This window comes from Euleptes europaea, chromosome 8, assembly GCF_029931775.1.
Source record: "Euleptes europaea isolate rEulEur1 chromosome 8, rEulEur1.hap1, whole genome shotgun sequence".
Taxonomy (NCBI): domain Eukaryota; kingdom Metazoa; phylum Chordata; class Lepidosauria; order Squamata; family Sphaerodactylidae; genus Euleptes; species Euleptes europaea.
In genome coordinates this window covers 43,007,465-43,129,360 of record NC_079319.1, presented here as the reverse complement: position 1 = coordinate 43,129,360, position 121,896 = coordinate 43,007,465, and the positions used below count along the sequence as shown (strand labels likewise).

Sequence of the window (121,896 nt, the reverse complement as noted above, 5' to 3'; positions counted from 1 at the left end):
TACGTGGGCTGCATTTGGCATTGTGGGTCACAAGTTCTGTGTTAATCCAGCTCCCATACCTAGTCTCTAAATCTCAAAGATGTCCAGTGTGACTATTCTGAAGTACCCCAAGTTTGGCCTGTTACAGGCTGCTATGATGGACAAAAGTAATCTTTTGTAAGCGGGAACAGCCTAACAGTAGGGTTGCCATGTGCTTGATGGCACTCCCAACAGGAATTTTTTTTTAAATGCCATTGGTGGTGGTGTGACATCACTTCTGGGAAAACCTGGAAGTGATGTCTGTCCTCCCTAGGAATCACTGGAAATTCTATGGTTTTACCATAGAGTTCTCAGAGATTCTCAGAGAGGCATGATATCACTTCTGGGTTTTTCCAGAAGTGATGTCATGCTATCACAGATAGCCCCCCATCCATGTTCCCACTTTACCAGGTCTCCCACTGGTTGTCATGCCAAGCCTGGCAAACCTACCTAAGCATTTGATCTCAGGAACTTGGAGAGGTAAGTAAGGTAAAGGTAAAGGTCCCCTGTGCAAGCACCGGGTCATTCCTGACCCATGGGGTGACGTCACATCCCAACGTTTCCAAGGCAGACTTTGTTTGCGGGGTGGTTTGCCAGTGCCTTCCCCAGTCATCTTTCCTTTACCCCCAGCAAGCTGGGTACTCATTTGACCGACCTCAGAAGGATGGAATGCTGAGTCAACCTTGAGCCGGCTACCTGAAACCGACTTCCATCGAGATCGAACTCGGGTCGTGAGCAGAGCTTTTGACTGCAGTACTGCAGCTTAACACTCTGCGCCGTGGGGCTCCTTGGAGAGGTAGTGAAGGGCAAACAAAGAAGATAATTAAACAGAAGACAGGGGTGGTGTATGTTTGCTGTATAATTAGTGTTTCCAGATACCCCCTGACCATCAGTGGGGAGTGGGGGGGTAGGGAGTATCTTACCAGGCTTCAAATGAGTGTCTCTCTCTCTCCCTCTCTCTCTCTCTCTCTCTCTCTCTCCCTCTCTCTCTCCCTCCCTCCCTCGGAATTGTGCAAAGTTTACATTTTTGAGAAAATGGTCTGCATTTCTAATAGGAAATCCTTCATTTCATCCCAGTCACCTCAAATGCTTTCTGGAGGATAGGCTCCTTAGTAATAGCTTGTGGGAGTCAGAGGTCTTCCATGGGAAGGCAGAATTTATTTATTTACATTATATATAGTCCACCTGATCATTGAGACTCAAGACGGATTACACAGCATACATCAAATGTGAATAACAGGTTGGGACATCCAATAATCGGCAAAAATTACTCCCCCTGTATATCACTATAAAATTTAGGCAAGATACAGGTGAAAATATATCTGAATCACAATAAACTGGCTCCAGACTTTTTCAGAACTGTCATATTCTTCTACACCAGCAGATGTCATTACAGTATAAGAGTGAAAGGAAACATTGTAATAGATGCTTAATTGTGAAGTATATCTGGTACAGATGGTATGAAATTGCCTCAAGATAATATCATTAACTTTCACTGCTGTGCTGAAATGCTTACCCAGTTTACCAAATAGTTTTGGTAAACAAAAGATGAAGCAATCTTGGGTGAAGCAAACTTTTAGATCAGCAATTTTGGATTAAAAACTGGGCAAATTTATAAATAAACTTTTGACTACAAGCCAAACTATTCATGGCATCAGTAGTTGTGAGTACACAGCTCCTAGCATTTTTTAAAAAATTAAGTAGTAACTCACTGGCCCAATTTAGATTGGGTCTTAAGCTTCCCTTCCCCCACACCAGGGTTCTGATACAAATGGATCCATTGTTCACCAGCTGTTTAAAGAACAGTTCTTGGAACTCCATTCTCAGTGTTGCATCTGGTCTGTTCCCCATATTGCTAATCCTAAAGCTATGTTTTAGTGATATTTTAAGAATATTTTTATGAATGTATGTGAGTTAAGTGCCATCAAGTAGCTTCCAACTCATGGCAACCCTATGAATCAGTGTCCTCCAAAATGTCCTATCTTTACCAGCCTTGCTCGTGTCTTGCAAACTGAAGGCCGTGGCTTCCTTTATAGACTCAATTCATCTCATGTTGGGTTTTCCTCTTTTCCTGCTGCCTTCAACTTTTCCTAGCCTTATTGTCTTTTCCAGTGAGTCTTGTCTTTTCATAATTTTTTAAAAAATGAATATTCATTCTCAATTATTACCTGAATTTTTACCTTAGTCTGGTTTCTGTTGCTTATGAAATCTATCCAAAATAGCTGTTATTACATTTCCAGATTTTTTTTGGTGTCTGCGTATTAGAGCTTCTATTGCAATTTTTGTCTACAAAGAAGAAAAGAAATTAAGATGTATTATACATCTCTGTTAACAGAATGAACAGATCACTTAATTATAGCTATTATTTGGACCTATGTTCTTCCAAGGAGTACAGAGTAGCATTTATGCTGCGGGCTGTCACTCATTTAACCCTCCAACAACCTGAAGAAAGGTTAGACTGATGGAGTCTAACCTTGTTTGTCCCAAACCTGAGTCACTCAGTGAGCTATATAACAGAGCAATATAACTAGTGTCTCCATTCCTAGTACAAGAAAAACAAATGACTAAGTGTTTAAATTGGCAGCCTTGATATGAGGGCATTTTCAAATGCAAGGCTTGTCAGCTTGTGCTTAAACCAGTCTGTGATATGAATTCATGGTTTTGTTTCTAGAAATGTACTGGCATGTGGAGTGGTACAACAGGGGGTGCTACTACATTATTTGGGGTGGAATGTTTGAACAGTGTGGGGGAAGCTGACTCCCTGGGCTGGACGGGCAATTCAATAGGAAGCATGGTATAGGGTTCCAAACCTCCAGTGGAGCCTGGAGCTCTCCTGGAATTACAACTGATCTCCAGACTACAGAGATCAGGTCCCCTGGGGGGGGGGTCTCTGTTTTAGAGAGTTGACTCTATGGCATTATACCCTTCTGAGGTCCCTCTCCCAAACCCCAGGCACTACACTTAAATGTCCAGGAATTTCCCAACCCAGAGTTGGCAACCCTAGCATGGTAGAACATCTGGTTGGAAGTCTCTGTGTTTGAAGGCCAGACAAGATGGCAGGTGTTGTGTAAATGGAGTTCTCAGCATTTCCCCCTATCAAATATTTGTTTTATGGAGGCTTGATTCCAAGTGGGGTCAAAGGGACAGTGGGGCTCATGTTTTCCTCTTCACTGTTTCCCCAACCTCAAATGGCCCTGTGGATTTGCCTTGTTGGGACAAACATAAAGGTTCATGTATCAGTAGCAGCAAGTGCCATAATGGAGCAAATAATGGTTCCACGGGGCTGTCTCAATTCAGGAACCCAACGCAGAGAAAGGGCTTCTGCCCTTCTTCTCTTGCAGTACAGTTATGATTGAAATCAACCTTCCACATGCCTGCTATTTGAATAAAAGGAGAAAAATGTGAGAAGCTGTGTTCACAAATTCTGTGTCACATCTGATTTGGCCCTAAGATGCCCAGTGTTCCCCATCAAAAGTGGCTGAACCACTTGTGTCTTTTCCTTGAAAACAACTCCTATGCTGTAGTTGCGTATGCCCTTTGACCATTTTTGACAAAGAGCAATTAGAGTGCTGTGGGAATGTGCACAGCACATTCCCGACCACACCCACTTGTAGTTAGCTCAGCACTACAAGAGCCTGCAGAACAGCAGTTTCAAAGCCAGTGGCAAAGGCCCTTTCAAGTTAGATGTTCGTGCCAATCAGATACTTGTTCCTCCACCTGTACCACAGAGATGGGTTGGCTTCTTATTAGCAATGCAATGCTACACATTAAGCTATTATGTAGAGAAAGGTCCAGTTTCTAGAACTCTAGTTCCTGCCTTTGAAAAATGATTAATGTGTTTCATTTAATGTCACTTTAACTGATTTGTTCAGCCTGTTTGGTATCTGCTAGAGATTGTACAAGCTAGTTATTAGGTATGCTGTGGCCTAAGGGCAGAACATGAAAGAATGCCTGTGAAGAAAGGAAAACTATCTTGCTACTGACAACTGCATTGCTTCGCTCTTGTGTGTTAACATTTTGGTCTCTGTAGTTTCCTGGAAGCCTGTAATAATTGCTCACACCTGCAGCTTGTAAGCTAGCTTTTGGCTTCAAGGACACTCTGTATTCTAATCTAATTAAGCAGACTGACACTGCCATGAGAAATTGGGAGGGGGATGAGTTCGCTCAACTTTACTCAGAGAATGTTCTGGTCAGAACCAGAGAATGTTCTGGTCAAAACGAAAATTTCAACCATCACTAGCCAGAATGTGAAATACAGGCCCTTGCTCATTTTAGTTCTCCTCCTCCATAAGGATCCTTGCAGTTATGTTCTGTTAGGGCTAGCTGAGGCTGCAGGAAGGAAAGTAACCATGTAGTCATATCTAGGTCTTCAGTTTCAGACTTTCCCATAAGTTATGTATTCTTGATGGCCATTGTTTCAGCCTCATATTTTAGTTTGTTCACTTGTTGCTCAGATACACGCAGCCAGACAACATAGCCATTTGAAGACCCTCTAGGAACCTCTAAAATCTCTATGGTAAACAAATGTTGATGGTGCATCCCTTCCAGGTTCCAACACAATTCCCCTGCACTTTCTCCAGCTGCACTGGTGGGCAATTGTATCTGAAGCCCAATGGCTGGTTTGGGAGGCAGATGTCTGGGGTTTGTCCTGAGCCACTGGCTGGAGAGTAGCACTGGGAGTTCCCCTGGCATTAGCTGCTTAGCAGGTGGGCCACCATGTTTGAGGATTCTCTACATCCAGGCTCTAGAATAATGCAGGTCCTGACAACTAATTTTCCATATGTATATCAGCTATTGGTAGACACCCATAAAACTAGGCTGCCAGTCATAAAGTAGCACTAAAAACATAAGTAGGATTTGGGCCCCAAAGTCCATGTATATTAGCCTTTATCATTGGGACACTGCAAGAGCTGTGCATATAGGTAAACCTGAACTGAAAATAAACCAGATATTGGCAGTCTCGGCAATATTCGGTTTTATTTTTGGCTGAATACCAAAACCTGGGAATCTGCCCAAATCCAAATAGGTGATTCCCAAAAAGTCTATAGATGTTCGGCTTTTTGGGTTTCAGCTATTCACCTTTGCTCATATGCACAGCTCTGTGTGTCTCTCATTTTTCTACCTTTGGCTGGTTTTGTTAGGACCCCATATTTGGGGCCATTTTAAAATAGGGGTTGTGTAATTGGAGCCAACTGGTCTGACCAACTTTTCAGGTACATCACCCAACAGAAGACTAGTCTGCATAGCAGAAGAGTCATTTAAAAGACTGGGCTCACCCAGTCCCGTCCAGAGGGATATACCCTCCAACTAAAAGAACTTTGAAGAAGCAAGGAGAATATTAATTTGACACCATTTATTTAATTTACTTCCTGATAACCACAATGATCTTATGCTTGCTGTGTGTTTCCTATGTTTGGTATTCTTGCTTCTATGTTGTTTATCCATAAAAAAATAAATTACCACTCGAGCCAAGCAAGTTTTCCACTTGGTCTAGGGACATCTTGGTGTTACAGTAGGCTCTATAGCATAGTTTGATTCTGCTAGTTTGTAACAACCAATATGTGGAATAGAATTTGTCACCCCTTGTTATCTGCAAGAGCAGTTCAAGTAAAGTATTTGTTTTTTTTCTTTAAAACCGTGGTTCACTGTTTCAGCTGGAAAACTTGATGCTTTAGAATGCCACTCTCACCTTCAATTAAGCTACTGCATTTCTTCCATTTTAATGCTACTGGCAATTGATGGAGTTACCACATATGAAAACATTAACGGTGAAAGCAGGAGTTATTTCTTCTACCTTCCATTTAGAATGCCCTTAATGTTAAAATAGCTGACATTTCCAAATTCATTTTAAAAAAACCTTACCTTCTTAGCTAGTTCATCAGAAGTTATGTTTGGATCATAAGGTATGGGCTCTCCTATATGTGTTCGAAACTTGACAGGAAAAAATCCATAAATAGGAACAAGTGGTAATCGAGTGCGCTCATACAGCCATCTCAATGGCCCTGTGTAATGAATTACAATTGGAGTCATATTTTGAGAGCTAGGGACAAATAAACTACGAATAACATAAGGAAGGAAATATTTTAAGAGAAGCTTTAGATGTATTGCTCAGTCAATTTCCCCCCCCAAATCTCAATGTGGGATAAGAAGATATAGTCAGCATATAATGTATCTTATTCCGAGATGGTAACACCCAGGGCCCAATCCTGTGGATATCCACCCAAGATGGCTGCTAATGTTTAAAAACCAGTCAATAGTGTCTCCTTTTTTGTATAATGTCTTCCTGCCACCCTAGCACGACAGGTTCTAAACATTTTCATATGTCTCAAATTGACTCTTACATTGTTTATGTTAGCATCTGATAGCTGTGAACACAGGAGAGAATGAGAAGTGCATTTGCAATGTACATGAACATTTTGGCCATCCTATTGTTTTGGGTTTCCCTGACTGCTTTGTAATGTAAAATTGTTATACCTCTGCATAAACACCTTTGCTCCATAATTGGGTAGCAGTTGACCATCATATCTAAAGTTGGAGTTCATGGAGCTAAAAATTTTGTCTTTCCTCAGTTGGTTGGAATAGGTTCAGTGCTTCTCACTGATACAAGAGGAGCATTGGGTTATCTAATTGCGAATGGAAACTGGCTATCCTGGTTGCTCATATTTGTAGCATCTTGGGTAGTATGAGAGAAGACATTTGTGAGCACTCAAAAACTAAAAGTAATTTTAAACCATTTTATTATTTGAGTATGTGCAATTTAGCTGTGTGAGGAACCTTGACTCCAAATGCTTTTTAGTGATGCTTCCCTGACCCTTACTCTGATGCTTTTAAAGATATTTTAGCTTCCCAGATTTGGTGAAATTGGGCTAGCCTGGGTCATCCAGGTCAAGGTTAATTTGCCCTATATTAGTTTCAGTTAATTTAATAAATTGCAGCTCTGGTTTTAAAACATTTTTATGCCTTTCCTTACACTTATGTGAAGGAGCTTCACTCCAGCACTCTGTGAACCAGGTAGCAGAAGTGTTAGAATACAATTCGTGTACATATGTAGACTTGGGTCACTGGAGTGTTTGCACAGATTAAAGGATTTCGGCCCATGGAGCACAGTTTTCATAACTCCCATTCCTGTTGTGGCACCAAATGTTCCCCCAAATGCTGTTCATTGGAAGCGATGTATTTGGGGCTGCAGTGGAAGGGGGGAGTGAGAAAGTTACAACTTACAAGTAGAAATTTCCAGGGATGCTTCAGTGGATCTATGCACAAATTTTTACATGGTATAAAGTATTGTACTGGCTACATAGAACTACCTACTTGAGAGAGGACATTTTAGAACACCTTTCAGGCCAATTTTGGGCATTTTTGTTTAAAAAAGCATATCACTAGGAACAATGGTATGCTTTCTCATGAATGCATATTTGCAACTGTAGTCTTAGTTTTTCAGTTGTTTAATATTAATTATGTATTAAAAAGGTAAAGGTCCCCTGTGCAAGCACCGGGTCATTCCTGACCCATGGGGTGACGTCACATCCCGACGTTTCCTTGGCAGACTTTGTTTACGGGGTGGCTTGCCAGTGCCTTCCCCAGTCTTCTTCCCTTTACCCTCAGCAAGCTGGGTACTCATTTTAACGACCTCAGAAGGAGTCAACCTCGAGCCTGCTACCTGAAACCGACTTCCGTCGGGATCGAACTCAGATCGTGAGCAGAGCTTTTGACTGCAGTACTGCAACTTACCACTCTGTGCCACGGGGTTCCTAAGATACCCTTAAATTAGATCACAGTGAAAACAATGAGCCGTTTATTAATGCATGAAAATGAATATAACTATCTGATTCTTTTTTAGTTTTATTAATTTTTATTTAGAGAAGTAGACACGACATATCTTTGGTATCCATTTGAAAAATAAATGACACTTAATAAACATTTTTAAAAGCTGGAGAGCCAGCGTGGTGTAGTGGTTAAGAGTGATGGACTCTAATCTGGAGAACCGGGTTTGATTCCCCACTCCTCCACATGAGCGGAGGAGGCTAATCTGGTGAACTGGAGTTGTTTCCCCACTCCTACACACGAAGCCAGCTGGGTGACCTTGGGCTAGTCACAGTTCTCTCCAAACTCTTTCAGCCTCACCTACCTCTGTTGTGGGGCGGGGAAGGGAAGGTGATTGTAAGTCACTTTGAGACTCCTTAAAGGTAGAGAAAAGTGGGGCATAAAAACTAACTCTTCTTCTACATAGAATTCAGTTGTGTGGTAGTTGCTACAGGTCTAGTGAAACTGAAATGCAAATATACCATATAAAAACTTCAATCTATACCACAGGAAAACAAAGAATGAAGCAAGAAAAAGATAGAAATTTCTAAATAGAATATTTATCTCAAAACAGAGAAAAGTTGAATATTTAGTCAAAGTCAAGATTCTTAGAAGTTAAGAAACTGCATATGGAACACTTCTTACATATATATCCAAGTGTCCTATACCCATCACGGACATTTTCTGTAAACATTGGGATGATGGCCTAAAATGGTAAATAAAAAAATAGTGAAACATTTCTTAAATTTATCTATGAATTAGGTTCATAATCAACTCTACTATTTTACTACGCAAAAATTAACTGGTTTCCTGTTATTTTCATTGTAAGTAGACACTCTGCAAAGTTTGACTGTTAGTCTATATATAAACTGTATAGGCTGTGTATATTTTAATGCCAAAAGTTAGTTTGTGAGTCTGGGGCAGTTTCAACAATAGTATCTCCTAAACCAAGCAGTTCACAAGAACATCCATCTCTGCCACATAACTCTGTACTTTAACTAGGCATACTGTGTAGCTTTCTTGGCTGACCCTCTCTGTGCCCATATTTTGCATCCTTCATCTTCTCTGGGAACGAGAGCAGAACAATTCAGCATCTCAGTACAATTTCTTCACTGCATAATAAATGCTACCTGTGTTTATGCATGGCCTCACTCTTTCTGTCAAGTTTTTGTATCTGTTGTACGGGTAATCAGTCAACATTTGTTGACAAATAGACAAAAGCATAAAAGTAGCTATTTGAAAAGTAATATAAGGGAGTGCATCTGACATTAAATTTAATGCACGGCTCATCAGAACTATTCTTCTACGTGGCAATGCATTCCACCAAGTCTTGCCATCTCAAGGTTGGGAAATTCTTGGTGATTTGGGAGGGGAGCCTGGGGATAGTGGGCTTTGGGGGAGGAAGTGAGCTTAGCAGAGTGTAATGCAATAGAGTCCAGCTTTCAAAGCAGCCATTTCCTCCCATAGAACTGATCTTTGTAGTCTGGAGATCAGTTGTAATTCTGGGAGGTCTTCAGTCCCCACCTAGACTGGTTGGCAACCCTACTTCCACCTACCCAAAGTTCTCACTGGATGCAACATATTAAAATTGCTATTTTTATTGTTTGTTTTTGAGTTATCCTATATCCTGTATTGTATGATAAGCATATATAATAAATAGGGTTGTCAGGTCCCTCTTCACCACCGGTGGCAGGTTTTTGGCATGGAGCCTGAGGAGGGCAGGTTTTGGGAAGGGGAGGGACTTTGATGCCATAGAGTCCAATTGCCAAAGTGGCCATTTTCTCCAGGGGAACTAATCTCTGTCGGCTGGAGATCAGTTGTATAGCAGGAGATCTCCAGCTAGTACCTGGAGGTTGGCAATCCTAACAATAAAGCAGCCTGTAGATGGCATTTTTTAAATAACTTAAGCGCCAGAAGAGTTTTGGCTGCCTGTTAAACAATACTCCCATGGGTGAGGCATCATCCACAAGGCCTGTAATAATCTTAACGTGTGGGGAGGTGTGCATTGGATTGCTGTGTGGAATGCAGCTGTGTAGGTATCCATTGAATTTTTTGCCATTGTTAGTGATGAACAACACAGCAGTCTCTTCTGAACTGCTCTTGCAAAATTTTGTGTGCCTTTGTAATTCTGCAAATGCTGAGCTAGCTATTTATCATTAAAAAAAACAAATCAGTAATATTTTGTTGTTTGTGTTATGCTCACTCTTCAAACAAACATGAGTGTTTCCTATCCTTTAGTTTTGGATATCGCACTATTGTAATTTAAAGGGGACTTGTGAAAGTATTGCACAAAGGCTAAAGTAAGATTAGAGTCCTGTTTTTCCTGCCTATTTAGGTTTGCACCTATAGAGTTATGCTAGTAGACAACGTTAACTGATTGGAATGCTGCAACCTTTTGTTTCTATTCAAAGTGAGATTGATTTCTTTGCAATTTCTATACTATACTTTTGTAATTTGGTTTCAGTGAACTAGCCAGAGCAAAATGCATCACTTTTCTTCCTGCAAGACAATTTGTTGTTATATTTTCATTGTTATGATGGGGACAATATATGTCATGCCTGCCCTCCTGTATATCCTCACAACAGTCCTATGAGATAGGCTGAGAGTGAATGACTGATCTAGGTTGAACTTCTTAATTGAGTGGGGACTTGGAAGATGGAATTTCAGTTTGGCACCATAGCCACTGCAGAGGCTGTCAGAGGTTCATAAATATGGTTGCTAGGTCACCAGAAGCTTAATTCTATCAAATTGGAAGGAAAGCTTATATAATGCTGCCACAGGAGTAACAGATTCTTACAAGTATCAACATCAGTGATACTTATTAGAGGGTATAGACCAAGAACCTATTCATATGTTGTTTTCTGTTTCTCCTCAGTAAAACCCTCTAGCCAAACATATGAGACAGTTTGCTTCTGTAGAGTAGGAAACAAGAAAACTTTGCTTTGCTGGCTACTGAAAACAAGTGTTAAAGATTGAACATGGTATAGCTCAGGGGTCTCAAAACTGCGGCTCCAGAGCCGCATGCGGCTCTTTGGCCTGTTGAGTGCGGCTCTCCGAACTTGGTTCGGAGCCCCTGCTCTTGCGCCCACTCGCGCCGGCAGCCGGGCTGTGGAGCCGGCGCGCCTGAGAGAGAGAGAGAGTGGGCGAGCTGGTGCGCTGTCTCTCCCTCCCCCCCGCCATGGAGAATGGCCGGGTCCCCCTTTCCCTTGCCCTCAGTGGTTGGGAGGCTAAAGCCTCCCCTCCCCTCTAGCCGCACAATTGCTGGGTGGGCAGCTCGGTGGTTCCTGCCCCCCCCCCCGCTTATAAGCTGTTGGGCGGGGCGGGCTTCCTTTGTAGACCTGACATCCGGCTGAGTCCCATTGGGAGGCCATGTCTACCCACTGGCTTTCTTGGCGGTAGACCTGCACTCCGAGAAGGGGGAAAAGTCCCCCTTCAGAGGCCTGGTCTACCAATTGGCTTCTATGGGCCTCCGGAGGCCAGGTCTACTGCCAAGAAACCCAATGGGTATACCTGGACTCCCAATGGGACTTAGCCGGAGGCCTGGTCTACCAATAGGCTTTTATGGCGGTAGACCAGGCCTCCAGACGAGGATTCCAGACGAGGAGGGGGAAATGCCAGGGACTTACAATTTAATTTTTATCAATAAACAAGATCACTATTAAGTACGATATCAAGTTTTATCAAGTTTTATTCAGTGTACCTATAGTTTAATTAAGACTTAAAACTTTAATTAAAGTTTATTAAGTTAATAAACAGTGTACCTACCTATATAGTTTAAGTTTAAGAAATTTGGCTCTCAAAAGAAATCTCAATCGTTGTACAGTTGATATTTGGCTCTTTTGACTAATGAGTTTGCCGACCCCTGGTATAGCTAAATGATATTCTCTAATACCACACTGATCTCAGACCTTGCTGTCCCCCTCACTCCTGTTAACTGAAACCTGAACTCTTCTCAGATGGCTCCATTTGTGAATAGATTCATAATTAGACACTTCTGCTTCTACATTATGGTCATCCTTCCAAATCTTTTGCTGGTTCAAAATTATTACTTGCATTAAGTAAGTGCAGCTTTAGATTTACAAAGTGCAAACATTATTTCATCAATAGTTTTGGGGGCAGTGTGGGGCCATGTTGTGGGTAGAGTATTAGTCAGTGGTCACCCTAGCAGATTGCCCCTGATCACATGAATAATTGGGAGTTAATGCCCAGCTCAGTTTAAATTAATAAATTAAGAAACATCTAAGCATACTATGTTTAGTTTGCATTTTGTTGTTTCGGGTGACTTATGATACCTCCCCCAGCTGCCAAGTAGGGGTTGCCAGGCCAGGGCATGGCCTGAATAGGAGCTTAGGGAGGCAGGGCAGGGAAGGTGGGGGGGGGGACATCACACTTGTGTTGATGGCATTTCCAGAAGCTACATCAACATGTGGTGCAACTTTCTAGCAATCCCCAGTGTCTCCCCTGCTCTGGAAGAAAGACATTGCACTTACTAGAGGTACTGCTACAGTATGTTACAGTACATAAGTGAAACATAATGCAATCACAGATATGACTTTTTCATGAGAATGGCCAAGTTTATGTCCGCTAACGTGAAATAACAGAAAATTGGCACATTAGTGTTTCAAACTGCAAACAGAACAACTTGCATGGTGAGAGCAAACTTGGACGAGGGGGGGTGTTCAATTGAATTGTCTGTACTTTGCATTACTAGGTTTATGCTGCTGATCTTTTTGTTTTCCTGTACCAGCAATATTTTCTTCTGTTCTTGCTAATAGTACTAATTGCTTAACTGTAACCTTATCTTGAATATTAACACAAGCTGAAGCTGAATGTGGACTGCCCTGAAAATATCATACCTAGGGTTGCAAGCCTCCAGGGGGTGGCTGGAGATCTCCTGCTATTACATGTGATCTCAAGGTGACAGAGATCAGTTCCCCTGGAGAAAATGGCCACCTTGGAAGATGGACTCTATGGCACTGTACCCCATTGAAGCCCCTCCCTTCCTCAAACCCCACCCTCCTCAGGCTCCACCCCCAAAATCTCCAGGTATTTCCCAACCTGAAGCTGGCAACCCTAATCATACCTCCTGCAAAATCTTTTGATATTTGCACATATAATTTACTAACAAGAAAGGGGCTCATGAAGACTTGCAGTATAAGGAAAAATCAAACTTTCTTCCTTACTTTTCTCCTTTGACCTGGTTGACATCTTCCCACCCAGTCCGTATTTCTCTTCTTGTCTTCTTCTTTATCAGTAGAAAAGAGTAAGAGAAGAAAAGAGTCCAGTAACACCTTAAAGACTAACAAATTTTCTGGCAAGGTATGAGCTTTTGTGAGTCACTTCTTCAGTTACCAATGAGGTCTCTATGAAGAGGTCTATAAGAAGAGACCTCATTTGGGATACTGTGTCAGTTCTGGTCAAACAGCATATCTGAAAAAGTGAGCCGTGACTCACAAAAACTCATACCCTGCCAGAAAATTTGTTAGTCTTTAAGGTGCTACTGGACTCTTGCTCTTTTCTACTGCTACAGACAGTCAAACATGGCTTTCCATCATGATCTTTTTTGTCTTTGTCAGGGCTACTTCTGAGATCCTTGGGGTGAAACTCATAGCAGGTGCAGGTGATGACACCAAATTATTCAGGATGGTGAAAAACAAGACAGATTGTAAAGAGTCATAGGAGGATTTCTCCTGTGGGTGAGTGGGCAACAATGTGGCAAATGAAGTTCAGTGTAGGCAAGTGTAAGGTGATATACGTTGGAACAAAAAGAATCCTAACTTTTCTACGCTGATGAGGTCTGAACTGGGTGAGATTGATTTGGAAAGAGATCTTGGGGTTGCAATGAACAACAAAAATGTCGATTCAGTGTGTGGCAGCCATGAAAATGGCAAACTCCATTCTAGGAAAGGAACTGAAAATAAAACTGCCAATATTGTAAGGCCTTTGAATAGGACTATGAATACTGTTAAAGTTCTGATCAAACAGGGTATTTTAGAGCTGAAAAAAGCACAGAAGAAGGCAACCAGGATGATTAAAGGATTGGCGCACCTTTCCTATGAGGAAAGGGTAATGAGTCTGAGGGGCATTTTTCACGGTAGATTTTGCTTTTGTTTTGCCACGGACTAAAAAAAAACACCACGATTTAAATGTTTTTTTCATGGCCGCGATTTATCCCTGTCAATTATTTGTAGTTTTGGTTTTTCATGGGAACAAAGCATGCTGTATTTGACAACGGTTTGGTCTGTCCCTTTTGCAGGAGGCTTCCCCTTCCAACAGGCTCATTGTTTATGCCTGCCCCCAGCTCTGCCCCAACTCCGCCCAGCAGATTACCTTGTGCAGTTCACCAGCCCCAGCGCAAAAAACAAGCACCAGTCCCTCTGGTCTCCTCCATTTTTCTTCCACCCTCACTCTGTTCTGCTTTTGGAACAGTCAGATTCCAAATTGGTGGGGGGAGGAAGCTTTCCTCAAAGCTTCCCTCTATTTTCTATAGGTGGGGAACCCATTGCCCTTTAATGATAGACAGGATTGGGGGGGGCAGGGAATCCATGTGCCCAGAGAAGTGTTTAGCTGAAAGTGGGAATGGCGGGGGGGGGGAGGAAAGAAGGCTCCTGGCTTGCGCGCCGGCCATGATCTGGCCACATTGCATCGTGAGAGACAGGAGGGCTCCTAGCTTGCGCACCAGCCCCGATCCAGCCAGTGTGCATGGGGGGGGAGGAAAGAAGGCCCCTGGATTGCGCATCGGCCATGATCCAGCCACATTGCATCATGAGAGACAGGAGGGCTCCTAGCTTGCGCACCAGCCCCGATCCAGCCAGTGTGCATGGCGGGGGGGGGAGAGGAAATAAGGCCCCTGGATTGCGTACCAGCCATGATTCGGCCACAGTGCATCGAGAGAGAGGAGGGAGATAAGAGGAGGCTGGCCGCCCCTCTTCAGAAGAGTGATGGGAGGGAGTTTCGCCTTGGGTTTTCCGCTCTCAGGATGCACATTTTTCCCATCCGATTTCTCAAAAATCCCCCCTCCCCTCTGGGGCAGAGGGGCCAACAGCCCCTTCCCTTGAACATCCCCCCCCACGGGTCCAGCTCCCTAGACTGAGCTGCCACCACCACCCCAGCACGCGAGGAGCACATGGCGTGGCCCCGCCGGTCTCCCCCTGGAGCCGTCCATCTGACGTCCCCCTGGGCTTGGAGGTGTGGGCCCAGCTCCAAGGCCCATCCCGGGCGAGGGGCGGGGAAGGCGTGCCGCCTGCCCGCCCGCCAGCCTCCAGGACAGAGGGAGAGAAGTGCCAGGACTCTAGGCAGGCAGGCAGCAAAAGGGGTGGTAGTCTTGTCCGAGCAAGAAACTCCCCCAGCCAATCACCGTTCTTGGAGGAGGAGAAAGGAGACGTCCCGGGGAGCAAAGCAAACATTTTTTCATGGGCATCCACACAACAAAACACGCGTTCACAGGAAAGATCGTCTCAGAAGTGGTTTGGATTGCCTCTCTTTTAACCCGGCTTATTTTGCTCAGTGGGGGAAAACACGGATCTGCAGTGAATAACCAAAATATGACTCTGACACAAATCAGCGTCGAAACAGCAGCAAATCTCCATGAAGAATACCCCTGAGACTTTTCCGTTGTGGGGAAAAACACCTGAGGGGGACATGACAGTAGTTTATAAAATTATGCATGGGGTAGGAAAGCAAATGGAGGGAACTTACTCCTTTTCTTACAGTGATGATAATAGCACTTAGAGGCACCCAATGAAGTTGATGGGCATGAGATTCAGGACAGACAAAGGAAATACCATTTTATTCAATGAGTAATTAAATTGTAAAATTCCTTGCCAGTGGATGTAGTGATAATCACAAATAAGGGTGGTTTTAAAAGGGGAGATTCATGGAGGATAAGTACATGAATGTCTACTAACCATGATGAGTAAAGGGAAACTCTATATTTAGAGGCAGCAAAGCTCTGAAGACCAGTGTTAGAAGGCAGCATCAGGGCCTCTGTTCCCTGTTTGTTGGTCCATCAGGGAAACGGGTTGACTGTAATGTGAAATAAGTTGCTGGAGTAGATGAATCACTGGACTGATCCAGCAGGGCTCTTCTTAAGTTCTTATGCAGTTGCTATGGCAGCCCATAACTCTGGCCAAACTCTAGTCAGGGATTTGTTTTTCTATCTTTGCATGCATAGACATTACAGCTATGTTTATTTTTATAAATACTTATTTTATATTTTTCTGTAAACCTAAGGGATCCCCATTTTCCATAGGGGCCAGAGCTTGGCTATCAGATATTGTGATAATGATCTTCATGCTCCTTCTATTCTTCACAGACTTGGTATGCTTTTTTATTGCATTAGAATCAAACAATACACCATTTGCTTGTTCATACCCTTCCACAGGCTAGATCAGTATTGCAACGCTCCTCCAAATTTTCTTTTAATTCTGCTAAAACTCTAGTTTTATTTCTTTTAATGAGGCTGGTATTTATTCTTATCAGTCTCCCAATTTATTTTCACCCTTACTTCAACCCTCAGTTCTGCTGCAGTGCTCATATCTTGTTTTCCTTTCTTTTTTATGATTATCTACTACATTGCACCTGGCTTTGTAATCATGAACGATGCTGGACTAGTCACTGTTCCTCTGAGCAAAGCTCCATTATGCTGATTTTTGGAGGTGAAACAAAGGGCGATATGTCTATTAGTGTGTGAGAAATTTATTTGTATGTGGCCATAGGCCTTCACAAAACATCATCCACAGATATGCCTATTAGTTTCACCATATCCCTGAGCATGTGAATGTAATTCTGGCCACTCCTTGCTTACCAAAGTATGTTTTTGTCACACCCTCCTCAAGAGCCCAAGAGAACACGTCATTCTCCATTTCATCAGTATTCTCCCAAGAGTTTATCACACCATCTCTTATATTCTCTTGATTCTTCTAGCTCTTGTCCTCATGTACCCTCTTATTCTTTAAGCTTTACTCAAGCGAATCTTCTGACAAGTACTCTTAGTTCCTTAGTGTCTGGTTTGTGGTTATGTGCTCCAATTTCTACCTAAACTTGGAATTTTAGTATAAATTTGACATGGAATTAAGTGGCTGATGTTTGCAAACTGAAATCAGTGCTCTGTGCAGTTCGTTTGATAAGATCCTTTTCAGAGCTAGGGTTACTAATGTTGCAGGGTATATATGTAGGGTGTGCTATGATCTTATTCATAAAAATAGAAGAAATGACTGGAAAATTTTGAATTTTATAACTTCATTATGGTTATAGTCACTGGTAAATGGATGCTTTAAATTAGGCTTGTCCAAACTGCGGCCCCTAGGCCGCATGAAGCCCAGGACGGCTATGAATGCAGCCCAACACAAAATTGTAAACTTACTTAAAACATTATGAATCAGCTATCGTTAGTGTTAGTGTATTTTATGTGTGGCCCAAGACAGTTCTTCTTCTTCAAATATGGCCCAAGGAAGCCAAAAGATTGGACACCCCTGCTTTAAATGCAGCCACAAACTTCTGATCTTTGGAAAATGAGAAGAAAGTGTGGTCTCTGAATATGTACTGCTCATATTAAGCATATGATCATGGGTTCAAATTTCATTGGGGATAGGGAACAGGATTGTTAAACTATGCATGGAAGATTATTGTGAAACTTACTGCAATCCTAAACAGGCCTACTTAGGTCTATTCAATGGGTTTACTCTCATGAAAGTATTTTTAAGACTGTGCTGCTAATTTCTAGATAAGGCTTAATTTTTTCTCAAGCATTGTTTCCTTTTTAAGGAAACCAGGAGCTTGACAATAAGGATGGGTTACCTCAAATGGAAGACGGTCTTTGGGTTGTGGCCCTTGTCTTAAGCCCAGTTTAATTTTCCCTCTTCCAGTAGATGTGAAATAAAAAATTTAAGTAAAATATGTGTACTCTAAGAATGAGCCTTTATGGAAATACTTTATGGAAATACTCACCACTTTAGCATCAATAGCTAGCTGAGCAAAGCCTGTACGTTTGCCCCATAGAAGTTTGTAGCGTCTGTTACTAAACAAAGCTTCTCGAACTCCTCCTGGTGAAATACCTAATAAATTGCCATTCTTAAGAATGTTCAGACATTCTTCTCTTGGACCTGTTGTGAAATTCATTATCCTTAATAATGTTTTTAAACCTGAAAGAAATAAAAAAAACATGAATTTTTACAATACAAAACATACACACACACACACACTACACAGATGATAAGAAAACGTTACTTAGGCCAGAGGTTCTTATATAATGCAATCCTAAACAGAGTTACACCCCTCCAACTCAAGTGGAATTAGAAGGGCATAACTCTGTTTAGAACTATATTGATAATTTAGCAGTGTTTAAAAAATTCAGGGCACATTGTTCATTTTACTTTGTTTGTTTCTTCCTGTTGTTAAGGCTATTCAGTATCATTTATTATATTGTGTATTAAATTCCATTGCTTGCAATGGGAAAGGCATTCCTGGTATTTTTCTTTTTTAACCAAGTATTTTAGATGTAAAGGTACATTTTTAAAACAAAAATGAAACATACTTGCCAATCTCCAGGTACTAGCTGATAGAGATCAGTTCACCTGGAGAAAATGGCTGCTTTGGCAATTGGACTCTATGGCATTGAAGTCCCTCCCCAAACTCCTCAGGCTCTGCCCCAAAAACCTCTCGCCAGTGGTGAAGAGGGACTTGGCAACCCTATTGCCAAGGGAAGCTAAACTTTGCCTTCCACCAACTTCTTGCCTTGCTGTTAGCGTTGTCAACCTCCAGGTGGGGCCTGGAGTTCCCTGGAATTACAACTGGTCTTCAGAATGCAGAGATAAGTATTTCCCCCGTGCAAGGTAACCAGAACATCCCCCCATGGAACAGTAAGGAGGGAATAGGGTGATTTCCACCTCCCTCGAGTATCATGTGATTGTATAATTATTACATACTACAAACTAAACTATACAATTGATTTAGTATGTCAATATTCCATAAACAATGCTCTGGGAGGAAGGTATAGAAGGAGGGCCCCAAGACTGATTTTGCCTGGGTCATGTGTTGAATAGAGGCTAGAGGATGATGTGTGTGGTACTGGATATAATGATTCTTGTACTTGGCTATAAGGAATCAGAAAATTTGTCCAAAAGCATTATTGCAGCTGACTCATGAAATTTTATGATCTTTTAAATTAATTCAGGAGAAGGTGAGTTACGTATTCCCTTGATGTCTGAAGAATATATTAAATTCTGCAGAAGTTTCTGTTTGAAATAATCCTACATACTTTTGTAACAGGTTTCTAAATGGAAAGAGCTCTGTCAGTCTGAGAAGACAATACTAACCTTGATGGACCAATGGCCTGATTCAGTATAAGGCAGCTTCAAGTGTTCATATAACAAGAATAATCTTTCATAACCTCCATTCACAACTATACTTTTACACATTATCTGCCTAAGTGTACAATGAGCAAGGTAGTTCTTGGCCTACAGATGTGTAATATATTTTCCGTAGAATTCAATATTGCCTAAATTTGGATGTGTGTTAAACTTTTTAGTTGGTTTCTCCTTTGGATAGATTTCCCTTCTTGTTGGTAATTTTAACAACTGAAACTGGAAAAAATGATAATCTCTAAGAAAAAAGCACATATTTTGTTTAATCTGTGATCCTTTAGCAGTAAAAGCTTACCTGGTGATCTAAAGAGAAAGTGATCGACTACTGAATAACAGCGTTGCCCCTTCTTAATAAGTCGATCAGCAAAAAAAAATGAGTAATCAATAGGGATAGCTCCATGGTAGTAAACAATGAGACCTGGCCCTTGTGGTATTTTTTCTGTACCGTGAATCTCATATCCTGTTGAAAGAATAATGTAGAATATTGTAACCAGTAAATCTGACACTAATCCTCATTGATATTTAACAAGTAGGAATTATTTTTATATGGTATGGGTTGGATCCAGCCACTTTTCCTAATATCCCTCTCTACTATAGCCTGCTGTCCATATGCTTTGTCCGTGCAAATCTAGTGAACCACAGCATAGCCTTTTTGGGTACTCAAAGGGAACTCAACCTTCCCTTTTCACTGGCAGAAAAGCTGGTTGGATCCAATGCAAAGTCTTCAAAAATCTTCATAAAAATGAATGATAAAAATACTTAAGCCAAATATAGTTGCTCCAATGGACAACGATATGGGGTGGGGGACAATTCCTATCCTGCAGGCACTGGGTTGCCACTGGCTTGACCCTGCTATCAACAATGCTCCTAGTGCCGTCAGAATAAAGTGTTCCTAAATGCACACTTTCTCTTTTTGGTGTAGAGAAGTGAATGGTAGCTAATTTCCCCAAGGGGTTAACACCCCCCCACACACACACCAGATTAGCATGCTTGGGAACAGCTGGAAGTAGAAGAAGATGTGATCCTACTCCACCCTGCAACTTAATACACAGTCGCCACTGAAGGGAATCCTTCAAGGAAAGTTGAGCCCATGGCAATATTTTGGCCTTCTCTCAAGCATCCTCCTGCTACTCTATACTGGAAAGCAAAGATGGTATAGAAAATTGTATGCCTAGAAAATATTTTCTGGAAATTTCTATTTGCTCTTTTTTTTAAAAAAACCCAGAATTTAAAGATTTTGAACTTTACCATGCAGTATTTTTCCAAGTCCGGTGAGCCCGTGAGCAATAATTAGTCTGGCATTGTCCCACGATGTACTAGAATAATCATTGCTTAGTTTGTTAACTTTCTGATATATTAGTACGAAAAATGCACTAGTATAACAAACACCAGTTAGAATAAAGGGGACAGTAATTGAAATGACTGCTAAGATCATTGTCAAGTTTACAACCATATGAAGAATCAGGAAACCATCAATACTTGTCCATTCTCCTAATAGATAGGATGTGAAATCTGGCACTGAAGTAAAAGTTTCATTTCTACTTATCATTTCCTGTTCAAAAGAGAGGAAAAATACATTTAAAATTTATTCATATTATTATGGGTGGTGACTTTAATAGTGTTATTAATTTTAAAACAGACTGGTCAGTTACAAATCCCCAAACCCCATCTCTTCCTAAAGCCTTTTAAAAGTCTCGGTGTCACCATCACCTTATGAATGCATGAAGAGCACCAACTAGACTTGTCCATGGAAGTTTGTTTCCTTTCTTTGGCTTTTGTTGCTAAATCCAAAAGGGAATGTTTAATTATTAGGTTGTTTCATATGGTTTTATTTCTTTATTGTTTTATTTTGTTAATTATTTTGCTTTCATCATTCTATTTTGTAATTATTTCCCGTTGGTTTCAGTGGAAGGCCCTCCCTCTTCTTGGGTCTGTACCATCATGGTGGTCGATCCACATTAGGCAAAACTCAGGGGAATTGCAGTATTCCCCTAGGACATCCACATTCCAAAATTTCAGATAGATATAATACATAAACAGTTATTGAGGCAATGAAAGGTGCACATGTTTAACATTAACATCTGCGGGAGAACTGATAGGTAAGATTTCAAACACAGTAACAGCCAGCGGTGTGCAGTGAGTTTTTAGAGCTGCAGCTGTTAGCATGAGGAAGAAGCAGACTGGGCATTTGGTGGCAAAAGGCGGGAAAGGCATCTGGGTAGGCAGGCAGCAGCAGATGGACTTTGAGGAAGATTTGCTTGGAGAACAGCAGGCAAGCAGGAAATGCAAACTGCAAGGGAAAATTTGGCAAAGCAGGGCAGCCATTGGGAGGAAAGCAAATGGCAACGTTCTACCCCATATCCTTCAGAATTGGAATACCTCACACATGTATGTAATTCTAGTGGCTACAGCTTGCAGTCAATGAAGAAAGCCCAGAGCCTCCTTAGCTTGCTCTATGCCCTTATCAGATAAAGGCTGGCTGTCTTGTAAAAGTGAAACTAGTAGTTAAAGAGAGGCAAGACTGCAATAATGAAAGAAACAAGAAAAAGAAGAAAAATCAGAGATTTGTTATAGGCTGGGGTTTTTTGTTTGTTTGTTTTGCCATCAAGTCATATCTGATTTATGGTGATCCCTGGTGGGGTTTTCAAGGCAAGAGGCATTCAGAGATGGTTTGCCATCGCCTGCCTCTGCATCACGACCCTGGTATTCCTTGGAGGTCTCCCATCTAAATACTTCCCTAGGTCAACCCTGCTAAGTTTTTGAGAGATCGGGCTAGCCTGGGCTATCCAGGTCAGGGGGAATTTGTATTATCTTCATATTATTCATAATTACGAAACTTCCAATTTTTGTCATTGTAACTAATAACTAAAGTTACACACACATCTACTCTTTTACCCAGATGTTATGGCCTATTCCTGATTTTCTTCCTCCTCACAAGTCTTATTTGAGGATCTTTTTATCTTTATTAGGGTTGCCAGTTCCCTCCTCGCAACTGGCAGGAGGTTTAAGGAAGTAGGGTTGGGCGCTGATCAATGTAATCTATGCGACGATGTCATGTCCTGGGGGGGGAGAGAACTGTGGTCCCAGAGAAAGAAGCAGCCCCAAACAACCACCCCAACGTGGGGAGCACCAGTGGCCAAACAGGCTGGCAAGCCATGACGCTCATTTGTGTCGGGCTGGCCGGCGCCCTGTCCTCCTGCCTCACTGCCAAACTGCTGATCAGGAAAAACAGCTGATCAGTGGCAAGGCTCTGGGATAAGCGAGAAGGGCCACTGGAGGGGGAGAAACAAGGCAACTCACGGCAGCAGCTGCCCAGGAAGCCTGAAGAACCAGTCCAGCCCTGGGGCCTCCTCCCAGGGAGGGAGGCAGCAGGTAAGCTGGGTAATAGAGATTATCTCTATTAGTCATCCTCCAAATTAATTAGGATATGGGCCACTTATGATCCCCTCTTGCTGGAAAATTGAGGAAGAAGTAGAAGCATCTATCCACTGTGGTGGACACATTGGTCTGACTATAACAGAGAAATGTATAAAGTACTGCAGTACTTGTAAATCTGGAACCTTTGACATTTTTATTAGTATAAACTCATACACAGAAGATAATGAAAGCCTTAAATGATATATGGTAACAGCAGTAAAGAGCTTGTCTGTTAAGAGAGAGATCTCCGTAGAAGAATAGAAAAGCAACATATAGGAGATGACTATTGTCGCAAAATAAGACATAATGTAAGAAGTAAAAAAAAAGTTAAACATTAAAAATGACAATTATTATCTAAGGGGGAAAGCAGCACCATTTTCTACAAACAATAATGAGGAATATAACTGACATAACTGATAAAACTAATGGAAATAAAATTTAAAATTATATGAATTCATACCTGTCTAGACATTTCTTCCACTATTTCTCTGTACAACTCGTCTTTCCTGTGTTGTAGGGGAAGTTGCAGAAGTCCATGTATAGGCCTACATTTATAGAAGTGATGTGTATTGAAATGCTGAATACACGTCGCTCTTGGCTTTATTGGAACCTAGTGTACACCATATTACCCCCAGTATATTTTTAATGAGTTTAGGGTTTATTGTTATTTATAATCCACTTTTCTCACAGGGACTCTCAAAATGGATTATACAGATTAAGTTAATACAATCAACAGGATTGAACATCCAATAAACAATGCAATATGATTAGGATTGTAGAAATCTGGAACCAAACAGAAATCAGAAAAAGAGCTGAAGCAATATGTAAGTATTCACATGACACATTAAATAAAGTAGGACCCTACTTATAGAACAACAGTATGAACTATACACAGTAGTACAGACCACAGTCCCTAACCCTTTACACAAGTAGGTTTCTGAACTATTTTGTTACAGTACAACCCTATTACCTGTGTAAAAAAAGCCTTCATGAATAATTCTGTTTGGTATAGTTCACAGAAAGTCAGGGGAGTGGGAGCCTTCCTGACCTCATCAGTGTTGGAACAGGCAATGTCTGGTGTAGAAAGAAGAAGAGAAGACCCTGCAGGGGGCAGCAAGAAGGCAGTTAGGATAGTGGAGTCAGCACTTTCTCTCCTGTTAAGTGTCATTCCTTACTTACTTATTTTAATGATACTGTTCATGTGGCCAATTCGGCCCTGGACAATGTCACACTGAGTGTGTCATTCCTTGTCTGTCTCCAGAGTGCTACTTTTAGGGCAATATCCTGTTTCTTCTTGGAAGTTCCACACTTGATCTCTCTCTCTCAGCTAGCAATATAGTTAGGATACCATCTCTGACTCCTCTTCAATATCAAGTATGTTAGTTTCTGAATAAACGTTTATCTACACTGTAATCAGGTTGTGCACTTTTGCTGTGTTAATTACTCTGCCAACGGGTTTTGGGACACAGTGAAGCACATCTCTGATTAAAGGTAGAAAGATCGCCAGAGGTGCAAGCAAGAACAAAGGAACAAAGATGGTGGCCTCCTGCGGTGCACAACATGGTCACTGGATCAATAGGCTCACAGAGAGCAACTAACAAATTTGGAGAGACAGAAGACTGAGCATCCAACTGAAGGTGCTGAGCAACAGGCTACATGGGATTTACAAGACAACCAGGCAAGAGGTGTGATAACCTCTGGTTTAATAGATAGACAGCTATTAAGCTAGATAAGACAACTACCAAGTCTGTATAGGCAGAATTACAGAGGATGTGCAATATCCTCATTAAGGAGCCAGGTGTACCTTCAAAAATTGTTTTTTAGCATAAGAATGCAGGAAAGTGCAAATCTCCAAGAAAATCTTGACAAAAAACTTGATTTAGCTGAACAGTTTACAGCTGCAGGAAAGGAAATTCCAGGTGAGGATATGCTTGTATTAATTTGAATCAGCCTGAAAGAATCATATGAAAATATTGTCCATGCTGTTGAGGCCAAATACACTTTGTCACTGCAAACTATTATCAATTAATTAAGCAGGAATTTAAAGGATTTGAAGATGGGCAAATACTCTCAATATAAACAACAAAGGGGAGATAAAGTGCCTACTGTTGTGGGAAACGAGGCCACATCAGGAGAAACTGCCCATCAGGCACTAACCAGAGGAAAGCCTTTCCTAAAGAAGGAAGGGGGAGCAGCAAAAAAATCTCCAATTGAAGTTAAGGAGCAACAGATAAAGAAATGTTTTATATTATCACCAGGTGGCACAAAAATGGATATATGGTTTATTGATTCCAGCACTAGTTCACATATGTGTGATGATTGGGATTTTTAAAAAAATGCTAGATGAATGAAAGAAAAATTAAAAGTTGCAGATGGAAACACTGTGTTGGGCGGAAGGTGTGGGCACTGGGACAATAAAATGCAAGCTTCCCAGCAGTGAAACTGAGGGATGCTTGTTACTAATTGCTTGTATGTGCTGAAGCTAGCGAATAACTTTACCTCTGAAAAAAAGGAATGATAGTATCTTTTGGAAACAACTATTTTTATCAGGTAGAGAGGTGAGTGAATTGCAACTGGGATTGTGAACCAGGATTTGTACTCTTGAAGTTTATATACAGAAAGCAAATTTTGCAAAATCACAAAACCTGCTCTAGGGTGTGGCACCAGAGGTTGGAACAATTATGCATATACTCAATTTGAAAACCACAATTTAACTAAAAGCACGCAAATGTGCTGATGAAGAGAAGTGTGTGTGCTGCCTTAAAAGAGAAGGGAACCAGACCTAGCTTTAACAAGCCGCATGCCACAAGTCAAACACAACGCCACCCAGAACTGATACACAGTGATATTAGTGGACCAATGAAAACTCAAACCCTAGTGGAAATAAATATGTGCTAACCTTTATTGATGATTTCTTAGGATACACTGTATCCTACCTTATTAAAGAGAAAAAGTAAAGTGCTAAAAATTTTTAAAGCTTATGTGGCAATGGTCAGTAACAGATTCCAAAGAAAGCCATTAGCAATCTGCACTAATAATGGAGGGAAGTACATGGAACATGAGATGAGGAATTATTTGACTGAACAAGGAACAGAGCATCAGCTTACAGTCCCATATACTCCAGAGCAAAATGGTATAGCAGAAAGGAGAAACCACTCTCTCACTGAAATGTCTAGATGTATGCTCCTTGAGGCAGAACTACCTGACAAGTACTGAGGAGAAGCAATCAACACTTCTACCTACCTACAGAACAGATTAAAGGTGCAAGTAGTTCACCATTTGAACTGTGGTATGGGCACAAACCCAGCTTGAATCATCTAAGAGTGTTTGGATCAAAAGCCTACACTTCATTTCTAAAGAGAAGCTGACCAAAATGGACCTTAGAAGCCATTTTTGTTAGCTATGCACTGAATTGCAAAGGATACAGAATCCTCAACCCAAAATCAGACAGTCAAGATCTGCAATGTGGTCTACACTGATGAAAGAGAGAAATCAAGCAACATGAAGAAAGTAGATATCAGTGAATCTACACCAACAGAGAAAAATGGAGTACAGCAAATAGTGCATCTAAGAGCAATAGACAACACACATGATACACCTGCAAAACTTAAACAACCAGAAGGGGATGTAGAACCATGTGTCAGATGGTCAGCCAGATCAAACAAAGGAGCACTACCAAGGAGACTTTCTTATCTAGCAAAGGCAGACGTTATACCTGAGCCTTCCACATGAGAAGACATAGCATGAATGCCTGCAAAAGAAGCAGAAAAATGGAGAAAAGCTGCAGAAGAAAAGACAGAATCTCTGATAAAAAACCAAACATGGACATTTGCAGAACTATCACCTGGGAAGAAGGCAGTAAGATGCAAATGGATTTTCAAAATGAAGCATGATGCAGAATGGGAAGTACAATTGGATTTGACCAGAACACCATCCTTTATTGCCCCAGCCCTAACTAGATACCTGTTGGCGCCAGCCACTTATTTGCTTTCCCTTGAAGCAAATAGACATAGAAGAGCATTCTCACTTGCCAGATGTTCAGCATCCAGTTTTTATGTAAAGTGTTCTTAAAAGTTATATATATAATATGTTTCTTTTTTTAATGCTGTTTTTATACTGGCTATGTCTGGTTCATTGTTGTATAGCTTTTACTGGTATGATTGACTGTACTAATAAATTTGATATGATTTGAATGGGAAGTACAAAGATACAAAGCCAGATTAGTTGCTAAAGGATACTCAGAAGAACGGAGAAAACTACAATAAAACCTTCAGGGGTGAGACACATGTCAATAAAAATGCTCTTGAGCAAAGCAGCAGCAAGGTAGTTGAATGTGGAGCCTCTGGACAAAGGCTGCCTTTCTACACAGTGAAAAAAAGGAAGATGTTTAAATGGAACAGCCACCAGGATTTGAACAATCCAAAGACAAGCGATTCATGTGTAAATTGTAAGAGCATCTATGGGCTGAAACAGTCTGTGAGATATTGGGATATGAAACTTCATCAAATGCTAACCAAGGAAGGATTTGAGTAAGGCAAGGCAGAACAGTGCCTGTACTCAAGATACAGAGACAAATATGGACTCACATTCTCACTTATGTGGATGACCAGATTTTATGCTAGGAAGACAAGGAGGACTGTAAAGTAATAGTTCAACGTCTGCATCAAGAAGTAGAAGTCAAGCAGTTAGGAAACATCAACTACTATCTTGGAATACAAATAGAATGAGAGGAAGATGGAAGCTATCTTCACAACCAGAAGCAGAAATTCCTAGGATTTCTGGTGTACGTGAACATGAAAGGAGCTAAACCAGCAAGTACTCCTATGGAAACAAAATATCCTGAACCAGCAACTAAGTAGGGAACTCCTGCCTGACAACAAACAATACAGAGAAGCAGTTGGAGAACTGTTGTACATAAACGCATTGACGCATCCTGACATCACAGCAGCTGTGGGCACATTAAGCAGAAAGACAGAATCACTGAGCAAAAAGGAACAGATGCAGTCAAAAGACTTGCCAAGAACCTCCATGGCACCACACATCTTGAACTAAAGTTACCAACGAGTAACAATCCCAGAGTAGTGGGATACTTGGATGCAGACTGGGCAGGAGATACTACCGGTAGAAAGTCAACCTGTGGACACGTATTCTTCAATGGTGGCGGAGAAGTCAGCTGGAGCAGCAGGAAGCAAGAAACTGTAGCTGTGTCCTCAACTGAAGCTGAATATACGCATCAGAAGTGTGTAGACAACTCTAATGGATACTGCAACTAATGCAAAACTTTGGGATTGATGAACCCAAACCAGTAGAACCCTTTGAAGACAACCAAGGATGCATAAACCTTGCACACACCAAGATCAACTCAAGAACTAAACACATGGATATGAAGCATCACATACTAAGAAACATGCAAGAAGAAGGGTTTGTTGAGATGCAATACTGACATACAGAAGAAATTATTGTAGACACATTCACCAAGCTACTTTCTCAAGAAAAGTTACAAAGTCTTTGTACACTAGACCTTGAGAAAGGGTGTTGGAATAGGAAATGTCTGGTGTACAAAGACGAAGAGAAGAAGACCCTGCAGGGAGCAGCAAAAGGGTAATTAGATAGGATAGTGAAGTCACCATCTTCTCTCCTGTCAGTGTCATTCCTTGTCGATCTCCTTGTCCATGGCAGCAACCTGCAACCGGCATCCAGGCATTCCCGCTGGCGTTCGGGCCATCATCATGGGGGCCCCGGATGCCGTCGCGGCGCCTTCCTGGCCTAAGGGCTTTTGCCCTTAGTGCTCAGGAATGCACTCTTACTTTCCCCCCTCCAAAGACATTTTTTCAGTTAATTCTAGATGTTTCCCAGTTGCTTCCATACCTACCCATGGCTTATCAGAGGCTTCCTCCAGATATGATACCAGTGTTCTCAACTGGTTTGTCTCATAATATTTACTGAATTTTTGCAGCTGCATTAACTTGCTTCTCCATCAGTATAACCCCAAAGCTCCTAACTGAGTCAGCAAGGGTCAGCAAGGATCAGCTGAACTTGACTGAAAGTGGGAAGCACAGTGTCTTTCAAGACCTCTACCTTCACAACCAGCATTACTTCTGTCTTACCAGGGTTTAGTTTTCATTTGTTTACTCTTAGACTTTTAAGCACAACAGCCAGGCAGCAATTCAGGACCTTCACTGCATCACCAGGATATTTGGATAAAGATATATAGAGCTGGTTATCATCAGTATATTGATGATAGCCAATACCAAAACTATAAATAATTTGCCTAAGGACTTTATGTAGAGATTGAAAAGCATGGGGGATAAGAGTGAGCCCTGTCCTGCGTAACCCTATATCCCACAGTGTTTATAACTGGTGTCCGGTGGCAACACTTTGAGTCTCGATGAGGAATGATTCAAACCAGTCTAATGCACATCCCCTGATACCTACTTCTGCCCCGTGTGCCTTAACAAGATGTCATGGTCCACTGTATCAAAGCCTACAGGTAAATCTAGTAGAAGCAATAAAGAGGCATGGTTTTTCTCTACATGCAGACGGAAGCTGTCAACTGAAGCCAGCAAGGCCATCTCTGTTCTGTAGCCCAGTCTGAAGCCAGACTTGAAAGGATCCAGAGCACATGAGCTATCCGAGAAGACCGATAGTTGGTCCGCTACTACGGGTGTGCGTTCAACAAAGCCAAACTGAAAACTCCTCGTAAAATATCCAAATTCCTTTTTGGAATTTTTCAGGTTTTTTTCTTTTAAAAAAATATGGTGGTGATTTAAAGGGAGCTGAAAAGTGGATCCTGAATCATTCTGATTGGGGGGGGGGCATTTTTCAGGCCACTTCCGCTGGGGGGGATTTCCTCTCCCCCTCCTTCTCCTCCTCACTTACCTGCAGGCCAGCCAAGCTGGTGCAGAACTCCACCGTCTCTATGTGGGTTTTGGAGGCAGCAAGAAGGACAACAATGAATGCTGGGCTCAGGTCAGCTAAATCCAGCAGTCAGCTGTGCACCACCGCCTACAAAACTCCATGTGGGTCTTGGAGGTGGCAGGTGGTGCACAGCTGACTGCTGGGCTTGGCTGGGCCCAGCGTTCAGCTCTGTGCTCCCTGCCACCTCTAAGGCCCACATGGAGTTCGGAGAGGGCATGGGATTTTTCGAGTTTGGGCTTAATAGACCCGAACATTTTTGAAAAGGTAAAAAAAAAAAAAAAAAACCATACTGATATGGAGATTCGGCTTTTTCCAGTTTTTTTTCCCCAACAAGATTTAGGTCGGCAGAGCCTGGTGTTCAGTTCTATGCCACCTGCCACTTCTGAAGTCCATGTGGAATATGGAGGTGGCCCAGCATTTAGATCACCATCCCCTGCTGCCACCAAAGTAGGTGCAGCAGGGATGGTTATTTGAATGCTGGGCTCCACCGCCCCCTGCCACCCTCAAAGTCAGAAGTGGCAGCTGGCAGCGATTTGAATGCTGGGCTCCAGTCCAGCATTTAGGTCACCGCCCCCTGCCACCCCCAAAGTCAGAAGCAGCAAGCAGCAACTATTTGTATGCTGGGAAATCAGTGGCGGCAAGGACTCAGCCGCCAGGTAAGTAAGGTGGGAGGGAGGGTAAGGGGGAAATGGTGGTGTAGCCAAAGCAGCCCTGAAAAATGCCCCTCCCCCCCAAAAAAATTGGCATTATTTAGGATCTACTCTTTTGGCTCCCTTTAATTGCAAGTAATTTTTTACTAGTAAAGGTATTTTGAGGGTTTTTTCGGTTCAGCTTTAGCCGAATGCACACCTCCATTGCACACCTCTATTCGCTACTGCTCTCTCAATCCCTTTGCCCAAAAACTGGGCAATAATTGGCCACATTATTGTCACCACTGTTAATGAATTATTTATAGTAGCAGTTAACATTCTCTGCTGCCTGCACATTTTTTTAAAAGACATTCCAGGCATCATTCAGTGTGATAACACACCATGTGTAACTGTAAGACTACTTAAGCTGTAAAATTTATAGAGCTTTTGGCACCGCATTTATACTACTATCCAAGATACTTTTATAACAAAGCAACGTTTGAAAAATAATTAGAATTCTACTTCTGGAACATCCCAGCAGTGTGTCTATAAATGTTTATAGCAACTCTTGTCCCTTCTCCAGAACTTTAAGAAAAATATATACTGCTTTCTGCTAAATAAATACCTATGAGAGGGGTTTAAAATGACAGCCAGTTTGGCTTAGAGAGTTGAACTAGTACCTGGCAAAGTTGGGTTCAGATCCCAATTCAGCTATGAAGTTCACTGAGTGACCTGTGGTCAGACACACGCAGTCTCAGCCTCACAGAGTTGTAGTTAGACAATATGTTGGGAGAGACCAGTATGTATGAGCTCCTTGAAAGAAGGGTGGGATAAAAACGTATTGATAGATATCTTCCCTCTCCTTCTGTGTAGATGAAGAGGTCTGTGCACTTCACCCCTCCACACAAGTTTCTGTGGATGGTGCAGTAATTTAACAAGTTACTATGTGCTGGATGTATAGGACAGGGGTGTCGAAATCATTTGTTAAGAGGGCCAGATATGTCATAAATATCACTTAGCTGGGCTATGCCTCACCAGCCCAGATGGGGACTGGAGGGGGTGACTGCCTCAGCTGGCTCATGGGCCAGATAGCGCTCTCAAGGGGCCGGATCTGACCCATTGGCCTTATGTTTGACACCCCGCCTTAGGACTTTTCACAAGGTACAATCAATCAACTGTTACTGGCCCTAGCAGCTCAAAGCATTCTTACAGGCATTTACCTTCCTATCCCTAGGTTTGTCTTAACTTTCTCCAGCATGAGTGAGAGGTTTTCTACTGTACAGGAATACAAAGTCAAGTCCAGGTGAGAAAAAGCTGACAGTGTACTTCAGTTAGGTAACTCTTCATGGCTTTTTCTGTTGGTCTCCTTGTAGTCTGCCACAGCCTTTAAAGCTGTATCAGGATTTAAGCATTAATTTCTCAAGAAGTAAATTCAGATTCTTTGGATTTGTTAAAGGCAATCCCTGACTATGGGGTGTATAAAGTTGATACATATTTGAGTATTGGGGAAGTGGCACTAGAGAAAGCTGTGTTAAAGTATTTTCTTCTGTGGCATTTCTCTTAAGTAAGGAATCCTAATATTGAAACACACCACTGCACCAAAATTTACACCAATTTTTTTTTAAACTGTGGTACAAAACCATACAAGATTTTATAGCCTAATATAGAATTTCTGATATATTTGTACATGTGCTCGGATCTGGGATACAGAATTCCAAAATGACATTAATCAAACTTCCAAAATTTATCCAATGTTACGAGATCCTCAGAGATCTTATCCAGCAACTTCTTTGTTTGATTATCCCAAAGATCGCTGGGCATTTTCTAGAGCCCGCTTTAAGGCCTTCCCTTCAGCTTTACTAGAGGGTAGATATTTCAAGATACCAGCTGAACAGAGAATATGTTCATGTAGTTCAAATGAGATCGAAACAATTGGTCACGTTTTCTTATACTGCATGTTTTATTGTGGCATCTGATGAGATCTGATCCAAACTCTATTTAAAAAGCTACCTGGTTGCTTAGAGGAATTTTATGTCTCTCCACTCAGATAAAGGTCAGAAAATCACTAAACTTGTTCCAAAATTTTGTTTTATGGCAACAAGGATAAAACACGCTATGGTGACAGCAACAGACAAAGGATGAATACTAATCCTGATTGTAGATAGACCTCAGATCTTAGGTTGATTAATGTTATTTAATGTAATTTAACTGTATATTGTATTCTGATTTTATGTATCATATTTGTTTTGATCACTGTTATGCTGGTCTATGACCGTAATAATAAAGTATGAGTACATGTGTCTATAATAGGAGTCCAGAAAGTTTCCTATTTCTAGGCAGAAACTTTTTGTCAGATATTTTATTCCAACGTTATAAAGGTAACATGAAGACTTCAAAATCTCTGCAGGTTTGATAACATCAAGTTATAATTTAGCATTTCCCCATACAGGTTTTTAAAAGCTTACAACAAAAAATAAATCCTAAATCTGCCTAGCTGCAATTTAAAGGCAGGCATTGCCTAAACACAATTTCAGTAACACACATGGTTAATTCCCTTACAGATCTTGAGTTGTTCTGAAACTTCCATCCAGTTAAATCAGACCACTAGACATCTTCAATTATATTTCACAACTTCAAAGTTTATCTCTAGAAAGCCTTCAAAGCAGACAAAGCAATTCTGTATTTAGTTTTTTAAAGGTTGCTATATAAAGCTTTATCCTACTGAGGGCTCTGATATAAAAAAAAATACCAACCTTCATTAGCTCTTACAAGCTACAAAATAATTCCTTTCTGGAGCAGCTGAATAGGTGAGCTTATTCTCATCTGCATGGAGCCTTGTTGTACCTTGTCTTAAAGAAACATGCTCCTGCTACCCAAGATAAGAAGTTGTAAAGAATCAGTTGTAGACTTAATTATCTACTCACAGGGTAATCAGTCAACTATACCAAAAACTCCTATTTCTGACCCATTACAAGTCCATCTATTGTCCTTTAATTGTTAGAACCTCACAAGAACCTGACTTCTTGTAAATTATTAGTCTTGCCAGTTCATATCTAACAGCTAAGATCTACATTAGCATTGAGACCATGAGGAGCAACAGTCTATATTCTGAAAAAAACATTCTACCCTCCCCTTCCCCCATGCATGATAAATTATCGTAATTACCTCAGTTGAGTGAATGCACTTGTATTTTGTCAGCTACAGCATGTGCCTTCTGTAGGAAAAGAGCAACCAAATGTGCTTCCATTATCATATGACACCTATATTCCACAATAGACGTCCAGCAAGTAGATGTAGTTTTTCCCACATGTAACAGTTCACATGGATATATAATTACAAGTAACATATAATTACAACTCATCTGACAATGCAGTTTGGAAAATAATGTAATTGAAACTTGCTATGATCTTGCAGATGTTCAAAGCACCCACTTTCCAAAGATAGAGCAAATGGAACATTTTCCACATTTAAAATGACCTACAACTGATTTCAGACTATGTCATATGAGTAATATCTGAATAGGTTTTAAAAAAAAACACAACCTTAAGATTCTTTGTTGTTCTGAACTCGTTCCATGGTTTTTGCAATGTCTCTAATGTAAACATCAATTAACAATTTGAGGGTGGGTGGATGAGATACCAATGCAAATGCGTGGAGATGCTAATTAGTGCAAACAAAATTGGGAGTTCAAATGATGGCTCTCCTGTGGATCATTTAATATGAAATAGTTTTGTAACTCAGAAAAGGCTAGTTGTTTAGTAGATTAGGGTCGGGTGACTGGTTGCAAAAAAGACCTAGTTAGGGTTGGGACTTTGAGCATGATCAAGTAATCCTTACAATTTAGATTACCATGGTATACAGGACAACTTATCTTCTTAATGTGCAGTATTGGGTCAACTGGTAACAAAGGAAGGAATGAGGACAGAGGAGCTATGCCAAAGTGAAGGTGAAACACATGTATGTCATTTGCATGCAGGCAGGACCTACCTTCCAACTCTCTGCAGAGAGCTTTTGCTGACTCCTGCTGGCTGATTGCTGTAACTGTAGGCATCTCTGAACAGAAAGTACACAGTGTGAAGAAAATACACATAAGCTTGACAATGGAACAATTTAAGTGCCCTGGAACAAGAAACCCCACAAAATCCACTGCATTTAGTATGAGGATAATCAAGTTTATGGCTTTTGTTTATGACTTTGAGGAAGCACTGCATTTGGGGATCTTCTAGAAGGCAGCACTTTAATAATTATTTTGTTCACTGGTAACTCATGGTGTTTGCCACCTGAGGTTGTGGAAATAGAGATGTGAAGGCCTTGTGGGGGATGGAAAATTATGGGGAATTTGTTTCTGTTTTCCCCTTAGGATATTTGGGGGATCACTGATGGGGGGAACCTCCTGTGAACTATGATTTCCCCCTTTTTGGAATGAGTAAAATTATTTTTAAGGCAAGGTTTTATTCAAAATGCATAGTATGAAATAATTTATATAAAATAATCTACAGTATTGATAATGACAACCAGGGGATCTGCAAGGACTTGCAGAGGACATCTCATTTTCCCCTTCTCCACTATTTCCACTTTCCCTTCTCTGAAAGTCCCCATAGCCTTTCCCCCTTTCCTGCCTTCTTCTCTCGTCTTACCTACCAGCTAATGTATCTGCCCCTTCCATCTTCAGCTTTTCCTCTTTCCCTGCCCCTGGCAGCCTCTCCCTGGGAAACGTTTGGTCAAGTAGTGTAGTGCCAGTCACCAGGCTGGACCTTAGGGTTGCCAACCTCCAGGTACCAGCTGGAGATCTCCTGCTACTACAACTGATTTCCAACCGATAGAGATCAGTTCACCTGGAGAAAATGGCCACTTTGGCAATTGGACTTTATGGCATTGAAGTCCTAACCCTCCCCAAACCCCACCCTCCTTAGGCTCCAACCCAAAAACCTTCCGCTGGTAGCGAAGAGGGGCCTGGCAACCCTACTGGGCCCAGTTCTATAGTGGAGGACTTGCAAGGGTCAGCTAACTGTCCACTGAACTCCACACTATTTATGGATGCCAACTCTGGACTGGGAAATTCCTGGAAATTTGGGGGTAGATCCTGGGGAAGGCAGAATCTGGAGAAGGAAAGTGTCCAGGGGAATTTGTCCAGGGGGACTGATATCTGTAGCTTGCTTACAAGTTGTAATTCTGGGAGATCTCCAGGTCCCACCTGGAGGTTGGCAATTATGCGTTCTGGAGGTGGGGGAGATAAAGTTTATTCTTTTGTTAACCTGTCAGTTGCCAGGCTAACTTTGAAAGGGTTTTTTATCCTTAACGTGTGTGTGTGTGTGTGTGTGTGTGTGTGTGTGTGTGTGTGTGTGTTAGGTACTGTCAAGTTGCTTCACTTCACCACCACACTGTTACTGGGTGTACCCTTTCCTTCAGTAGGCTGCAGTGGGAAGGAGAAGACAGAAAAGGTCCATTCTGTTAACAGAGCTTTGCTGGTGGTACTCCAGATCAGCCTACAGTTTCGTATGGGCAACATGATGAAACTAAATAATCAGTACCTAGTTTCAATAGTGTATATATTTTTCAGGATTCTGGAAGTTTTCTGACAATGGCTGTTGCATCTGTGCTTTATATAACAGTTGCATTTACCTATAACTGTTGTTCATCGAGTGGTCTTCTATGCAGGCACTCTGCGTTTGTGCAGAGAACTGACTACGAAGCTTTCAGAAACTTCAGAGTGCCTGGAGGCCTCCCTTCTGTCCCTGACCAAGAGTGAGCCAGCTTCCTGCCCAATGGTCATGTGACGGAGAGGGGAGGAGCACTCATCCCTCAGTTCTCCCTTCGCTGCCATGGAAGAGTACAATAGTCACTAAACAGGAGCCCACAGCGGAGAAAGGAGGGAGGGATGCATGTCTGCACAGAAGACCACTTGATGAACAACAGTCACGGGTAAGCGCAACACTGTTTTCATCTTCATGGCTTCTGTGTAGTCCTGCATGAGAGAATAGCAAGCTCACCTTCCATGGAGGCAGGTGTGGGGTTGTCACCAAATTAAAAGACAACTCTCCCAAACAGCTGCTTCCCCCCAGAATCCACATCTACGGGGCAATGCTGGAGGAATGTGGACAGAGGGACAAGGTTGCCACTGTACAGAAGGCTTGGAGATCTGTCATGGCAAGGAAAGCAGCAAAAAAAGGCATGAGCCCTGCTGCACGGGCCCTCCACATGCAGTGGACAGTTTAGTTCAGCATTGCCGTAAGCACAGTCTTGCAGCGTCCATCCACCCAGAAACAGTTTGCAAAGAAGCTACTGCTTCAGCCTTCTATGCACCGTAAACCAGACCAATAGGTTGTTTATCTGCTGTACTGAACCTGAATGACATGGTCTTCTGGCATTGAGTGCATCAAGAGATTGCTCAGTTAGCGACTGAGGATTTGGGGGGGAAAGCAGGTTAGGCAGTGTCCTGAAACATGGAAATGGGACACTACCTTAGGCCAAATTCCAAGCTAGGTAACACTACCTTTGCCAGATGGAAAGTGATAACAGACCATTAAGTCCCCCATCATTTGGGTCAAAATTATAGCGACCAGAAACGCCACCTTACAGCATAAAAGAAAATAGGTTAGACATGGCCACTGGACTGAAGGTTTTATGCATAATTGGCAACAGTACTATATAAACTCCAAATTAGAATAGGAGGCATTAGAGTAGGAAAATAGGCCAGTCAAGCCCCTCAAATCCCTTAGCAAACCAGTGCTGCAATTATTGAGTAAGAATTAATCAGGACAGGGAGGGCTGAGATTACTGCCAGATATGCTTGACAGAAATAATAGCCAGGCCAGTATCATTTAATGAATATGAGTAATGACTCACCTCACATAATGGTGAAGTATGAGGTTGCAAGCCTAATCATTCAAAAACCAAGCCCACTTGTCAGCATAAGACAGTCATGTGGGTGGTATGCATAACGCTATCAACAACTTTTGAAACTCTAGCTAGGTCGCATCCAATGGTTGGGATAATCACTCTGCCTGATGGCATGAAGGGACATCATGGTAGAGTAAGGGCCATACCATGATCCTCTTCTTGAGGAAGTATCCCAAATCCCCAGCAGAAGTAATCCACAGACTGGGAAACAGAAAACACTGTGGCCAATAGGGAGCTATGAGCATCATTGCTGTTCTGGTTCTGTGGAACCCAGGAAACAAAAAGGCATCATCAATAGAAACATGACCAGAGAAACTGGAAATCATCCCCAAGGGCCCCATGGCAGCCAATGTCCCAGAACAAAACAGGGACATTTTGCATCGGCACTTTTGACAATAGGATTCTACAAGCGAAAACCCTATTCCCTAAAAAGGGAAAGCAGGGAACACCATGAGGAACTACTTGTGGGTTGACTAAACCTGTCCGCTCTGGAAATCCATACCAGACTTCTCCCACCATCTGGACGGCCAGGAAGGAAACATTGCATTATGTGATTGTTTGTCACAACCAGAAGAACCTGGCACAGCAGGACATGGAACCTTCCACCACAACCCTTTAAGAGCACTCCGCCCCCCTGGCTCCGCCCTCCCAAGCCTATAAGGCCCTGGGATCCCTTTCACTTCCGGGGCCCCTCTGGTGGCGAGGCCATCTCTGCGACCCCGCCCCTCCCGGCTCTCACCCTGCCGCCACTCAGCTGGCTGATGGGCGCGGTTCCTGGCACCTGATCCAGCAGCGGTCCGTCGCGTTCCGGGGTTCTGGCCGGCTCTGGACAGCGCATCTCCCCGGGACCTCTGCTTGATCCCCCGTCCGGGCGCCGGCCTGCAGAGGGGAGAGGAGGGTTCCCTGAGGAGGAGGCGTGCTGACCCGGCCCCCGGAGCCTAAGGCCGCCTAAGGCCACCCCCTTCCTGGCCGCCCACCATTCGGCCTCCTTCCCGGCCAGACCCCGTCTCCCTTCCTTGCTTGCGGGTTGATGCGGCCGCCTCCCGGTTCTCCCGGGTGCCAGGTGAGCGGTGGGAGTGGGGACGAGTCTGCGATGCCCCGGGAAGGGCCGGTCACAGGACAGTCCTTAGATCCAAGACTACAACCAAAAAGGCCCCCAGGCAATAGAAGAAGATCATCCGAAAAAGGAAGTATCCTGAAATTTGGCACCTGTGGATCCATATTAAGGAGTCTGAGGTCCAGTCATGGACCTTATCAGCATTCTCCATATCCATGAAAAAAGTACGTAGAGTAAAAATTGTATGTTCCCAAATAAAAGGAGGCTACAGTAAGAAGGGGTTCATTTGCATCGCAGCATAGAGGCCTCAGCTGTAATGAACTCAGTATGGAAGGAACCAGGTGCCTTAACTGGTTAAGGGCACCATTCAGCACGTAGCACTAACATACGCAGTAGTTGGCATTTAGTATCCTGTAGTCATGCCACCTGTTTGTCCCTATATGAAAGGTCCATGGGAGGTCAAATGTCCTGTGAGTTGGGGAAGACTCCCCTGATGCTTGGTAAATGCTCTGTGTACAAAGACTAATCAGAAAATAATTTGCTTAGGATAATTATATCCCTATCACTGAAAAGTGTTCTGCCCTTAATGGGAAGATTCATTGCTCCTGTCCAGTGTCAAAGGGGCAGCCTCTTCAAACCCAGGAAAAAAGTGGGCACCTGACCCATATTGAGATAGAAGTGTCCCAGCAACCATCGACTAGGTGAGGGATACTGTAAGAGGAATCAAGCATCCTCTTTTTAACTTTATATAGCTTTTCCACCTTCTAGGTGAAAGCTTGGCTAAAAAAGAAAGGAAGCCAAATGTGTACCATATCGGTTTGGCATAACACACCCCTTATCAGATCTGACTTCAGCTCTAAAGGAGAGTATCAAATCTTCTAAGCCTATGCCATCCAGATTAACTGCTCTGAATAGAACTGAAGGACCCCATGGGCGAGACAGGCAGTATCTCTGATGGGATTCATCAAATCAGGCTGCTCATGAGTTGAAGTGCCCCTTGCGCCCTCCCTCGATGTCGTGGGGGACATGTCAGTCGACTTTGGGGTTGGTGGGAAGATGTTTGTCACAGAGGGGATGAATGTCCATGCACCCCATGGAGGTGTCTGCATTCTAGGGCAAGCAACCCAAGAGGAGGAGCGAAGATAGCTCTGGGGACATAAGTGGAGGACGGAACATGGCTGAGAAGTCTTCCCCACGTTGGACAATGTTTCAGCCCAAGCCTGACCCCTGCTTACCCCACCAGCGATGCCTGACATCGAGGGAAGTGAGGGGGAACAGCAACGCGAGCTTCTTCCCCGAGTCCAAATGGATGCCACCTCAGCAGCAATACCGACGGTCAACATGGAGGCAACTTGAACCAGCTAGTCTCGGCACTGAGGAGGAATCAGAGAATGACACAGACAAGAGCCAAGTGGCTGTTGTGTTGGCGCGTCGGAGGCAAACCAACATGGAGGGATAGATGTTCCCATCTCCTTGGAATTGCTCAACCTCGAGACCTGCTCCCTGCATGTCAAGGGGGACTGATCCCCTAGTGCTGTAGACTAGCAGGTTTTCCTCGGAGCCTGTCGACTTTGAGATCTTATCCTTGCACATCATGGGGACAGAGCCCCTAGTGCAACAGTAAAACGGTGTCCTAGAAGCACCTTTAGTGCAGCATTTTAGAGATAAGAAACACACTGATATGGATATCCAATTCTTTGCAGTGTGGCAATTTCACCCTAAACCTCACGTCAGACAAAACATGGATAGGATCTTGCTTCAGCAAGAAGCGAAGTTTATTTTCTTATTCAGGACCATGTCACCGCATGGACTAAATTCCGCCTTGGACTTAAGCAGTTTTCTGTAGTATAGCTTTAAGAGGTTTTGGTATCTTAATTTGCACCTGAGGATCATTAGACCCAATATAGTTCCCTCTACAGTCTGGTGTTTCAGCCAGGACTTGGCATTGCCACAATACGGAAGGTTGCTAGAATACTATTCCACTTAAATGGTATGTGTTTTATATTCTTAATAATTGTGGTGAGTCCCATATCCTTTTTATCATCCGGCAAAGAATAAGGGACACTGAGGAACAGATTATATCGGCAGGCTCCAGGACGACATGCTCCCCAGTTTTCATGGATTGTCGATCTATACCCCAGGGGGAGCCCCTTCCATTCAAAACATCACCAATCCCCTACATCAGCGGGCTTTTATGCTCGCCAGGCTGAATGTCTTTCCCTCGGCAGTCCTTTTCGGGAGATTTCATAATATCCCATTTAAAGATAGATTATGCAAATTTGGCAAATATATATATATACACACACACACACATACATACATACATACTAGCTGTACTGGGCCACGTGTTGCTGTGGCCCAGTCTGGTTAAATGGAAAAGAAAGAAAAGAGAAAGCGCATGTTTCTAATATGTTTAATTTCACAATGCTTGTGGGTATACAATATTTTTGGTTGTTCCATTGTCTGTGCAGATATAGAGATTGTCTGGGTTGCCGACTCTAGAACACGCAACATATAATTGTCCATGTGAGAAGCAATCCATGTCTAGATCTCAACCGCACAATTCTAAAGATTGGCCCTGAGCTTTGTTGATGGTGATTGCAAACACCAATTGAATTGGGAATTGCAATCTCTTAAATTGAAATGGCATATCCGTTGGAATCATAGGAATGCGAGGAATGAGGACATCTTCACCTTTGAAAGGTCCTGTCAAGATTGTTGCTTCTACGACGTTGCTCATGAATTTTTTTACTGCAAGCTGCGTGCCGTTGCAAAGCTTTGGCTGGTTGATATTTCGCAACATGATAATTGGCACGCCGATTTTCAATTGCAGTACGTGCGGTGGCATCCCTGGCAGATCGAGTGAATTCAAAAATTCTGTTGGATAATTAACCGCTTCATCTGCTTCCACAACAGTGTCGACGGACTTGTATGTGACTGCCTCGCTTTGAATGTGAGACTGAATAATATTGTTAAGTTCGTAGACGTCTTTGTTCTTGGCCGCAAGAATAGCTCGTTCACTCAGCCAATCGTGATTCTTATAATTGGTTGGAATATTGGGAAATACTTTTTCAACCAATTCTTCTTTTGACGTCACAAAATTGCAGAAGTTATGAGGCAATGAAATTCGTCCTGAGGTCAGATCAACCGGTACCTTTCCGTTCCCAATTTCCAGCAATTGATGTGAGAATATCTCAGCTGATCGATAGTTTTGCAGCTGGACACGCATATTTGTAGTTGATTTTAACGTCTTTACGTGTCGCCACAAAGTAGAGTATTTCAGGCAAGCATTTATTTCGTCCGCTGGTGTCGATCGAGGAATTACAGGTAATGTTTGCCTGAAGTCTCTTGCAAGCAATATTAATGCGTTCCCAAATGGTCTGATGTTTCCATGCAAATCTTGCAATGATTGATCAAGAGCCTCGAGCGATTTCTTGTGCGCCATTGTGCATTCATCCCAAACAATAAGTTTGCATTTTTGCAATTCTTTTCCCATGCCGGATGCTTTGGAAATGTTGCACATGGGAGTTTCAATGAATTGCATGGTCAATGGCAATTTCAAAGCGGAATGAGCAGTTCTTCCACCTGGTAGCAATGTTGCAGGTATTCCAGACGACGCAATGATACCTAAAAGCTCCAACCCTGGAGATGGCACCCATAACAGAGACTCACTGAACTGTTTGAAACATTGTTGCCTGCACCTTAATAGCCTGCTGCTCTGGGCTAGCTCTCCCCAGCTTTGTACAACCAGACTTTCCAGGGACAAGAGGCCGGATCACCTCTGCAGAACCAGCAGAACAATTGCCATGATCCCTGATTGCCTCTTGATCCAAAAGCCTAAGCCAAAGAGAAGCCATTATTGCAAGGCGAGAGCATCACGTAGCCCTTCTCTGTATATTCCCCCCCCTCCTGTGTATCCTGGGAAAACATCCTCAGCTATCTACATTAAAGGATTCCCCCTGCCGCCTCCCTGGAATGTGAAGATTTACAACCTCCGATTTGGTCAAACGTGAAGGACCATCTCAGGATGTATAAATCAAGGGTGCCAGCTTAGAAAACAAATTGTCACTTGGCCCAATAGTCACAGCCATAGAAAAAGTCTTTTTAATCTCTTTTTGTTGTTGAAAGGAGCCATCTGGAGAATCTCACTCCCCCCCCCACCCCCAGAAAAGGGTATATTTTGCCCTACCCAACAAGGCTCAGAGCAGATCTTCCCCCTTCACTCTCTGCCATGTCTCCCTCGTGTGTTAAGTTCCATACACCCCTCCCCCCCCCCGCTGTATTCTGTCTACCTCTATGCCACGGATGTTGGAACATCTCCACTTCTAGAGATTGGTGAAGTATCCGAATTAATAACTCCCTCAATGTCTGTAGCTTACCTTTATCTTTATTCCTAGTTTCTCGTATGTGTGTTACTTGTAACATTGAATGAATGAATATATATATATATAAACACCTTTTAATTTGGAATTCCTGAGTCTGTCTTTATTTGGGGAGTCACTGAGAAAAACCCTCGTAGACATAGGGCGATCCTGGCTTAATAAATACATAGTTACCAATTGCTCGAGCTAATTCCCCATCCAAAGAGCAATTTTGGTAACAGTTTATTGGTGGAGAAAATGCGGGCAGCCCCTGCACTTGTGAATGCCTTGTGAAGTCGACGCACAAGCATTTCCATGGCAGACGTAAGGGGAAGTCTCGGTGACTCTCTGAATCTTGACTGAATGCATCACCTGAACAAAATTGTCATATTAAAATAACAGAGTGTGTGTGCAAACTGTGTGTTTGGCTCTAGAGAGCACTATCTTGTGGGTTGGCTTCCCTCCCCATCTGGGAAACTCTCTGTAGGGGAGCCCTTTTGAGATTCTTTGTGTAACTAGTCCCTCTCTTCTTGAGATTTCTCTATGGTGCGCTTACTTTCCAGCCACCACCAGAGCTAAGTAACTGAATTTTCTTTTTGTGAAACTGAATTTTTTTTGTGAAACTGAATCTTTATTGTGAACCTGAATCTTTATTGTGAACCTGAATCTTTATTGTGAACCTGAATCTTTTTTGTGAACCTGAATTTTTTTTGAGTAACTGCATATTTGAATATTGAGTACCTGAAAACTTGCGATCTGGACGCAGATCATAGCCGGGGTGAGCTCAAGCCCCCCCCCCCAAACAGGAGCGACGGCACTGGCTGTCTGCTACTGAGTGAAACTGAAAGATTGGCCGGGAGCGAGGTGCCCCCCCAATCCAAGAGCAACTGCAAAGTCTGAACCCCAGGAGCGACGGCACTGGCTGTCTGCTACTGAGTGAAACTGAAAGATTGGCCGGGAGCGAGGTGCCCCCCCAATCCAAGAGCAACTGCAAAGTCTGAACCCCAGGAGCGACGGCACTGGCTGTCTGCTACTGAGTAATTGATAGGATGGGCTCGAGAGCGAGGTGCGTCGAGGCCCCAATCCAAGAGCATTGGAAAGTCTGGAGTGGAATGCACAGAATTTCCAATAGAGAACCCTGGAGGGGAGTATCCCCTTGAAACAATATGGGTTGTGTAGTCTGGCTGCAGCAGACTGCACTAGCCTGCCTTAAGCAATGGACCCTGGGTTAAAACCACCCCCAGAGCAATAAAAGAGTGCTTGCAAAAATATCTAATTAGAAATTGTAGCAATTATAGCTCAACTTGAATCCCTGAACTTTTCTTCCACGCTGGGCTGCACCCCCACAGCCAGTGATTAATAATCCAAGGAGCCCGGATCGACTCAAACCCCTCCCTTGATGTGGACTATGGAACGTTTTCCCCCGCCACCCTGAAATACCCACAGGTGGCGTTTCAATCCCAAGAGTGCAGGTCCGGCTCAAACCCATTCCCTGGGTCTCCACTGGGAAACCTTTTTATTTTGCCTTACCAAAATCAACCCGAGCGACCCCACCTTCCACCTCTCTCCGCGCTGGGCTGCACCCCAACAGCCAGCGATTAAAAATCCAGAGAGCCCTGATCGACTCCAACCCCTCCCTTGCTGTGAAACATATTTGTCCCCGCTGCCTTGAAATACCCGCAAGTGGCGCTTTTATCCCAAGAGTGCAGATCAGACTCAAACCCATTCCCCTGGTTCTCTACTGAGAAACGGATTTCTTTTGCCTCACCAGGATCAGCCAGGCAAAACTGCCTCTGCTCATTCCCTCGAGTGACAAAAGGGAACTATTGGCTTCCTCCCCCACGGAGGAAAGCTAGCTATAAACGCAGCGACCTGCCTACCCCCGCCTTGGGAGCGGCAAGACACGAAGGAAAATTGCAGTAACTTCATAATCAAAATCCAACATTGTGATTCGGTTCAATACGAAGGAAAGATGCCGTTTCAAGCCTCTGTCTGAAAATTACCATGCAATGTGCATCTCCCCCCCCCTTTTTTCCATCTCTTTTGATCCTATGGGCTTTTCCCATGCAATGTGCATCTCTTCTTGCCATGCAATCTGCCCCACCTCTTTCCCCCTTTTGAGTGAATGTGTGTGTGCGCGCATCCCCACCCCCCTCTCTCTTTTCTAAACTTCATTCTGTACTATTCCTAGTCAACTGAACGAACATGCAAAAAGCCTCCTCAGTGCAGGAAGGGAAATGGTTAAAGAAGTGTGTGCCTAGTTTTAACTATGTAATGAAAGAACTAAAATCTCTGCAACTCAATGTTAAGATGTATAGCCTCTTCGGCAACGAAAGAGTTAACAAGTCAAGCTGTATTGCCATGGGGGAGCGGATCTTGAGGGAAGATCCGTGCAAAGCTCTCTCACTGTTCTCTAAATTATAGCAGAGCCTCCCTGGCGCAGGGAAGTGTACCTGAACCATAAAGAGTACCAAATAACTTGTTTTCATTTGCAGGAAACAATGACATGTCTCTGTGTATCTCTCATCACCCTTGTGATGATTTTAAGTAAAGATTTTTACCGGGGCTTGTTTCTTGAGAAAGGTATGGCCAGCCTTTCTCAAGAATATCATCAACCCCCGTCCACCTCTCCAAAATAAAGGCGGTTTTCGCACAATTTGGCAAAGAGGAAAATGAAGTGAAATTACATGTGTATATGTGCCCCCCCCTTGCCTCCTTCATATTGAAATTTGTATGTGTGTGTGTGTGTGTGTGTGTCGACCCCACGGTACCAGGGGAAGGCACTGGAATGAGATATTTTGTGAGTGTATTGAATGCAGTGAATATGGAGTGTCTATTTCATTGCGCAATGAAAGCCTTTTTTTTTTTAATTTTCTTTTATGTGAATATATGTGTGGACCGTGGTAATGTATAAAATGTGATGTGTTCTCCAGCCAGTTAGGAATATGTGACCCAGTGAAGAGTCAGTGTGAGTGCATCAGAGCAAAGGTTTCCTTGTTTGTTTGTTTTTACCCTATGGAATGAATGAGGGAAGGGAGAGCTTAGTATGCTTTGTTCCCCCCCCCCCTTTCAGCTCCACACTCGTTATTTTCTGGGTCTTGTAGTCATTTATTGTGGTGGAAAAAGGAATGGTAAAAGTATGTAGAAAGACAGGATTTTTATAGAAAGTGATGGTTGATGGCATGGCATCTACTGTGAGGCTGCTACTCATAACAGATGCCTGTTAAGGTGTGTTTTCGTAAATGGAAGGTTTTGAAGGTATGGAAATGAAAGGATTTGACAGAGGTGTCTATGTGTTTCAGAGGGGCTGCACTGAACTGATGCAGCAGTGGAAGGAAACTTTCCCCACAAAATAATGGTCACAGCCCAAGATTGTAATATTATATGTAAACAATGGTCTTGCCCATCCCAAGATTGTATTGTTATTTGTATGTATAAAACGCTTAAAAGCAGTCCTGTCCCATTTAAATCAATGTTCAGGACTTGCATTGTACTTTTCCAAGCAGCACTTTGCACATGCCCAAGTGCTGCCACAAAGCCCCATTTATACTTTCATCTGATTGCATCAGAAGAAAGGAAGTGGGGAGAGAAGGGCACCCGGTCCAGTCCGGTCCATTTTTGTTTTTTTTATCTGAAAACTTTTAAAGGAAAGGGAGATATGACCCACTTTTTATTTCTTTTGGACTTTGAATTTGAGGGATTTTTTTTTTAAGTTCCTGAACAATACCTGATCATTTGCAATGGATCCATTTTAATCATTGTGCCTTCTAAGAATCCAGCCTAAGTTTGTGATTAAGTTTATGATTTTGGTCATCTTCCATTTCTGAATTTTATTTTTGAGGAGTTTTAAATGCTTCAACCTAGCTTTTTCATTCCCCTTGTGGCATGCCAACAAACATGGCTATCAGGAATATGAAAGGGGGGAGCCCCCCCCACTCGAAGGGTCTCTTCCCCCCCTCTTCTTCTTGAAATGCAGATTGCCTGGTATTCATTAACAATCTTGCCTTCTGTTTTCCCTCCCTCCTGAAAGCCATGCCAACCAGCCAGGAAACCGGGAAGAGAGGCAACGCACTACCAACTTTTGTTTTGTTTTGTGTGCAGTGTTTTAACTTTCTCTCCACCTTAATGAGTTTTTTTTCCGTTTCGCTTCAAGGAGCAGCGGTCCTTGGAGTGATCCTCCAACCACTAATGTGTATAAGTTCCATCCCTAACTATACAGGTCTCTGCTATCGGTCACTGGTGAAACTCCCTGCTGCGTGCTCCCCCCATAATCACCTCCCAGGCAGGAGACTCCTGACCTGAAGCAATGCTACTTCAGCCCACCTGCGGGGAGAAAGGAGGAGAGTCACAAGGAGCTTGCTGTAGGGGCATACTTAGGAAATGAATCCCTGTCTCAAAACAAACATTGCACCATTGACAATGCTATTGGGTATATATGAGTCATTCAGTCCCAGGTTACTATGATGTATGTATTAATGCAAGGATGTGATTGGTTCAGATGGGACCCTGCGCTGACATTTGAAACCCAGGGCTCCCCCTTGTGCCAACCTCCCGTGTAAGGAACACACACACCCCCAACCAAAACATTGGGTATCCAGACAACTGCCAACTACCGCTTCCACTAGCAATGTTCTTGCACTGTCCTTTCTCACAAGGACTCATTAACAAATTGACTTAACCCTTTCCAGTACTTATAGTCCTATGATTTCTTGTTATTTTGTAGGCACAGATGCTTAGGTTTCCCTGCAAACAGCCATGCTGATAGCTTTAGTATACTAATCCAGATAGCACTGGTATCCTACATCCATTACTTGTCTGTACCTGCTTCACCTTCCAAGGTTTTATATTAGTTCAATGCCTAGACTTAATGATTTAGTAATGTTTACATACTTGCAAGGTTTTATGTATGTTAGTATTAGGATTTTTCTGAAACAGTTGACTGCCCAAGATGGGAAGATTAAGATAACAACCTAGCTCAGCCACTGCATTGACAGAATAGATTTTAGATATTTATATGTGTAGTCTCTTTTATTGGGTATAAACATGAATGTTATGATTTGATCCCATTGGATATATATATGTATGCAAGCTGCCATTCTTCCTTTACCTATGCTTTCACACATCTATGAGTTTTGGGTAGATGGATGCAAAAATGGCCCATCAAAATGACAGTCACCTACCAGGCTACACAGCTCTCCTAAAAGCAATATAGAGACCTGTGTAACCCCTAGGCTTGCTCTTAAGTTTTTATTATTTTCTAGTTTTGACTTTCCAAGGTGGGGACAACATTTGGCATCCCCTAGACAAAAATTAAAGGGAGGGACTGAGGGACTCCCCTTTCCCCCCCCCCTAAAAAGGTCCTGCCCTTGGAGAGTCAATCTCTTTTTGCACCTGAAAATGTGTTTTTGCTTCTTCATGTGCCAATCCCCTGACACCTGCTTTTGCCCTGACAACCAGTAAGGCACCCATCATGCTCCAGCATTTGAAGATCTGCATGTGCCAGGCCCTCTGGGGCACGGGATTTTGCACCAATGTTCTTTTGTATAAGGATATAAATGTGTATGTGAAAGCTCGCTTTTGTGTTAGCCTTGCAGCCCGCTCTATTTCCAGCTCACTGTGAACCAATTAACCCCTTCCACAGTCTTCTGGGTATACATCCAAGCAAGAAGCATGAACAGCCGTAAAAGAGCTGTAATTTATGGAATTGTTTCAGCAATGTTATTATTATTATTTTTTTGTAACCAAAAAGTGAAAGTGATACCGAGCCTCTAAGCACCTGAAGCCCTGCAAGCGTCTCTGTCACCAGCCTGCAGCGACCTAATTAAGCTAATTAACCCTCTCCTTGATATAGATATGAGCTCACGAAGTGCTCTAAGGGGGGTGCTTTCCTATTTCCTACATTGTAACTTAATTGCGATGCCAGCGGAAACTTTCCTTTCCTACTAACTGTAACCTTGTAAAGAAGACTGACAGTTTTTTTCTCTGCAAACTGCAACATCCAGAGTTTTTTTCCCTGTACAGTTTTCTATGTATTGTAAATAGCAGATAGCCTATTTAGTTACTCTCTTTCCTTCTTGTTATCTTTAAACTAGCTAGAAAATCAACAAGTGTAAATAATTGTACATATATATCTATACCTCCTAGCACATCTCTATTCAATGTATCTACTTCTCACGAGTAGTAACAGCAAAACCAATATAGCACCCAGGTGTTTCCAATTCCCGTGGCTGTCACCCTTTTTAATCTGGCCCGTTTTAGCTTAGAGTGCAAAAAGGCTCCTTCACTTCCCTTTGATTTATACATCTCCTGGGTCTCCAATCAACACTAAAAGCAAGTTCCAGCGACCCCGTTCCTGTGTTCCAGACCGTTCCAGTATTCTAGTCCGTTCCTGTTTCTAACCCGCTGCCTCATGTTTCCAGCATTCCTGCTTCAGAGCTCCTGTTATCCTGCCTCCAGCAGTTCCTAAGATCCAGTTTTTGTGGTGGCTCCGTCACGAAGTTCTGGAGCCACCAAAGGGGGGAATTGATACCTAAAAGCTCCAGCCCTGGAGATGGCACCCATAACAGAGACTCACTGAACTGTTTGAAACATTGTTGCCTGCACCTTAATAGCCTGCTGCTCTGGGCTAGCTCTCCCCAGCTTTGTACAACCAGACTTTCCAGGGACAAGAGGCCGGATCACCTCTGCAGAACCAGCAGAACAATTGCCATGATCCCTGATTGCCTCTTGATCCAAAAGCCTAAGCCAAAGAGAAGCCATTATTGCAAGGCGAGAGCATCACGTAGCCCTTCTCTGTATATTCCCCCCCCCTCCTGTGTATCCTGGGAAAACATCCTCAGCTATCTACATTAAAGGATTCCCCCTGCCGCCTCCCTGGAATGTGAAGATTTACAACCTCCGATTTGGTCAAACGTGAAGGACCATCTCAGGATGTATAAATCAAGGGTGCCAGCTTAGAAAACAAATTGTCACTTGGCCCAATAGTCACAGCCATAGAAAAAGTCTTTTTAATCTCTTTTTGCCGGCTTAGTGCTTAGCCGTGCGAGGCGCTCCCCAGCCTAGTACATACCCCTAAGTAATAAAATGTAACATACACTAAATAGTAAGCAAAGACCACACAGAGACAAGTTTGGATGAAATGGCACAACTTTACTGATTGCAGCAACAAGGCATTGGCATGGCATGGGGGCATATCCAACCATCGGCCTGCCACCCTGCAAGCCGATGCAGCACCCAGCCACCTGCTGGGACAGCTAGAGATGGCAGTTCCCAGGACACACGTGGGCGGCAGCCAGCTGTGTGGTCCCCTGCCACTTGGAAGGAGGCCATCCTGACAGCCCATGGCAAGGCATGCCAACCTGACAGCCTCGAGTGAGGCTCGTCCTTGGCAGCCCTCCATCTTGGCATGTCCCCTTCCGGCCTCCCCCGAAATCCCTTACTGGGATCCTCCATGTGGGAAAATGAGGCACGCAGGCCGCTTTCCCCCCAAGTTGGATCCTGCCCCGATGCCAAACCGCCACTAGAGCCGGTCGGTGTCCCCAGACCCCGACCGACTCCCGCCAACGCCTAGCGCTGCAACCAAGTCCGTATGCCATGGCGGATGCCGTGCAACCAAATGTCCATGCCCCAAGTAGATAGGTGGACCCCATCAGAACGGAACAAGGCTCCAGTCCGGTGTGTAATGTCCGTGTGCCGTACCCCTGACCACCCACAGCGATGACTACATTCCCCAACGCTGACGTGACTTTCTGCCTGGCCCTGTCCACTTTCACTGGATCCACTGCACCTCGCCAGGACCGTCTTTCTAGCAGGTCAGACCACAGGAGGCCAGTGTTGCGCCATTCCGCCGCCAGGGTGCGCAGGTCATCAGATGCCGCCGCCCGTAGGTCGATGCTGCGCATCTGTCCCAGGTCATTCTCGCCCAATTGTACAACCAGCACGTCCGGGGGTCCACCAGCTGCCGCTCTCAACCGAAGCGTAGGGACCAGAGCTCCCCATCTCATGCCACGACATCCCAACCATGATACACGGATCGAGTTATCCAACCCCAAGTGCCGGCCCCATCCTGAAGATTCAGCATATTTTCCAGCCCAATGGACGATGCTGTGGCCACATATCCAAACTTGAAGGATCTGAACTGTAACTCGAGAAAAGGCTGCAACTTAAGCACAAATAGTTAGCACTACCCCCCACCTTACGGCCTGATGTACACCTTGTAAGCACCAGAACGCCACCTGCCGATGGCTTTTATAGCTGGTGCCGTCAGCCCCTCGCCTGCTGCAGTTGTGGCCGCACCAATCCTGAATGAGTGCGTGCTAAATTTTCCAGAGGGGAGCCCGATCCTAGCCAGTGATAAACGCAATACACTGGCGAACTGGTACCTAGTCAGAGGGGACCCATTGGCGTGCACCAACAATGGTCCCCCACCCTTAGGACGCAGCGCCATGAAGGCTGACAGTGATCGCACTGGACACAGTGTAGCGGCAGGTGCAGAGCCCAACTTGACCACTGCCCCCTGACCCCTCTGATCAGTCTTGGACCGCCTAATGCGTAGGTGCACTTCCCCGTCCCTGAAGTGGACATCAGAAAAACCCAGAGCCCGGCCAGAAACATCCCCTTTTGAACTAACCACCAGTTCCCCCACCCGGAGTGCCCCAAAGAAAGCCACCGCAAACGCTGCTTCAAACAAGGAAGCCTCGTAACGTGACCGACAGACTGCCCTGAGGGAACTGATCATTTTGGACAGCAGGGGGGGTGTGATGGGCCGGCGAGAGTCAGGCTGCTGAGGGGCGATGCGCCGCCAACCTTCAACAGCTTTTCTGGCCACGAAGGAGGCACAAGGGTCAGGGTGCCCGTAGGCCCTACTAAAAAAGGAAATAGCTGCCATGTGGCAACGTATAGTTCTGGGCGCCGCCCCCCGCTCCCTGAGACTGACCAGGTACCTAAGCACCATTTCCTCCGAAGTTGGCCATGTGGACGGCCCCTCAGACCTGGCTGCAAATGACAAGAACGCCGAGGCAGCTGAGGTATACGACCTTAGCGTGGATGGGGCTACAGACTGGAAAACCCCTTCCATTATGGTTTGTCGCCAATGGTCCAAAGTTCCTCTGGGAAAGGGTCCGGGTGCTGGTTTGCCCCTGGGGCCAGCCTGCGGAATCTCTCCTCCTGAAGGCGGGACAAAGCGTCTGCTAAGTCATTCTGAACTCCCGCCACATGCTTGGCCCTGAAGGTGATATTGGCCTCCAAGCAGGTCAGCACAAACTTACGTATTAAGTGCATCACCCGTGGCGATTTGGACGATTGCTTATTGAGCACCTGCACTGCGGCCAGATTGTCGCACCAGAACAGCACCCTTTTATTACAGAACTCATGGCGCCAAATAACCACCGCCACCAGAATAGGAAACAGCTCCAGGAAGGTCAGATCCCGTGCAATGCCAGACTGTGACCAATGCTTGGGCCAGGGCTGGGCACACCAGCGGCCATTATAATAGACCCCGAAACCCACCCCCCCGGCAGCGTCAGACTGGACCTGCAGAACTCCTCCGCCCACTTCAAGGGGAACCTGCCATAAAGAAACCCCATTGTATTTACTAAGAAAGGCACGCCATACCTCCAGGTCTTCTTTCATGCCCTGCGTGACCCTTATTTTGTGGTGCGGCCTTGATGCCTGGGCTGTAGCCCTGGCCAAGCGGGCGCAAAAGGGGCGCCCAGGGGATACAACCCGGCAGGCAAAGTTCAAATGGCCCACCAGGGACTGCAGCTCCCTCAGAGTGCACTTCTTGCGTGCCAAGAAGAGAGAGACCAAGGCCTGTAATGCGAGTAGCTTGTCCTCAGGCAGGCGGGACACACCATGCACTGAGTCTAGCTCAATACCCAAGTAGACCAGCTTAGTAGTGGGACCCTCGGTTTTCTCTTGCGCCAAAGGAACCCCCAGTTCTCCGGCCAATGCAAAGAACTCATTTAAGATATAGGCGCATGCACCAGAACCGGCCTCCCCCAAAAACAAGAAATCATCGAGGTAATGAGTGACATGTGGAGAGCCAGACCTGTACTTAATTGCCCATTCCAGAAAACTGCTAAATTTCTCGAATGCCGCGCAGGCCACCGAACAACCCATTGGCATGGCTTTATCCACATACCAAACATTACCCACTCTGAAGCCTAACAAGCAAAAATCGTCCGGATGCACTGGGAGGAGGCGGAATGCCGATTGGATGTCACATTTGGCCATAAGGGCGCCCTGACCACAGGACAAGGCCAAGCGAACTGCTTGATCAAATGAGGCATACCGCACGGAGCAAAATTCTGGCGGGATTGCTTCATTCACTGAAGCCCCACGCGGGTAGGAAAGGTGGTGAATGAGACGGAATTCCCCTGGGGCTTTTTTTGGAACAACCCCCAGCGGAGACACCCTAAGGTTGGGCAGTGGAGGCGCCAGAAAGGGGCCTGCTACTCGTCCGGCCTCACATTCTTTTTGGACCTTATTTTCCACCACCAATGGCAAGTCCCGGGCAGATTTTAAATTGACCGCATCCATCGCAACTCTCTGACCCACAAATGGAATTCTAAACCCTTGTGTGAACCCTTCCCATAAATATTGGGCGGCCTCCCTGTATGGATACCTTTCAACCCACCCTCGCAGGGCCTCCAATCTAATGGGAGTCCTTGCCAGGGTCCCCAAAAGGGAAACCTCATTTGCCCTCACCCGAGGCTCCGCCGGCCCCCCCCTCCTTTTTTGCAGAGGGCCGGCCGCCCCGAAAGGGCTGAGAGCCGCCCTGATACCTGGAACAAGATACCTTTGTTGGCCCGCACAAAGCTCACATGCATGATCATATTTGCACTTGGCCCGGCCACATGAACCTTTATTAAATTCCCAACAGATCCTTCTAGATGTCTCCCTCCTAGTGCCCCATTTCCCAGACTTCGAGGAATCCACCTTGCCCCTGATGTGCAGGTTAACCACCATGCTCCATATGTCGTGGTTCACTAGGTCCCAACGAGTCTTAGCATTATATGAGGCCCTCTTTCTAAATTCCTCGTCATACTCGAGGGCCGCAGCCTCCCCAGCTAATTCAGCCGCTCTTTCTACATAAGAGGCATAATTCCACATGTGCCACCCCCGTTTTGGATATGCCATGGTTACTACACCTGCATACACCCCAAAACCCTTACGCCATTTTCTGAGCGATTTCTCACCAGACTCGGCCTTTTGCTCCTTACTGGCCGACCCGGCACCCCTTCCCTTAACAGAATCAGGCTTAACGAGGGTGAAGAGGTCTACATAACACCCTTCGAGTATCTTTTCTCGAATCTTGCGGGAGAGGTGCAACCCGGGGGGGTTCTCCTTTTCTGTATAAGTGGATTCCACTTTAGACCTTTTCCCCTTAGCTCCTGTTTCCCAAACAGCTTTGATCCCACTTTCAGTATCCAAACCCTCCTCCGACCTCCTGCGCCAAGCCCAGGCCGGTAGGCCGGGCAGATCAGCGTGTGTACGCCAATAACCCTCTGGCGCCCCCTCAGACTCACCCCCGGAGGAAGACTCACCAGACGATTCACCACTGCCCGCTCTCTTGCCAGACTTCTTTGCCTTCTTGCGTTGACGCCCCTTCCTGCTGCCCGCCTTGCGCCTCTGCTTTTTCCTTCCTCTGGAATGGGACTCACTGGAGCTATTGCAGCTACTGGAACTGCTGGAGCTGCTGGTACTGCTGGAGCTGCTGGAGGAGGAGGATGCGTCTGCTCTCTTCCTACGCTGCACCCTTAGCACCCTGCCCTTGGGTGCCAAGTCCTGGGCATCAGCTGGAACAGCAGCACACATCCCTGAGGATTGAGACTTCAGTTGGCCCACATCGCTGACCAGCTGTTCCACAACCTTGGTGAGCCCTTGTATCGCCCGTTCAGGTGCTGCGGATGAGACTGCCACACCAGCTGGAACTCCCCTGGGGGGCAGCCTAGCTTTGGGGGCCAGTGCCTCCCAAGATTTTCTAGGCCCACCATCCCGGCCCCGAGTGCGAGGAGGCGATGGATTCTTTCTGCAAGGCCCCTTGGAGGTCGTGGTCCCCTTGTTTTTCTTGGATCTTGCGGTCTTCCCAGATGGCATGGTTTGTGATTTCAGCAAGCCACCAAATCCACCCTTAGCCGTGCAATTAAAAGCTCCTGTTCAAGCTTCTAGTGCGGGCAGCAGAGCCCTGCTGTGGAAAAGCGAAGCCGCCCTTCCCCTTTCCCTTTTGGGGAAGCCTTGTTCCTACCGCCGCCTCTCAGCTGTTGCCTTGCCCCAGGGGATCGTGGCCGCCGCTTCCTCGCCACGTGCTTCCCTGCTCTTCAGCCAGGCGAGTGATTTCAGCTGCGGTATTGGAACTGGAGGGGGCGGGGAGAAGCAGTGATTTCCCAGCTGTTGCCAAAGCTCCCGTCGGCTTTCCAAAAGAAAGCGAACAGGGAGCGTGAGGAGGCGAGCCCTCTTTTTATGCCCAGAAGTCGGACCTGAGTGAAAACTCACCCAGGTCCGACCTCAGGAGGGCCCTGCCCCCTGGGAGCCTCGAGCCCATTGGCTCATTCAAATGAGGCTCCCAGCCCCGACCGACAACCACGCGGCTCCCCAGTCAGTGTCTGGCGAGACGCTGCTGATTGGCCTCTGCCCGGCCAAAGCAGACGCGGGGGGGGGAGCTGGAACGGCTGGCGGCTCCCCAGCTAGCGTCGGGCAAGACGCCGCATGGCCTCTCCCCCTCCCGAGCCGATGTGGGGGGGGAGGGGATCCGAATGGCCAGCAGCCCCCTGAACCCCCGTTCTACCCCCTCCAGCACCGCCATGGACTTGGGCTGGCTCGTCCGCGCCCCACCCGGCACAACCCGGCAACCCCGGGCTCAGCGGTGAGTCGCGGCCGCGTTTGTTGTTGAAAGGAGCCATCTGGAGAGTCTCACTCCCCCCCCACCCCCAGAAAAGGGTATATTTTGCCCTACCCAACAAGGCTCAGAGCAGATCTTCCCCCTTCACTCTCTGCCATGTCTCCCTCGTGTGTTAAGTTCCATACACCCCTCCCCCCCCCCGCTGTATTCTGTCTACCTCTATGCCACGGATGTTGGAACATCTCCACTTCTAGAGATTGGTAAAGTATCCTAATTAATAACTCCCTCAATGTCTGTAGCTTACCTTTATCTTTATTCCTAGTTTCTCGTATGTGTGTTACTTGTAACATTGAATGAATGAATATATATATATAAACACCTTTTAATTTGGAATTCCTGAGTCTGTCTTTATTTGGGGAGTCACTGAGAAAAACCCTCGTAGACATAGGGCGATCCTGGCTTAATAAATACATAGTTACCAATTGCTCGAGCTAATTCCCCATCCAAAGAGCAATTTTGGTAACAGCAAGAGCTAAGGCTATGTCATTTTGAGATTGAATTGCTGCCGGAATCAGTCTAATTAGGAACATTTTACCAGTTCCTCCTGGTGCATCTAAGAAGATAGCATGTGTTGCTTTTACGTCCAACAGATGGTGCTGTTTTTCAAAAAAAACATGTTTTTACCTGTCACAAATGTGACATCTATATAATATAGGTATATAAAAACACGCGCATATTCGAATGCAACGTTGTGTCAAAATTTCAAAGCAATCGGTAAAGAACTTTCATAGATGTAAGATTTTGAACAAACATTTACATTTATTATATATATATATATATATATATATATATATATATATATATATATATATATATATATATATATATTCTTATTTCAGTCTCTTATTTGTAAATCCTGCACAACGTAGAAATTTCCTTCTGTATTTATGGTTGTTTATTGCACATTATAGTCAATATTATGATATGTACAGATTGAGGCATAAAGTGCCTAAGGAAAAATCTCTCAGGATCTCGATGAAGGATCTCAATGCCTCGACGCTGGACAATCTCACTTCAGCACGAACACACAACTGAAGAAGGCTTGCATGAAAAGGGCAATACAGGAACCTCTTTTCGCATTCCAGTGCTGTTGTTGATTGGTTCTGCATCTCCAGGACTGTTACTAACATTTGTTTGAAGCTGAGGATTCATAGCATTCCTTTACTAGCACTTATCTCGGTGTTATATTTCACATTCCAGTGCTGTTCCCTGGGCCTGCTGCTTTCTTTCTTTCCTACCCACCGCCAAACCTACCTTTCTTTGTTCTCCTGTCTTCAGCTTTCCCTTCCCCCCCCCCCACCCCTGGCAGCCTCTCCCTGGTTATAGTCTGGTCCTCTTATGCAGTACCAGCCTGGTTGTTATCCAAAACTGGACCCAGAGAGGGGGAAATTAGCATGTTATAGGGTGTCCCACCAGATAAACTAGGAATCTTTTGCCCATGTATAAGAAGATTTTATTCCTACACAATATTCCAAGGGAAAAAGCAACAGAGACCAACCAATTCAAACTAAATGGAATATCTATTTACCAGCACTCAGACACACTACTAGAGGTAGACCAAAATTGCCTATAACATTTAAAACCATGAAGACTATATATGTATAAAAAAATATTTGTGTAGGTTATTCTGTAAGAAATTGATAGATTTTTGTAATTTATATTAACATGTAAAGGTTTAACACAGTGTAGTGCAATATCTGATGTTAGAAGGTTAGAATCAATAATATTCTCATATCGCTATAAACCATATTTCTGTGTTGGGTAACTGTCCTGACTTGCGCAGGCCATGCAGACACGCAACGTTTATGTATCTTCCCTTTTCACACATTTACCCTACACTTTTCCTTTATAATATATTTTTTAAAGACCACGAAGACAACTACACAAGTAAAACTCAGAATAAAACCACCCTCTCTCTCCCAATAAACACACACAAAAAACTGAGAATGGGGGAAAGGGATGAGGAGGAGGAAGCAAAGATAGGGAGGGAAAGAGGTTAATAATAGCAGATTCAAGGAGGTGAAAAGCTGAGAATTGCATGGAGTCAGTATGGCAGAAGTCCAAAGAGGAGAAAGAGGATGCTGGCAAAGCAGTTGCAGGGGTTCCAGGTAATGGGAGAAAAACCTGGCAAACTATTCAAGGACCTGAGCTAATTCTTCTTGGGGAAGAATTCCATAGTCTGGCATGGGATTGGATTTTCCCAGGATCCGGATTGGTCCAAGAAACGCAGTTTGAATTTGATTGGGAAATGTAAAGGTAACTGCCCGCAAAATTCAGCAGAAAGAGTAGGAAATGACACCTGACATAAAGAAATGGAGAATTGGAATGAAGGTAAATTGTCCTCTTGATGTCCCATTCTAGGTAGATGAGATTGAACAATAGCTGGAATGTGCTATGGACATGGCAGGCGAGATGCACTCTCTGAAACTTATTCCAAGGCTCCCTTTGCACTTTAGGCTTTCAAGGGGGTGCCCTTCAAAACAATGAAGAGGAGTTTGGGGATCAATTTGGGGTGTCTCAACTGAGAAGAGGAAAGGGGCCTTATGTGGTCACCAGGCTGGGCTGAGTTGCATGGTGGGGACTTGCAAGGAGTGCCTTATTTTCCCATATCTCCCTCCCCACACTATTTCTCTCCTCCTGGCAACTCAATGTCCTCAGCTTTCCCTATTTTCTTCTGTCCTTCCCATCCACCCACCAACCCAATTTTTATCTGACCCCCATACTTGGCTAGATTTATATTTCTTTATTTAATTTATACCCTTTATATTTCTTTCATTTATGCCTTTTTCCCACAGTGTGAATCTAAAGCAGCTCAATTACCTTTCCCCCATTTTAGTCTTACAACTGTGTGAGGTACATTAGGCTGAGCATGTGTGACTGGCCTAAGGTCACCCAGTGAGATTCCTTGGCAGAGCAGGAATTTGAGCCTGGGTCATCCAAATCCCAATCTGAAACCCTAACAACTACTCCACACTATCTTTGTGAAGTGGCTGCTGTTGAACAGTAGCAAGCAGCCAGGCCTGGGTGTAGAGTTTTCAGGTCCCTCTTTGCCACTGGTGGAAAGTATTTGGGGTGGAGCCTGAGAAGGGTAGGGGTTGGTGAGGGGAGGGACTTCAATGCCATAGAGCCCAATTGCCAAAGCAGCCATTTTCTCCAGGTGAACTGATTTCTATCAGCTGGAGATCAGCTGTAATAGCAGGAGATCTCCAGCTAGTACCTGGAGGTTGGCAACCCTACTTGGGTGAGTGACGTCTGACATGTGGTAGCAAGTGGTCCAGTGATTGCTCACCTGCCTCTCCCAAAGGCCAAATGAGTCATGGAAAGGATCCTGGCTATCCCGCTTTTATTGAAAGAAACCAAGACTTGAAAGCTGGAAATACAGTTGTGGTTGCCTAGAAACAGCCAGTGAGAGCATTCATTTTTATAGCTATAGGTGCTACTTTTACAATTTTGGGTTTTTTAAACCCCCAACATTTTTTTCCAGATTTCAGATTTTTCTGCAAACCTTGGACTTTTTCAGGTTTATAGAAAGATCTATCTGCTGTGCTCATGGCTTTAATTGAGTATTAGGTATATTGACAAGATGGGGGCCTGCAAGGACTTCGCTGGGTCATCTCATTTTCACCTCCTGCACCATTTCATCTTTTCTTTTTCTGAAAGCCTCCATGCCTTCTCCCCTTTTCCTTCCCACCATCTAGCCAACCTACTTTTATATGCCTCACTCCTTTCAAATTTTCTTTTTTTTTTAATTTTTTTATTGATTTTTATAATAAATCCAAAAAAGAAAAAAAGAAAAAAAAACATAATAGTAAAAATAATAATAATAATAATAATAAAATAAAAAATAAAAATAAAAATACAAACATACATACAGCGTACAATTCTGTTATTACACTGTTAATTTGTTATACATATAAGAATATATATTACGCCCTACTTCAAAAATCCACCACCCACCACAGTGCCCATCACCAATGGACTTCCGATGGGGTGTAGTGACAATTAGAAAAAATCACATTATTATACATTGATTAAAATCACATTATACTATAATTCGTTAACTATATTTTTTAAATCCGTTTTTGCCGATTTATCCCAGTATGCAGCGGCCTTTGACCACATAATTTTGAATTCCTCCATATCTTTACCATGTAAAGATGCTGTAATTTTGGCCATCCGCATATACAACCATAATTTTTCTCTCCATTCTCTAATTGAAGGTTTAATCGTTTGCTTCCATTTTTTTGCAATTATAATTCTAGCTGCTGCAAAACTATATTGACATATGACTCTGTCACCTTTATCCAATTCTCTATTTGGAATGCCCAATAAACAAAAAGCGGGATCTCGCTTGATTTTTACTTTAATAAGATTATTAGTTTCATTCATAACTAATTGCCAAAATCTCCTAATTTTTTTACAAAACCACCAACTATGCATAAACGTTCCTATATCAGTACCACATTTCCAACATAACGCTTTGTCATCTTTTTTCATTTTACTTAATAAAACCGGGGTTATATACCATCTATAAAACATTTTATATAAATTTTCTCTTATTTCATTCGAAATAGTAAACCTAAACTCATTTTTCCAAAGCTTTTCCCAAATTTCCAAATCAATATTATATCCTAAATCTCTCATCCATTTCAACATGACTGGTTTAATCCTTTCTTGTTCTAAGTTCAATTCTATAAGTACTTTATAAATCCTACCAATCAATCCTTTATTACCTTTCAATAATACTATCTCAAAGTTAGACTTAGTATGATTAAATCCCAATCTGTTATCTTTAATAAAAACATCATTTAGTTTATAGTACATAAACCAGTCTTTTAGTTGAAGTTCTTCTCGCGTTTTCAATATCCATGTCCCATCTCTATAGTCTATCAATTCTCTATAGATATCACAGTCCAAATTTAGATGTGCACCTCTTCGCATAAAAGCTTCTATAGGATTTATCCAACCGGGAGTTTTACTTTCTAGAGCATCTTTATATTTATTCCATACTTGTAATAAGTTTTTCCTGATAATATTAGAGTTAAATTCCTTATTCACTTTCTGTTTCCCATACCATAAATAAGCATGCCACCCGAATCGTAGTTTATATCCTTCTAATTCTAATAACTTAGGATTCTCCAAGAGAATCCAATCTTTAATCCAGGTGAAACATGCCGCTTGGTAATACATTTTTAAATCCGGTAATCCCAATCCTCCCGTCTCCCTTAATTCTATTAAATTATTATATGCAATCCTATGTCTCTCTTTACCCCAAAGGAATCTCAAAATATCTTTTTTCCATTCCTCAAATGTCTGTACCCCTGTCACTATTGGTAAATTTTGAAACAGAAATAGCATCTTAGGCAATAACATCATTTTAATTACTGATATTCTTCCCCAAAGTGATAAAGGAACCTTTTCCCAGCTTATCAGATCTTTTTTTATTTGTTGCCATTGTTTCACATAATTGTCCTGGAATAAGTTAAGATTATTATTCGATAACCATATACCTAAATATTTGACTTTATGTTCAATATTGAGTCCCGACTTTTTGATCAATGTTTGTTGCTGTGAAAGAGTCATATTTTTAACCAAAATTTTTGTTTTGGCCTTATTAATTTTAAAACCTGAAATCTTTCCATAAACCTCCAATATTTTATTCCATCTGTCAAACTGTTCAATCGGATCAATCAAAAAACATACTAAATCATCCGCATAAGCTTTAAGTTTATAATGATTTCTCCCTATTCTTACCCCTGCTACATCATTAGATTTTCTAAGATTATTCAGTAAGACCTCTAATACTATAATAAAAAGTAAAGGGGAAAGAGGACAGCCCTGTCTCGTTCCCCTTTGAATTTCAATCTTTGGTGATAGAGACCCATTCACAATCAAGTTAGCTGTTTGATGTGTATATATACTTTTTATGGCAGTTTTAAAACTATCACCAAAACCCATATATTCTAATACCTTAATCATAAACTGCCAATTAACATTATCAAAAGCTTTTCCGGCATCCAAAAATATAAAAGCTATTGGTGTTGTATCTTGTTCCGCATATTCTAAAAGATCAATTACCACCCTAACATTTTGACTAATCAGTCTTCCTGGTAGAAATCCAGCTTGATCATCATGTATTAATTGATTCAATACTCCTTTTAGTCTAGTAGCTAAAATTGCTACAAATAATTTGTAGTCAATATTTAGCAATGAAATCGGTCTGTAGTTTTTAACTTCCAATATATCAGAATTCACCTTTGGTATTATGGCTATATTTGCCTGCTTCCAGGTCTGAGGAATAATAACTTTTGTCATCCCTAAATTCATAACTTGCAAAAGATAGGGGATTAATTGCTCTCTAAATGTTTTATAATAATATGCTGTAAAGCCATCTGGTCCAGGAGATTTATTCAACTTACTTTTTTTATAGCCTGCTCCAATTCATCCTTGGTTATTGGAGAATCTAAAAATTCTTTATTTTCTTGTGTTATTTTTCGCCAATCCCATTTAGCAAGATAAACTTCCATTTCTACCTCTGAAACTAACTTTTTTTTTATATAAATCTGTATAAAATTTCACAAATGTATCTACTATCTCCTCTTTAGCTCTTGTTATCTTGCCCTCCCTTCTTATTTGAGTTATTGGTGATTTTTTATCTTTCTGTTTAATTTGCCAAGCTAACATTTTACCTGGTTTATTAGCATGTTCAAAAAATCTTTGTTTAGTGTACATAACTTTTCGTTCAATTTCTTCAGCAAGTAAAAATTCATATTGATGCTGGCAATTTCTAATCTTATTTTGTTGTTCTTGTTTAGCCCCTTTGTCTTGCAATCTACTTAAATATCTCTCCGCCTGCTTTATTTCATCTAATATGCATTTTTTCTTAGTCTCCCTATCCCTATAATATCTTGTGTTTTGTTGAATTAGAAATCCCCTAATTACTGCTTTGCCAGCGTCCCAAACTATGTCTTCACTGGTACCTTTATCCATATTTTCTTTAAAATAATTTAATATTTCAGTTTTCAATTTGTCTACAATTTTTTTATTATTTAATAGAAAATCATTAATTCTCCAGGGTTTATAACCTCTATTTCCCATTTCAATTTTAACTGATACCGCGTTGTGGTCTGACAACACCCTAGGTAAAATCTCACAATTTTCTAAATTCTGTACCAGACCCTCTGACATCCATATCATATCTATCCTGGAACACGTGAGATGTCTCTGTGAAAAAAAAGTATATTGCTTCATATTACCATGTGTCAACCTTCAGACATCAAACATATCCCACTGATCTGTAAGAACATCAAAAATCCCTGGTAACTTTCCTTCATTGCTAGCTTTTTTCTTTTTCCCAGACCTATCAACCTTAGGTACCTTAACTCCATTAAAGTCCCCCATCCATATCATTTTTTCTGTAGCATATTCAGCTAATAATAATGCTAAGTTCTCATAAAATACCTTTTGACTTGTATTAGGTGCATATATTCCCACAAGCAATACCTTTTGGAAACCAATTGTTACCTCCAACAGCAAAACTCTTCCCTCTATATCTTGAAAAATAACTTTTGGTTGTAATAAAGCAGGTATATACATAGCTATTCCATTAGTCTTTTTACTACTATTACAAACCATAAATAAAGTACCCAACCTAGCATGTTCCAGCCTGAAAACATCCTTTGGGAGTATATGCGTTTCCTGTAAGCAGATAATGTTAGCATTAGATTTTCTTAAATGATGAAAAATTTTCCTCCTTTTGTTGGGAGAGTTCATTCCATTAACATTCCAAGATGTAACCTGTAACATATCAAATTTTCAGTTAAATTCCATTAAATCCACAATAAGTACATTCTTGACTCCTGTTACTGCAACCCCCCTCTACCCCCCATATCTATTCAATCTTCAGTCTTCAGGTTCATCATTTGGAGAGTCCTCTGATGAAACTACTGGCAAATCTCCACCACCAGAAGCTTCAGATGCCTTTTCTTCTTCTGTAGACTCTCTAGTTGGAACTTGTTTAGCTGACTTGAGAGGTTTAACCAGTTCTGCATCATATCTTCTTAAAAACTGGTCTGCCTTATCCACTTCCGTGAACTTGAACCTTTTCGCCTTAAAGATAAAAGAGACCCCCTGCGGGTATTCCCATCTGTATTGGATTCCACTGAGTCTTAAACGCTGGGCAATCTCCATAAAATCCTTCCTCTTCCTCAGCAATCTTGCAGGTATTTCTTTCATCAGCCTCAGTGAGTCATCTCCAACTTTCAATGGTGTTTTGTAGTGAGTATTAAGTATTAAGTCTCTGTGGCTTCTAGAAAAAAGTTGAACCAGGCAGTCCCTCGGTACTTTATTCCTGGTTGCATATGCTGAGTTTATTCTGTAGGCTGTCACAATCATCCCTGCAATCACCTCTTCAGATTCTTGCAAAAAGTCTGCCAAGAGAACCATCAGATATCTTCGCAAGTCCCGATCCTCAATTTTCTCTCGCAATCCACGAATACGTAGGGAAGATTCTTTTATCTTGAGCTCCATCATTGCCATCTGATCATTTTGGGTCTCTTGTCTGTCAGCTACAGATGTTATTGACATCTCCAGGGTATCCACCTTCTTCTTAGTTTCTTTGGTTTCTTGTGAATTTTTTTTTAGCTTGGTTTCTACCCTGTCTTGCCTGACAGCCAAAGATGAAATAGTGTCCTGCAAGGAAGCTATTGCAGCTGAATTCTGAGCTATAGTAGCTGTATTCTGAGATAACTCCTGTTTCATTTCTGTCACATCCTGGTGAGTCTTAGTTAAAAGTTCAAAAACAGAAGTCAGAGTCACTTCAGGTTTAGTTTCTGGTTTGGTTTTTAAAGGCATCTTAGCAGCAATAGATGTTGTTGCTATTGGAGAAGTTATCTGTTTGGTTGTTTGAGCTATTTGGGTCACAGAGGACCGTCTGATAGGAGGCTGTACCACCAACTTTGTATCCTTTAAAATGTCCTTGGTATGTTTCTCTTTCTCACCCATTGGTGAGCCAAAAAGACTGAAGTTAGAAAGTTGTAATCCAAGGGAAAATAGGGGGGGGGGGCAAAAAATTTCTTTTATATCATTTCATTCAGGTAAAACATATGGAGAGAACAATCACTGTGAGCAGTAGGAGAAAATTCTATGCCATATCACTTAATTGTCCTCTTTTTTCTTTCTCAGTGCTCTTGGCTTTAAAAAGAAAGCTTTTTGAGTGCGTCACTCAACTGGCAAAAAGCCAAAAATCACAAAACCAGAGCGTAACTGAATTATAGATGGTTCAAAAGTTGTCCTTCACAAAAGAAAAATTGCCACACACCCCAAATTAGTGATTTTAAAGTCCAAACAGAGAATCTTTATTTATATTTCAAAAGAAAACAAAATCGGGTCCCACCTCGCTCTCTCCTGCCGTCTTCTTTAAGATGGCGCCGGCTCTTCGGTGGAATCCGCCAGAGCGACCGCCGCCGATTTCTCGGCGGTTATCGCTCCTATGGCAAAACCACCACCGGCACCCAGGGCTGCATCCCCTCTTGCCCCGAGGGGTGCCGCTTGCCGGCTCTTCCCAGGGCTGCTTTTCGCCCGTCGGCAGCGAACGGCAGGAGCGCGGCTCCGCGCTTGTGACGGGGGGGTCGCCCGACCACCATCTAGCCAACCTACTTTTATATGCCTCACTCCTTTCAAATTTTCCCCCTTCCCTCCCTTCAGTGTCTCTGTCTGTGAAAATTACCCTTAGGCTCTACCTTTTCTGCTTAAACTACTCTCTTTTCCATTTCAAATTGCTTACTCTGGTAAAGAGATCATACACAGTTTTGCTTTCTTAGTTATTTTTATTACTTTGTAGAAAACCAGAGATAAGAAAATATGTCTTCCATGATTTTATTTGGAGCGCTATTCAATAAAATTGACATTGTTTGTGTAAAAGCAATACAAATATTGTTGAAGGCTTTCACGGTTAGAGTTCATCAGTTCTTGTAGGTTATCCAGGCTGTGTGACTGTGGTCTTGGTATTTTCTTTCCTGACGTTTTGTCAGCAGCTGTGGCAGGCATCTTCAGAGGAGTAACACTGAAGGACAGTGTCTCTCAGTGTCAAAGTGTGTTGGAAGAGTAATATATATATTCAGAAGGGGGTTGAGTGACTCAGCTCAAACTCAACCCCCTTCTGACTATATATGTTACTCTTCCAACACACTTTGACACTGAGAGACACTGTCCTTCAGTGTTACTCCTCTGAAGATGCCTGCCACAGCTGCTGGTGAAACATCAGGAAAGAAAATACCAAGACCACGGTCACACAGCCCGGATAACCTACAAGAACTGATGAATACAAATATTGTTCTGGAGGAGACTTGGTCTAAGGGTCTGCAGAAATGTTTATCTGTTCTCATCACTGAAAGTGAGGAGGCCAATCCTTATCCCTCCAAAATGGTTAAGCAGCTGAACAATCCCAACATACTGAAGATGTTGATTTGGAACCATCCAATAGAGAGAAGGGAACTTAATTTTATCACTCTACACAGGATCAAAGGATCATATGAACTGCAGCTAATACAAGGGGGAAAAAACTTATTTTAAATATCGAGAAAAGCAACACTTTTTAAAAACCATGAGTTACATTTTTATGTTGCTAATTTAATCCTCCCCAAAAAAACCCAACCCAAATCTCCTAATGGTTAGTTTTATACATTTTTTAAAAAAGTTTATTATCTTTCTTTGTTGTCTTGAGGGTCCTGATTGGGTACAAAGATGGTTGAGTGTATTTTTTGCCTGTGTGGTATACAAAATGTGTACCATGAAAAAGCACTTCTAAGGCATCAAGTAATTGTGGTTGTTGCAGTAAAACCAATTTGACAGCATCTATTCCAGCACGTAGCATCCCAAGATGTCTTTGTCAGGGCTTTCATGGTTTGTTTTGGAAAATGCTTCCCAGCATCTTGTTGATTCAGGAAAAAAATGAATAAATGCAATGGAATGTTACAAAAAAAACCCATTTGCCTCACCAGACCTGCTGCAGCCGGCACCAACACAAGGTTCCAGTTATGGCGAGAGCAAAGTACAAAGAAAGTTTGAGGATTATTTTTTTCTAGAACAATGGCTTGCTCCTTTGGCACTATTATTATAACATTGGCTACAAATATTATACACCAACAATCCATAGTTTTCTGTTACTTTGCCCAACACAATGCTTGCAAGACTTTTTCAGTGTGCAGGAATTAAAAAAAAAATTCTCCTTGATATCCACTGATTTTCTGTTAACAAAGAGAGGGGAAATGTGTGTGAACAGAATGAGCAAATTGTCCCTTGGCACCTTGCAGAGAGCTTAGCAGCCATCACCATAAAGTAATAAAGCTGCCATTCTCCACTTCACTATGGTATGAAGTCTGCAGTGTGAGCAAAAAGACACAATTATTTCATAGCAGGGGTGGGCATGTGCCCCACTCCACCCACTGCTGACACTGGCACTGTCCCTTCTCCACTCTATTTCCACTTTCCCTTCTGTTGGAAACCTCCATATGCTCAGCTTTTCCTACTTCCTTCTCTCCTTCCCAATCCCCAACCAATCTACCTTTTATCTACCCCACATCTTCAGCTATGCTTATTTTTATATTTATACTCTGCCTTTCTCCACAATGGGGACCCAAAGCAGCTTACGTTATTCTCCTCTCTTCCACTTTATCCGCACAACAACCCTGTGAGTTAGGTTAGTTTGAGTGTGTGTGTGAGTGGCCCAAGGTCGCCCAGTCAGCTTGTACAGCAGAGTAGGGATTTGAACCCGGGTCTCCAAGATCATAGTCTGAAACGCTAACCCAAGATCCCCAACCTTTTTGATCTGTGGTCACCACTGGAATTCTGACATAGAGTTGTGGGCACAACCACAAAATGGCTGCCACTGGAGGTGGAGCCAACGACAAAATGGCTGTTGCAGGGCAGAGCCACACACATAGAGGAAGCCCAAGTGCAGGGGAGAAGAGGAGTGATTTAAAAGGCACATTGGGAAAGAGTAATGGGGAAGAATAGAACCAACACTGTGGTAGTAGCTGCTCCTGAAACATTTTAATCATGTCTCCAGTGGCCAGTCAGAAGCATTGCTGAACAAGAGTCCCCCCGCCTGATCCCACCCACGTTTTAAAAACACTTGGTGGGTTCCAAGAAAGGTATTGGTGGGTACCATGGGGCTCATGGGCATCATATTAGGAACCCCTGTTCTAATCACTGGCTTTTGTGGGTTGGCTGCTACTGAACAGTCACAAGCAGCCAGGCCTGGTGAATCCGGCAAGACTCATGTTATTAAGTTTCCCAGGTGTTGCAGTTGTTGCTGTCAGGTCTGGCACTGAGTTCTCCCTTAAAGGCCAAAACAGCCCTGGAAAGAGCCCTATTCTGTCCCCCTATCTTTTACTGACATAAACTAAGGCTTGAAGGCTGGCAATACTGTGTAGTTGCCTAGCAATAACCATCAAAGGCATTTGTTTCTTAAAGCTACAGGCACTGCTTCTATTATTTGTGGGAGGGTTAACCTCCCAAAATAGATAGACAGACAGATAGATAAGAGTTCAGATTTTTCTGCAAACTTGGAGTATTTTTCAGGATTATAGGAAGTTCTGTCTAGTCTGTTAATTGGTCCAGTTTCTGGATTTAAATATCCACAGATTTGGCCATGTTGAGAATTAGATCTATTGACACTCACACAATTCGCAATTCCCTTTTCACTTGGGTGAAAACCCATGTTACATACCAGACAGAAGGAAATGTTCTTATGCAAATTGTGTTGAAACAATGGGAGTGGTACAGTATTAACTATTGTAATCACTTTCACTCCATCTGCAGAGCTACATCTTTTACCAGATAATATGATAACCAGAGGTTACAACCTGGTGCAACTAATTAAGCAACATTCTGAAATAAATATGATTGGATATTTCCCAAATACTATTCACAGAAAAGTCAAAGTGAAACATGACGAAACAAAGGGAAATGTGCGATTAATCACCCTTCAGTTGAGTGTATCAAATAGTCTGAACTTATTGTACTAAATTATGAAACTTTACATTAGATATATGAAAGAACTCTGTGTACAGGCCACAATTTATGGCGCCTTTCTGTTTCCTAATAGCTGTCGTTTAATGGTAAAATTTTGCTGTGCTGCAACTGCAGCTACAGAATACTTAAAACACATACTTCTTTCCTCTGTCACTCCCTGTGTCCCCTGGTCACCACTGAGAGTTAGGACCCCATCCAGAGCTGTACATAATGATGGAGGAGATTAGGGTTGCCAGCCTCCAGGTGGTGGCTGGAGATCTTATTATTACAACTGATCTCCAGCTGATAGAGATCGGTTCACCTGGAGAAAATGGCTGCTTTGGCAATTGATTTGCAACAGTATTTTGCAATGACAGAAAACACTGTTGACTGAACTGCATGTTATGCTGGTGACTGAACCTCCATTTATTTCCAAATAAAGTAAAGCTATTGATAGGGGAAGGGTACAGCTTTTATAATCTGGTACAAGATATTAGAAATAATTAGTGTTCATAATTATCTGAACCTACACATGTAGGTGAGGTTTTGCTTATACTGCTGGCAGACAGGCAGGAGAAATGGGAGAATAATGCCATTGAGACTCTGATTTTTCTCCTTTCATCAGTTCACATGTTCTTCGGGGACAGAGAGGAACACTTTTCTTATACTACTGGTAGAAATGTAAGATAACCAAAGGGGGAAGAGTCATTTCATGGTTTGCCCCACCCTTTGAAGTTAGCTTTCATTCCATGTAGGTGTCAGACAGAAATGTTATGCTTGCATCTGCTGGCAGGCAAGCAGAGATAGGGGTGCCCAGGCTTTGTGTAGAGTGATTGGTAGCCTGCCTACTCTGCAGATTGATTGAGGGAATGTTTTATTTAATATGACTATTCCCAACTAAGTTCCCAAGGTAAATAGAGATAAAGGCTAAAATTTCACCCTGATCGTCCAATAGTATAAATACACACATAACAAACCTGATGAGAAACAAGAAATTTAAAGTTGATGAAGGATCAGATCATGTCTGTGCAAGACAGAAATGCTGATTTAGGAGGTTTAGAAAACTCACAACATCTGTACTTTCTAGTAAAATTTCTAAGCACATATATTTTCCTCTTAATATGAATTTGTAAACCCATTTTGGCAGGTACAATGGCATACCATACCATGCCACCTTAAATATAGTTTTATTTCAACTTTTATTTTGTTTTTTTCTTGCCATTGCCACCAAATCGTTCCAGTAGAGCTCTTCCTGTATTTGCTGGTAGTTTTTGGTGTTTGTTTATTAAATCCTGGATGGCAGTCTTTGTCTAGAAAGAAGAAAAAAACATAAATTGCAAAGGACAGGCAATGACACCATTATTATTTTACTCCTACTTTTAAAACAGCATAAGGAAGTTGACCTCTTGGCCATAAGTGGGATATTTATTGGGCCTGGGTAGAAGAGGGGGAGGGAATAGAAGGACTCTGATCAATTGTCCCCAAAATTAAATCTCATCCAGGTGACTCACGCTGCTTTCTGTAGCACCATTCCCTTTAGTTAGTTGCAAGACTTAGAGAGGGTGAGTGGGGCCAGCAGGCCTGAAGGCAGGGACTCCAATTTGGTCCCACCTGCATGTTTAAAAGAAAGGGGGTGCAGACAGACTGGGATTTGGAGTCCTCTGCAAGCTCCATTTTGAACTTACAGCACCGTTATTTTGAATAGCATTGGGCATTGTGGAAACTGTGCTCATTGTACACTGTTGTATATGTGCAAATGTTCCATTTATGCAGTCCAAACACAGAAAGAGATCTACAGTTGAAAGGGGCCAGCTCCAAAGAATTCCACCTGCAGGACCAGTGCATGAAGGAGGAGAAAAAGTGAGAGAATTCTACCAGATTCTGGTTCAAACCCTGAATATTTTCATCAATTGGACTAAATGTTCTGCATTTCCTACTTGGTTAACATTTATTACCTATTTTATTTTAATTATATATTTCTTTTACTTTACAAAATGTATATCTCACCTGTCTGCCCTCAAAAGGGCCATCAAGGTGGCTAACACACTGAAACATACATAATAAAATCACACATTAAACCTTTAAAACCACCTCCATCGACAACAAAAATATATCAGAAAAACAATTAATGTTTCCATGACTGAGAAGGCCCTTTTCTGAGCTGCCACCCACCTAATCTCAGAAGGTGGGGGCACCCAAAACAGGGTTTCCATTAGCTGACTATAGTGGTCAGGCAAGTTCATAAGGGAGTAGATGATTGATCCCAAACCATATAAGGCTCTGAAGGTCAACATTAGCAGTTTAAATTGTGTCCAGAAACAGCTTGGGAGCCAATGTAGATGAGCCTTTCCTCCTACCCTTTGCTGGTGGAGCCAGACACCTTCTCCCCACACCCAGCAACCAGTTGATTGTTTGGGCCAGGGGTGGAAGACAGTTGATGACTTCTGGTGTTTTTAAGGGGAATCCTATCAGTTACTCTTTTCCCATTTTCTCCCTGGAAGTCCAACTATCAGTTTCTTTTACTTTTGTGGGGGGGGGGGGGGTTGGAGTCCGTTTCAAATAAACTCCATTTTGATTAAAAATGATATTCAAAGGAAGGAGGGGCAGGATGTCAGTATCTACAAAATTTCAGAATTCCATTCTGCAGATATTCAGAGGCAGGCAATGTCTTCCCAAACCTTCCTACCCTCCTGCTAGAGCACCCTTTGGTATGTAACGTCAGCAAAAATCCTGCAGACATTTTCATAGGATAGACTGTTGGTCTGCAGTAGAAGAGCTAGATTCAAGTCCAGTAGCACCTTGGAGACCAACAAGATTTTGGGGGTATGAGCTTTTGAGAATCAAAGCTTCCTTCATCAGATAGCGGCAATCCCAGCAGGGTCTGAAGTTACACAAGGGGATATAGTGGTATAACAGAAAACAAGGAGAAATGAAAGAAAAATTCCTCTGTCGTCAAAAAGAGTATACAGAAAAGTGATTTTCTGGGGGGGTGGAATCTACTCCCTGTAACAACACTAATGGCTTCTCACAACCTCTCTGGTGTGTTCAAGGAGACCAGCCCTCAGTTACAGCCAACTTTCTGGCACTGCTTCAACACGGCTGCTTGTATAGCATGTATAATGCATTTTTACAAAGGTCTTCAATATCATTATTTCATTCATGTTTACAACAACACCATTATTATTTGATAGGTGAGAAACAGCCTGAAAAAAGAATAACTTGCCCAGGAACACCAAGTAGAACCATATCTGTACTTGGATTTATACTCTAAAGTTTTCATGAAGAGTTTCAGAGGCTGGCAATGTCTTCCCAAACCTTTTTCAAGAACACACATGAAGCTGCCTTATACTGAATCAGACCCGTAGTCCATCAAAGTTGGTATTGTCTACTCAGACTGGCAGCGGCTCTCCAGGGTCTCAGGCCAGCATCCAGGGTCTTTCACCATCACCTACTTGCCTAGTTCCTTTAACTGAAGATGCTGGGGATTGAACCTGGGACCTTCTGCATGCCAAGCAGATGCTCTACCACTGAGCTACAGCCCCTCCCCAAGAAGAGTGTCAACTTACCTTTTCTGCTAGCTGTTCAGCAGTTATATTTGGATCATATGGAATTGGTTCTCCTAGGTATGTGCGCAATTTGACTGGATACCCTCCATATATAGGAACCAGTGGCAACCGGCTATATTCATACAGCCATTTCAGTGCTCCTGTGTGTAAATCGGGTAGAATATTTTATTTAATTTAAGATTAAATTGGGTAGCTTATGTACCAAGAGAGAGTTTTTGAGTTAATACTTAAATTTGCAAGTCTCTTAAGTGAAATTATACTGGCAAAAGAGGACCCTAACTAGACATTGTTGGAACATGTGGCTTTGATGAACCTGTCTCCCCTCCCCAAGCATCACTCTATTAATGCAATGTGTAAAAATATCTTCAGCATTTACTAGGGATGCTTCCCAAATGCTTCTTGATCAACATTGCCCTTGAAACTTAGCAGTTCAGAGTAAACATGTGCACAACCACACTGAAGATTTATTCGGGGGGAAATTAAAACAATTTGTGAGTGCAGAGGAGAGTGGTCTTGAAAAGGGACACAATTTTCAGATGAAGTAAGAGAAGTACAATCAATGCATCCTGTTAATGGCTTCTGTCATAATGCAAATTAGCAGAGAGAATTGTTTTTTTTTTTTGGTTTAAATAGGGCCTTATCCTACACATCAGAATTCTGTGCAAGTGCAAAGTTGAGACAACCTTTCCAACCCCTGGGGACACACTAGGTAAGCATCAAGTGAAAGCACTGCATGCTGGCGAGGTATAAGTCTAGAAAATTTGCACCTGGTAAGGAATGGAGGCTTTGCGTTACAATGGTTTGTTTCGGTAATGTGTACTTCAAAAAGATGGAGATGTGTACTTCAAAAAAAATTGTAATAATTTTGGATCTGGAATTTGGGTAGTCAGCTGTGACTTGACGGAACTTTACACACACATTATTTTTGTTATTCTGATTTTTCAGAAGTGTTATTACTGGTTTAGGGTTTTTTTCTGGGCATTTTGGTGGGGGTCCTAAAATTTAGGGACATTTTTTCATTATGTTCCCCCCCTCAGGCAACAGGAGTGGGAAAGGAAAGATGAAAAACTAGGAAGCCAACCAAGATATTTTTAAAGTAGCTCCTTTCATTGCAAAGATATAAAAATAAGGGTATCTCTGCAATGGAAGGAGCGAGAGGCTTATCTCTTTCTTTTAATGAAAGCTGGGAATTCAGAGAACCTGGTAAGAGTACTGTGCTATCAATATAACACTATTCAATTTCTGATTTAAATAAATAAATAAAAAGTCTTTCCCCAGTGACAGGGAAAGAAATGGCGGAAGTTCCAGAGCCTTCTAGCCCACTCGCCATTTTCTAGCCATGGTGCAGGATCTGCTGCTTCCATTGCTAGTGATAGGGAAAAGCTTCCAGCAGGGAGAATCCAGGCATGGTAAGCCTAGGGCCAGTTTGGTTTTTTCTCTTTTAAAATTTACAGGGCCATAGGTGGAAGCCAGGTCTACCTAGGGCTGGCGATTCAGTTCGTCGAACCGAATAAACAGCCGAATTTCCCCCGATTCAGCGGTTTTCAGTTCGGATGGTACTGAACTAAAAAAAGACGGGAAAACGATGTGCCGAATTCGGCGAGTTCGGGGCGACTGCTGAATAAATTCGGCAAATTTGGGGTCTCCGAATCAGCAGCATAACCGTCAGTTAGTAAGCAACTAGCAGCATTCTCCTGTGGCCAATCGGTGGCCAAGCTGGGTCTTCTTCTGGCCAATCAGTCGTGGTTGAGTGTATGCGCCCAGCTGCTGCACGGCCCGGGGAGAGAAAGAGAGAGTGTCTGTTTGTGTGTGAGAGAGATCCCCGTGGGGGGGTGCGTGTGCACATTGGCAGCATTCCACGGTTCCAGGGGGGCATTTTTGGGGGCAGAGGTCCAAAAATTTCAGGGTAGCTTGAGGGGACCATTCTCGCAAGAACCCCCAAGTTTTGTAAAGACTGGGTCAGGGGGTCCCAAGATGTGGGGCCCGGAAGGGGTAGCCCCCCCAAATTGCCCACAGGAATAAAGTCACTTAAAGCACATTGGCGACATTCCGCGGCTCCGGGGGGCATTTTGGGGGGTAGGGGTCCCAAACTTTCAGGGTAGCTTGAGGGGACCCTTCTCTCAAGAACCCCCAGGTTTTGTAAAGGTTGGGTCAGGGGGTCCCAAGATATGGGGCCCGAAGGGGTCGCCCCCCCCCAAAATCACCCACAGGAATAAAGCCACTTAAAGCACTTTGGCGGCATTCCGTGGCTCCGGGGCACATTTTTTGGGGTAGAGGTCCCAAACTATCAGGGTAGCTTGAGGGGACCATTCTTGCAAGAATCCTCAAGTTTTGTGAAGATTGGATCCGAGGGTCCCGAGATATGGGGTCCCCTCCCAACTGCCCATTGAGATGAATGGGATCAGGCGATCCTGAATGTGCATCTCTACAGAGCGGCAAATCCAAGGCAAAACCTCCCATGCATAAATGGCCAGAGAGTCGTGAGAGATCCTGAGCAGCTGCTGCTGGCCTGCTTCTGCTGGGACAGAAGACATCCACGGTTTGACCCATTTTGGGGCTTTTATCTATAACATTTTTCCTGTGTGGGGGGAGGGGAAGCAGATTCTGTGTGTGTGTGTGAGAGAGAGAGGAGGGAAGCCAAAGTGGGGTGGGTTTGATTGCCTCTGTGTGGGACTGTGCTTTCTCCTGTTTTCATTGGTTGCTAACTTCGTCTGGAGTTAACTGTGGGTCAGTGAGTCTCTTTCTGGCTGGCTGCTATTGTTTCCAATGGGCTGTGCAGCCGCTTCTGTTGTTTCTAATGGGCTAGCCTGTCATTCGTTTAATGCATCCCCTGTAATGTATTTTCAATGGAGTCAATGCAAGTCAACCGACATTCCCCTCTCCCATTATCTTCAATGGGCTGGGCAGCCTCTCCCATTGTTTCCAATGGGCTGACTTGTCATTCCTTTTAGTACATCCCTTTTAATGGCTTCATTCCCCCGGGCCAGCGTAATGGTACGGCCCAACTGCCGAGGCAGCCAGATCCCCGGCTGAGCAGATGGGTGGGGCGACCCCTTCCGGGCCCCATATCTTTGGACCCTCAGATCCAATCTTCACAAAACTTGAGGCTTCTTGCAAGAAGGGTCCCCTCAAGCTACCCTGAAATTTTGGGACCTCTACCCTCCCCCCAAATGCCCCCCGGAGCCATGGAATGCCACCAATGTGCTTTAAGTGGCTTTATTCCTGTGGATGATTTTTTGGGGGGTGACCCCTTCCGGGCCCCATATCTTGGGACCCCCTGACCCAATATTTACAAAACTTGGGGGTTCTTGCAGGAAGGGCCCCCTCAAGTTACCCTGAAAGTTTGGGACTTCTACCCAAAAAAAATGCCCCCCAGAGCCGCGGAATGCCGCCAAAGTCCTTTAAGTGGCTTTATTCCTGTGGGTGATTTTGGGGGGGCGACCCCTTCCAGGCTCCATATCTTGGGACCCCCTGACCCGATCTTTACAAAGCCTGGAGGTTCTTGAGAGAAGGGTCCCCTCAAGCTACCCTGAAAGTTTGGGACCTCTACCCCCCAAAATGCCCCCCCGGAGCCGCGGAATGCCGCCAATGTGCTTTAAGTGGCTTTATTCCTGTGGGCGATTTTGGGGGGGTGACCCCTTCCAGGCCCCATATCTCGGGACCCCCTGACCCAATCTTTACAAAACTTGGGGGTTCTTACAAGAAGGGTCCCCTCAAGCTACCCTGACATGTTTGGACCTCTACCCCCAAAAATGCCCCCTGGAGCCGCAGAAAGGCACGAATGCGTTTTTAATGGCTTTATTCGGCCGAATTTTTCCCCGAACTCAGAACTTGGCGCCGAATTCCACGGATCCGAATCAGGGGAGTTCGGACTTCTGCATTTCCTGAATTAAAACGGGCCGAATTTTGCCGAATCTGTATTTTACCAAAAAAAAATTTCAACAGCCCTAGGTCTACCTGGCCATCAACTGTTAGCCAGCAACTCTTTGGTCTAATAACAGTTTCCCTGGCCAGCTTCCTCTTGTCTTCTCCCTACTCCTGCACCTCCCTGAAATTCCAGGAGATAATTGTTTGTTACTCCCAGAATTTTGGGAGTACTTTGCATCATTTTGGGTATCCCTGAGCCAGCCCCAGACACCTAATTTCAGATATAAATTTTGCTTGGGTATATGTGAATGCACACCTCTAAGCCATAGGATTGCCAGTTCTGGGTTGGGAAATACCTGGAGATTTTGGGGGTGGAGCCTGAGGAGGAATTGGTTTGGGGAGGGGAGGGACTTAAATAGGAATAATGTCATAGAGTCCACCTTCCAACCTGGCCATTTTCTCCAAGTGAACTGATCTCTGTTGCCTGGAGATCAGTTGTAATAGTGGGAGATCTCCAGCCATCACCTGGAAGTTGGCAACTCTACTAAGCCTTTGTAGTGAGAGAGTGTACCCTTTGTAGTGAGAGAGAGAGAAGTGTTTAACGTTTTTAGTAATGTAGCAGTGTACCATGCATAGGAAAGTGAAATTTTTGCTAATGAAATTTCAAAGCAATTCTGAATGAATTAACAAGAGGCAAACAAAATATTTAGAAACCTCATATATATGGAAGATTAATGGATGATGCAAAGTCCAGCCTTATCTTTTAACATCCCCATTCCCATTGATTCTCAGGGCAGGGAAATGTCATCACAAGTTTCCCTTGTTATATGTTATTAGAAAGATGTTAGGCAATATGCAGTTAGTGTCATTGGCAGCCATGAAACTCCCGTAATGACTAGTTAAGCGCTGATAAGAATTGTTGATGGAGATAGTGTGTGAGATACAAATGTGGGACAACTGACAGTAAATGAAATTCCTTGTCATTTTTAGTTTTAAAAGGCCCACAGCTAGAAATGGATACACCTTTTTTCACACAACTCTGGCAGAATTGAAAAATACTCCACTCTCAGCGGTCAAATGGAAAACAAAAGCAAGAATTGACTAGTTGCTATACAGTATGAAGCAGACTGGAGTCCTGTTGATATAAAAACACAACACTAATGAAAGTTAAGATGAAACACAGGATATCTTACGTATAAATCCTAGCGTCTTGTATCCCTCACGGATATTCTGTGTAAACATAGGAATAATAGGCTAAAAGAGAGAGAAAGAGGGGAAATGTGAGCATGTAGGCATCATCTTAGTTTTCCCTGTATTAAAACACAATTCAAGCATATTGTCGAAGGCTTTCACGGTCAGAGTTCATTGGTTCTCGTAGGTTATCTGGGCTGTGTAACCGTAGTCTTGGTATTTTCTTTCCTGACGTTTCGCCAGCAGCTGTGGCTGGCATCTTCAGAGGAGTAACACTGAAGGACAGTGTCTCTGACACTGACACAGAGACACTGTCCTTCAGTGTTACTCCTCTGAAGATGCCTGCCACAGCTGCTGGCGAAACGTCAGGAAAGAAAATACCAAGACCACGGTTACACAGCCCGGATAACCTATGAGAACCAACAATTCAAGCAGTTAGGAGGCTGCAGAAAATGTAAATTGATTAGAAATGTAGGACCTGTTCTTATGTTACCAGAGTAGACTTAAATAGCTCCATCCCATGTGAATATGCTAATATTTATAAGAAATCACATGAGATTGGCAAAGTCCATAGTTACTTCCATGCCCTGGATGAGACAGCCTATGGTTGTGCTACCATGTGTGGGCTCCTTACTACAAATTTTTACCAGACCATAGTAGTATGAATGTATAAGGGAGAGGAAACTCCTTTACTGACTGTCAAAGATAGGACATTTTGGAGGACTTTCATTCATAGGGTCGCCATGAGTCGGAAGCGACTTGACGGCACTTAACACACACACATGTAACAGTGACTCTGTGACTGGGAATAGTTGACTGAAGGGATTAGGGACAGATCAAAGGAGAACTGCTATCTAGAAATATGAAGAATATAAGGGAGTATGTCACTCCCATTGACAAGGTACCATTCTTACTGAGGGACTTTGTGGAAGATATAAGAAGAATAAGAAGAGTCAGTTTTTATATGCCGACTTTCTCTACCACTTAAGGGAGACTCAAACCGGCTGACAATCACCTTCCCTTCCCCTCCCCACAACAGACACCCTGTGAGGCAGGTGGGGCTGAGAGAATGTGACTAGCCCAAGGTCACCCAGCTGGTTTCATGTGTAGGAGTTGGGAAACAAATCAAGTTCACCAGATTAGCCTCCGCCACTCATGTGGAGGAGTTGGGAATCAAACCCGGTTCTCCAGATCAGACTCCACCGCTCCCCCATATATTTGTTGCTCCAGCATATATTTCTTCATACTCACCACTTTTGCATCTATGGCAACTTGAGCATATCCTAAACGGTTGCCCCACATAATTTTATAGGTTTCATCACTAAAGAGGGCTTCTCGTGTCCCGCCTGGTGCAATAGACATCAAATTGCCATCTTTCAGTAAAGAGAGACAATCTTTCTTCATACCAGTAAACATATATAATGCTTCTAGAAGTCTTCTAAAGCCTGTAAAAATATAGCATCTATAATCAGAACAGTGAAACATGGTATATTAAGGAGAAGTCTTCTACAATGCAGCACTAACATTTATCTTGGGGATGGGGAGGTCCCCTCAACTCCCAAAATGGGTGGAACTGAGCTGCTGGAGGGCCAGGTAGTAGCCCAGCTAAGTGGCCATAATCCGGCCATGACAGGAATCCTGTTGACAGCTCAGTTGAGGCTAATATTGCCTTGCTGATTGACAGGGTAAAGGAATTCTTTCCTGTTAGAGGCAAGGAGAGTTGTGGAATTAAAATAGTGAAGGATGAAGCTGAACAATTGTCTGTCTATATCTTGGGGGAAGGCCTAACCCACTGTGAGAGCTAGGAAGCTGTGGAAGGACTCACCTCTCTTTAGGCTGGCCTTTAAAAGCCAGAGAGGGGCTGACAAGGACTGGCTTAGCTCTAAGCAGTGGAAGATCAAGCTGGAGCAAGGAAGATGGACAATGGCCATTTATGCATGGAAGGTTTTGCCTTGGATTTGCCGTGCTCTAGATGCACATTTTTCCCATATGAATTCTCAAAACTCTGTAGGGCGGGAGCTTATTTTGAGTGTTGAGAATTTGGATGGGGAAAATGTGCATCTAGAGCGCGGCAAATCCAAGTCAAAACCTCCCATACATAAATTGCCATAGTCTCACAGATTCAATGCCTGCTTAGTTAATAACAATATAACCAGTAATAATATAATCCACAATTCAACAGTGGCTTTTTATAAAGCCTCAAGCGCATTCCTGCAAGCCTTTTCTATTGCTCAGTGTTCAATTGAGATGTTGGGGAACAGTGCTTTATTGTTCTTATGTTTTAATGTACTTAATTAAAAGCCAGATTGAATGAAAGAGATGTAGAATATAATTTTTAAAAATATGTATAGGCTCGGATCCTAAGCCTTACTTTTGTTTGTGCCCTTGTTTTTCCATTGAAGAGGCAGTGCAGCGCTCGTCTCTGGCGTTAGGTGGTTTTTTTTGCTGATTGAAGAACACTGATGAACAGAAGAATCTAGCACCAGAAGAATATGCTGCACTGCAGATCTTTGCAATGGAAAATAGTGCTGCATCAGTAGAAGTAAGAATTCAAGGACTCTACTGTCAGCTGCTGCTGGCTTTTAATAGGTAGGAAAATGGCCTCTCTTTTTTTGTTCTTTCAAATCAGCCAGAATAGAGTTACCGCAGAAAAGGAAGATGGAGCTTAGTGGATATTAGGAATAGGTTGGATCTAGTGATCCATCAATGGAATATGTGGGTGGATGCAGATTTTTAGCTTGTCCCCACCCAGCAGTCCTTTCCATTTGTGTGAATTAACAGTTGTGTAAATCAGGGGGCTGCACTGAGGAAGCAGAAGGATTGATTTTCATCTTCCTCCTTCTGTTACCACAGGAATCAAACTTTCCTGAGGCCAGAAAGGATGGTTGGAGGAGGGGAACAAGGGAAAGATCTGCAACACTTATAACCACAGATCACTGGCTCTAACAAAAAATGTTTTGACAAGAATTCTTTTGTTGTTGTTGAGTCCTGATATTTGCTTTTCAGCCCCAAAAACTATGAAAGATTGGCTGACCATTAATTAAAACATTATATTTAAATAAAAACGAAGTCAACTACTTGTCTTCGTGATGTCTGATAAAAATGATATGCATTTATAAAATGGTTATGTGAATGCATGCTTAAAAGTCAGGATCCAAAGGACTATTTAAGACGTGCCCAAGTGCTTGAGCACTAAAAGGATTTTTGACTTTTGAATGATGTATCACAAACCATACCATATCACAATCTGCTTTGAAAGAGCCCTCAGTGTTAAGAACAGTTTGCCATTGTGGTATGAGGAGCTGTTGTTCAAGAAACTCACACCCAGTGCTTGTGGTTGGTCGGTCTATAATTTTATATTTAAAAAAGAAAATAAGTAGAACAATTCAGTAAACTTGACGTTTGCATTTTGATGTGATTTCAGATGTCGCTGTTGGGAATATTCTCACTATCAATTGAGTAACTGAACAGAAGAGAAAGCATGTGGTTACGCCATTCTTAAACTGCAATTCTTCATATGCTGAGTTGCTACTGAATTTCAGAACTACCAAAGAGTACCGTATATACTCGCGTATAAGCCGAGTTTTTCAGCCCAAAAAAAGGGCTGAAAAAAGCCAACTCGGCTTATACGCGGGTCAATACGGTAGGGGAGGGGAGGGGGGAGAAGGGGGGAGGGAAACTTACCATTGCAGCCATCCTTCGCTGCCGGCCCGCTCACCTTCCCGCGGCCTGGGAGCGACCAGCGGGGCCTGCCTGAGACCAGGCAGGCCTCGCGGCCGCCCCCCCACACACACCCCGCCCCCCCCCCCGCCGCCGGCCCACTCGCCTGGGAGCGGCCAGCAGGGCCTGCCTGCTCCCAGGCAGGCCTCGCCGCCGCCCCCGCCGCCTCCCCGCTCGCCTTCCTGCAGCCTGGGAGCGGCCAGCGGGGCCTGCCTGGGAGCAGGCAGGCCTCGCCGCCGCGCCCCCCCCCCGCCCCCCCCCCGCCGCCGCCAGCCCGCTTGCCTGGGAGCGGCCTGGGAGCGGCCAGCGGGGCCTGCCTGCTCCCAGGCAGGCCTCGCCACTGCCCCCCCCCGCCACCGCCCCCCCCCGCCGCCGCCGGCCCGCTCGCCTGGGAGCGGCCTGGGAGCGGCCAGCGGGGCCTGCCTGCTCCCAGGCAGGCCTCGCCGCCGCCGCCCCCCCCCCGCCACCACCGGCGGCCCGCTCACCTGGGAGCGGCCAGCGGGGCCTGCCTGCTCCCAGGCCAGCCTCGCCGCCGCCCCCCCCGCTGCCGCCCCCCCTGCCACCGCCGGCGGCGGCCCGCTCGCTGGGAGTGGCCTGGGAGTGGCCAGCGAGGCCTGCCTGGGAGGCTGCCGGGCCCGTGCCGCTTTCCGCCACCCGGAGCGGCCTGGGGGCGGCCTCCAGCGGCTGCAGGAAAGCCGCCCCCACCGGGCCCGCGCAGCTTTTCGCCGCCAGGAGCCGGTCAGGTAAGCCTGCGGGGGGGGGAGTTATAAGCCGACCCTCGGCTTATACGCGGGTGCCTAATTTTTCCCCATTTTTGGGGAGAAATTAGGCACCTCGGCTTATACGTGGGTCGGCTTATACACGGGTATATACGGTACCCATCTTGCTGGACCCAAACGTTTTTGACATGCTTCCTCAGCCTGTCATCTTTAGAGAATTAACTAATTGTTATCACCTGGTGTTTTAAAGAGAAAACGATCAACCACTGTATGACAAGTGATCTTCATCTGAAGTAAGAGCCTTGATATGAAAAAAATGTAGTCTACAGGAAATGCACCATGGTAATAAATGATAAGAGCTGGTCCGTCTGGTATATTTTCTAGACCATGTAGCTCATAACCTGTTTTGAATACAAAGCAGAATAATGTTATTAATATATGAGTGTCATAAGACTTGGTGTCACAAGAAGTTATGTTCCTAGGAAATAAGTGCATAAGAAATGCCCTGCTGGATGAAATAAAAGTTCATCTTGTCCAGAATCTTGTTCTCCATAGTGGTCGTTAGAAAACCTACTAGTTGGGCATGGAAGTTAAAGCAATATGGAGGTTCTGTTTAGCCATTACAATTAATAGGCATTGATCTATTCGTTTTTTTTCTGATCTTCTAAAGTTATTTAAGTTAATGGCAATGGCCTGTATCCAACCATGCTCTTCCTCGAACAGAATGGCATTTCTGTTTGTGCCAATTTTCCTGTCTCACTGAAGACTCCAACTTTGCCCCCTTTTCCATTGCTGTGGGTCCAGTGATCCATAGGAGTAAAACTGGAGGGGGGGATCCGGGGGCCGTAGCAGAAAGTCCCACTCTGTAACATCTATCAATAGATGATATATCACAGTGCAATATATAAGATCATTATGTGTTGACTGACAAAGTACTTTTTTGCTGTATTGAATCTTCATTTCATATCCCTGAGTTCAGGGGTGAGGGGATCTTTTTATTCACATACTCCATACCATATATAATTGCTGCAGTTCCCCCTTAATTGCCTCCCCCCCCAAAAAAAAATAGCATCCGACACTTCACATTACAATCTTTTAGTCATTTTTGTTTTCCTTTTCTTCACCTTTTCCAGAATAGTATTTTTTTCAATTTTCATCAATACTAAGAACATTTATACTGAGCCCAAGATCTTTTTCCTGATTAGTCCCAAAAACTTTGGTCTTCATGTGTGCGTTAATATTTATAAAAGTTAGGATTTTCCCCTCAGTGTGCATCATTGTTTAAATATTTACTTTTATACTTTTATAAATACTTACCCTGAAGTTCGTTTGCCATATTTGTGTTCTCTTACCCAATTTGGAGAGATCCTCTTGGTGTTCTTCGCAATTCACTTTGGTTTTCACCACCCTGAATACTTTGGTGCCATCTACAAATTTATCTGCTTTATGGCTCACCATTGACTCATATAATTTATGAACACATTAAATAGTACCAGTCCTACAGGCTCCTAGAGTGATCTACTGCATGCATTCCTCCACTGTTAGAATGTCACCAGACTAGGATCTGACAGACTCAGATCACTCTTGGCCTTAGCAGCCAAGAAAATTTAATCAGGGCTTTTAATGCATTTAATGACTAGCATTTTTTGGTCAGACTGTTTTAATATTATCATTTATGACTTAGTTTTATATGACAGATTGTAATGGCCTTCAGCTGCAAACAATAAACTTTATCGTATTGTATCTTATTGTGGAAGGGACTCTTGGATGAAGACCTGGTTATCCTATGAATATGTAATATGTTCTTTGCCTGTATTGTGGACATATCATGCTATCCAGATAGGGCAAATAGTGCGAAGGAAGGAGTCCCTAGTCATGGGGCATTTTGGCAATAATGATATTGAGAAATGGTTCTGGATGAAAAAAAAGTTACTAGACAGGAGGATAAAATCCAGAAGCTCCAGGATAGCATTTGCAGAAATACGGTATGTCCTACATGCACAGCACAACTAGACAGGCAAAATATAAATTAGTGTTGATTTTCTCATCACATAAATTATTAACTTTACCTGTCTCTCATATTATTTCCAAGATGCTTAGTAGCTGGTGCTATGATTTTTCATTGATAGGGTCACAGAGAAATTTAGAGCAATCATTATGGTAATTTGGGGAAAATGTTCTGAAGATTGAGATCAATATTCTCATGGCACCTTGAATTCTTAGTTGCTCCCAATAATGCTGGTTAATGAGATTGATTATAGCTCATCTTCAGTAAAGCTCTCAAACATGGTTCCGCAAAAAAAATAGAATACTTTGCTTGCGATGAGATTACAGTAATGTTATGTTCAAGAGAACAATTGAAATGATAAATGTTTGTTGGCCTAATGCATGTGGCTGGGCATACACTTTGCCTGGTTTTCTCAGTAGAAAAAGGGAACAGTGAGGTATGAGAGGAAGAGATAAGTCTCTCTTCATGCAGATCTCCAACTGGAGAGATTTAAACTTTTGGGAACTACAGCCCCCTGGTATTTGTTTTTGTTGTTGCAGAAGGTTGCTACAAATTGTTTCTAAGTGACCTTTGGAAATGTTCTACGTCTTATTCTGGAGAGTTCTATTAATGCCATGGTTGTTCTGTGCAATCCCAATGGTTGAGTGACTGATACATTTGCACCTGTGTTCTTTGCTGCATCGATATTATAATTTATTCTTTAGTCACTAGGTGGCACTGTAATCAATGATAGAGTGGAAAACTTCTAAGCTTACCTCCTGGGGCACTCCAGTAGTCCCAGTCATCAAGAAAAATGGGGAAATACCCATCTGCATAGATCTTAAAACATTTAATGAAAATGTGATCTGAGAAAAATATGTATTTCTAACATTTGGAGACCCTCTCCCAAATCTGACAGAACATTTTATAAGTTAGATGTGTTAAGGTTTAGGGCAAATATGTCTAACAAATGAAAATGCTAAATTGACGGCAATCATTACACGCTTTGGGAGAGTCTGTTTTTAGTTTTTACCATGTGGAATGATAGCTGTTTCTGTGATATTCTGAAGGCAGATGATAGAACTCAGTTATGTAAAAAGAGTCATTGTATTCATGGATGGCATCATAATATGTGACACATTGATGGGATACAATGATAAAACACTAGCTACTGTCTTGAATCAAACCTGACTCAAGTTAAATGAGCTATATAAGTAAATGCATTTTTACTAAGGAGAAATAGAGTTCATGTGAAAAATAATGACGCAATAAAGGACAAAGTCAGGCACCGATAAGGTAGATAGAATCATAGAGTTAGAAGGGACCACCAGGGTCATCTAGTCCAACCCCCTGCACAGTGCAGGAAATTCACAACTACCTCCCCCCGGACACACCCCAGTGACCAGAAGATGGCCAAGATGCCCTCCCTCTCATCATCTGCCTAAGGTCATAGATTCAGCATTGCTGACAGATGGCCATCTAACCTCTTCTTAAAAACCTCCAGGGAAGGAAAGCTTACCACCTCCCAAGGAAGCCTGTTCCACTGAGGAACCGCTCTAACTGTTAGAAAATTCTTCCTAATGTCTAGACGGAAACTCTTTTGATTTATTTTCAACCCATTGGTTCTAGTCCAACCTTCTTGGGCAACAGAAAACAACTCGGCACCATCCTCTATATGACAGCCCCTCAAGTACTTGAAGATATTTAAAAATATTGAGACAGGTTTTAACATAAGCAGAGATACAATGCAGTAAAAATTCTGAACATGTGACTGGGATCAGTGATAGACTGATGGATTCAGTAATAAACTGAAGCAGAATCCATATAAAATGGAGGTTCTGAAGACAGAGAATTTTGATTCAGGTATCTGGCCTGTTTTGGGTGGGGTTGCATTCCTGCTTAATGATCAAGTTTGCACTTTATGTTCTTGATCAGTTTGTCTTTCGGTAATCAGGTGGCAGGTGGCTAGAAACACTTTTTACCAGTTTCCACTGGTATGCTAATTGCATCACTCTCTAGAAAAATGGAGATAACCACTGTCATCTGTGCCTTGATAGCCTCTGCATTGGGTTATAGTAATGCACTTTGTACAAGCCTGCCTTTATCCAGAAGCTACAACAGATCCTGAAGGCAACACGTTCTTATTGGCCCCCCCTCAAGGGAAGCTTCTTCAGTCTTCGACCAAGATATTTGAAGGTCTCACTATCTCTGTGTGAAACTGCTTAGCTGTTTACATAATCATCAGAAAACCTGCTCCTGAACTCCCACTTGCAGAACTACTGTGGGTGGTCACGAGGAAAAGGACCTTCTCAGTGGTGTTACCTCATTGGTAATGCTCTTCTGAATAGAACCTCTTTCCTTTTTTGTAGACAAATTATGACCTTCCTTTTTAGATAACCCATCATGGAAGAGTGATAGTTTTGTATGCTATGAACGGTTATTTTTGTAGCTATTGTTAATATGATTGATAGAAAAAAAATGCTTGGATCTCAGTCTGTTTTCATTCATGTTAGGGCTTGCTGGCTACTTGATTATTATCTGGTTATTGAGATGATTTATTATTTTATCGGTTATTAAGTCTGGTTATTGAGATAATTTATTATTTTTATTATGTTTCGTTTTAACTTACTATCAGCTGTCCTGCAGAGCTGTTGTTAAACAGAAAGGTGGCATATAAATACATAAAAAGGTGATACAAGATAGCACTAGTTGGCCCATTGTGTGGAAGAGGCATAGCAAGAAGGATGTTTGTCATACTAAAAGACAAAACACGGAGAAGTAAACAAAGAAACTGAATTTAAATCTGGAGGAGAGGAAACAAGTGGTTGGGAAATAGAACAAATACCCAGACTAAGCAGAAGCAAATGACCAGAGATGTACAAATACTCTGTCCTATTCTTGCTGATCACCAAGTGTGGGTGACTTTGATAAGAAGCTTGCATTACCTCTCTGATCATTACTAGTTGGGAACCCCCTGGTGGTTGAACTTTTATTTTTACATAGCTTTTTAAACTACAGCATGAATGTAAGTGTGTACTGTTCATAAGCAAGTTTGTGCTTCCCTGCAGCAATGAGAGAGTTTTGACTCTCAAAAGCTTATACCTTAAAACTCTTGTTTGTCTTTAAGGTGCTACTGGACTCAGTCTTCTTGTCGTCGTTTTTTTAATTGATCTGTAATTGCTACTGCACTATTGCAAACTAACATTCTAGCAATCTATTGCCACAATCTGTGAAGTCCCAGCTTTCATTAAATATGACTTTATAAATTGACTAAAGGAGGTTGGCAACCCTTGTGTGCCCTTCTGCCCCAGTCCTATGGGGTCACCGCCTTACAGAGCTGAATTCTGAGCTTCACGTTTGAAAGGGCCTGTCTCTGCTTCTTGCCCCTGGAAAAATTGCAGCCTGACAGTTTTAAACCTTATGGCTAATAAATAGGATCTGATGGAGGAGAACTATGGGGCAAGACCCATGTAGGGTTGACTGGCCACGGTTTACAACATAAGAAATAATCAACTGCATCTTCAAATCCTCAAGTCAGGAACTTCAGGCCCATAGGACAAACTGCTGTCAGGCCAGCATTTCTGTTGATCAGTGGTGCAAGCTCCTAACACTTTCCCCATGGCATGGAGCAAATGTATTGTTCCATAAGGAAGTTGTCCTGGAGTGCTGATGTTTGAGGGCAAGCAAGAAGTTGGCTTCTTCCCTATTCTCCCTGCCCAGTGCTACACAGATGTTTTCACTGTAGGGCTGAATTTTCCCATTCAGACCTTTAGGGACTTTTCTCTGTCTCCTGGTTTAAAGATTTGGGATACTGGTTCTCCAGCTGGAAAATTGGCAGCTGTGACTTTAAATCCATAAACTCAGTCTCAGTTCCATAGACTAAAGGAAAACCAACAAGAAATGGTTTGAAGAGGACTGAATATGCACCAAAACGAAAAGAATGTTGCGAGTAGCTAAGTGTCGATTAAAGGGAAAGTAGGGATGGGGAGAAATCAGCCCATTCAACCCCATAAAGGTTTAAAGAATCCTACAGTGGGAGATTTTTAGAGATTGGAAAATTCCAATTTGTCCCCCCTTTCATGACTCCTTGTGTAGTTTGTTGTTAATACTTCTGTTGGGTGCAAAGACTGGCAAAGGAACAAGAAAGAAACTATTATGTTTCTGCTTTTGCTCCTCTGCAAAAGGCAATCTTTGTATTTTGCGAGAATGTTTGTTTGTAATGTGTTGTTAACTTTATGAAAGCAAAGTGCTGAAGTCCATATCAGTAGTGTGACCTAGAATGTGGGGCGGGTTATACCAGCAGTTTGTATTATTTTCTGGAATATCTCAAGCAAAAAGTTCTGTGGATAAAACTTTATGTCCCAACTACAGATGTGGAATTAGTTTTGTATAATCTAACCATGCATTTTTGCCATTTCAGCTGGTTTCAGAAAACACCTGGATGCAAGTCTAACAACAATAAATTGTAAAATAAAACCTTGCTTACCATGCCATATTTTCCCCAAGATATCCCAGAGGTTCGCCAATACAAATTGGCATTTTCTTTGTAATTTGTTGGATGAATTTCCTGTTAATTGAGAAATCTTGTCAAAGATCTGGATGATAAAAGCGGATAGGTATACAAAGCAGCAAAGCCCAAAAGGAACTGCTAAAAATGCTGTCAGCAACCAGCAGAGTCCCAGGAGAAAATATTCCTGAAAGTACTTTGTTCCACTCCATTCTTCAAATATGTAAGCTAGATCCTTGGAGTATATCATAAGGATCAGTGCTGAAGTACAGGATGTATTTGTAATTGTTCCCTGCCTGAAAGAACAAAACAAGATTCATTAAATTAGGAGGACAGTGTATGTATGTGTGCATACTGATATCCTCCAACCTTGCAGATGAAGATAGGACACTTTTGTATGCATATACAACAACAGACTTATTCAGCAATCCTTGTGGAGCGCTCAGTGACACTTAGGGCCAAACTACATGTTTTGATGTATGGAAGTCCGCCCACAGGGATATATTGCAGCTGTGAGTTCTTGGTGGGACTTCATGTAAAAGTGCTGCAAGATCGGGACTGTGGCATGAGGAACAGGGGCTTATGCCACCTGTGCTGTTTCCTGAGCCAAAATGGTTTTGGGGGAGCATTATTTGCAAGCATTCAGTGCATATGGTGCTCCCCCAAACAGGTGAAATAATGTCCCCTGTGCAGTTTTGGCTCAGAAAAATGGTATAGGGAGAAAGCAGCTCCTCCGCCCCCTACACTGTGGCCCCAACTTGAATCTCTCCCCCCCCCCCCGCAGCACTATTAAATGGGAACTGCAGCTGCAATAGCTATAAGTGCCCGCACTGGACTTTAAAAAAAGGTTTTAAGGTTTTATTTCAATACACAAAACAAACAATCATAAAACATAAACATTCGTATTCATACAATTTGTATGGCGCTTACTATTTAAATTTTCTGAGTTAGATTATTCTATCTTTTCAATGTATCTTCATATATAATAACATTTATTGTGAAGCATATAATTACTTAAATCTTTCCTCTTCTGTTTTGATTTAACGTTATTCTTAATTTACAACTATATAATAAAAAAAGATTCCATTTTAATTGACATTCTTAAATGGGTCTATTATGTATAAAGGGTGTCAGTTTTGCCATAATCGCACATTAATTTAATTTACTCATCCATTCACTCTGGGTATTTCTCTGCCTTCCATTTTGCTGCATGTGTTCCTCTTGCCACTGTCACCATGTACATGAATAATTTTCTACATATTTTTGGAATATTACTTGGTAAAATATTTAGTAGCATATTTTTCAGATTCATCTCAGACTTAAATTTTAATATCTTTTGCATTTCATCATGTATCTCTATCCAATATTTTCTTGCTTTCTTGCATGTCCACCACATATGATAAAATGTTGTATTTGTGTTCTGACATTTCCAACACTCCCCATTATAATCTTTGTTAACTTTTGCTATATCTTTAGTCGTGATATACTATCTGGAAAACATTTTATACCAATTCTCTCTAAAGATTTGACATTCTGTAAACATTTCATAACAATTCTCTCTTAATATTTGACATTCTGTAAACTTAATTTCTTTAGCCCAAAGGTTTTGCCATTGATTCATGTGTATGTTTTCTCCAAAATTTCGCATCCATTTTATCAGGAAATCTTTTACTTGCTCTGTTTCAGTATCATATTGCAATAACATTTTATAATTTTTTCCTAATAGATGGACTTGCATACATTGTGATCTGTAGCTTGACTTTTACTATCTGGATACATGGGACTGGATCCAGTCAGCTTTTTCACATAACCACACCTAATTCTCCTTCTTATTATTGACCCCATCCCAAATGCCTTTCGTCCATGTATGTCCCATAATTCCTAGCATAGCCTCTTTGGTGGCCAAAGGGGATCCTCTCCTCCCTTGTTCACCAGCCGAAAAGCTGGTTGGTTCCAACCCCATAATTGTTCCAGAAGAAAAATAAAATAAAGATATTTATTTGTCAGGAATAGATACAAGAAAATAGGGGCCATTATTAATAAATGGATAGTTGGAATTAGGTAAATTACAGAACTCTCAAAATATATAGACACGTGCAAATTTACAGTGGTTACTGGAGCATATGAGAGAATCTGAGAAGAAAATCATCTTGTGTTTCATAGATTACAGCAAAGCTTTTGACTGTGTGGATTGTGAAAAGCTATGGTTTGCCACAACATTTGATTATTTTGATGCGCAATCTATGTTCTGGACAAGAAGCTACAAGAAGATAGAACATGGAGAAACAGAATGGTTTCCAATTAGCAAAGGTGTCAGGCAAGAATGCATTTTATCTCCATATCTGTTCAATATGCATACAGAACGTATCATAAGGAAAGCTGAATTAGATTTAGATGGAGGAGTAAAAATTGGTGGAAGGAACATTAACACTTTGAGATATGCAGATGACACGACATTACTGGCAGAAAATAGTGAAAAATTGAAATGACTACTGGTGAAGGTTAAAATGGAAAGTGCCAAAGCAGGCTTATAGCAGCAGCAGCAGCAGGAGAAAGTAATGACTACTGGGGGATTATACAACTGTAAGGCTGACGATGAAGTAATTGAAATTGTTCAAGACAATTCCTTAGCTCCATCATCAACCAAAAGAAAGGCTGCAACCAAGAAATCAGAAGGAAATTGAAGGCAGCCACGAAGGAGCTAGAAAAGATTCTTAAGTCCTGTCTCTGAGGCGTCTGTCTGTAGTATTAACAGCCAGTCGAAGTCAGTTTGGCTGGTATTTCCACAGGCAGTCTGAGAGGGTGTATTTAGGTGGAATAGGGAAGTATAAATTTGCTATAATACCCCAGCAGTCCCAGCAGCAGTTGCACCTGATACTTAGTCTGGGGTTGTGGATAGTCAGTCCTCCAAGGAGATGGCCTTCTCTGGAAGGGGCTGGATCTAGCTGTCCCCAACAACAAATCCCAAGTACCAAAGTTCTTGAAAGCCTATGTGGCTCTTGGTGGGGTTGACTTTTAGCCTGGCCAGATACTTCACTCTCAGGATTACCTCCAAGTGGGAATTCCAGTTGGAGCTTAAGACAATAATGTAATCTATACATGCAGCTGCAAATGCATGGCACCCCTGCAGAACCTTATCGGACAGTTGTTGGAATGTTGGCACTGCCCCCATGTAGCCCAAATGGCATCTTCTGAAACTAGAAAAACCCATTGGGTGTGGCAAAGGCTGTCTTTTCTCCACAAATTCAGGTCAGACAAGCACCTGCCAGTAGCCATTTGTGAGGTCTATGATGGTCAGGAAACAGGCTGACCCTAGTCAGTGAATCAGGCTATCAGTCCTCAGCATGGGGTATTCATCGATGTAGGCCACCCTGTTAAGCTTCCAGTAGTCAATGCAGAACCTTATGGGACCAGGACAACATGGGCTTTGGGACCAGGACAACAGGGTTCTACAATTTGCTATGGGATGGCTCCCATAGCAGCAACATTTCCTTGGTTTCCCTGGCCACCACCTCCTAGCCCTTTCTTGGCGATGGGTCTCCATGATAATCACACCACTTGGTTCAACTCAGTCAGGATTAGGGGTGTACATTTGAGAAAGCCAAGCCAAAAAAAAAAAATAGCTGAAAAATACCTTACTGGATTAAGGGGTGCTGTGTATATTCCTCTGAATACAAGCGTTTTACTTAACCTTGGTGCAAATAAGCCTGAAAGACATTACCTCTTTCCTGTCAAGCTGGTCTAATGTTATTAGAAACATTTCAAATTGCGGTGACTAGAGCAATTGTTCAGACTAATTAACATTCATTGTTCCACAGTTGAGGTGGGAATGGCAGTGCAAGTGGGAGTTTAACAACACAGAGAGAACTCTAACTATACAGCAATGTGACACATGGTGCATGCCCTTGAAACACTGGTTCCTGGTTATTTTTGGTAATTCAGAATGCAAAGCTAGAAATACTTTCCTGGGATTAAGGCTCATTGAATAAAATGGCACTTACTTCTGAGTAGGCCTGTTTAAGATTGCTCCCTGAGAATACTGCTTTTAACCTATAAGGTCCTAAACAACTTGGCATCAGAATACCATAAAAAATCATTTCCTCTCATATTTATTCTCATGTTGTATGATCTGACAAAAGAGTCATGTCTTCTGAAATGAGGCATGTAGCTGAGATAAATGGGGTCTTCTCAGTGTTTGACCCCCACATTGTGGAATTCAGTCTCCAAAGAGGCCTGTTAGGCCCAATCTTATTTTTAGAAAGCTGGCAAACGCTCACTACAGAGATGTTTGTTAATTAACAAGGGCTTTTGAGGCTGATGCTTAGGGCCAGGTTTAGAGGACATGATTCCCCCCTCCCTTTTATTTATTGTAGCTTCATTATATGGATTTTCATTATTTTATAAGTGGATTTGAAAATGTTTTGGGCTATAAGGTGAAACAGAAATTTAAAAATTAATAAAATTACACTCACTGAAGGAAGAGTTGTTTCAGTCCTATAAACAGGGTTGCCAGTAGCCTGGAAGAAAAATGTCCTGTTGCTTTAATATAGGCTTAATGTATTAAAATGGACAGCTGAAACTTTTTATGGCATTAATTTTATTTATTAAGACAGGAAATTTTTATGCTACCTCTCCAGAGGTAAACAATATCCCATTAACTCTCTATTAAAGGACAAATCTTTTTTTTTAATCTAGGCAATTGGCAACCATATCTGTAAATGAAAATGCCCAAAGGCAATTGATGTACTCACTTCCATACGAAATAGAGGACCCATAATTGATTGAATTTTATTTGCAGTCAAAGACCAATAAATACACATTATATGCAACAATGTTACAACATTTCAAATAAAATAGGATATAAAAACTTATCAAAATTAAAATCAGATTACCGCATAGTAGTATAACAATTATCTCCCTCCTACAAACAAAACAGCCATCAGGTTTCTCCACTTCTGAAATTAGTTTAAGCTCAAACTTTATCTGCACCTTTGCTTCTTAATTTACCATGTACTTTAATCTCTGCAACACAATTGGCAACCTGTCTTGTGGTCGAAGGGTTTTCGTCTGCCAGTAGTTTTTCAAGTTTATGGGGGTTACCGCACTTGTATTCCCAGCGATGTATTAAGAGTTTGAAAGTGTTATAAAAAAATACTGTTCGCACTTTCTATGTATTCCCACTGATGTATTAAGAGTTTGAAAACTTTATAAAAAATACTGTTCGCACTTTGTTTGGTCCCTTTAGCTGTGAAGACGTCTTCCAACCATTTATAAGCCGTGGTATCCAAAAACCCTTTTAAAGCGATGTTTTTTACAACATTTTCAATCTATGTTGTGTGTAAACTGATAGTGGAGCAAACAACTGCATACCAAAGAGGCTACTGCCATACTATGTAAATATAGTAGTGATGGTGGCTAAAGGTACTGATTGACCCAAGCCAAATACTTCACAGATGGCAGATAAAAATACATTCCATTGTACAACTGCCTGCTTATTTGAGTTCTCCCCAGGATTGATCCTGGTATACATAGGTTACAGTTCCAAGTTCCCCGCATCTCGCTCTGTCTCCATAGTCAATTCCCCCAACTAAAGAGGAGACTGCCTGTCTCCCTCTGTTCCACACCACACAGCCATTCATCCTCACTTGCACTAGTAGAGCTGCCAGGACAGCACAGGGGCAAGCGAGACAGAGGATACAGGGAGCATCTGTAGGGGTCAGCCTCATGGGGGGCCCTGCATCATGAGGCCCAGGGCAGCAGCCCCAGTTGCCCCAGTTGAGGCAAAGCTGGCTGAAGCTAAATCCATCGAAGACGGAGGTCCTGTGGCTCAGCCGGGGCGGCCTTGGGGTGGGGTGCCAACTCCCAGCTCTTGACGGCGTGCCGCTAACACCTGTGCCTGCTGTCAGGAGCCTGGGTGTGACCTTGGATGCCTCCTTATCTATGGAGGCCCAGGTCACAGCTGCAGGCCGGTCGGCTTTTTTCCATCTCCGCTGGGCCCGGCAGTTGGTGCCTTACCTCTCCCGCCCCGACTTAGCTACAGTGATCCATGCAATGGTCACCTCCAGGCTAGACTACTGTAACTCGCTCTATGTAGGGCTGCCCTTGAGGCTGACTCAAAAACTCCAGCTGGTACAAAATGCCACGGTGAGGCTTCTTATGGGGTCCTCAACGCAGGCTCATATCACGCCAGTGCTTAAACAGCTGCATTGGCTTCAGCTGGAATATCGGGTCAGATTCAAGGTGCAGGTTATTCCCTTTAAAGCCTTATACGGTCTGGGACCTCCTCTCCTGGTATGTTCCTTGGAGGACTCTTCATTCAGCTAATAACAATATTTTGGTGGTCCCCGGCCCGAGGAGTGGTCCCCAGCTGGCCTCGACTAGGGCCAGGGCTTTCTCTGCCCTGGCCCCTGCCTGGTGGAATGGCCTCTCTAGTGAGACCAGGGTCCTGCATGACCTCAAAGAGTTCCTCAGGGCCTGTAAAACAGAGTTATTCTGCCAGGCTTATGGTTGAGGTCAGCTATGGTTCCTATATATAAAGGCTGGCTTCCCTAACCTCCACATTGAGGTAACACCTTTTATTCCATCTGGTGTCTTCCATTTGCTCACCCAGCTGAAGTTTGTTGTATTGTGATTTGTATGTTAGAGGCACCTAGGTAATTTAGTATAATGATTATATGATTTTATAGGGCTATTTTAAAATGTTTTAATGCTTTTATTGATTAATATAAATTTTATATTCTGTAAGCTGCTCTGAGCCTGGCTTTGGCCAGGAAGAGCGGGGTAACAAATGGAAATAATAAATAAATAAATATCCAAGACTACTCCTGCTCCCTGAAAGCTGCTTCAGAGGACTGGGGGATGAGATTCAGGAACAGGGTAGCGTGGAGCACAGGGGGTTTTGCTGCAACATTCTGTACAGCATTCCCGTTCATTTCATTGGGCTTAGACTGGAGTAACTGCATAGGATTGCGCTGACAGTTTGTCAGTATCAAATTTGGTGTGGAGAAATAGACTTTTATTATTCCAGATTATTTTAAAAGCTCAGGTATGCAGTCTAGTGTTGTTGATATTAATGAAACTCATTGGGTGATTTTGAAGTTAGGAGGTTTAAAGTTCACCTTTTTATTCAATGATGGGTGAAGTGTGGACAATTTAGGCAAAGCAGTAAGTCTTCAAATATTGGCATAATGTTGCAGTGGGAAGCAAGCACCCTAAGATTTTGACACTATGATCTTTGCTTCTGATGTGTGATTACCTCCGTTATTTAAATAACTTTACCTAATCAACATCTGTTTCTTATTTAATGGAAATCATTGCAGTTTTTATTGTTCAATAGCTTTTTTGTACTTTACAACATAACCTGCTTTGAGCATATTGTATAGGTAGGTGTTAAATAATTTCTGAATAAATGAAATATTCTGATTAAGGATGAACAATACGTAACAAAAATGAGTATTACGAAGTGAAAATTTGCATTACGAGTCCATTATTTGTGAATTTTGTTGGAATTACAAGTGGCAAAACATATTGGTCCTGATCCGGCTGCTGCACCGGTATACAAAGAACCCTGTTAAAAAGCAGTGACTGTGCCAATCACCTGTTCAGCAGGACGGACAAGTGGGGAGATTTAATTCAGCTCCCTTTTCCATCTTCCAAAGAGATGATCAGTAGCATGTGTAGGCTCATCCCAGAAACCGGATGTTAATTAGAGCCAGTTCATTTGCATAAATTGCTTCTTATCCAAATAAGTAAGGTAAAGGTCCCCTGTGCAAGCACCGGGTCACTCCTGACCCATGGGGTGAAGTCACATCCCGATGTTTACTAGGCAGACTTTGTTTTACAGGGTGGTTTGCCAGTGCCTTTCCCAGTCATCTTACCTTTGCCCCCAGCAAGCTGGGTACTCATTTTACCAACCTCGGAAGGATGGAAGGCTGAGTCAACCTTGAGCTGGCTACCTGAAACCGACTTCCATCGGGATCGAACTCAGGTCATGAGCAGAGCTTGGATTGCAGTACTGCAGCTTACCACTCTGTGCTTTCACATACAGTTCTGCACACGGTCCCTAGCTGAATCAGAGTGACTATGTATACTGGGGTAGGCAAGATGTACTGACAGTGGCACATCACACCAGAGACCCAGCATGGTGTAATGGTTAAAGTGCCAGACTAAGATCTGAGATACCCAGATTTGAATCCCCACTTTGCCATGGAAGCTTTCTGGGTGACCTTGGGCTAGTTAGTCTCTCTCAGCCTAACCAACCTCAAGTGGTTATTGTGAGGATAGAAATGGAAGGGGGGAATGATGTTGTAAGCTACTCTGGGTCCCCATTTAGAAGAAAAGGGAGGTATATGTAAATAATACTACTTGCTACCCAGGTGCAGATTGCCACCCAAGTAACCAAGGCAATGGCAGTACTGCTGGGCCCAATGGTGCAAGAAAAGGCAATAGGCATTAGTTATGTCTGCTGTCACCTCCCAGGTATGCATAGTCACCAGCCAAGTCCAAGGTGGATCCCTAAAATGCCTCTGAGGCTGAGCTTGCTCTGGCAATGCCTGGTCAAGTATGGCCTTCATCTTCTCCTCCCCCATCAACATTTTGTTTGCCAGCACATCAGTATCATCACAGGTAGACTGCTGTCAAGCCCTGGTGTACACCAATAATATAATCATTCATTTTGCCACTATCCTTGAACTTGAATTAATTCTAACAGTCAAGCATGATTACAAAAACCTCTACAGAATATATGTGTAGGACCATGAACTTTTCTACACATGATCCTGTACAATTAAACAGGGAACCATATGAAGAAATAAACCACTTTGGGGGCATAATTGCAATACTTTCCTTGGTAGATGCCCAATAAATGTATTGTAGTGGCCAAATTTAATACTCTTAATAATCTTTAATAATAACATTCTAAAAAATTGTACTTGCAAGCTGTTTAGTTTTGCTATAAAAGGAACATAACGAGATGAGAGTTTTTTTTTAAAAAAACTAAGTGCTTAAATTAAATCTATCTGTTTCTTTATAATTGCTTATACAATGCAATAACACTTCAAGCTGAAATAGGATTTTGGTATCTCACCACAACAAATTAAAACCACTAGCCAGTATCCAACGCCTCCTTTCCACAGCTTTTGAAACTGGTGAACTCGTAGGAGCTGTTCCGCTTGAAAAGTCTTCCTTCGCTGAATGTCTTCTTGCTGTTTGATTCAGAAGGCAAGTAATGATATGATTCCAGTGACTGCTCAGTTTGCAGTTGCCTGGGTGTTGGAGGTGTTTATCTTTCTCCTCTCCTCTCCAACTGTAGCCTTTTTATATGAGGCTACGATTCATATCTTCCTGAAACTTGTCATTAAATTATCCAGTAGGTTTGTGCAATGTCCTTTGTTCTAGATACTGTGCAATAGATTGTCAGTCGTTTAAGTATCAGAATGTACTTTATTTTAAAGAGATCATTTTAAGGATAGTGCATGTCACAAGGTAGTGCATGTTACAATATAGAGATGTTAATTTTTTATTCAATAGAGGATTGAAAACTTGAAACGAAATTTGTGTGTGTGTGTTTGCTTCACAGTAACTTTGATAAGTCTGTTAATGATAGGATGTTTTGGAGGAGATTAATTCATATTCACCACAAGACTGAAGCAACTTGACTGCACATAACACACACATAACTTTGATAATATATGTGATGTTGTGCATACTATTAAGTTTTCTAGAACACCCATGAACTTTTCCAGTTTTTTCTCTTGTGAATTGTTTCTAGATAGTACCTCAGATGCATCATTTATCACCACACAGTGTCATTCTTCCTGTAATGTGGTATATCTTTGCTCAATATCTTTCATTGTTTTTAATGCATAGTCACGGACATGTTATCACACACACAACTCTTAAAGTGAAGATCACCTTCTTTCCCCAAAGTTAGAGTTTTGGTTACAAAGATTTAGGGAACATGCAGCCATGTGGGCAGTGTAGAGCCTGTGAATGAATACCAGTGCACTGGCCTCACTTCCTGGTAAGGGAGTGGAACGGAGGAAAATTGCATGCTGTCTTAATTTATGTGTGCTGTTTTTTCATGAGGTGTTGATGTGTGTATGTGCCAGTAAGTTGCTTCCGACTTATGGTAACCCTATGAATCAATGTCCTCCAAAACGTCCTATTGTTAACAGCCTTGTTCAGCTCTTACAAACTGAGGGCCATGGCTTCCTTTACAGACTCAGTCCATCTCGTATTAGGTCTTTTTCTGCTGCCTTCAACTTTTCCTAGCTTTATTGTCTTTTCCAGTGAGTCTTGTCTTCTCATAATGTGACCAAAGTACGGTAGCCTCAGTTTAGCCATTTTAGCTTCTAGGGAGAGTTCAGACTTGATTTGATCTAGAACTCACTTTATTTGTCTTTTTGGCAGTCCACGGTATCTGTAGAACTCTTCTTCAACACCACATTTTGAATGAAACAACTGTCTTCCTGTCAGCTTTCTTCATTGTCCAATTTTCACATCCATACATAGTAATGGGGAATGCTATGGCATTAATTAACTTGATTTTGGTTGCCAGTGATACAGCCTCACACTTAAGAATCTTCTCTAGCTCTTTCATGGCTGCCCTTCCCAGTCTCCCTCTCCTTCTGATTTCTTGGTTGCAACTTGCAGTCTCCCTTTTGGATGATGATGGAGTCAAGGAATAGAAAGTCTTGAACAATTTCTATTTCCTCATTGTAACCCTTAAGGTTGAGTAATTCCCCAATAGTTATTACTTTTGTCTTTTTGACAATGTAGTCCTGCTTTGTAGTCCCGCTTTGACACTTCTGCTTTAACTTTCACCAGTAGTCATTTCAAGTCTTCACTATTTTTTGCCAGTAATATGGTATCATCAACATATCTCAAATTGTAAATGTTCCTCTGTCAGGAGAGAATTCATCTTGGAGTAATTTTCTGTCCTTTTGCAGGTGCAAAGTAAACTCCCCTGCAATGGCCTTTCAGCAAGGACAGGTTCTCAGGCTAACTAAATTAGTTCATGTGTTTCAGCTGGGAATCTAGTATGGGAGGGGGGACTCACACCCTGGAAAGTTCCGTGGGTGCAGCCTCATGATTGGTTGTAGAGAGCAGGAGGTTAGGGCCAGCTTTCTCCAGAGGTGTAGCTAGTGAGAAGAACATTGATCCCTTTACCTTTTCCCCTTATACCTTCCTTGTTGCAGAAAGACACTTGTATTATGCTCTGGAAACTATTTGCCTCAAGAACCAACTTTGCTGTGTTGGGACTCCAGTGAGTAACACAGCTAGTTAGCTTTGTTATTTTAGTGCATTATACTAACATCAAACTGTATGCCATGTTTTTAATATCTTTTTTAACTTATTTTAATAAAGTCTTATTTAGCTTTATGGTGTGTGTTGTTCAAGGAGTTATTTGTACCAAATGCAGGTGAACGTCATTGCATTGCCGCACCATAGTGGGGACTGCTGCAACATGGTGGCAGCTCAAAGGAATCTGGTCCAGTTTACTTGGGAATGATCACATGTGGACACAGTTCTGTGGATAGACCATAGGATAGCCTATGGGTAGACCATCAGCAGCAGTGAGGCCAAAAGAGCAGCAGTGAGGAAGGAGTGTGCCTGGGGCAGCAGAAGTGGCAGTCCCAGTGTGAACCAAGAGAATGAGCTGAACCCCCCCATCCTTAATGTGCATCCTTATTCCATTCCCTCATTGGAATAAAGCCATAAAGCATAGTCGTGGCTTTCCGCAGCTCCATGGCAGGGCATTTTTGGAGGTAGAGGTCCCAAAATTTCAGCATAGCTTGAGGGGACCCTTCTTGCAAGAACCCCAAAGTTTGGTTATGATTGGGTCAGGGGGTTCGGAGTTATGGGGCCCGGAAGGGGTCCCCCCATCCTTAATGTGCATCTTTATTCCATTCCCTCATTGGAATAAAGCCATAAAGCACAGTTGCGGCTTTCCACGGCTCCATGGTGGGGTGTTTTTGGAGGTAGAGGTCCCAAAATTTCAGCATAGCTTGAGGGGACCCTTCTTGCAAGAACCCCAAGTTTTGTGAAGATTGGGTCACGGGGTCTGAAATTATGGGGCCCGGAAGAGGTCCCCTCATCCTTAATGTGCATCTTTATCCCATTCCCTCATTGCAGGGGTAGGCAAACTGCGGCTCGAGAGCCGCATGCAGCTCTTTGGCCCCTTGAGTGCGGCTCTGGGCTGCAGGATTGTGGCCGCCCACCTGAGAGAAGCCACCTTCCCTGGGTGCGGAGGGGGCAGGGGGGGCTGGCTTCCTTCGGCGGAGGATCACGGCTGCACGTCACAGTGGAGGAGAGCCTGGCATCCCTTCCCTGCCACGGCTGGGCTCTGCACGCACGCAGAAGTCCCGCAAAAGTTCTCCACCTTTCCGCCAGCCCAGAGCCACCGCCGCGCCTGGGGGGGGCAGATCTTTGCAATGTGCTGCCCCGAGCACTGGGGAGAAGGAGGGAGGCCCCGATCCAGCACACACACACCCTCCCCCACCTTCCTCACCTGCAAGCTCCAGCGCGTCCCCCTCGTGGCCTGCCCTTCCCTTCCAGCGAGAGGGGAGGGGGGGAGGACACCCCTCCGCCTTCCTCCTCCTCTTCTTCCTCCTCCTCCTCCTCCTCACAGGCCGAGGCGCTGAGGAGGAGCTGATGGGAGGACAGCAGGCCGGCCGGGGAGGGAAGGAAGGAAAGAGCCCAGGCGGCAGCGAGGAGGAGGCCGAGAAGCGAGCGCGGGAGGCCGAGGTGGCCGGGATGTGCCAGGGCGGCCGCCGAGAGGTCAGTGGGGTTCAGGGAGATGCAAGGCCATTGTTCACATTAAGTGTTTGTCAGTCATTGTCATGATTTAATTTTATGGATACCTTACTTACAATTTAATTTTTATCAATAAATAAGATCACTATTAGGTATGATATCAAGTTTTATTCAGTGTACCTATAGTTTAATTAAGACTTAAAACTTTAATTAAAGTTTATTAAGTTAATAAACAGTGTACCTACCTATATAGTTCTTCACACAAGGCGTGGTTAAATGGTGGGACTCCCTGCCCCAGGAGGTGGTGATGGCTGCCAACTTGGAGGGCTTTAAGAGGGGAGCGGACCTGTTCATGGAGGAGAGGGCTATCCATGGCTACTAATCAAAATGGATACTAGTCATGATGCATGCCTATTCTCTCCAGGATCAGAGGAGCAGGCCTATTATATCAGGTGCTATGGAACGCAGGCAGGACAATGATGCTGCACTGGTCTTGCTGGTGGGCTTCCTGGAGGCACCTGGTTGGCCACTGTGGGAACAGACTACTGGACTTGAAGGGCCTTGTTCTGATCCAGCACTGCCTTTCTTATGTTCTCGTGTGTTTACTGCGTCTGTGAATTTAGAGAAACGTTTGCTCACATTGTTCACATTAAGTGTTTGTCAGTCATTGTCATAATTTAATTTTATGTAAAACTTACTTTTTTCCCTCCTCAGAGGCCATGTCTACCCACTGGCTTTCTTGGCGGTAGACCTGGACTCCGAGGAGGGGAAAAAGTCTCCCTTCAGAGGCCAGGTCTACCAATTGGCTTCTATTGGCCTCCAGAGGCCAGGTCTACTGCCAAGAAAGCCAATGGGTAGACCTGGCCTCCCAATGGGACTCAGCCGGAGGCCAGGTCTACCAATAGGCTTTTATGGCGGTAGACCAGGCCTCCAGACGAGGACTCTGGATGGGGAGGGGGAAATGGCAGGAACTTACAATTTAATTTTTATCAATAAATAAGATCATTATTAAGTATGATATCAAGTTTTATTCAGTGTACTTATAGTTTAATTAAGACTTAAAACTTTAATTAAAGTTTATTAAGTTAATAAACAGTGTACCTACCTATATAGTTCTTCACACAAGGCGTGGTTAAATGGTGGGACTCCCTGCCCCAGGAGGTGGTGATGGCTGCCAACTTGGAAGGCTTTAAGAGGGGAGTGGACCTGTTCATGGAGGAGAGGGCTATCCATGGCTACAAATCAAAATGGATACTAGTCATGATGCATGCCTATTCTCTCCAGGATCAGAGGAGCAGGCCTATTATATCAGGTGCTATGGAACGCAGGCAGGACAATGATGCTGCACTGGTCTTGCTGGTGGGCTTCCTGGAGGCACCTGGTTGGCCACTGTGGGAACAGACTACTGGACTTGAAGGGCCTTGTTCTGATCCAGCATGGCCTTTCTTATGTTCTCGTGTGTTTACTGCATCTGTGAATTTAGAGAAAAGTTTGCTCACATTGTTCACATTAAGTGTTTGTCAGTCATTGTCATAATTTAATTTTATGTAAAACTTTTTTCCCTCCTCAGAGGCCATGTCTACCCACTGGCTTTCTTGGCGGTAGACCTGGACTCCGAGGAGGGGGAAAAAGTCTCCCTTCAGAGGCCAGGTCTACCCATTGGCTTCTATTGGCCTCCAGAGGCCAGGTCTACTGCCAAGAAAGCCAATGGGTAGACCTGGCCTCCCAATGGGACTCAGCCGGAGGCCAGGTCTACCAATAGGCTTTTATGGCGGTAGACCAGGCCTCCAGACGAGGACTCTGGATGGGGAGGGGGAAATTGCAGGGACTTACAATTTAATTTTTATCAATAAATAAGATCACTATTAAGTATGATACCCAGTTTTATTCAGTGTACCTATAGTTTAATTAAGACTTAAAACTTTAATTAAAGTTTATTAAGTTAATAAACAGTGTACCTACCTATATAGTTTAAGTTTAAGAAATTTGGCTCTCAAAAGAAATCTCAATTGTTGTACTGTTGATATTTGGCTCTTTTGACTAATAAGTTTGCCGACCCCTGCCTCATTGGAATAAAGCCATAAAGCACAGTCGCGGCTTTCCGCAGCTCCGTGGTGGGGCATTTTTGGAGGTAGAGGTCCCAAAATTTCAGCGTAGCTTGAGGGGACCCTTCTTGCAAGAACCCCCAAGTTTGGTTATGATTGGGTCAGGGGGTCTGGAGTTATGGAGCCCGGAAGGGGTCCCTCCATCCTTAATGTGCATCTTTATTCCATTCCCTCATTGGAATAAAGCCATAAAGCACAGTTGCAGCTTTCCGCGGCTCCGTGGTGGGGTGTTTTTGGAGGTAGAGGTCCCAAAATTTAAGCGTAGCTTGAGGGGACCTTCTTGCAAGAACCCCCAAGTTTTGTGAAGATTGGGTCACGGGGTCTGAAATTATGGGGCCCCGAAGGGGTCCCCCCCATCCTTAATGTGCATCTTTATTCCATTCCCTCATTGGAATAAAGCCATAAAGGTCCCCCCTCTCAAACCAGTATGGCTTGGCCCCAAATGGGGAAAAAAACAAGGAGGAGGAGGAGTGGGTGCTGAGCTGCGCCAGGAAGGACTCATGCAAGCTGCACCGTTGCACTCAACCCCAGGCTAGGGGCAAAAAACAAAAGCACAGCACACACTCCCGCAGAGGCGAGCGGGCACACACACACCCCAGGCAGAATGGGTGAAAGCCCCCCCTCAAACCAGTACGGCTTGGCTCAACCCCAAACAGGAAAAAAACCAAGGAGGAGGAGGCGCGGGTGCCGAGCGGAGAGTGACTCGCTAGCCACCGCACAGACTCAACTTTAAACTTTAAAAACAGAACACACACTCCCGCAGAGGCGCACTTGCACACACCCCTCGGCAGTACGGGTGAAAGCCCCCTTTGGCTCCCCCCACACACAGAGACTCTGCTTTCCCACACACACACACACACACACACACAGGAAAAAAGGTATAGAGAAAAAAACCCAAAATCAAACTGTGTGGATGTCTTCCAGCAGGATCACGGAGGAGAAGTAAATCCAATTCTATTTGGGTAAGCACCAGCAACTCGGCCCAGTCAGGAATCAGATCTCTCAGCAGCACCGCCACCAAATTGGAAGGCAATGAATACAGTCGGGACGGGAGGGGAGGGACGGGAGTTTTTAGACTCTTCTCCTGGCCATTTCAAAAGTGAGAATCCCTGCTCTGATTGGCCAGGAGAAGACCCAGCTTGGCCACCATTGGCCACAGGAGAATGCTGCTTACTAGCTGACGGTTATGCTGCTAATTCTGAGCCCCCAAATTTGCCGAATTTACTCAGTGCTCCCCGAACTCACCGAATTCGGCTCGTTGTTTTACCGCCTTTTTAAAAATTCGGTTCCATCCGAACTGAAAATTGCCGAATCGGGGGAAATTCAGCTGTTTTTCGGTTCGGGATGAACCGAATCGACAGCCCTACAGTCCAGGTCAGTACTGTGCAAACACAGTCCCAAAAAGCTAAAGTGCAACCAGAAGCTGAAGGGGATGAACATCCACAAAGCTAGGAAGTGCAGCCAATGAGTGGCTCTGACAGTTCCAGCCTGCCCCAGGGAGAGAAACACCATTTAGTGCCCAAAAATTTAAAGAGAGTCAGAAAAGCTGTGAGACACTAGAGGAATGCAGAGAGAAAGCAGAGCTCCCCCAGGAGTAGCTCACACCCAACAACCTAGTTAAATTCTTCTGGGAGAACGATTCATTGTATCACGAGCATGTAAAGAAGGGACAGTCTTGTAAGTGGCAACCCATTAAACAGCTTGTTGTTCCCCAGGAATACAGAGAACAAGTTCTAAAGACTGCACATCTGGGTATAAAAAGCACTGTAGTCAAGGTCCATTGCAGTTTTTACTGGCCTGATGTTATTAAAGCTGTGCAAGACTATTGCAGAACCTGTGATATCTGAAGTCAGGTTACCTACAAGGCAAGATTAAGGCCCAGAAAGAGCAGGTGGCCTACTATGATGCTCAAGCCAGACCCAGGTCTTTTGCAGATGGCGATAAAGTTCTTGTTTAGACATCTGAACATGTTGCCAAGTTGGCTGTTGTTTGGCAAGATCCTTTTGAAGAGCAAATATTGTCACATGAAAGAACTGAACTTTGATAAAGATCTTATAGTCTTGAATACGAACATGCTGAAGCTCTATTGGGACAGAGCTGGGGTAGTTTTCCCTATAACAGCCAGCCAAGAGTAAGTTTGTGATTTTCCTGGATTGGTTCCAGATGTTGTGGAAGAGAGTGGTATTAGTGAATGGCAGATCTCAACTAGTTTAACAGCTCAATAGCAAGGAGAGCTCAGAGATTTATTGATGTGTTTCCAGCCAATGTTCAGCAGTGTACTAGGCAGAACTATTATAATTTCACATCACATTGATATTGGCAGTCACCCACCTGTTTAACAAAAGCCCCTCATTTACTGAATGGGCCTATTAGAGACATGGTGGCTGAAGATATCCAGATAATGATGAATTGGGGAGTTACTAAAGAATCCCATGACAACTGAGGTGTTCCTATTGTAATTGTTCAGAAAAGGAAACTGGTTCACCTGAACCTGTGAAATCTGTGCACAGATTTCAGAAAGCTCAATAAGACCACTGAGCTTGGTCCATACCCCACCCCATGGGTTGATCAGATAGTTGAACAATTAGCAAATGCTAAGTACATCTCCACACTTGATAGCAGTTAGGGGTATTACCAATTGCCTTTGACCCCTGAAGCTTCAGGGGGGAAATTGCCTTTGTGAGCCTTTGGGACACAATCAGTTTGCTACTATGCCATTTGGGCTGAATGGGGCTAGTAAGACCTTTCAAACACTTATGGGCAGATGTTTGGATGGACTTTCTTTTACCTGTGCCTATCAGGAGGACATTTCTATCATGTCAGCTATCTGGAAAGAGCACTTGCAGCATCTCTGCATCATGATACAGAAGCTTCATGATGAAGGTCTTACCATCAGAGCACAAAAGTGTTGGTTTAAGTGCAATGAAGTCATCTTCTTGGGGACAGGCTGTGACTCAGTGGGAGAGCATCTGCTTGGCATGCAGAAGGTCCCAGGTTCAATCCCTGGCATCTCCGGTTAAAGGGACTAGGCAAGTAGGTGATGTGAAAACCCTCTGCCTGAGTCCCTGGAGAGCCGCTGCTGGTCTGAGCAGACAATACTGACTTTGATGGACCAAGGGTCTGATTCAGTATAAGGCAGCTTCATGTGTTCACATGTACTTAGACCCTAGAATTAACAGTGGCAAGATCAAACCTCTGGAAGCCAAAGTAGCCAGCATCCGACAGTGACTTGAGCCTACTAGCAAGAAGCAAGTCCGGAGTTTCCTAGGCATTGCAAATTTCCACCATAGATTTGTCCAAAATTCCAGCAAAATAGTGGCATCTCTTACAGATTTGGGCAAACAGAATGCACCTGTCAAAGTGGAGTGGGCCGCTGAGTGCCAAGCAGCTTTTGATTTGATCAAGAAGAAGCTTATGCGAGTTGTAAGCTTAAAATATTTCACAGTCTAAAAAAATACAAAGTTCTGTGGCTGTCTGATAGTTTATTAAGCCAGTGAGTTTGAGCAGATTTCTATTTAGAATGCAAATCTTCTCTGGCAAAACTCTCAAATGACCTTCAGAGCATAAGTTTATTCAGGATTGTTTATTCAGTCCTTGCTCTCAAGTCCAATTAATTTCAACTAAAATATTCAGTTCATTTGAGTTTGGCGGACTTGACTCACCACTGAGATACAGCTGCAATGCTTCCTCCCACTTCAGTCAAGATAGAATCCACAGTTTGGACTCCAGAGTTTATTAAAAATAAATAAACCCCAACTCCATACCTGCACTTGTTGACAGAAGCTCCTGATTGGGGAGGGCTGGGTTGTATTCAACCCCCACCTAGCTATTCAGGCTCTTGAAGTAGGAGAGCTTGAGAATACAGATGCTTCTCCATCAGCCGCCATGCCCCTTCAAACCAATGCAAGCAAGCATGGCCTTGGTGCCATTTTGGCCCAGAGAGCAAGTGAGCAAGAATTGCATCATGTTGCCTTTCTCAGCAAAAAAAATTGTTGCCCAGGGAAACATTGTTTTCAACTATAAAGAAGGAATTGCAATTGTCTACGCAGTGAACAAATTGTGTCCTTACTTGACTGGGATTAAGTTCTGTCTGCAGACTGATCACAATCCTTTAACGTTTTTAAACAAGATGAAATGTAACAATGCAAGAATTCTGACATGAGTCTTAAGTCTGCAAGATTTCCAATTTGAGATCTCTCATATTGAGGGAAGCGGAAGTACTGTGGCAGATGCCTTATTCAGTATTAGCAAGTAAAATCTGAAAGGTTGCTCCACTTGTATTTTTGAACTGCTAACTATTTTCTGTTTCTTCCACGTGTTGCTAAGATATATAGTTGCTACCTTTCTTATGTGTGTTCAAATAATTTCACATAGTTGCTTGGTTATTAGATGCAATGTTAGTGGTGTGCATTTATTTCTAGGAAGCTATAATGATGGCTGTCAAAGATAGGACATTTTGGAGGACTTTCATTCATAGGGTCGCCATGAGTCGGAAGCGATGATGACAACAGCCATAATTTTAAGAGCTTCCTCAGTCATCCATCAAGGCTTTTCGTTTATTTTGGCTACAGGAATTATTTTTGTGTATTCTTCCTTGATAATATCTCTGGTTTCAACCCATAGGTCATCTGGTTCACATTCACTTGAACTTAGTAGCACAAATCTGTCTTTAAACTCTTCAGGAATATTGCTTAGATTGTATTCATGTGTTCATGTGTACATGATGTGTTTCTGGTTTGGGGAAACACATGAAGCTGCCTTCTACTGAATCAGACCCTTGGCCCATCGAAGTCAGTATTGTCTACTCAGGCTGGCAGCGGCTCTCCAGGGTCTCGGGCAAGGGTCTTTCACATCACCTCCTTGCCTGGTCCCTTTAACCGGAGATGCCGGGGATTGAACCTGGGACCTTCTGTATGCCAAACAGAGGCATGAGCCACTGAGCCACGGCCCCTCCCCACTATGAAGGTTTGGTATTTTTCTTCAGCTTTATTCTAATTTTCTTTTTTCTTTCTTTCTTTTTTATTCAAAGATGTATTTCACCCTTTCTTTTCTTCTCAAGAGTTGGTTCGTGAACACAGATTAAAGAACTGAAGAATGATCAAGTGCAAGAGCCACGCACAAACTCGCCTCACACCTTTGCTCAAACCAATCAACAGAATTTATTGGGTACAGAGAGAGTAAAAAAAAAAAAAGCAAACTATCATTCCAACACAGACAATAAAAAAGAAACTCAAAACAATTAACTAGCCATGCTAATTACTCACAAAGCAAAACTGATCGCATATGGTCTTACTGCCAGTTCCCGTGGCCCAAGACAATAACCCAAAAGGAGCTTAGCTCAGTGGGAATACCCTTCCTCTTTCACATCATGAGCCTCAGGTGTTCCCAATACCATCCCAGCTGTAATTTCCTAGGGCCCTAGGAAAGGAATGGAAAGGAATGCCCTTTGAGCCAGTCCAGCTGTTTTGACAGCTTCTTTCTTACAGTATCAGTCAGAACCTGGCTGTAAGAAAGATAGTTTAACTGAAAGGATTGAAACAATGAAGAGACTTAGGGATCAAAAGTTCAAATGCTGAGAAACAAATCTATGTTCCTATAGTACTCCAATATTGTTAAAAGTTTTGAAATCCTTTAAAAGTTAAATCCTTTTGTTTATTCCTACTGATAGAGTGTGAATTGCCTCAGGGGAAGAAACTACACACACAAACCAGTTAGACCCCAGCCTGGATATATCTGATATTCTAATAACGAAGTCAGCCAAATCTTTGGATACTTAAATCCAGTGACTGGAGCTGTGAAAGGGCAAGATGGAACTTACCACAAACCTGAAAAAGGTCCCAGGTTTGCAGAAAAACCTGTAATCTAAAAAATAATAATTGGGGGGCTTAAAAAAATGTGAAAATGATAACAGGATGCCTGTATCTTTAAGTAATGGATTACCTCGGTGGCTGTTGCTAGGCAGCCACAGATTCCAGGCTTCAGTTTCTGTCAGTAAAAGGCAGGGGGAGGGGCAGAGCCCTTTTCAGGCCTATTTTGGCCTTTGAGGGAGGACTCACTGGGGCCAGGCCTGGCTTGGGTGCCAACTCTAGGTTGGGATATTTCCTGGTGATTTTGTGGTGAGACTCAGGAGAGGAAGGTTTGGGGAGGGGGCAGGCCTCAGCATGGTAAAAAACCATAGAGTTCACCCTTCAAAGCAGCCCTTTTCTCCAGGGGGACAGATCTCTGTCATCTGGAGTTCAGTTGCAATTCTGGGGGATCTCCAGGTCCCACCTGGAGGTTGGCAACCTTTGAGTACCCAGGTTGGCCGTCCAAGACCTGGAAGCAACCTCTGGGTGACTTGAAACCACCCGACTGAGATGACTCAACTAGGCCTAGCTGCTTTATGTTTCTCTATATACTAAACCCACTGATTGTAATTTCCTTTTACATTATCAGTCATATAATCCATCCTCCTTAAAGAAAAATTTGCCATTTGGACAGTTTCTTAATTTAAAGAGGAATTGCTCCTATACAAAGGACTATCAGAGGACATCACAAGAATTGAGTCTGAAACTAATTAATAGGGACTGTCCTAAAAGAATTATAAACCACACAAAAAAGTGGGTTGACAGTTATGAAAGAGAAACACTCTTCAAACCTAAAGATCAGAATAACGAACAGAAATGGGCAATTAGCCTGAGGTATTCTCCTTTAAATTATCAAATAAGAAATATTATATATAGGTTTTGGCCAATTATATCTTCAATTCCAGGATGTGAGCAACCCCCAGTAGTAGGATAGATGAGAAATCAACATTTAGGTGAATTTTTGGTGCATTCAGACATAAGCAAACCAAAAAAACCAAGACCAATTTTAAAAGGGGTATAAAGGTGCGGACATTGTAAAACTTGCAAATATATGTTAGAAGCTAAAGAAGTTTATCTTCCATAATTACCTTTAAAACAATCTGTATCATTTTTTGCAAACTGCAACACACAAGGAGTTATATACATAATCTATTGCCTGTGTAACAAAATCTATATGGGAAGCACTTTAGGGCTTTAAAAACATATATATTGGAACATCTCTAGAATTAGGAATCAGACTAGAGAAGCCCCTTCGGTGCAACATTTTATGGACAATAAACACACTGAGAAAGACATTACTTTTCAAATTATGTATAAATTGGATAATAATAAAAGTAAAGATGGCCCAGAAACATTTATTACAGCAGGAAGCTAGGCTCATTTTTAGATGGCAGAGTTTACATCCTAGAGGTTTGAACATGACCTTAGAATTATCTAGCTTCTTGTAAGTAAATGAGGACTGAATAACCACACCTGAATGTCATCACAGTAAATCCGAACATTCCTTCCTAAGTGAGTAATTGAAAGGCGAATGAATCCCATCTGAGCATGTATTTAGAATGCTCTGTTTGGAACTTTTATCAATGAAGGTAAGGAAGGTGATAATAATGCACAGATAACTCCCACGGAGAATAATGTAGCATAACCGGTGGGAACAGTTGAAATGTTGAATTTGTCTGTACAATCTGTGTATTGACAATGTTGTATCCTGTATTGGAACCTTAATTTGAAAGACCATACACAGTTTGATCTCCTATCAGTTTGAGAAAGAGACTGTATTTAAATTGGATAACCTTATGTGCATATAAGAGAAACCTGAACTAAATGGAACTGATGAAGAATACAGAAACGATCGTCTTCCTAGCAACTTCTATATTCCTTGATGCTTGGCTCTTAAACTAGCATTTTGTACCTTGGACTTTGAAAGAGTTCTGTATCATATTGTGTGTTTGTTATTTGTTAATTTGTACACTTGATACACTTTGATACACTTGTCACACTTGTGTGTTGTCCATTATATCTCAGTAATTCCAGCAATTCCTGCACAATACCTGGAGGTTGGCAACCCTAATTTGTAAGAACTGTATCAAAAATGTAAAATAGATATTGATTTGCAACCATGTTTATGTTTATGTTTATACCAATACATGTATAAATACACTACTGTGAGTGTTTAATATAATTTTATATCTGAGGTTGGGTACTAGTTTATATACTGTTAGTGCCACTGTTCAACAGCAGCCACCCTATAAAAGCCAGTGTGGTGTAGCAGTTAGAGCTAGACCCTGCACGACCCCGGTCCAAATCCCCATCTTCCTATGGAATCTCACGGGGTGATTTTGGACCAGTCACTTTCAGACTAATCTACCTCATAGGGCTGCTGTGCAGATAAAAGGGAAGAGGGGTGACTAATGTAAGCTGCTTTGGTCCCCACAGTGGAAAAAGACCATAGTTTTCCAAGGTAGAGGCTACCGGGAGGGAGGGGAGACAGAAAGCTTAAGACAGAGGGGCAGATAAAGCTAGTTTGGCTTTTGGGTGGGATGGAGATAGGGCTGCCATCTCCAGGTTGGGAAATTACTGGAGATTTGAGGGGTGGAGCCTGGGGAGTGTGGGATTTGAGTAGGGCAGGGACCTCAGAAGGGTATAATGCCATAGACTCTGTTATGTATGTATGTATGTATGTATGGGTGTGGGTGATTGAATCAAGGGAACAATGATCCTTGTAACTGCCTCAGGGGAAACCCTGGGCAGCTTGGTGTTCTCCAAGGCTCCTGAACTGTATGTTCCCATTGGCTACTGGGTTTCCCCTCCCAACCACGGACCGGGGGGGAGTGGCCGCAGGCGGCCAGGGGGGCATATAAGCAGGGGTCCGGTCGCTGTAAGTTAGTTCTGTTCTCGTTGCATAATAAAGCGGTTGCTGTTGGAACTCTGTCTCTGACCTCATGTGCTTCCCCCACGTGGACTTAACAGACTCCACCCTCCAAAGCAGCAATTTCCTCCAAGGGAACTAGCATTGTCAACCTCCAGGTCAGGACTGGAGAACACCCAGAATTACAACTGATCTCCAGATGACAGAGATCAGTTCCCCCAGAAAAAATGACTGCTTTGACTCTATGGCATTATACCCTGCTAAGGTTGCTTCCAACCCTAAACCTCACCCTCTCAAGGCTCCACCTTGTTCCTTCTTACTTTTTACATGGACTATAATGGAGATGGACATTTGTGCAGGATTTTCCTGTAGAAATAAATATATAATACTTGCACACACTTGATGCTGGAACAGCTGGTCATTTGTGTTAGGGAAACGTTCTCTATACATTAGGTTTCTGTCTCTCTATCAACTGCAACAAAAATGTGACCAGAATCTACTTGAATAAATGTACGTTTTTCTTTTTGCAAGTTACATTTTTTGGATGATTGATTTATTGCACTCAGTGTCATACTTCCATGGCTGGGCAAACTCTGCTATATTAACTAAATATACCCAATAGTGTGGGGGGAGGGAGGGAGGGAGGGAGAGAGAGAAACAGGCATGAAGAAGAGAGTAAGAAAAGGAGCAGCAGGAGGCAGAGAGACTGGGAGACTGTTGTTCTTGCTTTTTGTAAGCAATGACTAATACTACAATATGCTACAGCATCTGAGCAGAGGAAAAGAAATTAGGTGGTGAACACCATTCTCTTTCCTTAGATTTATACTTACTCCCTTGTGATGGTGAATAATGAGCAGGCTCTTGAGTGTCCAGTCTTCAGGTTCTGTACCTGGAAAAAAAAAGAGGGGGGAAAAAGAGTAGGAGACTGAGAGAAGTGGGGGAGAGGGGAGGAAGCAAAGGTGGGGAGAAATGGGATAACTGCCCCTGAAAATTTCATGCAGGTCCCCACTTGTATTTATGTAAATGGCGGCTGCATGAAAGGGAGGCAGTATTTAGTTCCCTAAACAAATCGCTCAGGCAAATATCTGGGCGAGCAGTGGTTGAAAAGGGAACTGGGCTGCCCTGGCTGACGGTGTCTCTGGGAAACAGAATGGGGACCCAGTGTGTAAAGGGATCAGGGCTCTTGTAAAATAAATAGGGACAAGATGGGTGCCATTGACTGTCTAACCTACCTCAGCCTCTGAGGTCAGGAAGAGGTTGAGTTGGGTGGCAGGGATGGGGTTCAAATTAACCTATTTTTTTTAATTCCCAATATTTTTCTTTACTTAAACATTGAATAGAATCATAGAGTTGGAAGGGACCATACAGGCCATCTAATCCAACCCCCTGCTCAATTCAGGATCAGCCTAGAGCATCCCAGACAAGTGTTTGCCCACCCTCTGCTTAAAGACTGCCAGTGAGGGGGAGCTCACCACCTCCCTAGGTAGCTGATTCCACTGTCGAACAACTCTTACTGTAAAAACGTTTTTCCTAATATCCAGCTGGTACCTTTCCTCCCGCAATTTAAACCCATTATTGTGTGTACTATCCTCTACTGCCAACAGAATCAGCTTCCTGCCCTTCTCTAAGTGACAGCCCTTCAAATACTTAAAAAAATCATGTTCCTCCCTCAACCTCCTCTTCTCCACACTAAACATTCCCAACTCCCTCAGCCTTTCCACATAAGGCATGGTCTCCAGGCCCCCAATCATCCTCGTCACTCTCCTCTGCACCAGCTCAATTCTGTCCACATCATTTTTGAAGTGAGGCCTTCAGAACTGCACACAGTACTCCAGGTGCAGCCTGACCAATGCAGCATACAGTGGAACTATGACATTTGCGATTTGGATGTTATGCCTCTGTTGATGTACCCCAAGGTCACACTAGCTTTTTTTGTTGCTGCATCACACTGGATGCTCATGTTTAACTTACAGTCCACTCGTACCCCGAGATCTTGTTTGCACACACTGCCCCAAATTCCCCTCTCTTCACTGACATTTAAAGATAGCAATTACTACATACTTTTTCCTTCTCTACCATTTACTTCATTGCTGTTGCATATGAGATCTATCATATGTATGGATCAGGAAGAGTGTAGGTGTAATTTTGTGGGGCTACTGAGAAAAGTCTCAGAAGTTTGACGTCCCTGCCATAATTAGTCTCACAGACAACATCTCTAAATGTTCTCATTGTTGTGGCATTGAAAATATACCTGGGCCTGTGTAATTAAAGTGGGTTGGTCTCAAGCTAATCCAAATGTATCACATTGCTAAACCCCATACACCAAGGAGTGCCATGGCAACACCCCTCCCCCCAAGCATTACCCGGCCTCAGTCCCTGACCATGGAGGAAGGAGCACAGCCATTGAAGGGCTGTACCCCGAATTCCAATGTAGGCAAGGCACTGGTTTACAAGATTGTAATTGACTGTGTCAAAGGCTGCTGAAAGATCTAACAGAATGAACAGTCCTGACCCACCTCAATCCAACTGTTGATGGAGATCGACTGTGAGGGTGACCAGAGCTGTCTCTGTCAAGGCGCCAGGTTGAAAGCCAAACTAAAATGGGTCCACAGCCGATGTGTCCTCCAGGAAAGCCCGAAGCTATTCAGCTGCTGCTCTGGATTTCAATCTCCCCAATGTATTTTTAAAAAATAACTTTATTACATACATAAAAATTACATACATACCTAAAATTGGGGAAAATAAAAAGAAACAGAAAATATCAATCAAATTTACATACTGTTACTACTACTACTGCTGCTACTACTACTAATAATAATAATAATAATAGATAACAAACTCAGCTACGCATATTAAAGCCAGCAAAAACATTACTTGTCTTCCTCTCCACATTCCAGATTTTTGAAAGATTTTTCCATTCTGGAGATTATTGGGATCCAGACAGCATCTAGATTTCCATATCTTTATCATTTTTATAGTAAGTCAGCTTAATTAATACGTACATTTGTTTAACCTTATCTATCTAATTGTTTATATCCGGGAATTTGTTTCCTTTCCAATATCTTCCAAAGTTAATTCTAGCTGTTGTTAACATGTGAAGGAATATGTCTCGTAGATCTTTTTGTATATCTGGAATATAATTTAGTAAAATGGTCTCAGGATTTGCTGGAATATTTATTTCGAGACTGTTAGCTATAATTTGGATCACTTTCTTCCAGTATGCCTTAGCTCTTCTACAACCCCACCACATGTGTAGGAAATCGGCTTCAGCAAGGTTACAGTACCAACAATTGTCAAGGTTCATCATTTTTTGTATTTTGTTGGGGGAAAGATGCCACTCCACAATGTATTTTTAACTTTTTCAGGCTTGGGGAGTCCCTCAAGTTTGAAGAAGTATCTTTGGGGTAAGTGTGCCTCCTATCTGTGGATTTAGTTAACTGCAGATAGGGGGCACACTTGGGATATAGTATATAGATATATATGTACTTTAACTCCTCTATTTCTATAGATGCAATTACAGAAGTGGACATTATGTGGTAAACCTGGGTATGTTTTTTGTGTAATGTTTGATGATTTGGAGTCTCTTCCAATACTGTAATTATGTGATTGGCCTTCAATGATATTTAAAGTACACTGTGTATACTAGCCCAATGGCTCAAGTTATTGCAAATTATTGCTAGTAGCTAAGACAACAGGTTTGTTTCTGCTAAGGATGGAAGGAGACCACTGCATGTGTACAAAAATCGTGCCTGAAAAGTAGTGGTTTTCTTAATATCATCAGGCATATAAGAAGTAAGGCCAATTGTTTATTTTTAATAGCTAATTCTCCATCGCCTGTCTTGTATTCCCACTCTGAACCTTCTGTGCTCCTGCTCCAGTGGCTTTGGCGCACCCTCTGGTGACGCTGACTGGGGTTGGGGGGCTCAGGCACAGCTGGATCATCTGAGCTGGAAGGCTGCAGACACGGTGAGGCCTTCTCTGCCTGTGGCTGCTCCACTCTTCCCACACTGACTTCTGCCTGCTGCTGCTACTCCTCACACTTCCTTCTTCCTCTGTTTCCTCTTCATCTGAGGATGTTTCAGCAGGCTGACCCATGACAATTGCCATTCATAGTCAGGAGCTATATATTATAATAACACCTTGCAAATATTTCATCTTCCTGTTATTGATCCAGCCCCTTTCTGCCCTCTATTATTATAAATATTATTGAACATTCCTCTGTAACTGCTGATAATTCTCACTAAGTGTTTTAAGGGGGTTTAGGTAGTCATGAATTTGATAGCTACTACTCAAATTGTGATCACAGTAAAATGGAAGCTCATGTTAAAGAAGAATACTTAAGTGTATAATATATCAGCAATGATAAAAAATCATTTTAGTTAGAATATGGGAAAGTAGGTTAAAGATTAATCATTTGCATGAAATATATGTTTTACAAGCAGGGACCCTCACGGAAATTGTGAGGGCAGCCTTCCCATTTGCCCTACCATTGCCTCTCCCCACACCGCTACTGTCATTCCTTCTATCTGTGTCTGTCTTCTTTTTTTCATTTCAGCCATGGCTACTGACATTCCTCATCCTCCACTACTGTCATTCCTTCTTTTTTTGTTTTTTTATGATTTTCTCTCTCCACCCAAGCCAACCCCCCTTCTTTCTCTCCTTGCCTAAGCCAATCACCTTTCTTTCTCTCTCCCCCCCCCTCTTTTTTCCCTCCTATCCTAAAGCAGCTCCTGGCAGTAGCTGGGTTTGGAGCTTCACCCAATGTGTGCTACCACTGTAGCTGGGTGCAGAGCCTCTCCTGGCATCCTCGGCTGCTGCGTCCAGGTGCAGAGCCTCTTCTAATATTATCAACAGCCACGGCCAGGCACAGAGCCTCTCCCGGTGTCCTCTGCCACCACTGATGGGCGCAGAGCCCCTTCTGGTGTCCTACAGCACCTCAGCCAGGTGCGAAGTGGCTCCCAGCATTGTCCACTGCCATGACAAGGCACAGAGCCTCTCCCAGTGTCCTCTGCCACTCCAGCTGGGCGCAGAACCTCTCCTGGCATCCTCCTGGGATGGCCAAAGAAGCCGCAGCAGCAGCGGGGCTTACCTAAAAGGTAAGTGCATTGTCTACGTATGCATAGGTGATGCTTTTTTATTTGGGGGGGATTTAAACTCCTTGTTTATTTTATTTTTTTATTTTTCAGATTTTTCTGCAAACTTGGGGAGTATCCCAAATTTGAAGAAACATCTGTTTGGGGGTAACTGTGCCCCTTATCTGCGGATTTAAGTATCCGCAGATAGTGGGCACAGTTGGGAATTAGACATATAGATGCAATGTTACTATAGAATGGTTGGAAAGCAGACTGCAATGGATTGTAAGTGATTTGGCCATTTATTTAACAAAGTTATACATGTAAAATTGCATGGCTATCTACAGTCTTTGTATAAAAACATTGAAATATTGGTTGATAGATACATTTTAGCTTTAGTTCACTTACAAACTTTCTGATGTGTTTCAGAATGTCTCTTCCTTACCTGGAAGCCATAATTGTCATAAAACTCCAAACTAGAAAGTGGTATAAATATCTTCTGTATTGTGTATTATACTGTCTACTTGAAATATTGTAGTCACTTAAGCATGCTTTGTTCCACTGAAATAATTAGGCTTAAGGATGTGTAATTTGGCAGAACATGCCTATAGTTCAATTGCCTAATGCTGATCATTCAATCAGATCATTCAATCAGAACCAAACTATGTTTGTATTTAGGTTATAGTCATCCTTAGATGGGTCAGGCTAATACTTCTGGCTATTGTAAACAACAATTAGAGGAGCCATTTAAGATAGGTTTGTTTCATCACATGTTCTAACTTCACAGGACACCTTTGTAGCAGAGTACAAGTAATTTAACCTTTATTTTCCCACTTTATGGAAGAGTTGTACAGATACTCCAATTGGTACCTTTGCAATTTACATAGGTGGTAGGGGAAATAGCTAAAGCCAAGAGGACAAAAGAGGACATTTAGCTACTCTCACATGTTGTGTATTGGCTTGCAGCTGTTGCTGACTAGAGCCCAGCTTGCTGGGTGTAAAGGGAAGATGACTGGGGAAGGCACTGGTAAACCACCCTGTAAACAAAGTCTGCCTAGAAAACGTCGGGATGTGACGTTACCCCATGGGTCAGGAATGACCCGGTGCTTGCACAGGGGACCTTTAGCTTTACCTTTAAGGGTAAAAAAAAAAAGTAAATCAGAGGTGGTCACTCCCCCATCCAATGTTTTATTAGGAATTGGCATTGTTGGGCTTTTGGGGATGTTGTTGCTGTTCCCCCTTTCCTTAGCCTGACCTGATGTTTCCAGTTAAAGAATTTCAAGAGATTGTGGACATTGAAGCATATTTAAGGAGTTGGTAAAGTCTGCCTAGAAAATGTCGGGATGTGACGTCACCCCATGGGTCAGGAATGACCCGGTGCTTGCACAGGGGACCTTTACCTTTGCCTTTTATATTGGAGTAAGCAATGCCTGCTGTACAAAAAGAAAAGAAGACCCTGCAGGGGGGGCAGCAAGAGGAAAGGCCGTGGGGTCCAATGAGGATTAGTATCAGGACTGGTGCTATCTAAATTATTCATAAATGATCTGTAGTGGACAAGTTTGCTGATTGTGAAGAGCTCCCGCAGGATTTCCGCAAATTGGGTGAGAGGGCAACAATATGGCAAATGAAGATCAGTGTAGGTACATTGAAACAAAAAAACACCAAGTTCTTAAAGTATTAGCCAATACTTATTATTAATGAGGTCTGAAACATGCTGAAACTGAGAAGGAAAAAGATCTTGGGGTCATAGTGGATAGCTCAATGAAAATATCAATTCAGTGTGCCACAACAGTGAAAAATGCAAACTCCATGTTAAGGATTTAATAGGGAAGGGACTGAAAATAAAACAAGCTGATATTGTAATGCCCCTGTATAGAGCTATGGCACAGCCTCATTTGGAATACTGTGTGCAGTTTTAGCCACCATATCTTTAAAAGGGCACTGCAGAACTGGAAAAGTATAAAAGAAGAACTAAGATGATTAAGGGGTTGGAGCACATCCTATGAGGAAAGACTGAAGAGTATAAGACTTTTCAGGTTAAAAAAGTGACAACTAAGGGGGACATGATAGAGATTTATTCAATTATGAGTGGACAGAGAGAGTGGGCAGAAAGAACTTCTCTCTCTTCCCAAACAATAGAACTTGGGGGCATCTAATGAACTTAATAGGCAGTAGATTCAAAAGAGACAAAAGGAAATATGTCTTTTCTCAATTAATAATTAAAATGTGGAATGTGCTACCAGAGGTTGTATTGATGGCCACAGGCATAAATAGGTTTAAAAAGGAATTAGACAGATTCATGGAGGATAGGTCTATCAGTGGCTGCTAGCCATGGTAACTAAAGAGCATCTTTACATTCAGAGGCAGTAAACCTCTGAGGAGCAACACCAGATGGCATAATCAGGGAATGGCTGCAGCCTCTATGCCAAGAATGTCAAAGATAAGGCCCGTGTGCTGGATCAGACCGTTTGAGGGCTGTTATCTGTCCAGGGAGCCGAGGCAGCCACCCACCCGCTCCCAATTCTGGGCTGTGGGGGGCTTCTGATCCATGCCACTTGCCAGCTGGGACCTCCACATGGAGGATGGAGCCTAGAGGCAGCGGGAATAGGAAGGTGGGGGCTCCAGTCCTGTGCTTGGACCACCCAAGTTGGGGGGCTGCTGGGTAGGGCAATGTACATGCTGGGCTCCAGCCCAATGATTTGATCGCCCTTCCCCACCGCCCCCGAAATTGGGGGCTGCTGGGGGAGGCAATGTATGCACTGGGCTTGCCAGCCAAGGAACACCCCCCCCCCCACTCCAGATCTGGGCTGGCCATTGCTACCACCCCTGCTCCTGATCAGGGCTGGCAAATGCACTATGGGCTCACCAGCTGAGGCAGCCACCACCACCCCTCTCGATCAGGGCTGATGAGCGTGCTGCAGGCTCGCCAGCCAAGGCAGACACACACACCCCAGTCCTAATCTGGGCTGGCAAGCCCATTGCAGGCTGGTACACGTGGCCCAGCCCGACCAAATGACAGTTATATCATATCAAATGGGTTCGACGCCCCTGCTCTATGCCTTGTTGCTGGCCCTCCAGAATAACTGCATGATCACTATGTGAGACAAGATGCTGGACTAAATGGACCACTGGTCTGATCCAGCAGGGCTCTTCTTATATTCTCAAGTTCTTAAGCTTTAAAGAGTTTGTCTCCAAGTCTGAAGTTAACCAGCTCACACAAAGCTCATACTCACTTTCTTGAGAGAACTATTTTAGCTACAGAGGTAGCCCCTGAGTGGAAGACAGCTAGAATTAATACACTCAGTATTAATCTGTATTTAATGTGTGTAGATTCAGAAGTATCAGGTGTCTGTGAGACAGCCTTCTGTAACAACTGCAGAGGACCTGCGTAAACTTATTTACATGAATGTCTAATTTATTTGTGGAATTTAATTCCAAGTAGGAACCTTACAGCCATACAACCTGAGTGCTTGCAAGTATATTTGGCAATAAATCCCACTAGCTCCCAAGTAAATGTGCATAGGATACACAGCTCAAATAGTTAATAATCCAAGTAAGCACTTAAGAGTTAAGGCAAAAATAAACACCACCAATCATTGTGCTATTCATTGTCAGTGAATGAAGTAACGGCCATGAGCAGAGATGGCTGTAAAACAGAGTTAAATGGATTTATGGAGGAGAGGTCCATCACTAGTTACTAGCCACTGTTAGTAAAGGAAACCTCCATATGCAGAGACAGTAAACCTCTGAATACTAGTACTAGCAGGCAACATCAAGGGAATGCCTTCCCTTCTGTGCCCTGTTTGTTGGCCCTCAAGGGCAACTGGATGAAACAAGGTTTGCCACTGGATGAAACAGATGTTTGACTAGATGGACTCCTGGTAGGATGCAGCAGAACACTTTCTTAGTAATGCTGAAAATATAACATCTCCGCCTGCTTTTGGGGGGCTTACATATTCAAATTCTCATTGTCTGTATATTGATTTCTTAACCATCCCAGTTTACAGAAGAGCCTTCTTTTTGGCAAGATTCAATTTATTACGCACAGCTGTTTTGAGTGGGCGCTATTCTAAAAAGCCCTACTCCAAGTATCTATGTAGATGTGAAACTGGTTCTATTGAAACCATGGAACATGTCTTATTTTATTGTAGAAGATATAATCACTTAAGAACACAGCTGATCAATCCGTTAATTCCTGATACAGAAATGCCTGTAGCTAATAAGCTACAATTTCTCTTGGGTGGTTGTGATCCAGCTATCAGAGTCCCAGTAGCGAAATTTATTTTGGGTTTATTTGAATTTAAGAGACACAAGGATAATTTAAAGAACGTACATGCAATTAAATAAATTACATAAAATAAAATAATTTTAAAAATTCTGCCCAGCCGTTCAAAGTGGTTACCTCACAGCCTATTGTCTAGGACACTGGTTCCCAACCAGGGGTCCGTGGACCCCCAGGGGTCCGCGAGAACTAAATTAAGGTCCGCGAAACAAAGTTATAAACCCATAATAAATTAATATTTTAAATTAAAAGTTCTCTATTATAAAAATATATATTCAAATATTATTCTAAGTTTAATGTTTAACTAACAGTTATAATTAAAGTTTATTTTCAAATTCTAGGAATTTTTATTTTGAACCTTGGGGTCCCTGCACTGAACAAAAAAGTCCTAGTGGTCCCTGGTCAAAAAAAGGTTGGGAACCACTGGTCTAGGAGCTGTACCATTAAAGGAAGGAAGGAAATTATAACGTCAAGTGTATGAGAGTAGTATCCCCTACAGGGGGCAGCAAAGGAGCAAAGATAGAGTCTTCAGCACAGTAGAAAGGGTGTTTCCTTGCCATTTTCAGGCTGATTTCTTTTTCCTTCCCACTCTTCTCTTCTTGTCAGCCTTGAAGCTAGAAGCGTAACTATCTCTATCTAGTAATAAAAGCTAAAGGTCCCCTGTGCAAGCACCGTGTCATTCCTGACCCATGGGGTGACGTCACATCCCGACGTTTACTAGGCAGACTTATGGGGTGGTTTGCCAGTGCCTTCCCCAGTCATCTTCCCTTTACCCCCAGCAAGCTGGGTACTCGTTTTACCAACCTTGGAAGCAGGGCCGGATTTAGGTTTGATGAGGCTCTAAGCTATTGAAGGTAATGGAGCCCTTTATATGTCCAGCTGTCCTTTGTCAACAACAAATTGTCGCTGTTTTTTGTGTTGAATATATGCTGTATGGTAATTTATGGACCTAATAGGTATCTAAAGCCATTTGCACATAACAAAATATGTATTTTATCAAAGTAATTGTTGAACTGAAATACAATTAA

The 121,896-nt window shown here is 43.1% G+C and overlaps 2 protein-coding genes across 2 annotated transcripts; both read right to left on the bottom strand.

The window, feature by feature from the left end:
* Window positions 1–2,199: 2,199 nt before the first annotated feature.
* LOC130482101 (transmembrane protein 68-like) lies at window positions 2,200–50,469 on the bottom strand. The gene is made up of 13 exons (XM_056854916.1): window positions 50,165–50,469; window positions 38,026–38,186; window positions 37,788–37,927; window positions 37,195–37,309; window positions 34,136–34,201; window positions 29,037–29,097; window positions 23,062–23,107; window positions 20,433–20,736; window positions 19,480–19,644; window positions 17,770–17,963; window positions 8,467–8,527; window positions 5,881–6,020; window positions 2,200–2,304 (listed from the first exon to the last, which is right to left on the bottom strand). Exons 1-13 carry the CDS (start codon window positions 50,467–50,469, stop codon window positions 2,200–2,202), a joined length of 1,863 nt encoding a protein of 620 aa, XP_056710894.1.
* Window positions 50,470–69,580: 19,111 nt separating this feature from the next.
* On the bottom strand, window positions 69,581–88,188 carry LOC130482100 (transmembrane protein 68-like). Its single transcript, XM_056854915.1, has 6 exons — window positions 87,918–88,188; window positions 81,681–81,845; window positions 78,257–78,450; window positions 77,008–77,068; window positions 71,948–72,087; window positions 69,581–69,691 (listed from the first exon to the last, which is right to left on the bottom strand). The coding sequence occupies exons 1-6, from the start codon at window positions 88,186–88,188 to the stop codon at window positions 69,581–69,583; spliced, it is 942 nt and encodes a 313-aa protein (XP_056710893.1).
* Window positions 88,189–121,896: the final 33,708 nt, after the last annotated feature.

What these genes read in the sequence shown, in the direction of transcription:
- LOC130482101 (XM_056854916.1), bottom strand. Translation starts at nt 50,469, where the DNA reads ATGAGATGGGGAGCTCTGGTCCCTACGCTTCGGTTGAGAGCGGCAGCT. An exon ending in TCTCTGCAGAGAGTTGGAAG is followed by an intron (nt 29,098 to 34,135) that starts GTAGGTCCTGCC and finishes TGCTTCTACTAG; the next exon opens with ATTTACCTGTAGGCTTTGAT. An exon ending in ACTTGGAAAAATACTGCATG is followed by an intron (nt 19,645 to 20,432) that starts GTAAAGTTCAAA and finishes TTCTTTCAACAG; the next exon opens with GATATGAGATTCACGGTACA.
- LOC130482100 (XM_056854915.1), bottom strand. Translation starts at nt 88,188, where the DNA reads ATGATATACTCCAAGGATCTAGCTTACATATTTGAAGAATGGAGTGGA. An exon ending in CTTGGGGAAAATATGGCATG is followed by an intron (nt 81,846 to 87,917) that starts GTAAGCAAGGTT and finishes TATTCAAAACAG; the next exon opens with GTTATGAGCTACATGGTCTA. An exon ending in TTTTCTCTTTAAAACACCAG is followed by an intron (nt 78,451 to 81,680) that starts GTGATAACAATT and finishes ATATTTTTACAG; the next exon opens with GCTTTAGAAGACTTCTAGAA.